Raw genomic sequence first — 144,179 nt, 5'->3', positions numbered from 1 at the left:
ACTCAGCCACTCCTGCTAGTTCCTGTGCCTCCTGAAGCTCTGTACTTAACACTCCTGGTGTTTAACTTTCCCAGTGGGGAAAAGGCTGCGAGCCTTTCCAAGGTAAATAAACCACAGTCTCCTTGTGCTGTGGGTGCATGTCTCACCCAAAGCTTGTGGCTTCCTCCTCCACAGCTTTTTTCTGATACTTGGCTTTTCCTTCTGCTCAAACCACAGAAATCCCCCACAGCCATCTCCTTACCTCCCATCTCAGCTGCTGTAACTTCCTGGAAACTCTGCAAAATGCCCAATTCCCACTGAGGTCCCTCCCCACAACACCCAACAGCGCTCACTCCTCCCCACCCTTCTGGGTGCTTGCCTCTTCCAGAGTCTCAGGGAACACTGCCACCCACTTCCAAGGTTCCCATTCTTGGCACTCTTGCACTCCAGGGAGACCCTCATGTCCCCTGCCTGTGAGCTGATGTGATCACTTCAGCCCCACCAGCATCTCCTCTGATCCATCAGCCAAAAGATCCCACACACTTCCCACAGCTCCATCCCTGCTCTCCTCTGCTGCCTTTACAGTCACTTCATGTCCCCATGGTCTCACTTATAACAATAAACCCAGCTCTGGGATGAGCTTAAAAATAATTAGATCCTTTATATTCAGCAAAATAATTAATTTCTAGACTTTTAAAGCAAAAATTATGCCTTGTCTGTGGGGTGACCAGACCTTGTCCTGAATGCTCCAGTCTCAGTGCTCCAAGCACAGGGAGAGGGAGGCAGACAAGGAACATGACATATTCTGTGTCTCACTGCAGGGAAAGGTCTTTATACCCTGGGGTCCAGGTGATGATGGCAAGCAAACACCTTCCTGAACTCCCAAGCTTGGACATGTTAACACAAATTACTTATAAACCAGGCTACCTTTCTAAAAAGAGAGAAGCTGTTGGGTGTCTCTGCCAGGATTATCACTTTAAATTGAGAGACAGAAAATTTCCAATATTCTTCTTAGGTAATTTGTTTAACAAATATTTTGCTTTTTGCATCATTTAATAATTCCTATGCCAAGGCTGCTGCAGAAATTTCAGTTTGAGAGGATGAAAATTGTTGGCTCCTCTTGCCAGACTTAGTCAGAGTCTCTCACTGGCTCCAAGCTGTAACTGTGAGTTATGCCACAGTTACAACTATTTCTGCTGAGTGTGCAACACAGGCCACTGCCCAGTATCATGTACATATCTGCAATTTTTTTGTCTCCAGTGAAAAAAACAGAAAAAATACAGATCACCTGAAACCCATGGTTGAAATTCCAGCTACAGGAGGTGGAGCTAAAAATTTCCTCCCATATTTCCACAATAAGAAGGTATTTTCCATGCTGGCAAAACTATGATTTTTCACATCTTGTATTTAAACCCTCAAATAAGGACCTGCAAGTATATTCATACAACCATATACACTAAACTCTAGCTACCTTACTTCATGTGAATTGCTACTCAGATATTTTATGTCAGCCTGCACTGCAGTTTGCCAAACCCCTCGCAGTTCATAATATTTTACCTCTGTCAAACAAGGGAGAAAACCTGTAAGTATTTAAGTGCAGATTAGATGCAGCTTTGTAGAAGCTGATAAATGGACTTGGCCAGGACAGCTGTGAGCCATGGAAAGTCGAGTGGCTGCTCCAGCAATGAGCACATGCAGAGAAAACGTGGAGCAGGATCCAGGTCCATGAAATCCTGCTGGTTTCACAGGCAGACACCTCCTCTCTACCTGCTGGAGATGGTCTGCTTTGGAAATGTGCACACATGAGCAGGAATTTCCACAGCAGCAGCTCATTCCCCCTGTGAGTCACAACAATCTTGCAGGTTCCCTGGAAGTGCTCAGGGCCAGGTTTGGTGAGGTTTTGAACAATGCTGTCTAGTGGAAAGGGCAGAGAGGCTGTAACTAGAGAATCCCAAACCATTCTGTGGTTCAGACCTTTCTTTCTCCAAGGGTTTTCCTTGTACATCAGTCACTGCCTCCATTTCTTGCAAAAATCAACACCACTGAAATCCCAATTAACACAGAAATTTAGAAGAACTCTGTCCCATTCTGATTTCCTTCACCTCAACCTCAAGCCAAGGGGGACCTAAAAAGTCATGGTTGCATTCTGGTCAGGAAAAGCCACCCTAAAAATTCAGCACCACACCTATGGCATAATGACAGAGCAGGACAATGCAAAGAACCCTGAGAACTCTTTTTTTAACCTTTGACTCGTGGCAATGGAGGGGAGGGCATTAAAGACTCCCTATAAAGAGACCTCAAAGGGGAGAATATGCTAATCTCAGTGAAATAGCAAATTACACCCAAATGTCAGGAGGACGATGCCGTGGTCCTTCTGGAAGTTTTCCTGCAAGAGTGCTCAGAGGGAATCAGAGTTAATCCATGGGAGCTGGGTTTTCCAGCAGCAGCCTGGGAGCTGAGGCAGGTGAGCAGTTAGCAGGGTGACCAGCCTCTAATAAGCTCTAATAAGCTAATAAGGAGAAAGCTCATTTCATCCACCATTAAATATCCATTAAGGGCTTTAATTCTTGCCAGCTCCCTTGCACAAAGCAGAGTCAGTGGAGAGTTGTGTTTATCAAGCTCCACTATCCATTTTGTCCAAAACAGCTTCATACCATAAAGGGGAAGAGAAAAGCCAGGGATCCAATAGATGAATGCTGAGAAAAATATCCCAACTGGTTTCCCTACCAATAACTTAAATGTTAATGGGAGTAGGTTTCTATTCAGGTTCCTTCGTCTCTTTAAGTCCAAAGGTCTCCTTGTTCTCTCCAAAATACTTCCCAGGTTTGTTTTAAAAAGCATGAATGACTGAGTTTTTGATGCTCCCCATGAAATGCAGCACTCACTGACTTCCTCAGGGTGTTCCTAAGTGTAGATAGTGGTAGAAAAATCATAAAGAATGATGGGTTGAAGCCCTCAGGTAGAAATTAAATAGTGATTGCACCTTTATGTTTTCTGAAAAAAACCCCAAAACCTAATATTTTCTTCTGTAAAACAGAATTAGGAACTAAAAATTTCCACCCTGTGAGTTTTTAAAAGCCCCTTACCTGCAATGTAAAAGAACTCTGTCAAACCCAGGGAGGAATGGCTGGGTCTGTGCAGGGATGGAGTGGGAAGGAGACATCCACCTTCCAGTCAAGAAGCAGTTTTCTCCATTTTGTTATAGAGTTCTGTGTCTCGTTTTTCAGAGAGACAGAAACCTTCTCACACTTGTGTATGATCTGTCCCTAGGCTGTTTGTTTCTGGATATGCAGTCCTATTCCTAAATAAGCAGGTTTAAGGAAGTTGTGATTAACATCAGATAATTCTGGGATCTTATGGAAAATGAAACCTCCCAGACATTTCAGTTTTGTCTCCTGCTGATTTTGGAAAACATTCTTTACTCAAAATTAGATCCTGTATCTTTAATTAATATTTTCTGCCTTTACATCAAACCCAACTAATAGAGTTTCTGAAAACATTTGAAAATATTGGTTCTGCTACACATTTTTCTTCTTTTGATAAAAAAGCATGAGAAACAAATCATCTACAATAGCTTTCATTTAACTACTGCCTCTACATATCAGAATAGTTCACTGCTTCCAGCAGTTACCAGTTTAACAAACTATTTTTTTCCCCTAGGGGAGAAAGTCTTGCCAACCTCAACTAAATATTTGGACTTACAGGTTGTTAAGAGTGCTGTATCAGATTTATTTTTATAGCTCTAGAAGAGATCATGGCTACTTCTCAGAGCAAACTCAGCATTAGAGCCCCGGCTCTGGAGTGTCTGGAATGCAAAGCATGGAAGTTGGAAAGAAAACAGTTTTCCATGGTGGATGAGAAATCCTACAGACCACTACACTATTCCTGAGAGTGTGGTAGGGATGTCTACCACATGGAATAATTCCTTTTGTGACAGAGCTGGTCAAAATTTGTCTAATTTCACTTTTTTTTAAACAAATAGACAAACAAACCCAACAAAACAAGCAACTCAAAATATTCTGAATCATGATAAAAAAACAACCTGAAAACATAGGATCTTCCCAAATTCCACCATATCAGTATTGTGGTCCCCCATGGACATCCAGTGATTTTTTTATAGTGCAAAAAATTATGCTTCTGAATACAGGCACTAAGATGAAAATACTACTTAGCTTTTCATGCACTTAGCTTTTTCATTAAACCTTTGGAATTTTCAGGGAAAAAAAAAAAATGCACTTTTCCCAAAACACTTCAAAAAGAGACAAAAAGGTGAGGAGAGCTCTTTTTCTTGCTTTTAAAAAGCATTATGCAGGAACCTAAACTGATTTCAGATTAAAAGAAGAAAGCAAAAAAAAGAAAAGGTTATTTTTCAAGGTCTCTGCATTGATTAGCTTTGGAGAAGGGGCCCTAGCAAAGGTGTGCAAAAGGAAACAGGAGAGAACAAGAGAAGAACATGAAACATGTTTTGTCTGTTTGCCTGCTTCTCACTGTTCCCAAGCCTTTGGGTTGTGCTGATTCCATGGGAGCAGAGGATGCTCAGCTCCCAGAGGAAAGGCTCTGTAATTACCACCACTGCTGTGATCAGGGTATTGATCTGCACTGAGCAGCATATGGGAGTGCTTCTTTATCCCCAGGATGGAGGCTTGGGGAGTTTATCTTCCTGGGAGAGTGCCTCCTTTTGTTTTTCCTGCAAGCCATTAAGAGTATTGACAAACTGCTGAGATTTTATCAGAAAGGGCTGGTTTATGTCTTTTTGTTTTGCTTCTTAATATTAAATATATCAGGGATACATTGATTTTTATTTATCAGGGGAATAATTCTTCTAACGAAAAAACTATAATCAAGCAATCAATTCCAATTACCTTATTAAAAAATAAAAAAAAAACCCTAAAATTTATTAGCATGAGAATGCTGAATAATCTAGTTTTTGCAGCCTTTTGGCTACTTTTTAATATTTAACACAGTCTCCTTCCAAGACAGGTCTAATGCTTGCTATAAAATTAAACTGCAAGGGCTAAATTCTCCTTTCATTGACATGCCAACCCCAACAGATATAAGAACAGGCTGTGTTGTTCCCTTCTTAGGCACATGGGTCTGAATCCTACAACCAGTGTTGCTCCTTTATATTCTGCATGCATTTGCTTTTTGCTCCTGGCAGATAAGCTGAGCGCTATTAATATGAATTTCCTCACATAAATATGTTAATATGCTATGGCTAAATGCAGATAAGTAAAGAGTTGGAATGAAAAAAAAAAGTCCTTTCCCTTATCCAGATTTTCAGCCATGCTCTGATTTTTTTGCTGTCTCTTTCCCAAGCACTTTAAGATTTCAACTTTCCAAAAAAGACAAAAAATGACACCTGAAGAAAAGCCAAAAAAGAAGAGAAAATGAGGAAGAAAAGCCCCACCTGCAGCAGAACTGGTGCCAACATCATCTGTGCAGTGCAGCCATCACAGACTTCCTTTCTGGAGCAGGATTGAGCCCAGGTGTGATTACTCCACTGGGTGCTGTCTGCATTTAAGAGAGTCTTTCTCCTTCAAAACCCCATTTTTCAGCAGTGTCACTCCACTATTGCTCTTCTGTGAGTTTCATGCTGTGGGTTTTTCTCATGCATTAAGTTATTTTATTATTGCATTTGTAGTTGCATACATGATTACCGAGGAAAAATCAAGGAGAAATCGATACAGTTCTAAATTCCTAAAGGAAACAAAACCAACCAACCAACCAAAAAAAAAAAAAAAAAAAAAAAAAAAAAAAAAAAAAAAAAAGTGAGGTCTATTTTACTTTTTTTTTCAGGGAAATATGCTCATTTTACATTTTGGATGTAAATTCCCTTAATCTATCTCCATTTCCTAGAAAATGTCAGATGTACCTATATAGAGAATCATACACTTTAACATTCTAATAGGCAACCTTAGAATCAGTTAATTAGATTGCATGCAACTCAGTAATGAGGTCACAGAAACTAATTTGATGACCTTTGTTATAAATAGCTATTAATTAATGTATAATTAATCTTCACATTCATAGGAGACATCGCATGTGACTTGTGCATGAAAACAAAATGAGAAAACATCATATTCATGGTCTATATGATTGCTGATTAAATGGTTATCACATTCAAATGGCTCCCAAATTATCATGCAGATAAGCAATGGAGGTAATCAGATAACAACGATTTGCTCAGCGTTGGGGTTTGTTCAGTGCATGATGACAAGCTAAATCATTAAGCAGCTGTCGGAACATGAGGCAGACTCACCAACACTTCCTAAAATAACACCCCAGGATCCTGCTTCTGATAAAGCTTGGGTTTCATAAAGGAGAAAAGGAGGAATAACCATGGGCAAGGACAATAGTAGGATTATCAGAGATGATGTGCAATGTGTTTTTCCCCTCCACGTCTTTGGCTTCATTTCACAATTAATTTATCTGCAAAACCTTTCTCCCAGCTTTGGTGGCAATACTGAAAAGAGATGGATTGCCCTGTACTCATCTCCATGGCCTCAATCCCTCCTCCCTGGGCACAGTGGGAAGAACAAATATTAGCAGAGCTTAATGGCCAGGTCAGTGGCAAGCTCTGAAAGTGTGGATTTAAAATGTGGGATGGGTTCAGCAAAATGACTTTAAACGTGTTACATCTTGTCCAACGTTATTAATGAAGGAAATGACCTACTTTCTTGCTCCACAGATGAGGGGATAACTCACTGATGAGCAATAATACATTAGGACTTAACATGGGGAGCTACCAACCTAAATTCTGGGGGTCTGTTGGTGCTCCTGTGTAAGGATTACCTTAGCAAATTCTGTCCTAAAAAATCCACCCATGGAGTATGGCTGCACTGTCAAGTCTTTCATTTCCAGTGCCTCTGGCTTAAGCTCCAGAAAAAATCATTCCCAGATCACCATAATTAGTAATTAGTTCTGCATGGTCATAAGAAATTATTTTTAAAAGTTCTAAGTATCAAGACTTGATCATTTCTAGGAAATGGTTATAAAAATAGAGCATTATTGTTTCCAAATGATTCCCAGATCAAAACTGTTCAATTTTCCAGTTTGAAGCTCCAATCTGCAATCATTTTTAAGCAGCAGTTTTCTCCTTGTCAATAGCTGTATTGAAATCGTGTTCTGAGCCCAGAAAATGAAACCAAGTCCCCTCAGCATCACAAACTCTCAGGCTGGGACTCAGGTCGTTCCCTGTCTCACATTACACCAATTACAGAGCTGGGCTTTCATTAGCACTAGGGCTAATTAAAAGACATGGGATCCAAACTGTTCTGACAGAACGTTGGCTACTTGACAAAATTAATATTTTTGTGAGAATGCTTTCCAGAGGGAAAGTCAACTGCTTTGTGCAAAAGAAATGCTCCCCTTCCATTTTCCCTCCCACCATTTTTTGGACACACACAGGCACACACCCAAATAACTTGGAGGCAGAGGTGCCATCACACATTTCTTGTCCCATTTGCATTGAAATCCCTGGGCCACCTCCCATTTTTTGCATTGAAATATCTACCAAATGAGAGGGGAGATGAGGATGCTTCACAGGAAACAACATCCAGGCAGAAATCCAGGGATTAAAAATGAAATAAATTAAGAATTAGCAGACTCCTGTTCTTCATTTCCCATAAAATACTGACACAGCTTTCTGAGTCTATTTTTGAGATAACTGAATGCATTTGGGTTTCTGAGAAGTTAAATATTTCTTTTTTTTAATGCCCCTCTGTTTGTGATTAGATATCTTGCAATATTTTACTGTAATTGGCAAATCAGATGAAAAAGAACTTACTGAAGCATAACTATTGCCTTGGAAAGTAGAAATTGCTTTTAAATAGAGCTGGGTCCTCTGATCTCCTACAGAAAAAACTGAAAACAGAGTAAAAATTTAAAATACTGAGTTTGCAGTTAAGATTAACATTTTACAATGTCCCTCCAACTTATGTTAAAAAAATCCTTTAATGTTTATTGCAATATACAATTATAATTTTCCTTTAGATTTGAATAGAGATAACAATGAGATCAATCAATCCAGATCTATTGATATTCTACTGCCAAGACAAGTAAAATACATATATTTGAAGAGAGACATTAAACTTGGATGTGGGCTAGGATTTTCTCTCTTTGAGCTTCCTGGATGAAAGGCACTGCATGGTTAATAAGTGTTGGGGCTGTGATGTACTCTTAATATTCCTGGATGAGCAGGCTTCTGTTTGGAAAGTCCATAGGTGTTTTTAGTAAGAGGGAATCCAAAAGTTGCCACTAAGGTAGTATTGCCCACAGATTGTTACAGCTGGCATGTTAAACTCAGCCTATGGTTTATTTCAGAGCTGCCTGTAGAGCAGGTGGATAGAAAAGGGCAATGATGGAAAATCCTGGCTGGTTCCCCTCTCCTTGGTAACAGCCTGAGTGTGAAGATTATGGGAATGAGAGGAAAAGTGGAGGATTCTGCCAGTAATTCTCTAATTTACACAGTGAGTCTCGGGTCCAATGTCTCACGGTGCAGACTCAGCTCTCACTCATCCCTTACCTGCTCTTTATTTATTCAGCTCCCTAAGTTAATTTTCTTATTAATGTGAAAAGATACAATTTAGAAAGTGTAATTTAATCTGTATCTGTCCCTCTTCTCAGTCCCCAGTGCTGGAGAGAGAAACAAAGGCCTGCCTGAATGCACTGTTGATTCTGTATTAAATAACCTGTTGTATGACCCTAGTGCTAAAACTTTGCTTTTCTGCTGTAGCATATTAATGATTAATGACCAAGTGGCACTCTGGAGGATAGCACCAGCTCAGGTTGCCACAGCCAGCACACAAACAGAGGGACACATGAATACAAACTATTACAATAAAGCAGTTACAATGACCTGCAGCCACCCTGAAGGATGAGAAGGACGAGAGAGGGGAGAGGACAATTTTCCTTTGGTAGATGGATACAAGGAAGACAGCCACATGTTGTCAATAATTCCCTAAGGAATTATTGATGATGTTTTCCTGAAAGCAGTGCCCTCTGGTACCCTGCTGCAGTGACCAGGCACCCAAAGGTTGCAGGGTAAGTGGCATTTTGGGATAATGCTCTGAACCACCATCAGATTGGAGATAAGCCTGGTTTGCTCCAGGCTGCCATTGTTGAAGCTAAATTCTGCCATGAAAAATTAACCCCTCAAAATGCAAACTGCTATTGCAAGATTACTGAATTTTGGAAATGGGAAAGCATGGATGCTCAGCCAGGCTTGGCATTGATACTTCTCCAAGCAAGAAACAAAAAAAACCAAAAAAAAAACAAAAAAAACAAAAAAAAAACAAAAAAAAAAAAAAAAAAAAAAAAACAAAAAAAAAAAAAAAAAAAACACCCAAACCAGAAACCAAATGTTCACTAAAGTGTTGGCATAAAGCAGATGCAGAACCACTTAAAAAACCTTCCTATATGTTGATTTCATGGTCTGGATAGCCTTCTTTCATTCTGACTCTCTTCCAGAAGGAGTCCCAAGCCTGCATTTTTCCCCTTCCACATTGTGGTGTCTGGGATGCAGCCAGGGGATGCCAGAGCTGGACAATCAAGGCAGCAGAGTCTGAGGATGCTACATACATAAAGCATACCAGAATTCAGCTTTTTTTCTAACACAGGTATCTCCTTCCTTAAAAGGAGAAAAAAAAAAAGTAAATATCACCAAATAATGCAGATACAAACAGAAAAAAAAGCTCATCTGCTGTTCTCCCACAGTTTCTGTACTCAGCTTTCTTGAAAGTGTCTCCATAGTGTGGCATTTTTCACTGTTAGATATGTTGGTGTTACCATTTAATTCATTACCCAAGGGCCTGTAGTGTAAAATACAATTTTCCTACTTGGATTCCAACCATACCTGCCATGCATAATAAAAGCCACACATTCATTTTGCAAAAATAAATTGAATTCCTTTCGGGGGCACGCTTTTATAGATGGCTGGATCCGCAGTGCTTCTGATTAGACTAGAATGAAAAAGGAAAAGGGAAGAAGAAAGGGGGGGAATATTTGTCCCAGTGGATATTTGCTGACAGTGTCACAAGTGTTCTGGGAAGGAGGGAGGGCTGCCTGCTTGCTGAAATGGAGCGTTAGTTGTTAGCTGTGTGTAGTGCAGAGTGAAGTGTGAGACAATCACTGTGCTGTTACAGACCAGGCAGAAATGTACACAGAGATATGTTCTGGCTTGTTAACGTGCTCCAAAGCAGCTCTGTGCAGCTTTCCAGGATTCCCCCTCTTTGCTGGCTGATTCCAAGAGCTGCCCCAGCCTGGTGGGCTGGGGAAGAACAAAGCCACGAGCCCAGCGCTGCAGCCCCTCTCTGAGCATCACCCATCCTGGCCCTGCCACCAATGCTGGCAGGAATGGCTCAGTGTGACCTGCCAGATGGGGTGCTCATCCTGGAAAAAACTGCTCAGGGGTCCTGGCTGGCAGCCTCACCTCAAGCTCCTCCAGGTGGGTTTGACAGCACGAGTACCAGTTCCTCACAGGCGCTGTCGCTGCCTAGTGAGTTATTAATGTGCAGCAGTGATCAATGGTCAGTGGTTTGACTGGATGCTCTTAGAGGTCTTTTCCAACCCTAATGACTCCATGACTGTATCATTTATTATACCACCATTTGTTTGTTTTGCCCTGAAAGTGGCACTCTGCACTGCTGTTGTGACAGGCACACGGAGGAACCACGCAGTTCTGTGCTTAATTTCCATGGAATTAAATGGGATCTGTGGTTGCCCAGCACCTCAGAGGGGCAGGCACTTATTGCCAAGCAATGAATGGAGCACTGAGAAGCACTGAGAGCAGGAAAGCTAGCTATGATGCCACCCAGAAGATTAAGAAGCTGTCATGCTTGCTCACAGTAAATCATTAGCCAACATGTTTTATGAAATCATAACAACACACACTGCTCCCTGCAGTCTGTGCTTGATTCTACATGAATGTAGCACAAGTCTGTAAGAGGGAACAGAAATGAGAAGTGAGGGATGGGTCCTTGGCCTGCCCAGTAGAGCAGCTTGAGAGCACAGAAAATCAGCAGCCTCCACATGCATGACCTGAGGCCAAGAGAAATCCCATATGCATCTCCAGTCTCTGCTGAAGGCTGCCATTCCCTCTCCCAGGACTAAATGGGAACCTCTCTGGAGTCAAGCAGAGCATGATCTGCATTCCTGGTTTTCAGGTATGTCCCAAAATCATCTGACTGCAGAAAGGCTTTCCCACTGCACAGGCTCCAGCAAAGGGCTGGCAGTCCTTATCATACCTGCTGGTTTTTCACATCACTGGGCTGGTGCAGGCACAACATATCAGCAAATGTTCATTTTGAGCTCACTCACTAGTCCTCCTTCAGGTTCTGATACTGTGTGGGGCTCACTGTGTCTGTCTAACTCCAGTCAAACTAGAACTAGAATGGCACATAAGGAACACCAATTTGCAGAAGTGTGTGATTCAGCAAGAGAAACAACTCCCAGGACTCCTACTGGCTTATCAAGTGATTTTGAGATTATAGTGGCACAGTTAATTTTGGATACCAAGCTCCTGATAGCTGAATAAATAGCTCAGTAAATAAGCACAGAATCTCATCATTCTGATCTGCAGTTGAGCTCAGCATGTGAATTAAGATCTGAGTTCTCATCCATCCTCTAGGGAAGCAAAACATTTGTGCAAAACACATTCACATATTCCAATAAGATTGTCCCAAAGTGGTTCAGCCAGAATCCAGGCTTTTGGGTGCACTTACACCTTGTGCCCATGAATAAAAGTTTAACACAAACCTGATGAGATAATTGGCTTCTCTTAAAAAACCAACAATAACAAAGAAACTTGGCAATGGTCAACTTTTTCTCTTGCCCTCTGTTCCTGATTAACTTTGCTGGAACACCTACAGGACCATGTGTGCATTTTGCAGCAGACCCAGCAGTGTTAAAGGAAGTTTTGCATGTGCAATAAAGAAAGCAGCAATAGACCTCACAGGCTTGATCCTCCTTCCCAGGCACTTCTGAGTGTGATCTGACACTGGTGGGATTTCACAGGAGCATGGACACCCCCTCAGGGGGATGACCACAGCCCATCTGGGGAGAAAGAGTTTAGGCTCACATGAGGTTTATCTCCATTTCCCTCTCTCTTCCTTCAAGGGAAGGTGCCACAAAGCAGAGGGAGCAGAGGGAACACTTCCCACCAACTCCTGCAGTCTCCTTTCCCAGCCTTTCTCTACCTTGCCCCATCAGCCTGTCATTAAAACACACATGTATAATGGGAGAACATTTAGTTACGTTTGCTGGCACTTGAATTAACAGAGTCCCTTCACCAACACCAAGTCAGACAACATTTCCAGGGTGATACACTGGAAATCTTGTGAGAACACAGGCAGAAGCACTAATTGTGTGTGTATCATTAACTCCAAGCTGATAAAACATTAGCTGCTTAGCTCCTGCCAAATGCACCAGGCACCTCTTCCAACAGTGCCTCACTGTTTGAATGTTAGAAAGTGAGAGGACTTTAGCTTTGCTTACATCACTTCAGAATTTTTCTTGTCATTACATGACTTAAAATGAAGGAATCCTTTCAAACAAATTGCAACATTTCAGAAGTTGGGTTATTTTTTATCTTCTGAAATTATTAGAATTCACCACTTTTTTTCTTTTTTTTTTTTTTTTCTCAGCTCTGTGCCATAGCACCATTTCACCCTTGACTGTGCTTCTGCTGCTGGTTTGATCATAGTATAACACAAATTATTACATGCATATTTATATATGTATTGCAAATATACTGTGCATGTAGATAGAACTGTGACTGGATAAATGCATTTTCCCTGTGCACCTAAGCAATCCTCTTCTGAATACACAAATCCCTTGGCTTCAGATTTAAAGAAATTAAATTCCACCCAGTGGACATTGTAGGCACCTTGTTCCCTTTTGGATGCTCACACTTGATTGTTTGTATGTTGAATTTCACTGAAAATATTTTTAATTTTTAATTTCCCGAAGTTAAGCTTGTGTTTGGATTCAGTAAGAGCTGGTGAGCAATCCTACTTGCCCCACAGATGAGTAACATACACAATTCAATTCAAGCATGTAATTAATAGTCACTGCTTAAGGGCTGTATTTAATTTGATTTATAGCACATAACCTTATTTTTTCAGCCCCACTTGTATTTAGCCCTATCAGTAACTCTTTCCTCATCTGTCTTTCATTTGCTGCATACAAGAGTGTTCTGATTTTTGGGCCAAGTTGGTTATCCCATGCCACCCCTGACCTGCTCTGCTGTGGCTCCCCCTGGCATGATGGATATGCCCCAAACTTCTTACATGGCGTGAAAAATACCCATTAGCTGCAAAGAAATAGATCAAGTTAGAGTGAAAAAACAAAAATAAGTAACTGGGAGTGGACTCCTGAGTCAGATTTTCCCCTTCCCTTCTCCAGCCAGCATCAAATGCTGGACTTCTGCCAGCTGCTTGCTCCTCCAAACCCAAGAAAAATGAGTCTTATGCTCTAAAAGCCTTGCTGCAGAATGCACCTGCCCTGCTAGCAAGTGGCTGGGCAAGCCTTGGAGGGCCTCTAATTGTCGTGGATAGATCAGTGAGGCCCTTGGAAGGCCACATCAGCCCCATTTAATGGCTTTGCTGCACGCTGGGTGCCTTTAGCACGGCACTGCCTGCAAGGTGCTCTCGTGCCGGCGGCTGCCTGGGACAGCAGCAGCTGATTTAAAGGGTGGAGGGAATAAAAACTCCAACAAAGGCCCATTACTGCTTCCAAGGAAAGCAAAATCAAACGAATGGAGAGCTAGAAACAATTGCCCTGGCGATCAGCATCCTGATTAAGGAAATGGAGCAGAGAGACCCAGAGATGCATCATGAGTGTTGAGGATCAGCTCCCCACATGCTGCTCCATTACCTCATCAGTGCCAGGCAGTCCAGATGCCTGCTCAGGATAACCCTGACAAGCCATTATTCCTGTGGAGAAGAGTCCCACTCCACCTAGGCAGCATTTCTGGAAAGATGTCTCAAAGTCCAACATAAAGCCTCGCCTTGCCAAGTCTGCCCAGGCAATGTGCATGACTTCTGGTAAAACCAGGACACCTGGGAGCTCTTTCCTGAGGCCACATCCACCACATTTCAAGAGAAATGAGGCCAAGCAGTTTCCCCAAGAAGGGTGTCAATGCATACCCATTGGCCAGGCCCATTGGGATGGTGTTAGCTCACCAGGAATGCATTTAATGCTTCTACACCGCAGTTTTTTTGTCCTAATTCTATTTTCTGATATGTAGGCAAACATTAGAGCAGCTTTTTAAATGTATATATATTAGGAATTATATATAATATTATAATTATATTTATATTGTATATAACAAATTATATAAAATGCAGTCCACATTAAGTGACCAATTACAGTACTTTTCTCCCCTTTTTAGCCATTAACTTGTTGTCACATGACTTCTTCCTCCTTTTTAAGTACTTGTCTCAAAACATTATTTTAATTGAAAAGTTGCTGGTGTTGCTGGTCTAGTATTGGCATAGAAGAGTTGGTACAGTGGGCTCTATTTTCATTTTCTCCAGAGCTCTCCTGAGTTCCTGTGCATATTATTCATCCCAGAGTTACACTGATGAAGAAGTGACTTTTGTATATAACTACATAATATGCTTGCTTTTTTTCTTCCAGGATGGTGAAGAGCCAAAACACATAAAATAATATTAGCATTGATCAGCATTAATTTTGCCAGCAGTTACATTTTCCAAATTCTGTTCTCCACCTTATAATAACATTCTCAAATTATAAGGCACAAGACTCAAATTGCTACTTACACTGACATCAAAATGTAGCAATTACTCTTGTTATAAGGAAATAAGTGTGTGGGAAAAAGAAGCAGGTTTGTGTCTTTTCTAGGCCTGTTTCCATACAAATCAGTCTTTCCACTATCAGAAAAGTTTCTTCACAAAAGAAAGAAAAGAGAGTTCGGTCCCTTCATGATAAAATTGACCCAAACACCACAACTGCGTGTCCCAGGCTTACTTCTGTATGAACAATGATTTTCTCTGGAAAATGGTCATGCATGAGGCATGATTAAAAAAATATATTAAAAACAGTCAGAGCAATAGAATGATTTTGAACTATTATTTTATGCTGTGTTTCACCTAATTGCATTGGCAATTTTTCCATCCCATTTTAGCATTACCACTTTGCAGAGTTAACATCTTAAAGGATTATTCTCTTCCTTTATGTGATTCTTGAAAAATCCACTTCATCCTTAAAATATTCATTTTAGCAGTGAATGGTACTGCTGATTATCACTTAATTGAATGGAATTATTATACACTAAAATTATTACCTAGTTATTAAACTTATTTATTTTAGTTCATAGCTCATGGACACTATAAACCTTACTGGGGTTATAAACAAAATATAATAATATAATATAAAAGGCTTGTCTGGAACACCACTCCATAGGCAGAGCTCTGTTGGTTGCATGTGATAATCAGGGGGTTTCTTCTTCACAGAAAATGTTTTCCTTGGTGCCAGCTCATCGCAGGGCTCCATCTGTGAGCTCACATTAGACCACAGGAGTGGGCACGAAGGGAAAAAAGTGATGGGCTATTTTCATAGTGTGTCCCCCCAGCTCTTCCCCTCTGCATTTCTCTGCAGGTTCATGTTCCCACTGCCTCCAGAGCCTTCTCATGAATTGTCTCTTATTTTCAGTTTATTTACCCAAAGATGCCTTTACATTCCCACAGGCCTGAACTGCATCCACTGCAATCTCTGTTAGTTGTTACACAGCCCTAGAAAATCCATGGAAGACTCTTTAGCATGGCAAGAAGCAGATGAAAAATGACTGTGTGAGAGAGGGGGGGAAAGGTCAAAGTGCTGAACATTACCCTGAAAAAACATTGTTTTGTTAATAAATATGTCATTTGCCAAGGGTGGCAGACCCTGGAATATCCATGCTGTGGGAAATGTTTCTGCTGTCAAAAGCACTATGATGCTTTGCCATGTGGACAAAAAATAGCCACCCAAGGATCATCTCAGGGCCAAATCCTTTCCCACTAAGTCAATAACAAATGAGAGCTTTTAAGGATATTTTTTCAGGTTGAGAGCAGCTCTTGGATGGACATGCAGGAATTCTGGTCACATTGTTATCCGTGTATTCAGAGAAGAATGCCTGTCTTATGGGAGAGTTATTTAAAGCAGGAGATAAAGTGCTGCAGGAAGAGTTCCCTTGCAGTGAAAGGACATCACGACACAGCAGATGGACATCATCCATTCCTGCTGGAGTGGCACCAGTACCACAAATAGGTTTGCAGCATCACAGGGAGAAAGAGATGACAGCAGAGTGCTGATTACCCAGCAGACATTTCCTTTATAATAGAAACAATAGTCCCAAAAAAATCATTGCACTACAGTGATTATTCAATGTGATGCTGACTGAAAATAAAAATGGATTTTTCATTATAAACCCAGTTCTACATTCCCAGTTGTCACAGCCAAAGCCCAAAGCCCTTGAGGATTCGTAGTTACCAAGATTAAAAGAAGCTGTTCACTGTGTGCTAGCACCTATGCAAAGTCTCTCCTTACACAGTGGGAATTCTTTCCAAACTGCCAAGGAAATGCCAAAAAGCCAAAACTAACGGGGCTCCATAAATACTAACATAATAAAGGGAGCTGTAAATTGGCAGATTTATCTCCCAAGTCACAACTATTACAAAATCAGTGCTTTGGGAAATTCTGTGTTTTAAAAAAGGCCCATCTCATCACCAATGCAGAGAAGGATGCATTTTCCATTTCCACTGCTCCATCCAGCAAATGCTGATATCCTATTGTCAGGGATGAGGGAAATGCAGGACTCTGGGCTATGATGTGGCACAGCAACCTTGAACATACGAAATGGGGTCATGGTGAGAGCAACACCAACATCTCAGCTTTGTAGTTTTCCTCCCACCCCTGCTGAGGCACCAGAGGCAAGACCAGCCCTAGCTGGTGGCTTCAAAAAACAAGCAGTAATTGCTGTGCGTGAGAATGGTTGCTCAACTCCTTTAATATGCACAGACAGTCCAAGCAGGCTTGGAAAGAGATTGGAAAATATAGCCTTTAGACTTGTGGGGAGATTCAGTGAGTTTTGACAGCATGGAGAGATAATACAGACAGCCCAGAGGCCTGACTGATGGCCAGCATTAAATGAATGCCATGTTGTCTGTCTGCTCTGCACCTGGGAACCGGTCTGGCCTGATCCCAGGTGACTCAGAGCCAGGGAGAACAGAGGAATCCCCCCAGGTCTCAGGCTGGGACGCTCCTTGGCCATCTGTGGCCAGCTCTGCAGGGCTGAGGCTGCCTGGATGGCAGCAGGGCCAAGCCCTGGGCCACCCCATGCCAGTCTGACCACACAGCCCCAGGCAAAGCAAGGAGAACGTGGGCTCCCCCTCATCTCCACCCCATCCTTTCCCCATAGGTTGATTTTGATTTCCCATAAGGCTGGAAAGGAGCAGGCAGTGTTTAGATGGGGAAATGCAGCACTGCTTCTGTAATAGCATGCAGGGCACAAACAACCTCTTCTATGCTTTTCTGTGAAAAAATGATAATATTATTTCTTCCCATTAAAATTTTCAGCTGAGTGTTTCAATATTTTTTAGCAATTCTCCTGAAAAGAAGTTTTTCTGAGTGCTCTCTGCAAAGCTGTGTATGTGGCCCCTGTTAAGAAAACAGAGAAGTGGCACTGACACCCCATCACATGTCCTTCCTCCTTTCACCATGAACAAGGGGCCAACAAGTACAAGGTGTTCTTTTCTCCTCTATGCAGAGATGCCACTGAAGCAGGACATATCCAAAATTAATGTTAGGTCCAAAACTTACAAAAAAGAGGGAGCTTGTGATGGCAGCTAGATTTTCTGAAGAATAAAAATGCCTCCTGGGGATGCTGCACCAGCCACCCCCACAGCATGAGACAGATTCCTTCACTTGTCCTGAGCTGGAAATGTCCCACCCAGGCTTCCACCAACCCTCAACCCCTGCAGTACTGAGCACTTAGGAGTGAATATCAGCTACTCTTACCCCATTTGCTTTTGTTATCAGGATCTCTGGACCAGCCAGAAAAAGTCAGGGCATCTTGTGCTGGTCTTAGGCAGATCTTCTGCCACAGAAATGACATTTTAAGGGCCTTTAAGGGCTGGTTGTGTATAAGAATTCATATTTCATAAAGAAAAATCTCAGGAAATATCCTCCTTTTTCTGAAGTGTTGAATTAGGTGCATTATAACTGGAGAATTCACCAGACCTACAGCTTCCATGTGAGTGAGCAGCACTACAGAGGCCAAAATGGCTCCTCTGCTCTCCAGCAGGAAGAAAAGTTTGTAAAAGCCCTTTTTTCTCTGCTGCTGAACCACCCACCCATGGGTTTTATTTCCCTCCCAAAGCCAGTAACCATATAATTCCTCACAGCCTGCTCCCACATTCCAGAAACAATGGTCCAGGACCAAATGATGGAGCAGCGATTCAGCCCCAGCAGCGAGTGACTGCACCTGGGCTGGGGCTCTGCCCTGTCCTGCCACAGAGACACTGACCTGGCCTTCAGGAGCTCAGCTGGCTTCTCCCAGCCCTTTGCCACTGAATGTTGCACAGGGAAGAAGGGAAGGGTTAAAAGGATGTGCAGATGTGGCTCTTGGGGACATGGCTGGGTGCTGGGCTTGGCAGTGCTGGGTTAATGACTGGAATCAAGGATCTTAGGGGTCTTCTCCAGCTTAAAGGATTCCATGGTTCTTAGCTTTGGTGGCAAGGAGAGCCCATGGGGTTTGGAGTAAAAGCACTCAATCCATGAAGGAGGCAAACCCTGACCACAGCAATTCCACACCAAGCACACCAAGGCTCCAAGAGCTGAAGAGCCACCATTAATGCCATTTTAAAGCATTTTTAATGGCACTAAAATGCACTGACTCAAAAATAGAGCTTCTATCCACAGATAAAACCAGCAGAACACAGGCACTTGTTTAAAGTATGGGATTGCTTTTATAAGCTAAGGAGGAAATATCCTAATTAGCTGTGTGGGACTTAGGGCAGCAACAATTCAGGATGAATGGGGTTACAGGTGATGTTGCAGAGGATAGAGGCAGGAGATGATGTTCTTAGAGCAGTCTGCTGCCAGAGCTTTAAATCTGGAGCAGTTGAAGGGAAATTATGGCAAATGAGGGGAAAACTGATGAAAAATGTTGCTGTATAAGACCGGCTTGGAGACCAAAAAAAGGCAAAATTTCACAATTAAAAACAAAAAAAAGAGCAACACTGAATGAGATGCTTGTACCCACATGCTGTGAATAAACACACAAAAACATATAGGCACTGTTTGTTACATACACTGCTTTCTTAGGGAAAACTCCTTGGAGAACCATCTGTTGCCTGAGCTCTGATGGTGACTGGGCTGAGATCTCATCAGTGGCAATAAATCCACCCTCAAGCACATCCAGTGCTGTCACTGAGCAGAGCATTGTGCTGACTAATGGCCCTCAGGTTAGCAGCCAGCTCCAAGTGGACAGGTAGTTTGTATTCTGCATCAGGTCTGGCTAGAAAAACAGTTTTCAAGCACGCATCTGCCATACAACAAAGATAATTCAACACCTTTTGTTCTGAAATATTCCAGAGAATTTTGCAGATTTTATAAACTCTGTTACTCTGGAGCAAACCCACAAGATTTTGGTAAAATTAAGCACATCTGCAGCATGTACACATACTCTGCAGCTTTTGTGCTTTTCACTGCAGAGTAAAGTGAGGGTTTTGCACATAATTTCTTTAAGGGAATTCCTAAGCATGCCATAAATCTTTCTCATAAACATGTTTCTCATAAGCATGTGGACAAAGTCCACAGCTAATCGATATACATGCCAACATCCATGCTAAATTTTTCTGAGAAATATGTATATATGAGGTTTTATTAGCAAAATATTACAGGAGCAACTCAGCCCAGGTACTTGAGGAATTTACTAAGATCACATAAAATGTATTTTTTTCCTTCTAACACACAAGACCTGACCTGTAGCCAGTTATGTCCATAGTATTTTTTGTCCCCCAGCACAGAAGTTGTACAAGACATTGACTTCAGCAGTAAAACTGGCTCAAGATCCTTTTCTCCCTCTGAATTTATTCCAAGCCATTCATCCAAGCTTTTCATTTTTCTAGAAATAACATATTTCAGTGCTGGCTGGGCAGTAAGTGAATAATAAAATATAACTCTAATATGCTGGTAACAAAGGTTGAAGCTGTTGTCAAATTTCACCACCTAACAATAGTCAGTTTTACAGAAGTGCAATAAATAATAAGTGCTGTTTTACTGGATATGTTTTATTCTTAACACTAGCAGAGTAATTTATTTTTTAACATAAACCAGAATTTAATTGAAACCATATTCCAGCTTATACTTGTCACACAGGTTAATGTGGTTTTCCCCTGCTTCCAAACTTAAAATTTTCAAAATGTTTCCTACTATTTTGGTATCTACACTCTCACATTCACTTGCAGGGGTTTGCTACTTTCTGTGCTCCTAAATGATAGATATTTCTTTTTTTCACCAAACCTTTATGCACTACTTTGTACACTTCAGATAAAAATCAATGTTTTGCATCCTCCTGTTTTTTGGTTTTTTTTTCTCTGTCCTTAAGTAATGTGAATCAGCAACCTCTATTCCTGGGTCAGGCCACTTTGAAACTGCAGTTCAAAAGCTCCTGTTCTCCTTAAATGCCTTTTTGTCCTTTTTAAATGACTCTCAAATTTTAAACTTTTTTTTTTTTTTTTCTTTCTGCAGAAAGGAGAAACCTGAACTTCCTCATTTAACTCTGCCAAAAGTGCTTCCAACAAGGATAGATAACCTCTGTGGCAGTGATGTTTGATGATCTCCCATGACCAATTTCCCTTGTGAGAAGGCTGGACCCAAGACCCAGCTGACCCAAGGGCAGCTCATCACCAAGGATAAGGTGGGGCTGGGTGGGCTCTGGGCAGCCTGCTCTAGTGGAAGGTGTCCATGCCCATGGCAGAGTGTAGGAACAAACTGGTTTTTAGGATTTCTTCCAACCCAAACCTTCCTATGATTCTGGTACCCCCACCTTTGTTTCCTGCTCTGCTCTGTCCAGGATTGATGTGACACACCCCCACCAATCTTCAGAGAAAGGAGAAATCATTTTTGCACTGAATCAAGCAAACACCCTGCTGCAAAGGCCACGTTTGCCAGCTGACCTGGCTCCCCTCTATTCCCTTTATGCCAATCCTTTTCCAGTGGTCAGACACCAGTTCTGGCTTTACACAGCCAGCTTGCCCCTGAGCAGGAGAATCCCTGCAGGCCCCCACCAGGGAGGGATTTCTGTGCCCTGTTCACACAGCCAGCAGCAGGGACATCAGCAGCCAGCCCACAGCCTTGATTGAAAGCTGGGACCTGCTGGCTAAGGCCACAGCAATTACAGTTTTAATTAACCTCTGCACTTTCTGCAAGCAGCAGGTAACTTATTTCACTTATTGACAGAACTAACCAGCTCTCACTCCCATCATGAGCCCCAACAACCCCCTTCCCACCACCTGATTTAGAGGCAGGGCACAGAAGGAGGGTAGGAAATGGGCACCTTAATCAATGCAGCTCCTGCTTTACATGCTGACAACTTCCAGACTGATCCCCTTTCTTTACTGAAGACTGTGTGTTAAAAATCCTTCATCATCTCTCAAATCCATGCCACTTCATGCACTTTCAGCCATCAAAATACAAAAGGGCATCAGAGACATTTTGTGGGCACCCAGTGTAGCCCACACTAAAATAAATTAGAATTTTCCACTCAGTTCTAATGGAGGTTGGATCAGACCTCCCAGAGTATAAAAAATGGCAATTTTCATGCTCAGATGGTTCCAAAATAGAAGATTTGCTTCAGCTTTGGAAAACGACATAGCCATAGACTGGAAATATAAAATTATTTTGTAGATAGTCAGATATGGGACTCTGACAGTTGAATAAAAGTCCTCTTCAAATTTGAATTTCAATTTCAGTGAAAACAGCTAAATAAGCCACTAAGGTAATATCTGCTGGTGCATTTCAGGGAAAATAGCTTTTTCAGGGGGTCATAGTTAATAAAAAAAATATCAAAATACCAAAGCAGGTAACACTAATAACTAAATCCTATTATTGCTCTTTTCTGTCATGATCTGGACTGATTTTTGTCTTCCCTCTGAATGCATCTCAATATTTCTGCCCTGATGGTGGCAAATCAGAGTTGTACCCTGGAGAGAGACAGATCTGGCTGTCCATTCCCCCAGGAAAGGAGAGCTGCCAGGGATCACACATTATCCTGTGAGGACAAGATGGGGAGCACAGCTGGGAAAGGGACTCCAGTTCTGGGCTGGGCTTTCCTGCCAAGGGGGATGCAGGAGAGGCTGGGAACTCCAGAGCTGGTGCCCAGCACACCAGGAGCTTTTTTGGGTCATCCTAGGGCTAGCCAGCTATTCCTTCTTAGCCCTGGCTCACTTTCACAAATATTTAATATTATACTGTCTGAGGGGCTCTTGCCAACAGGAGCACTGGGAGCCAGCTGCACTCCAGCAAGGCTTGGAAGTAGCTGTGACCTAGGGAAGGATTGGGGGACAGCATGAGGAGAACATCAAGAGTTCCACTGCAAGGCTGATTAGAGTTCCCTAACAAAAGCAAAAGTTCCCTAATCATTCTCCAAGGTTAAGAGGTTCAGGCTGTATTCCCATGTGCCCTGACCTCCTCTGGTTAGCATGCTGCTGGTATTCCACTTCTGAAATATGAATAAGCTATTCATTATCATCACAGCCATTATTCTTCTGCAAGCCACCACAAAGGGAAAAAAAAAGTTGCTTCTTTTCACAGGAGACAAGGTCAATCTAGTCTATCAGTGGCCTAAGCCTGAATAATGTATAAACTGTTTTTCACAGGAGGCTGTCACAGCTGAGCAGGAGATAAGCAATGCATATCCATAAGGATGGACAGGCAGCAAAGATAATCTACCATTTGCAAATATTTTTACTGTGAGGTATTTGCTACATCTGCTGCAGCATCATCTAAATGAGTGGGCCTTTGCAGATAGAAACTCAGTTCTGTTATCTTTTTACCACAATCCCCTCTTTAATAAGGTGGGAGCTGTGCAGTTCATACCTGACGGTGAAGATAGGGGAAGGGGGATTTCAGAGCAGGAAATATTTATTTATTATGGTTATTCTTGTGGTTGGTATCAGCAATATCTGCATCCAGTGCCCAGGTGTAGCCAGGTGAAGCTTGTAGGGAGAGGTAAAAACTTTCATTAGGCCAGCTAAAATAGCTTAAAAAAAAAAAAAAAAACAAACAACAAACAAGCAGAAGAACTTCTAGACACAGAAGTTTAGAAAAAAAAGCACAATTTTGTTGGTGTTTCTCCTTGGTCCTGAGGAATGGTTAGAGTGCCAAAAAAGCTTCCCTGGTTTTTGCAGCTGCATCACTTCCCTCAAAACACTCTCCCACCTCTCCTTTCAAGCTGCCTCAATATACCCACAGGGTATCATGACCCAACAGCATTACTGTTAATTACATTAACTCATCTCACATAATGAGAATTAATGAGAGTTCTGCCACTGTGAAAACAGTCAAGAGGGCAGCACAGCACTAAAGGCATTCTTAGCATTCTTCTACTTGTTTGATGCTATTTCTATCACTTTTATTAAGTGAGCTGTGGGACACACAGATGGAGCACACACACACACAGATATCACTTTTCTCTGCCTCTGGTGATGAAGGTACAGCTTCATGCAGTAATGTGGAGTACAAGGATTGCACTTTTAAGGGGCTCATTTTCTTCCTGTTTTCTCTGTTTCTCTGCCTAAAACCCTCATACAAACTTAACCTTTTTTGATTTTGACAGACATACATTGCCATAAAGCCCCACTCCATTACAAATGGAAATCAAGGACGAGGGTGAGTTGACTGAATTACTCTGAATTACTTCATTCCTCAGTGATTAGCAGTGAGTGTAATTCCAAAGCCTGGTGCCAGCAGAGCTGCTGGTGTCCTGATCTCTGCAGTTTGGGATGATGAGTTTGAGGTCAGCAGAAGGCAAAATCCTCCTGATTTTGTAACTGTAAGCCCACTTGAAGGCTTTGTTTAAATCTTCCCTGAAATTCCACTGCTATCCATATCCTTATCCCACAGCTTACACTGGGTCTAAGTGCTACCCTAAAACCATTAGGAGTGATTCCACAGGCGCTTGTGCAAATGATGAAAAATTGTAATTACTGCCCGTGTGGACGGTGAGAATAAATCACATTTCTCCTTTGAGTGCTTTAGGTTGGATTTGCTAGCTCTCCATTTAACAACTCTCTGATGATAAGGCTGCTCAGTCTCTAGGAGAGAGCAGGCTGTGGGATGTGAGTGAAAACAGGAGCAGCCTGTGTGCACAGTCTCATCCATTTCGGGTTATTCCTGCACTAATAGTGAAGCTGCTGGGGAAAAAAAACTAAAGGAAGCAAAGTGATTATGGAATATCTGTGGTGGAAGAGACAGGGCAACCAGTGGGAGATTGATGTGGTCAAAAATAGGGTAGAACCAGTTCTTTAAGGCTTGCCTAGGAAATTGCTCAAAAGGGATTCTGCCTTCTGCAGTGCCAATAGCTGAGATTACAAAGTCCTGACTTACCTTAAGGGAGGAAATGAAGCAGCAAAATCAAGGGATTTAACCTTGACATAGGTTATATGAAGTAAAATATTATTTTATATATACCCATATATTACGTGCATCACTTTTCATGCTGATACATGTCTTATTTATTGTATTAGCAGAAGCTTAAGACAATAACTTAATCTGATTTTTTGAAGTTGAGTAAAACAATTTCCTTTTTTCAGGCCCACTGGAAACAATGAAAAAAATATTTTCATTCAGCTGAAATATATTTTAAAAAAAGATTTTTAATTTAGTCCATAGAAGGACAAGGCCTTCAGGCAGTTTTTATAAGGGTGTGCATAAGAACATTTATGGGAAACATGTTTGATTATATCATCAGCCATGTCTACATGGGCTGCAATGGATAAACCAAGAGTTATCTTGGGTTCTTCCATGGTCTGGGTGTTCAAACATCCTAATCAAGAAACTTGCTAGATGCCCTTGTGCTCCTGTAATCCTGAAGGTCACTTCCACAGAAACAAACGTCCTCAGCTGGAGGAGAGCAGAGCTGGGTGGTGAGTGTGAACAGAGCCAGAAGCCAGTCAGACACTGCAGTTTTACTGCAGGACTTGGAAACAGTTATTTTCTACTTTTCACTGGAAAAAAATGCACCTTTTTTCCCTTATTATCTCTGCCTGTTTGGATAATTATATTCTAAATGAAAAAGAGGATTAGTGCTTTGATCAGCTGTCATTTTATCCCTACCTACAGCATCTCAAGCACTGTTTCTCCTAAATCTCACAGGATTTTTCAGTGGCTTGAAGTGACTCAATAAATTCTTGAGGAGGCACCAGGCTGTGCAGGAGGTTTCAATACACTGATTTTTATTTATTATACACTTGGATGGTTTCTGAACAGACAGAAAGCCATGCATGGTTACATAAGAACTGAAGCACACGATAAGGAGAGCAGATGTTTCTGTGACCAGGGCTCAGAGCCCTAATTGCCAGCTGGCAAGGTTTTTTCCTTAATCTGTTGGAGATATCGACTTGCCAGGCTGAAATGTAGAGCTCCTCTGAACCCTGGGAATATTGGGTGTGTAGCTCATCACTTCCTGGGGAGTGAAGTGCTAATTATGAATGGCATTCCTCATTATCCGTGAAACACGGCTGGTTTAAATGCTCACTAATCTGAGACCCCAGGGATGACAATATCCAGGTTTTCCTCCTCTGCTGCTACCTGGAGATAGATCCCAGAGGTTACATCACCTGGATATTAGAGGCAGCAGCACTATTCCTTTTCTGGTCAGGAAAGGGCTGGAAATGCTGTGGCAGGTCCTTGGTTGACCTGACACTGCTGTACAAACCAGATTTATATTTGCCAGCATCCCCAGCAGTTTGCTAGGGATGCAAAAATGGCATTGCTGCTTTGGGTATAAATTACTCAGGGTTTCAATGTAATAGAAACTTGAGAATGGCATCTGTACACAACTTGACCACAGAAAACTCTGCTGAAAAAGCTTAAATGCATATTAGCCTGACCAGGACAAAGAAAATATTATCCAGCAGCCAGCAGCTGAGATAGGAGCAGAAATGGCGAGAGCCACTGCTGAGGGTAAAATCCTGCACAAAACAACTAAGGCTTTTAGTGCAGGATTAGCAAGCCAGCTTCTTCCCAGCATCTATTATAAATACATGGCTGGGTGTTTGTTGCTACAAATTATGTGCTTAGAGACACTGGGCAGCAGTCTGTAATCTGGAACAAAACACAATGTGGAAAAGGGCATGCAAAAATGCTGTAGGTAGCTGCATGCCAATTTATAGATGTTTATAAGCCTGAAAAATTGCAGCTCGATGCATCATGCTATACACAGGTGTACTGGAATAATTTACTCTCCAAAAAACAACTGAAACCCAGTCATGCCATTCCCCCTCCTCCCATATTTATATAATAACAAAATATTAGTAAAGAATTCACAAAAGCTAATTGAAGACACCCTGTACATCTTCAGGGAAGGTGGCCAACAGCAATTTCAATCAATTTTGCAGAAACAGACATTTTCATGTCCAGCAGAGAAATTTCTGTACAAAGAGAACACCAAAGCAGACCAGGTATCTATCAGGACTGCAGGCTGCCCTAAGTCAGGCAGAGAAGTGCCTTGGGCACTCACCTGATCAGCAGAGAAATAAGGGGATTTTATGGGGTGAGTCTCTTTTGCTTAGAGAATTCCAGGCAGGGCTGGAACCCAGTGAGCTGTCAAAAACTGTGTTTTTGTAAAAAGCCAGTGTAAAACCCACACTCACTTCCTTGCCCTTCCAGCCCTGATGCTTTCCCATGACCACCTTGCTGGTCAGGCTGGGGCTGACTCTGTTACACCTGTGGAATATTGAACCATTTCAGCAAAGCTCCAGCCAGGCTCAGGGAGGGAAGGCAAGTGACTGGCAATTAGAGCACTGCTCTGGTGTGGCAGGAAGGAGATGGCTGCTCCCAGCCCAGGGAATGTCTAAGAATAGTTTATAAAGCAGAGCATTGATCCCAGCTTGGGCTGCCACAGTCGATGATCCAGATGTGAGAGCTCATCATCCAATAGATACAACGTTCTTATTTCTAAAATGGAACAAGCTCAGCTTTATTTGGTATCAGTCTCCCTGTCCTCCTGCACAGCTGCTTCTGTAGGAGGTAAGTGAACAGCTAGGCATGGCATCCTGTGAAAACACATGGGAATCCATCCCCCACCTGCACACAAGGCTTCACAAAGCTCAGCCCTTCTCTGGAGGATATTCATCATACTTAACTGGGGGAGGCAAATTTTATTATTTCTGTCAGTTTTTCTGCAGAAACCAGGATGTTATTTAAAGAGCAGTCTGGGTTTGTAATCCTCAGGAAATGGCCAGTTAGGCATTTATGGATGATCATCCAGGCATGCCATATTACTACATGAAGTAGCCTGGCTATCACTTGTACCTCATAACACTCCACCCTTTCTTTGCTATACCTTTTAGCCCAAGGAGAAAGAAATGTCTATTGATTGAAAAAAAACTTAGCTGATGCTCTAGCATGAAATTCAACAGCCTGTACAAACATTTCATTGATCTGAAAACTCATCTTGCAGCATTTTTTATTTTATCACTTGGTGCTATGATTCTTGTTTCACTGCATGTGTGTTTCCTTCCCAAATGCTGTGCTCTTTATTTCTATACAGCTTATGCTATTCAACTAATACAGGAAAGGGAATAACAATTAAAATTTACAGAAAGAAGTCATAGAAATGGATTGGTCCTAACAGAGAAATCCTGACAGTCCCAATAACTCTCAGGTTTCCTGCAGGGTACACTGCAGGAAAAGTAAAACGCTCAATGGAGGGGAATAAAGGAGTTTGTCTTGGCACTGCACAGCTCCATGAGTCACCTTTTGGGAGAAAAGGAAGAGAGACTTTAGTGCATTTAACAGGGCAAGTGACTGATGTGGTACTCTGTACAGAAACGAGTTTGGGACATTAAAATAGCATTTCCTTTCATTTCCTTCACCTTCTGCTCCTGTGAAGCCTTGTCACAGCAGCCAGTGATTTTCTTCATTTCAAGGAACATATGATTCCAATCTCTGAGTGTGTTTATGGGATGCTTTCATTTTTGGAGCATCTTTCTGAGAGTAGTAGCTCTTCTCTGGACTGAATCTGAACTCTGGTCCCTCTGTGACTTTTCATGGAATGACTGTAGTGTCAAACTAAATGCTTTCATGTTGTGTTTGCAGTGTAAATATTGAAAAAATCCCCAAAAACCAGCAAACAACCCAAACCCTACAGTCAGAATGTTCCCAACCCCATTTGCTGAAGAAACACAAACACAAAAAGGGCACAGGAAGCTGCAGATTAAAGAAAATACCTGTATTCATCTATCTGCTGCATGCTGTCATGCTTGATTATTGGGCAGGAAATATGGTGGAGGGGTGGTATTAATTTTCCTAATTTCACATTTTGTTTTATTTTACTTCCAAAAGCATCCTGTGAAGAAATGAGAGTGGCAGGAGGAGAGCTTGAAAGTCAGTAAGCCAAGTCCCCTTTTGATTAATGCAGGGATTTACCTTAAGATACAGGAAGGCAAATTTGAAGTCCACCTTCCCAATCAGGCAGAGCATGGGTGGGAGCTGCCTGGAGTGGGGTGACAGGTGCAATCCCATGGGATTGCTTAGCAGGTTTTCTTCCCACTCTGCTGGTGATTTCTCTGTCTCTTCCACTGCTATCAAAGCCCTGTGATGTGTACTTCAGCAGAGCCCTACAGGATTAAGGGAAAAGGGAAAAGGCTCTTCACACCAGCAGGGAATGGGATTACAGGGAGAGGTTGCTGTGAATAGATTCCATCAAGGATGTGGGCAGGGAAGAGAAATGCATGAGCTATGGGAGCCTCTGCAAACTCAGGAACAACAAAAACATAAAGATCTGTTCAGGATTGTCAAGTGAGATTCTCAAGTTTTGGTACACATAAGGCAGTGGTGAATATCCTGACCCTTCATTTCTCTGGCTACATCCCCTCTGACACTAATGGGACTGTGATTTCATTCCTAGACTTTACAGTGAGAGGGAAGCAACAGAAAGGATGACTGTTCCCCATCTGCAGGCACTCATCTCTTTATAATAACTTCATTCATCTCTCTGCAGAGGTCATCTGGTTTGTGCATTTCTTAATATTCCCAGGATTTGGGGGAGGAAGGGACTGAGGGGGAAAGGATTCCATAGGAGAATTTATATTCCATAAAGAGCAAGCCTTGTGAGAAGCTGTTGGGAGATTCTGACCTTTCTTGCTGTAACATCTTTAGTTCAAAGCCTGTGCTAGATTTAGATGGTGCTGCTCCCACAGCCCAAGCCTGTCCAATTTGCTCTGTTTCAGCTAAAATTAGCATTGATTATATCTTCCCTGAGTTACCATATAATGTGCATGTTACTGTTCATGTTTTACAACACTTTAGCAAAATAAAATCGGTGTTTGCAGTAGGTTAAGAAGCTGTTCTTTCCAGCCTGAATGGCTCGATGGGTGACTGCTCCCTGATTGTTAACTTGCTCTTGAAAATAATTGCATAATCCCCATGTTATTTCACTGCTACTGACACACCAGGCCATAGATTTTCCTGTTGCCTTCTGCCAGGGCCATGTCACTGGGGTGACCTCAATCCCATTAAGAGCCCATGCTGAGGTGTGCTGCAAACACTGCTGGAGTCCCTCCGTGGAGCCAGAGTCTGTCACTGTGTCACCTGGCAGGGCTCACTCCTGTGGGACTCTGCTGCCCTTTTACTGGGAAGCACAAGCTCCAGCAGCATGTCTGGAGACATGGCCATGCCTGCAGCCCCTGGGCATGGCCAGAGCCCAGCCCATGGACCTGGGAGCTGGGCTGGCAGTGGTGGTGATGCTGCTGACCGCTGTCATGGGCCATTCCCACTAGAGGCAATTTGCAATTTGAAGAAGCCCTGGGGGTGCTCTAAACAGCTCCTGCAGTTCTGGGGGATGAGGAAAGCACAAAAAAGGTGGTTTGGAGCCATATGTTTCTCATCTGTCCCCCAGCACTCCAGGCACATGCTCCCCAAGCCACAAGCCAGGCTTTTACACAGAAAACAGCCTGGCCAGGCATGGGAACAAAACGTGCATTTGAACTCAGCACATGCTGAGTACAGTGTCCCAATCCCCTCCAGCCAGATCTCCTGACAGCACAGCAGAGCATGCAGAAGCCACGGGATCCCTCGTGGGCCCAGGGAAACACAGTGGTGCAAAACAAACTTTTATTAATATTGGGGGCCAAGCACCGAGCAGAAGGAAAGTGAGTGTTAAAGCAGTTTGTGTTTATTCAGTTTAGCACAAAGGCAGAGCAGCACCAGGCATGGCTAAAGCTACACTTTTCAAGGGGACCAGGCTCCTATTAAAGGCTCCAACTAGCTAGAAGTTAAATGCATGAAAACCAAATTTTTTGGCATGAACTGATGAAAAGCAGCTCTTAAATCCCTTGCTGGTACAGAGCAGGTCCATATCCCAGCATGCCTGCTCTCCTCTCTGCTCCTTTATAAAAACAGCTGACAAAGATGCTGCTGCCTGCTTGCACTTTGCATTATTTCTGTAATTATTGGAGTTATTAAATTCTGTGGGCGAATGGTTAGCAGCAGCACCGAGTTTTTCCTCATCAACTTGGGCTGTCATTTAAAGCTTTCAAAATTAACAGCCTCATTTTCTCCAGTTGAAGCAACAAACAAAAACCCCAGGGCAGAGGAACACTTCCCCTGATAAAAACAGTCTGCACACACAAATATTAAAAGCATGTTTCCACACCTTTTGTTCGAGATTAAAGCTTCACATTAAGTTTATAACCCCACCTGCAAAATTCTCAACCTATCTTTAATGCTAGATTTGGGAAAAAAGGGAAGAGGGGAAGGGAAAAGGTTAATAATAATAGCTTGAATGGATTTATTTCCTTTGTAGATTTGCAACACACACAATGACCAATACAGTGGAGTCCCCCAAATATCCAGGGATGTTGATCTGCCATTGCATTTTTTTATATTATGCATTTCATGGTGGGTATGATATTTGATGTTGACACAAATAGTCCAAGAGGAATCAAGAATGCAAACTCCTCAGGTACTTTCCAGCTGTTTCACTCTCATTCTTTTTTAAATGGGCACACTTTTCTTTATTTTTGTCAAATGTTCTCCTCCTATAGAGCTCTCAAGCCTCATGTATAGTTTACTGACATTATTTCTGTAATACTCTAAATGATTGAACCTTGTTCTTTGGGGGGGAAAAAAAAATCACAAAAGGTGAAAGCTGCTTGCTAAGCATCTGCTATCCTGAATTTGGTCAATAAACACTCCCAGGACATAGACACAATGTTCCTGTGTCTCAAAATGCATGCAGATCAATATCACAGCCTGACAAAATGCAAATAAAAATTGACTTCATGACTTTATTTTGACTTAGATTTGACTCAGATTTGGCTTGTTATGCACTTACCACTAGGAAGCAATGGAAACTATGATGACATGTGTCACCCAGCACTCACCATCCTGAAAATTCACAAATATATGCTAAGCTGATGTCAAGCTTTGACCAAGTTTCAGCTGAACCAAGGCCAGTTAATGGGTTTGAGTGGAAGCCATGCACAACTCAGTGGTTTAGACTGACTTTGGAGGGTCTCCAAAAACACAGCAACATCTAGACCAGTAATAATTCAAGCAGAGCCAATGGAGTTCCACCCTTGGAGGTGGAGCACGGAGAACAAACCCCAGGGCAATAAATGCCTGCAGGCTGAGAGGAGGAAGGAGACACCACCCTCTCTGCTGGCAGCTGCTGCTCCCATCTCTCACTTCAGTCACCTCCACCTCCCCAGCAGGAGCCTCTGGAAAGGTTCTGGGAGGTGCCAGGGTAAGAGCTGCTCTTACAGAAATGATGGTGCCATCCCCACATTTCCTGAGGAAAAAAAATATCTCCTGGCCCCTTCCAGAGCACTCTGTGCTTTTTGCCTGTCTCCTGGAAGGCAGAGGGATGACTGCAAAGCAGCTTTTACCTCCAGCTCACAGTAACTAAACATTTGGTAGCTCTCTGACAGCCTGTGTCAAACAAGTTATCAGCCTGCATAAATCTTTTGCATGGAAAACAGCCACTTTTGGGAAATTAGTGTCAAAAAGTGCACCTTTGATGACAAGCACTTTCCAGGGAAATACACTGTTTTTGGGGAATAATAACATTTGAGTGTATCTAGAGGTACAATCTCTCAATATACAGCACACAAATATAAGCACATTGAGACAACATTAATATTGGAGGAACAATTTTAACACAGAATCTGAAAGTACAAACCATTGCTTTGAGCAATTTTCTCTGAGCCTAGTAAAGACTGAAAAAAAAAAAAATACTCTGACACAACACTGGAAAGGAACACAACAAACTTTATACAGACCAACTTTTTAAAATCATGATGGAGAACTTTCTGAGTTTCAAGTTTTGAATCTAAGTAGAATTCAGAGTTCCTCACTTAATTCCATTTCATTTTAGTCCAAGGTCTATCCATTTTGTGGTATCAGGACTTAAGTCTTTGAAGAACAGAAATACCCATGCAGGGTTTTGGAGGGTTTTCCCTCTGAATTTGAAAATGTCCTGAAAAAGTAAATCTAAAAGGTATCAATTATCCTACCTATTTTTCTTTCCCCTTTCTCCTTTATTTTGAGGAGAAAAGACCTTAAAGATGACAACTTTATTACTGACTCAAATTGGAATTCTCCTGACTTTTTCTATCTTCAGATTTTCCTTGACCACTTTGATTTTTCACTTGCACATTCCCTGTGAAAATAAACCCAGGGCTGGCACCCAGGAGTACATGGGTAGCAATTGGGCTCAGGCTGCTGTGCAGTGCAGAAATCTGAGCTGCAGTTAATCATCTGAGAAACATTACAGGATCAAACAATTCCAAACTGCTATAGGTGTCAAATATAAATGTCCATGTCTGCATTTGGCACAATGTAATTGCACTCCAGGAATTTATCTTTTGCTGTGTTTTGATTGTTTAATGTTATTCTAAGCTAAAACTTTTCCCACCTCTCATACCAATCCAGCTTTTCATTTTTTATTGGGTGCTATCTGAACAACTGTCTAGGGGAAAAAATTTGAAAGATGATGGGTTTTTTTTTTCAGAGTCTTGAGAGCCAGAGATTTTTTTTTTTTTTTTTCATTTTTGGAAGTATTCATTGAATTTATTAGCTATGAAAATTCTGAGCTAGATACAGAAGGAAATAAATCCTTCCTTCCCTCCCTGGAACATGTGGGCTTCCAGCAGCAAGGGTGAAGGCTGTGCTCCCTCTGCCCCATGCAAATGTTTGTTGGTGTTTCCTGGGCAGTACACAAGAGGCTGGGGCCAGAACAATCTCCCCAATTCCCACAGGGAAATGCAGGCAGAGCCCTCAGATGCTGTTTCTCCTGAGAAAATGACTGAGGCTTTGCTCAAGTTCAACAAACTGTGCTCTAAGATTACATCTCTACCTGGTGTTTATCCTCCAGAACTTTTCCATAACATCCTCCAAAAGGGCACCTCCCATGTGAGCAACAGAAAGGAAGGGAGAAGCATGGACTGGTAACAGCAGGGGGGAAAAGAAGACAAGTCAGCTTTTCACAGATTTCCAGCCTGACCTGTTTGCTGTATTGGATTTCCCTCCTCTGCTGTGGGTTGTTAATAATCCAGCCTGTGTTTAAAGGCAGCAGGATCCCCATGGAAGCAGATCAGAGTTACAGGTGCTGTGTGGCTCCACACAGCCTGGGAGCTTGGAGGAGAAGAAAAAGGAGAGGAGAAAAATGAGCTAAATGCTTTCAGGTACCTATGGAGAAGAATAGTATCAATAGAGACTCCTTTCCTCAGGGAATGAAATGCTGGAGCAGGAAGAAATGAGGAGTGACTTCAGTCAGCTGTTTCATGGCCAGAGCACTGGATGTGAGCTGAGCACAGGGCTTGGCACCCTTGAGGCACCCTTTGCACAGGGCTGTGTGACAGCAGCCTGCTGCACCCTGCTCCTTGTTATTCCTGATGAGATAGTCCCAGAGAGGAGAGAGGGGCAAAGGAGAGCTTCCACAGCAGGCAGAACCACCCCAGCTCGTTCTCCTGGAGCTCAGGGGAAGAACCAGAGCCTGCTTTGGCAGGATCCCCTGGTTTATGGAGGGGACTGGAGATGTCCTTCCCAGAATGTGGGGCAGGGCTCCTCAGAACATTTAAGAATATTTAAGCAGAAGAAACAGCTCGGGCTATGGGGAAGGGAAAAGTGTATTGTGGACTTGGAAGTGATGGTTTAGCAACTGAAAGTCTTTTCCAACCTAAACAATTCTGTGATTCCAAGAGAGGACTGGACTTGCAACAAGAGGCAGCAGTCCCTGGGAAGGACTGAAGGATGGTTCCTACACTTTCCTCTCAGTGACCTGAACACTTCCTGCTGTAACTGGGTCAGGTAAGATCTATGGGATAACTCAGGGAAAGCAGGGATCAGGGATGGACTTTGGCCCTGAAACCTCGGGTGCCATTAGCCCATGAGGAGCAGTACTGAGAAAAACAACCTATACCTAAGCTACATTATCAGGAAATTCAAAGTCAAAAGCTGTTGTGTCTTTGCAATGGATTAATGGACCAAACACCAAGAGAAAATCTCAGTGATAAATCTCTGCTGCAACAGCAGCTGGAGTTAGTTTGCTATAAAAAATACCATAAAAGCAGTATATCTCCAAGTGTTTAGGCAATAGGTAGTGCAGACCAAAGTATAAATATGTCTCAAAAGATCTAAATGCAGGAAATAGAGGGAAAAGGATTTGCTATTGGAGCCACACCTTCTAAATATAGTTCAGCATGCAGAAGAGAGCTTAAACATCTGCCAGACTCTAAATTTAGGAGAGTGCCAGGGCATGTCCATGCCTGTACATCCTGCATATGTGCAGTGTGATGGGATAAGGAGTGCATGGCCAAAGAGGAGCTTGCAGTGAGCTCTGCAGAGCTGAACTTATCCTGAGGCAGAGCCATGCCCTGCTCCTCTGCAGCTTCTTACCCACATAGATATTTCTTCAACCCAAAATCCTTCCTGGAGGGTCTCCAAAGTAAAACTGAGTGCTGTGTGTAAATACCCTACTGACCTGGCTGGGTATTAATGGCTTCTTACATCCCTGTAAGCACATTCATCTAGCTGCAGTGAATTCAAAGCTGCACCAGAGGCTCAGCAACCAGGGGCAAGGTTACAGAAATATTAGCACTCCAACTCATCCACAGGGGAGAGCATGAAGGCTCAGGGAGCCTCTGACAGGAATTGTCTCATTAAACAAGCTTTTAAAATTTCATTCTGCACTTTTTATTATTATTATTATTATTATTATTTTAGTTTGGATGTGCTTTGAGTACAGGTGGAAAAAAGCCACAACTAAATTGTTTCATACTACATAGAGCACCACATGTGCCACTCAAGATGAAAAGGCAATCCTGTTTAACCAGAATTCTTCCATCATTCTCATCCTAGGCAACTAAAGCATTGAAATTATTTCCTTGCCATACATTCACACTGCTGGGTTAGCCTCTCCTAGCCCTTTGTCTGGGATGAGGAGATGGATCTGACAAATAATGGTCCTGTTCCAAAAAAACGTACCAGTGTGAGCATTGCTGGGTTGTCCTGATCCTCTGCAGGTTTAGATGAGAAAAGCCCCCCAGAGCTCAGCACATCACATGGAAATGCCATCACTATGCAATGCACAGTTTGTAAAGTGACAGCCAGGCTGCAGCAATAGCCCACAGCATCCTGGTCAAGAGCAGGTTTTAAATCCTCTGTGAGCAGAGCTGCTGCCCATGAAAGCAGGGTGTGATCACCTCATGGCTTCACAGGGCAGGTGCTGTTTTTAGCTGGCTTCTCCTTCATTCCTCCTGCTGTTCTGCTGCTCTGCATCCCCCAGGTGCCTTTGAGGCTGCAGTGTGTTGGTGACAGCCATTTGCTGGGGCTGGCTTTAGCCTGCTGAGCTCCAGCAGACACTGACAGAAAGTGGGAAAGGAGGGCTCACAACCAATTCTGCCATAAAGCACAGAAGGGGTGCTAGGAGGGAAAAGAGCCCTTCAAATGGAACACCACATCCAGAGTGATGTGAGTGCAATGTGGGTGAGGAGGAAGGCAGGCTGCTGTGGTAGCAACACCTATTGTCCTGAGAAGAGGCAGGAAGGTGCTGTAGCAGTGAGGCAGAACATTCCAGAGGGATCAGGAATGTTCTTTTCCCTGCACAACCAAGGAGCCAGACTAGGAGTAATCTCCTCCATCCATGCACAGGAGATCCAGACTGAAGGAGTGATGCTAACTATGGCCAAAAATAAAGTATTTAAGCATAAGCTTTGCAGTTAAAGTGCTCACTTGTCATCTGCTCTTGTAAAGGGGGCTCATCAGACACAAGTGCATTTTTTAAGAAATGTACAAAAGTGAAACCTTCAAAGACTTTTGATATCATCTCTTTGCTGTAAATCACCTCTTATGAAAATGAGCTACTAATTACATTTGCTTTCCTAACAGCAACTTTACTCTGCAACATGATAAACATTTTGCCAATTTTGCATAACCCATCTCTTGGTAAATATGCTGCTTTTTTGAACAGAGCTTTTGGGAAAATTGGGGATGAGAACACCTCTCCCAGCCCCATGGTCCCATCCCTCAGCATCAATATCTCAGGATGCAGAGACAGGAGCAGGCTGTGAGCTGGCTTAGCACTTTATTGCCCTTCCAACTATAGCTGGGCTGCCTTAAATTATGTCAAAAAACACCAGTTCCCAGAGACAAAAATATGACCAAGACTTATGGGGCTACACAGAAGCTCCATCAACGTCCTCTGCCTCTGCACCTTTCCATAGAGAAGGGATTAGGATGGATGCAGAGGCTGGCTCAAAGCCTCCCTGGATTCATCCCCTGGCAGGGGTCTCAGCTGGCCCTGGCAGAGCTCCTGCAGGCTCTTGGCGCTGCTGAGGTGTGCAGAGCAGGTTCATGTGCTGCAGGTGGGGCTGGGAACGAGCTCACACAGACCTGGACTTTCCTGTGGGTAGGAGGAACCTTCATTTTCGTGACTCTGCAGCTGCTTGGGGTTTATTTGTGTGCAGTAACAAGGGCTCTTGTGGAGTTCAAGGCACAGGAATTTATAGCAGCGCATTAAAACGTCGATGTTCAAGCACTCAGAGCAGAGCTGCCCTTGCTGAAGGGCTCCCAGCTCTGTAATACACAAATGGCCCAAATGCTGCTTCCTCTGTGCCCCCACCCCCCCAGCTATTCCATGGAGATGGAGGAAACTGGGCAGAATGCAAGAAAGGCTTGGAGTGCCTTAGCTCTGTTCCTAGATGCTCTGTGGCTTTACTACATGTATTCATTGTTAACTTTCAGCATCAGCTTATTATAGAGAAAGTGGATGTCTTGAGGGCTAAATTTGGAACTGCTGAAGCAAGAAAATTCTAAAATTGCAATTGCAGCCTACTGAAACATTGGATTTGCTCTCTAATTAAAATTTCTCATGTAAACTGGAGCTACTTCAGCATGCAGAGCATTTTCCCTCTCTCTGCTTAATGTTTATACATTCAGCCTCTGCAGAAGATTAATAAAGTTTTCTTTTAGGAGACCACCCCATTTTAATTGCAGCATGGTCTTTTTCAGCTGTAGTCTGTGTCGCCAGAACAGTTTGGGTGTTTCCATCTCCAAGTGACATAAATTTTCTGCAGTGCATGGGATTAGGAAGTTTATATATATTAAGGAGTTTATATATATTAAGGAGTCTATATATATTAAGGAATTTAGTTATGTATGTGGCTGTGCATTATATGAATTTATATATATTTGCATTTATAGCTATATGCACACATACATATGTATGCAATGTTCACATTATTTATAACTAATGTGAAGACCACACCTGGGCAACAGAGAAACTTTTTTTTTCTTTTTTCTTTTTTTTTTTTCTGTCCAGAAGGAGGTTTGTACCTGCTGTGAATTCACTTGTTGTGTGCAGCTGGATCTTCTTCTGCAACCAAAAAAAAAAAAAAAAAAAAAAGAAGACACGCTTCTCTGATAGTGATGCCCCAATTATGATTCACATCTATTTATGTTTGATCTTGTCTTCTGTCACTGTGCCAGACTTTAGCTTGTCCTTCCCCCTCCCATTTCAGGCTGCCCCAGAGCTGATTCTTGCCTTTACAGATGGCAGTGTGAGTCTGTGTGAGGCAGCACGAGAGCAGGCAGAATTAAAGGGCTTAATGAACTGCCCGTGCCACTGAGGGCTCCAGGAGATCAATTAAAACATTCCTGCTGCAGAAAAATTACAGGAAGGGTGTCTTAAGTGAGGAGAGGAAACATCTGAGGGGGATATGTGATCCAGGCTTTGGTCTGGAGGAGGAAATGAAGTGCCCAAGCAGTTTTGCAGACACCCCCAGCTGTGGGTTAGGGATGCTCACCAAGGCCATCCGCCATCGGCTGAAGCAGCAGAACACAGTCCTTTCTCAATATATCATCTTCCTACGGTAATGCACAGCCACAAAAAATGAAATATGATGAGGTTTTAGAAATAAGAACTGCAGAAGGACTCCAAGGGCACTGTGCAGTTTAGAGCAGTGGATCCTCTGGCTGTTATTTAGGCTAGAGCAGCAGAAAGCTGGTGAGCTGCACCGGTCCTGTCACAATACAGCTCTGTCCATACTTGATACACGTCCTCCTGCCCAAAAATTCCTGGATGGGGGCATTCTGTAGCTAGGCTTGCAACACTGATTTCAGCACTTCAATCCTCTGTGCAGAAGCACATCATGGAATCATGGAATGGTTTGGGTGGGAGGGGACCTCAAAGCCCATCTCATTCCATCCCCTGCTGTGAAATTTTGTGTTGGCTCCCAACCCATGACAGGGGTGATGACTGATTCGGATCCTGATCCCAGTCTGGACAGGAGCACAAGCATTTCTGGCACATCCCATGTTCAGTCTGAGATCTAGAATTGCTTGTGCAGATAGTCTGGGACATCATCCACTGCCCAGATTTCCTAACAAAGCAAAGGAGACGTGCTCTGCTTAAGCCAGCCTCAATTTACTAAAGCTTATTCTGAGCTTGTAAGTACAAAATTGCCCTTTTACCAGAGGGAAGAGGGTGAAAAACACCAGCATGATTGTTTTCATAAATAATGAAAGCAAAATCTCCACCATGCACTCAGCAGTGAACTGTTTTTATCTGAAAGAGAGGAAGATTTGGTTGGTGGATTCATCGCTGCAGGAGACCTATGCAGCCTGTCAGAGACACAAATAAAAATGCAGCCAGAGCACACAGGAGGCAAGGCAGAGGAAACAGAGAAAGCAGAACCAGTTATTTTTAACTGCCATTAATATTACAAGTGGGACTGTGACAAAGGGAGCAGCTTCAGAATTCAGAGTAGTGTTCTCTTTAATGCCAGTAAAATAGTATCTAATGAGAGATGTCATATCAGGAATAACACAAAATGAAGGCAAGGACAGATATCTTATTAAGAAAACCACAGCACCAATTATATAAAAAAAATATTATTGTGAGACTATGAATAAAATCTTGATTTAATACAAATAACATTCCTGTACTTCACGTTTCAGTCTCTTAGTTCTACAAGAGAATAAACATTTCCAAGAAGAGGAGGTGGTTTACTGAAAAAGACAAGCCATTGAGCATTTATTTCCCAGCTCCCAAAACAGACTCATTTACTTCATTCTGCTGATTGGGATGACAACTTGCAGTATCAAAGATGCTTTACAAAATGTTTGCAAAGAACAAAAAGAGAACACGATTCCCATCATCTTCGAGCTCTGATAAAGAGGCTGCTCAAAAATTCAGATGCTAATTTGAATAAGTGGCATCAAAACCACCTGCATATGTTTACTTTCTGTGTGTGTGTGGAGAGATGAAAAACACAGCTAGGATCATGTCATCTGAACATAATTTCAAAGCCCCAGATGTCCCTGGAAAATGCCACCAACTGGAGTCTGGCAAGCATTTCTCCCAGAGAAGTGAGCACATAAATGGTGTCCCCTTCCCTGCTTTGTGTGCCTTCTATCATGCAATTTAACAACTTCTTGCTGAAAGGACTAAGACACAGCAGAATCCAAAATTCACTGGTGATGTAAGCATTTCCCAAAAATTTCCACTAGAAGCTGTGTATTCCTCTGAGTTCAATCAAAATTGATCAATCAACCTATTCATCCATCCTTCTATCTGTCATAAAACAGCTTTTGACAACAGATGCATCTGCTATTCCTTTCTTTCCAGCTACTGTTCCTGAGAGATTATCCTCCCAATGGGCTTTTCTTCCCAAACACTTGTGATAATAAATTTAATTAATATCACTAGACTACAGGAAAAAGGCAGTATCCTATCTGATAATCACAATTACATAACTCAAGTATTAGCCAGGCTGTAAAGGAGCAAATATTCACAGTAGATTTGTTCACAAACCATCTATTGGTGAAAAGATCACGATAGTCAACTGTGAATATTAATTTACAGGCTATCTGTGAACACAGGGACAAGACTAATTAAAGATGCTTATCTCCTGAATTACTTGCTCATCTCTGGTAATTCCTGTTCTTACAGTCAAAAAAAAAAACCAGTTGTACAGACAACTTCCTAATTTCAGGCCACTGCACTGTAAAAATTGCCAACCAGTTTTGTACAGCATGAAAACCACAAAGCTTTATAAATTGAATAAATAAATAAATTATATAAACACAGCACTTTTAGAATAACAGGAAAACAAATGCTCCTGGATGAAGTAGTCCCTCCCCTAGGCTCTCATTTCTCAGGTGAATTAGCATTTATTAGCATGAGCATTTGTGGTGGCCACTCAGTTGGGTCAGGAAACTGATCTGGGTTAAAACAAACCTTGACAAGGAAAACAAAGTTTCAGCATGGATTTTAAGGATTAGCTCCACTTCTCCCGGGTGAGGCACTTCAGTCTCTTGAAGAGCACCAGACTATCTACTTGAAAGGAAGAAAATTTACATTTTTGATTCTGAAATAAAAGGAAACTACTTAAATCTCTTGCAGAGAAGAGTTATTGTTTTTCATCAAATAAATCAGTAAGGACAGAGCACTAATTCCTAAGTAACAAACCATTCCTATGTAGTATCAGTTTCTGTGAATTTCTCCATATAGACAGACTTAAGGGTGACTTGTCTTTTCTGATTTTTTTTTTCTCATGTGGGATCTAGATTTAATATGCTATGGAATATAAATAGCAATGAGGTCATAAAAGATGCAGAGAAGGAAACAAAAGGAGAGGATTCAGAGTGATGAAAAAGTTGGCAATTTCAAAATGACACAGAGTTGGGCTTGACAGAAGCAGCCCCTAAAAAGAAGAAATCCCATGACAGCCCCAGTAGTTTGTAGTCAAAAATTCCTGTCAGAGAAGGCAGTTGATGAAAATGGAGCTCAGCACAAGCAAAAGCCATTGCAGAGAATAATTTAAGGCAATGTGAGGCAGAACAGAACTTTTAGCTTGTGGACTCTGTGCCCCAGCACTGCAGGGTTGTGCCTGTTCTTCTCTTTTTTTTCTCTTTGTACATTTTAAGCCTCCCCAAGGTACGATCCCTTCTGGGCATTTCTCTTGCAAGTCTTTCTATGACCAACTGAAGTCTCCCAATAGAAAATGCTCGTTTCTTCACAGTCAAATTTGGAAAAAACCATTTTGTTGGCCATAAATACATTCTATTTCATTATCTGGAGTATTCCACTCCCCACATTTTGCATGGCCTATATGCAGCTATGAAGATGTTCCTTAGAGACATTGCTACAACATATATTCACTTTCTGCATTTGATTTTTTAAATCAAGTGAAGGAAGATCTTATTTTATTATTTAACATGTGACTGAACTAGTTTTCCTACAAATGGCATGCCAGTGTGTTTTCTAACCCAGCACTCAAACTGGCTAAAAAAGGAGATGCAGCAGCACCATTCACCTCCTCTGGCTTTCCATGACCAACAACAGGCAATATATGGGGAGTATTTTGAGTTTTGCACACAGTTCCCAACTCCCTTTCCCTTATGCCCAGGTAAAACTCCCATTCACATCATCCTGCTCAGAACAGGCTGCAGGTTTCATTCCAAGGGTAAGGCACTGAAATGAACACACCCATTTTTCTCTTCCACATGGAATATGAAGACATGTGGGATACCAACTCCTCAGTGTTATCCCAAGCCATAAATTATAAGAACTTGGCAAGGAGGGAGTTAGGAGGGGTTTGTTGGGGTTCTTTATGTTTGTATGTTTGCTGTAGGGCTTTTTTTTTTTTTTTTTTTTTGGTGGTTTATAATTTATTTTTTTTATTTTGGAAAACAATCTCTGTGTGGGAAATATGGTGACTGGTGACTTGAGGAATACTTTTTTAACCCAGCTAATGTAAAAACAAACTTCATTCTGCATCAAATCAAAAAATAATTAATTTAACTCTGCTACGATATTTACATGTATTGGAAAGATATGTTACAGCATGAAATGCTATAAAATATTTCTCACATCTCCTCTAAATTAATTTCTTAAATTTAATTTTCTTCTATTAAGCAAAATAGGAACTCATGACTCACTTTTTTGATACCTTCCTCTGGTTTATATTTCTCCCCCTCTCCAAATGTAATTAATATTAATATTTTAAATTGCTTCTAACATAGAAGACCCCTGTGTCTTTAATCATGCTCATTTCTGGATCTGTTTAAATTCTTCTCTTTTCTTTTTTCATCCACAGGACATGACTGTAATTTTAATGCTGTCTGCAAATTTGTGTGCCACTGCTTCATCACATGTAATGACATTCTGCTATCATTTGGCTTTGCTGTCTGCTCTGATGCATCCAGAAAAGGTATCTCTGTGCATCCACAATCACATAATAAATTTTTAAAAAATCCACTTTGAAATGGAAAATGTTGATCAAGAATATTTCCAGAGAGGAAAGAAAGGGCAGGCACCACCCTGAAGATGCCTGCTCAGGGCTGAAGGAATTGCTCAGCCTGTACAAATTTTTATAAAGCCATCTAGGTCAGGTTTTACCAGCCTGGCCCCAGCTGTTTTACCACCAGTAAAAGTTTTATTTTGACTTCCACAAAGACCATCTGCACCAGCCCACTGAGAGAGCCCTGGCCCTCCTCCCCTCTGGTCTTTAAAGCAGCTGCTGATGAAACAGCCTTACACAAATTGTTTTGCTGAGGAACCAGCTGCTTTGTGAGCATCAGGGATGGCTGGGAGCATCAGGCTGGGTGACATCCCACCCAACAACTGCTCTGACCAACTCCAACCTGGTCTTACAGTCAAGGGCATTGTTTAACTTCTAAAACATGAAAAGACAAACTCCCAGAAATATTTTTCCTAATTTCTTAGAAAGTTTGGACTTAGAGAGTTTGGACTGCTGGAAAATATGCTTTTCATTACCTTTATCTTTCTGAGAAACTAATGAAACTATGGAGGCTTCAAATTTCACCAGATGCCAGCCAAAAGTATGGTTTCCATGTCCAGCTGAAAAAATGAAGTTATACAGTGAGTGCAGCTCAAGGCAAACTCTTTTAAAACTAATTTGTATGGGAAGAAACTGCAGCAGTGACTGTACAATTACCATTGTTCAATTAACAGCACAGCAATTAAGAGCACCATTGATTCACCACCAATAAAAAAAAATGATATGGTTTTCTGTGATTCCAACAGAATGAGCAATTTTTATTGGTGTGGGAACACTTGCCTTGTTTTCAGCTAATTATTTTCTGTCTTGAGATTCTCCCATCAGTCTCTTTTTGGCACTCCATTTCAGGCCATTACCATGTCTGTAGCAAAAACAGGCTGCCAAAAGTGGCAATTGGGAAAAAACAACAACAACAAAAAAAATCCCTTTTAGATAAAATGACTCAGCAAATTCTGCTCTTTTGAGTATTAAAAATCCTCATTTTTCAGAAACCCACTACCACACAATAACTTTAAACTACCTGACAGGAATGTTTTACAAGCTTGGTGTTTGGGAACAGCCCAGAGAATGACATTTTGTGTGACAGGGCTAAATATTTTTGCCTGTGAACATGGAAATTTTGTCTTATATGTCATCTAAATGTTGATGTGAGCACCAAAAATAACATTTATTGCCAAAACCAGCAGTTTCCTGTTGGACATCCACACCTTGGCTTTCCATGTGGAGGTGGTTGCCTTTACCACGTGCCAAGTTTCACAGTCACTTAACAACAGAGGGTTAGGATATAAAGTAGACAATACAGAATCCATCCAGTATTTATATATACATATATTCTATATTTGATGGGAAACAGTCAGCATGGCAAAGTTTCATTTATTCAGACCAGTAACACATTTAAGCAAAGGGGAAGTCCTACTAAAGTGATGAGTGAGACACAGTTCACTGCCTGGCTCAGGAAGTAAAAGTCAGATTATTCTGGGAGCTTGCTCAAGATCTGGGAATATATAAGAGCTGGGAATCAGCCACATCTTCACCTGCTCCCCAGGGTCACTCAGGCCTGCCTTGTGCTCCCTGGGATTCACACTGCTCACAGATCTCCTGCAAAGCACAAAACCCTCCAGACACAGCAGCAACGTGCCAAGGGTGCTGTGCAAAGGCTGCTGCTGTACAAAACCATCCAGCTATTTAACAACTCCCTGAAAAGCATCACAGTCACCTGCATTGTGCAGCCTGTCTGCCATTTGATGGATTACATGCTGCAATGAAATATAGACTTGTCCGTGTAATTTTATAACTTGAACAATGATTATGATATTCAGTGCATTTCCAATTATCTTCCATTATGTTTCATGTGCTGTACAGATTTCAATTGGCATTTGCAAGGCAGCCAGAAAATTACAGCAATTATTGAAAATTATTGTGATATAAAAGCAATGCTTCCCCATCCTCCTATCAATTTTCTTTGTATTGGTATATAAAACAGGCTGCTGCTTCAGCACCAAGGAAGACAAACTATATTTTGCTTTCTTAACTATACAGAGAGAATGAATTCTACCCTAGATTTAGGGTTCTCATAGCAGATATACAGTCAATATTAATTCTGATTTTTTTTAGTGTTACAATTTTTATTATATAGTAATTAACTTGACTTAGGTTAGAATTAAATCTATAGTTATATAGATATTTGAGCAATCACACACATACTTCCATGAGTGTAACAGTCAATTCTTTATTCTTTTTTAACAACATAATCTATTTTTAATTTCACTCCTGCTGCTTTCATTCATATTGAGGAGATTTTAACAAAAACGTCTTTGACCAACCTTTTTTTTATTACTTAATTTATCTTAATGGCAAGGACCTGTCCTATAAACTCATCTACCCATGGTTATTTTTACATTCATGAGTAGTTTCTTCAGACCCTATGGGTATGCTCATGTACACCAAGCTAAACATTCATGAATTTATAAGAACAAGGTCCTATTTTTGCCTGGGCTTTCTTAAATACAGAGCACTGAGACTTCATTGTGTCCCTTTAAGGGGAGAAACAATTCCAAAGTGTTTGAAAAAGAGGATTACTGTTTTTCATAGCATATATAAACAACAGTAATAATTTTTGTCGTGTGTGCTTGACTATAAAGCAAAATTTGTAATGCAAATGTCTATGCTATAGCATAACAAACTTGTACTTTCTGTGTTCCTCTGAGTTTAATTGAATCTGACATTGGAAATGGCAGGAATTTTAATTACTTAAAATAATATCTGTATTATGACCTAACATGCTGGTTAAAGAGGATGCTGTTTGATTATAATTCAGTTCTACACATTTCTTTTTTCTTTTTTTTTTTTAATGCTTAGAAAAGAAATGCATCCAATGTCTTTGTTGTGACAAGAAGATATTTCATGCTAGTTGCTGGAAAAACAAACCAGAAACCAATATAAGTAGGAAAACTGTGTTAAAATCAAACCAGATTTCAAAGAAGAAATAATTCCTGTTTGAAACCTTACTTTGGCTCCATGTTACATCCACTCCCCCTAAAAGGTCCATAAAAAAGCTCTCTGATGTGGAATGCTGGCTGTGCTATGTCACAATAACACAAAGTCAGGGCTTCAAATTAAGCAGGACTTGCTTATTTACCTTTTCCTCCTATTGTGGTTTTCTCTCTGAACTCCCTTCCTTTTTTCTTTCCTTCTTGAGTTTTGACTGTTAAAAAAAAAAAAAAAAAAAGAACCAAGACCACCAAGAACACAAACACAGCACATCTTATCCATGAAGTTAATTTGAAAAATTAATCTCTGTTGTTTGAAGCTCCTCTGTTGTTTGTTTAATGTCAGTAAACTCTGCTCAGTGTCCTTACCTGGAAACAAGGATGCTGTGGCAGCAGCAAGCAATGCCATGAGCTGGAGGATGCCTGGAAGCTACAAGCAAGTCATGTCTAACACTACTGAACATTTCAACCTCCACTGATTCCAGCTGACTGTTTTGACACTGGTTGAATTGCTGGGCTTCCTCTCACACACATTTCAAGGTTTCTGGAGATTTACTTTCCCTTTATCCTCCACTTCTCCCCAGTTAAGCATGGTTAGAATTATATCCTGCACAGCACAGTGCCAGCTGTTGCTTGCCACAGCGACTGCTGACCAGTGTCAAAGCAATTTGTACAAAAAACAAAATTCACTTTCTCACTGCTTCTGAAAAATGGTGGGCCAACAAGTCCCAGGAAGACAAAGCCCACAGAGCAACAAATTTAATCACTCCCTTCTCTTTCCTTCATCACTCCTCACCATGCAAAAAACCACCCCCAAACTCATGTACTGGTGCAGTTCAAAATGGTTCTTTTTCCAGGAGTCCAGTGGTGACCAAAAAGCAGCAGAGCAGTGAGGCTCTGCTCTGAGACACCACTCCAAGCAGTGGCTTGTGCTCACAGCATCTTTCCTCTGGTGGATCACCTCCAAACTCCCCTTCTCAGTGCTTGTATTCAACATCTTGATGGAGCTGGTGCAGCGCCCTCGCCTGCTGCCCCTCTCATTTCTCATATAACTTTACAGCTCCCAAGGATTACTTGGCTAGGGAGGAGTTAAAGGACAATTGCAATGCCTGATGGTGATTACTGTGTCCAGGCAGATGAGCATATGTTGCAGAGCTGCATAGTATTATGATTTAAAAATAGACATATATTTATGCCAGCTTTAGTTGCCATGGGTAAGTCTAAACTGTGTTGTTTTTTTTTTTTCCCTGAACAGTGCTCTGAGTTATGTGAACTCAAGAGCCCTGAAAAGGCAGAATCCAGCCCTGCTGCACTCAGGTGTTTGGTTTTTAACTGAGAAGTTCTGCTGACAGAAATGCACAGTGTGGCACAGGCAGCAGCAGCAGGGTGACAAAGGCTGAGCTGCCAGAGCCCTGCATCTGTCACCCACAAAGGGAACCATCCACACTTCTGTATGTCCACATAGGCTACCATGGCAACACTGAGCTTTTATTTTTCCTCAGGTTTATTATGTAGGAGCCAAGGAGCATGTTCAGACACTGCATGCATTCATAACCCACAGCAATGCCTGTGGACTGCACTCTCCAAGGCACCTCTGATGCATTGGTCAACTACTAACAACTGCAGCAACAAAAGGCAAACACCCCTCACAACAACAGCACACATCCATCACCCAGCTCAGCAAAAATCTAATATTTTCTTAAATATTAATAATTCTTATGTCAAATAATTATTATTTGATTTAATTCTTTTAAATAAATTTAATAATAATTAAATAGAATCCCTGGTTTCGTTTTTGCAAGGTGAATTCAAGGGACAAGCTCCTCTTGCCAGGACCTTTTCATACTTCCTTGTTTCCTCTCCAGTGGCAGCAACAGAGCAATCCTGAGGAGATGTGAAATGTGGAACACTCTCACTTTACTTCACAGAGTTCTGACCTTGCTCCCTGTGCCTTGGTTTTACAGCTCCAGTGCAAAAGTCATAAACAGATTTTTGTCAGCTTCCTCCTGCAGAGCTCCCCAGTCCAATGGATACTGGGGAGCCACTTGATTAAATCAAACCACTTGATTAAACAGAAATGATTAAATACTCCAGAAAGACTCTTTTTCTACAAGCACATCCATCCTTTTATGACTCATGTCTTTTCACATCACTTTAAGCACCATTTAATTTTAAAACTGAAAACTTTATAGGCAGCTCCAGGGCATCATAGACAAGACAAACAGAAAGCAATGATGCCCTGAGATTCTGTTTGCTCTTACCAGGAGAATTATGGAGAACTAACCCCTAAAAACACAAGCACAACCTATTTAAAGCATTTGGGCACTCTGGAATTAGAGGGGAAAAGAATTAAGTTGACTCTGATTTCCTGCAGTGAGCTGTTTTATGGCAGGCAGGAAGGCTCATCCATGGTTAAGGAACTGGCTGCACACTTAGAGGATGAAAGTTCAGCTCAGATGAGCACTGCAAGGGAGTTTGTGTTCCCACAAGGAAATTACTCAGGGCAGAGCTGTCCCAAGAAAGAATTTCAGCTTCCTCAAGAGGAGCTTGTTCAATCAGACACAATTTAATGGGTGTTGCTTTTCTGGGAAACACAGGGAATCAGCATCCCCCAAAATAATGTCCCTTTGTCTCCAGTTAGGGCAGTGCAGATTTCCCTCTCAAATTCCTTCATGTTTGCTCAAAATTGTGGCCAATCTTCCTGGGGTTCAATTGCTTCTCTATATTGAGAGAAATCTCTGATTATTTTCCCAAATTTTTTATCTTTCTTTCATTTTTATTTTTTGCCCACTTTGCTGCAACTCCCATTTAACAAGCATGCATGCAATGTCACCAAAGCATCCCAGTATCAAAACATCCATTTTGCTTCTCTTTTTTAGCACTTTACTCTGAAAAATGCTGTGCACCTGCACCCAGTGTGGGCATGGGATAGGTGGCATAAGGAACAGAACAGGAGCACCTTGGATTTTTCTTGCTGTGACAGGAAGAAACAAGCTCTGTGGTCACTCAGGAAGAAGAGTCTGGCATTTCAGGAGAGTGTCTTATAATTACCCAGCTCAAGCTTTAGCAGAAATAAAGCCATTTGCTTGGGGGTTCTAATTGAGAAGAGGTAAGGACAGCAGATCTCCCTGCCCATTCCAATTTGCAATCCATGATCCAGTCTCTTGGACTCTGGTAAAATACTCTGTCTAAACACTCCACAAGCTTCACTGCACAGCACCAAAGCCCCAAAGCTCTTCCTCTCCTAACTTTTGATTTCTGGTCTGAAATGCAGGGCTTGAGAGCAGCTTTGTTTAAATTAAATATCTGAGTGCAGAGAGCACCTAAATTCAGCCTTGAACTGACCTTGCTGCATGAACTGCAGTATTTTTGACACCAAAGCCTCAGGCTGCAGCCTGGTCTCCATTGTGTGCTGCATTCCATCTTTCCAAATGCATCCCCTGAATGAATCCCATTCAATATTCTCAGCCAAAACCAGAATTTCCAGCTCAAGTGCAGATGCTTGGCCAAAAATTCCTTCTCAAGGCACCATTGCAATGGTTACTTGGGAGTCAATCCCTTGTCCCAAAAGGAATAGAGCTATGAAACAACCTGCAGGATAAATAATCTGTGGGATAATCAAGGCCAGGGTTGGATGGGGGGTTGAGCAAGCTGGTCTAGTGGAAGGTTTTCCCCATGGCAGGAGGACTGGAACAAGATGGTCTTCAAGGTCCTTTCCAATCCAGGCCATTCCATGATTTTATGATCCTGTGTTAAACTGGGAGCACTGGGAGCTGTGTGGATGTGTGAAATTCAGCCCTGGAAACACGAGAAAAATGTGACTTTAATCACCACATGATCATACCATGCATGCCTGCAGACATCTGCTTGACCACATCTAGCTGCTTCCTGTGAAAGCAGGGTGGAATGAAAACTTGCCAGCCTCAGGAAATGTTAACATTTCAATGTTTCACTTGTCCTGAAGAACAAGGCAGCTGAAACAATGATCTCTCTTCTTCCTTTTAGCACTGAGGGCACCCAAAGTGAATATCCAGTTTCTATCTGGCAGTGTTTTTGAGAATGAAATGGTAGCTTGATAAAAATAATGGAAATTTCAAATGGGAACATCGTTTTCCACTAAGGAAAAAAAATCCATTCACCCAGGAATTGCTTTTAATGCTTGAACTGCCTTGCCCAGTGTGTGTCTTTATCAGAGAAGCACAGAATGTTGTGGGTTGGAAGGGACCTCAAAGATCATTTATTTCCACCCCCTGCCATGGGCAGGGACACCTTTCTCTACCCCAGCTTGCTCAGAGCCCCATCCAGCCCTGAACACCCCAGGGATGGGGCACCCACAGATCCTCTTCAGGCACACTTCTGCAGCCTTGGATGATTTTTCCATGTTCTCCATACTATTCTTGTCTAGCTTTTCTTTATTTTTAAACACACACTGCCAGCATCTAGATTCTTCACAGGCTTGCCCTCTGAATATTCCCTTTGCAGGTTCTTCTGGGCTCCTGGTATCACTCAGAGTCCTCTGGGAGCTTCAAAACCCACCCTGGGCTGCACAGAGAGCCACAAACCCCCAGTCCTTGTGGGGTGGGTGTCATCAGGAGCTCAGAGAGGGGATGGCACTGCTCTCCTCAGGCATCCCACAGCCTGCCAGGAAGCAGGAGGAGAAAAGAGATTAAAAAACAGCTTCAGCTCTTTGAAACTGTGTCGTGAATGCAAGAAACCTTAGGGGGAAAAGATCAACTGTGTGACTTTAGTGAATGGGGGAAAAAATCTTGTTTTGTTCCCAATGTGGCAAACAATGCACAGGACACAGTTGTGTTTGCATTGTTATCTCATAACCACTCTCTGTTTAAAAAAAAAGTGTCTCTAAACAGAAAGACTTTCTCAAACTGAGCATCTAGCACTACTAAAATGAGGCAAGATATGTGCTGTCTGACAGAGGCTTTTTGTCCTTTTCTTCCTCAAGAATAAAAGCTTCCTCCCAGAAACATGCAAAGCTAAAATTTTCATTTCCACTTCAGGGATAAAAAAACCTCACATTATCTCTCAGAGAAAAAAAAAAAAACACCTCACTATTACAGAAATGGAGATGTAAAAATGCATAAAATATGTTTCTCCACTTATTTTCTCTTTTTCTTTGCATATGTGCCTGTTCATAGATCCGATAATGAATATTCCTAAAAATTAGATTTTAATAATGCACATATTATCAGATTGTAGAATAAAGCCTAGTTTAACAGCCTGGCACATGCTGGAGTAAAAAAAAAATTCAAACTGCAAGGTTTCCAAAAGCCTTCCAAGAACTACTGACACAGTGGCACCTTGCCAGGCTGATTTATAGACAAGGCTCATTTTTATTTTCCCAAGCTGTCTCCTGCTATCACTCTGAATACCCAGATGTCACACATTTATGAGTCCTGAAGGAGTTCAGAAATAAAAATGGTGAGCTGCTTGCAAAGATATGTGATCTCTCATTAGCAACAACCTCAGGTTTGGAGGACTTGTGGATAGGGGATGTTTAAAACAATAATTCAGAGGTCAGCAAAAGCATAGTGTGGGTAACCCTGACATCTGCACGTTTGAAAATCTGGTCAAAATGTTACTTATAAGCAGAATATGAAGTTGTCTGGTATTGAAGTGCAAGTGAGTTAAATCAGTGATATTTGCAAGGAAAAAGTCAGCTCAGTTTTTATCACAAGATTCAAACTGGAAAAACCAGGTAATTCATAAAACAAAAGCTGGTTGACACTACAGGCACAGGCTTACCAAAAAATCTGGTCCTAGAGCATTTGCCACATCAAAGTCAGAACATTCTGATGGCTCAGAAGCACAGTAAGAAATTGAGTAGTGGTTTAGGTTTATTTTTTACAAGTAGCACGAGGGTCTGTGTTAGATTAAATGCTTAATGTATTTCCCAACCATCTGAAAGGAAGGTGAGCAGCAGAGTAAGGCTGCTCACTGATGATGGAAAGTTTTGACATGAGAAGTGACAAAGTTCAGTGCCAGAGGGAAGTGTTTACTTGCCGAGGTCCAAAAGCCTCAGTTTGAGAAAAGGACCTGCTAATAACCCTGCAGCTGTGCTTAATGATGCAGAAGCATCCCTTTCTTCCCATACACAGCCATACCCATCCAAAAGTGAATTCATTTAACAAGTGGATCAGATGACACAGCACACAGGGAAAAATAGCATCAGGATTCAGAGTACAGCTTCAGATACAAGAGAATACTCATTAGGTCAGTTTAGAGAAGATATTGCAGATTAAATATGAAAGATGCTGAGAGAAGGGTAATAAGAATGGTCAATGGGATGGAAAAACCTCTCATTTTAAATGACTTTAAAATATTGGGACTGTTCCCCCCAGGAAGTTTTACAACACTGGATACAATGATAGAAATATTTGAAGTGAGGAGTCATAAGTAAAGAAGCATATGAGAAACTTCTACTTTTTTTCTTTTTTTTTCTGTGATTATTCAAAGTTATGACAATTTATGAAAATGGAAAGCAGAGAATTCAGATTTCATAAAACAAAATACATTGGAAAGTTGAATCTGGCAGGATGGATTCATAGGGACACAAGTTAAACAAATATTGGAAAATTTGATCGCAGAGTTATTTTGTTGGTTTGTTTTTTAAACAGCATTGTTAAAAAATGCAAGTACTTCAAAGTTTATGGCCATCTCCAAACAGCAGAATGACTGAGACAAGAGCCTCCCAGACACTCATGATCCCTCTGAGATGTTTCTCCACATTCTCAAGGATCTGGCTGCAGTCTGATGTGCTGATTCTGCATGGCAGCCTCTCTGCTCCTAAATTATCTATTGCCATTAGTGAATGAAAACAAACAAACAAACAAAAAACCTCTTCCAAGACACTAAGTGTCAAATTTAAGTTAAATTACTAAAATAAGATTACATCAGCTTCATTCAAGTGATCTGGTGAGGCATCTTCTAATATATTCAAGCAGTCCCTTAACCTTGATAAAGATGGTTTTTTAAAATGTACAATATATATTTGTTTGTTGGCTCTGCCAGGTAAGAATAGGATTGGAAACATGCAATAAATATTTATGGCAGGCACCCAGAAATGCATAGCAGAATTGATAGGGAGAGCAGGAAATACTGCTCATCTGGCTCTTTTTCTGTATGAATGCTGGTTCTATATTTAGCTCTGTTAGGAATTTTAAGGCTGGGATGAGTGATCTCATCAAATCTCTGGTTTCCTGATTGCTCTCTGGATCATGGTCATAAAGGATCAATGGATGCCAAGGTATAGATGGAGGTACAGAGTGCTAATGTAACATGAGGAGCAGGGCTCTTCTGCAATTCAGGCCAGGAACAGTCTAACATAATAAAAATAATATATGCAATGCAGGGGTATTATAGAACAAAGCCTGTGCTTGGCAGTATTTTTGAACCTATTTTTCTGTTAACATATTTAAATATCTGTCAGCCTGAGCTCTTATATACAGTGTCCCAAGGCATTAATCCCCTCAATAAAATGCTACACTTTCCCACAGAAGCCAGCAACATAAAAATAAAAGGGAACCTGTGCTCATATTTCACAATAAAAGTGATCCTAAAGAATTGCTGAGTGCAACTCTTTAAACTGTGTAAGTCTGCTGGCTAACCCCCTCTTTGGAGATAAGAGCTGGACTGAGGATATCCCATGAAAACAAGAGGTGGAGAGAGCTGAAAACATGACTAGAAGAGTTCATACATGATTTTTTAGTCTAAAAGCTTTTTAGACTTTTGGCTATTGCAAGTTCCCATGTCTCACTGCCACCAGTAGATCCACCATAGTAAAATCTGTCCCTGGCTTGTCACAAGAAAGGGTTTGAGGGTTCCATGAGCAATTCTGAATGTGCAAAAAATTTGCATGAGCTGAGGATGGCGTGGCTGTGCCTACAGTGGCACTGTGGCAAACTCCTGGTGTGGCAGGAGAGGCCAAGAAGGAGGTGCAATGCTCAGTTGAGGGTCAATAGTTTTACCCTTGGAAGCTTTTTCCCCAAGGAACTCTTGTTTTTCCCCTCTCTTTCTGACCATCACCCTGCTGTGTGGCTTAGCCACTTCCAGGCTCCATCAGAAATCCCTCCTGGCACTCAGGGAGTTATCTCAGACTGCAGGGAGCAGAGGGAGGACTGGTGCTGTGCACAGATTTGTCAGCTGGGTCTGCTCCTGTTCAGCTCCAAGAGCAATGAAGGCATCCTGACACCTCTGCCTGGCTCCTGACCCCTTGGGATGCTGTGACAAGGCACAGAAAGGTACAAATGATCACAAATTGCTCATTTCTGAGCTGGGTGAGTTTGTCAATACCCTGTATGAGATGCTATAAGGCACAGCAGATTTGTTGCCCTTAATCCTATCATGCCAAGCAATCACATTCTGCTAGAGACACTCAGAGGCCCAGCAAAATGTATAAAAATGGAACAGGACTATATGACCTGAACAAGACAAAAAACCACATTTGAGTCATCATTTTTATTAGATGACAGATCCCTTGGCAGTTTTCCTTCAAATAAGTCACTCTTAAGCTCCCTGAGAGAATGCTTGTTTAAAGTAGCCTGTCTGCTCTTCCCATCTCTTTTATGGATGGAGCAGGGAACACCAGGAGTTTCCTTGTGACCAGTGCATTTACTGCATGTGCAATATGTGCAGGTCATGCACAGTGTATGGCAAAGCATTTTCCTGTAGAATTCAGCAATGTGAAATTGCTTTTCAAGTTTCTTGCTTCCAAGTGCCTCTGGTAGAGATTCATGTGTTATTTTCCCAAGATTATTTCTGGGTACAGATAATGATGCTATAAGAATTTGAGAGCTGTCATTTCTGCTTAAATCTCCCTGCTGAAAAGGATTATTGCCTATTGGTATCTAGGCAGCTTTTGTCAGTATAATTCAGCTGACCAGGGACTGGATATTCTAATTCTGCAAATTGTCACAGTCCCTGGACAAGTCACCCTCACTTTACACAGGGTGTTCATAGCTAGGAATGCTTGGGTTTAACAAATTTTTTCCTTCCTCTTTTTTTTTTTTTTTTTTTTTTTCCCTACACAGGACCCCTGCACAAGCAACCATTACCCCGAAATTTCAGGGAGTAATTTCACAGGTATTCTCACAGCCAGACCCATTGTGACCAAGGAGACAAAGTGATCTCCAAAGCTATCATGAGCAGCTGCTAGCTATTAAAAAAAAAAAAAAGAAAAAAAGAAAAAGGTGAGATTTCTCTTGCCACTCTCCTTCTCTCAGGAGAAATGGCAGCTCCTTCCCAGTCTGTAGATTTAAGTAACAAGTCTCTAAGCTGCAGATTTGTTTGCCCCACACGGCTACCCTGCTGTGCAGTGAAGCATGGTCAAATGCAACAGCCAAATCATGATGGGTCCATAAGGACTGGTCTCCAAGATATATTCAGACAGATATTTGCTGTGAAAATTTGTTACGTTTGAAAAATCAACATATATTCATTGATTAGACTTGTCTTTTTATAACATCAGAATGACCAAAGCTACTGACATTTTTTTGCAGCCCACTATTTTTCCCTTTAAACATACCAAGGCACTCATATTTCTCCACCAAGTAGAAATGGCATAATTCCCCAAATGGGGAAAAATTCCACACAGTTATTGCTAGAATTTCTCATATAAAAATGAAATTATGTTTCCAAGTGCCTGGGGATTGAACACAATTTTCCAGAGTCATTCAGACAATCCCACTCTCCTCTCAAGCCCAGCTTTGAAATCAGCCACACAACACCATACCACAGTATCCTGCTCTAATTATTCTCCATTTTTCAGAAGGTGTGAAACAAACCTACAACCCTTCCATTGCTCTCACACTCCTAATTCCAGCTGCAGCTCGTTACCACAAACACAATTAGGCGAGGTGCAGCAGGTCAGGAGCTGGGCTGGGAATTGCTGGTGGTGCTCCCACTCACATCAGGGATGTTTTGGGGAATCCACCCCACCCAGGGATGGATGGCAGCAGCTCCCACAGCAGCCTATGCTTGTTAACTGAGGAAATGCCCCAAATCTCATTTTCCATCAAGCAGGCAGCTTTAGCAAGTTTGAAGTAAGCTAGCTGCTCTCTGGAATACAGACATGGACATGCCTGATGGAAATTCTGCACTCTTCAATTAGCTTTAACTCATGAGTCACCTGCATGCAGTGTGTGTGCATTTCTGGCCATGCTCTGCCAAAAGGGAGCTCAGGGAGCTGCTCTGGTTCTCTGCACCCACACTCTGCAGTGCTCCTGCTCATCCCAGTGGCACTGCTGGCTCAGTGAGCCTTTCACACCTAGATTCCCTTCCAGATCACTCCAGCTCATGTCAGAATCCACCTGGCCTTCCCTTGCATTTTCACTCTGAACTGAACTCAAAGGTGCCTTCAACCACACATATTCCAAATTTTCCACTTGAGGACTCATATTTCATGAGCAATATCTACCTTTGATCAGTACATGAGAGTGAGTAGAACAGAGAACCTTAGATGCAAATTAATTCAAGCCAGTTTTAACCAATTTAATAGACATTTTCTTTTTTAATACTAAAACCAAGTTTACTGATGGGCAGGCCAAGGCATGGCTGCATAAATTCAGACTTTGACATGGAAAATCCTGCTTTTCTCACAGATGACACCTGTCCTAATGTGATGTCTGAACATCTTTACACCACGGTGCAAGTCTGGATTCAGGTCTGGAGATAAACATTGCAGGCAGAGAGCAAAATTGCAAGTACAACATATCATTTTAGGAGTGAGAGGTGCTCCTCAGGCCACCTTGTCCCTCTGGGAAGGTTAATTAGGCTCATAGTCATTACACTTCACCCAGTTATTTCTTGTCATAGTAAAGCAACCTAAAATCCTGGGATTTCTGAATGGATACCATGTGTTCAGAAGTCATTAAATGCTGTAGCTGATGACACTGCTGTAACTTCTGCTTGAAGATTCCTGTTAAGATTTTATAATTATCTATTGATAACTGTTTCAAATATTTTTCTAGGAATTAGCCCTACCACCACTAAATTGTCCTCTGATCTGTTCTCTGAGAATTTTGCATTCCTAAATTATTGTATGGAAATGTAAGTACTGCAATTACACAAGCAAATGGAAATCTCTTAGCATTGTACTCATTATTACCATCATCATTATTGTTATTTTATTTAAAACTCTTTTGTTTCTGCATAAAGCTATGATTCTAATGTTGATCAATGAATATCCAAATGATGCTTCGCTATATTTATTCAGAATTGCAACTTTCACCATAAAACATTGTTTCTGATTCCCAGCTGGATTGATAGCATTTCCTCCAGACTTCTCATACACAGAAGTTCAAGTTATGCTGAGCTTTTTAATTATCCAAATCATCTGAGTATACTTAAGAAAAATGAGATGGGGAGTGGACCTCTAATGGAAAATGCTGCCAGTGTGAAGACATTGTTTCCAAATTGCATTTCTCATCACAATATTTTTGCATAAGCTCAGCTGAAAATAACCTTGCTTATCCAAACGTGAACAGACAAATTAGCCACGAGAAAACATATTTTTATACAGAATATCATTATCTGGGCCAAGCTGAGTCCAGCTGAGATGTGTCAGCCTCTCCTGAGCGTGGCAGGAACCTGCAGAAGATCACCCTGCATTCCATAAAGACATCATGCTGCTAGGAAATTGCTTTGAAATATGTTCTGAGAGGCAGAGAAATTGGATAAAACAAAAAGAGAGAGAGGGAAATGAGAACTTCTGAAGGGAAGTGCAGAGGAATAGCTGAGATTCCACCAGCCCCCAGAGAGGTGACCCATCAGATGGCACCAGGTCCTGACTCACATCTCACTCTCCGAAACAGAAAGCCAGGCAGGAAAGGGCTCCTGAGGGTTTCCTTCCCATGCAAAGGTAATTGTCTGCCCTCAGTGAAATGGACACTTCTCTTTACACAGGACTTCAAACAGCTTTAGACATGGCCTGCTTGGCTGAGGGACTTGCCTTTCAAGGGGATGAAGATACAGGGCAACAAATATCATTCTCAAAGACAGACTGTAAGAATGAAATGCCTGTGAAACAGGATATCTGGCTATCTATCAAAAATATGAATCCCTCTAAGTAAAGGCTCTTTTATTTTTATTTTATTTTTTAATGTAAAAGGCATATTGGAAGCAGAGACCAAACTCCAGTTTTTTTCTCCTCCAGATGTGTTTGTGCCTTCAGCCTTTGTTCCCCCATCTTCTGCCCCACTATTTTCTTCTGCCTCCAAGCCAAAGAATAAGGAATGTTCCTCACCTCACACTCTAAGCTGCATCTCAGTGACCATGGCAGTTTATAAAGCATAAAATAATGTATTTAATGCAGAATGTCCAGGAAAATGAAAATAGATTTGCTTCAGAATGCAGAAGCAATGAGCTCCTCTAACAGAAAAGTTTTCCCTGTATTATAAATACAGCAAAGCATCCTCAGAGGACCTTGAGATGAAATGAATGGTCCCAGGGATCCTCAAGAATTTTGAGAACACTGAAAAACTTGAAAGATTTCACACTGCAGAGCCAACAAAGGGACAAAGCTGTCCCATTTTGCTCTCTTGCATCTGCCCACAAATACCCCTTACCAGGTTTAAGGGGGATGGAAGATCAATGATGGGATTATCTGTAATATAATACTGGATTCAGTAACTCACACTGCCTTTTCCAGCTGCAGGCTATGTCATCCTCTGAAGCCAGGGAGGAAACTGGGCTATGGAAATAAATTAACCTAAAAAAGAATATGCCTTCCTCTAGCAAGTAAGAAAATTATAAGATGAAACTGCCAACTTTCCACATTAAAGTATCCCTTAAGATTTAATGACATATCATGAGTTAATTTTTAAGGCCTGTATTTTTTTTTTTTTTCTGTGGGAAGTTTATCTGAAAACAAAACACTAATAAATGTGGTGGGAAGTTCCTGAACTTCCAGAGCTGCAGCAGGAAATATTTGACCTCAAGGGCCCTCTAACTGTGATGTTTTCATCAGGGAGAAATATCACTAAGCAGTGTCTACAGTAAAACTGTCTTACAACAGCAGTGTGGAATTTTAAACAAAATATGTCAGGAGTAATTAAAATCAGAAGAATGATCAAGTGTCTGCTAGCATTGCTACATAAACAGCCTCTACCAAAACAAGAAGCAAGAACCCCCAAAGATTAGAGAGACAACAAGCATCTTGTTTATGAAAACACACAAGTTTAGAGGCTTTGTGTGAATACATCCATCATTTATTCCACTTAAATTTAAGCTGCTCATATTTGCCATTCTTTTGGTGTCTTTCATGAAGTTTAATTACAATACAGTAAACAGAGATTGGGATCATTTCTGTTGTGCAATAAAATCCAATTCCTGACAGTTCTAAGAGGGATACTTAGACCTGGGGCAAGTTTGAAAGGGAATTTCCTCACACATTTTGCCAAAAGCAAGGAGTGCCTCCACTCAAGCCATGGCAGCATGAAGAAGCTTTCAAAAGACTGGTGATAAATAAACTGATAACAATAAATAATCTCTTCCATTTTGAGCTGCCCTACACCTCTCAAGAACACCTTTGCTGTGGGTCAAGCCACTTTTCTGGAAGAGAGAAAATTCCAGAATAATTTGGAAGAGGCATAAAAAGAATGCATGGGACTGTCTTGGAGAAACTGCCTGTCTGGCACAGAAGAAGGCTGGGAACACCAAATCCAGGTTACAGGTGTAGTTTGTGTTTTGCTCTCCTTCCTGTGGCTCCCACACACTTGGGGCTGATGAGCAGTGTTAGAATTTGGTTTGTTTCTTTGGACTGCCTCCTGGACAGGCCAGAGCAGACACACAGGACTGAGAAAAAAAACCACAGCACTTGGAAAAACAAGTTGAAATTGGCTGGGGAACTGGTGGTACTTCTGGTTTGGATCCACCTGATATTCCATAAATCCAGGCAAACTCCAGGTCCTTTCCCATTGTGATACTGAGAGGCCTTTCAGAATCAGAGGGGCAAAGCATCTGAAGCACCCAGGATTTCTGTAATTTCTTCTATTTGTATGTTTACACTCAGCTTGCAAGGCTTCACAGGGTAAGGATTCCAGGATGGTTGAAGATATGATAAAATTAAATGTTATGCAGGCAGCAGAGGAGTCCTACATGCTGGCTGTGTAAGTTGCTGTCCCTGGATGGTTTTAATATGGCTTTGCTTATGTCATACACAATTTCAGCTCTAAGACTACTGTTACAGCTTATTTTCTGATGGTTCTATGAGGATCTCATGTCTGACTTCCTAAATCAGGGCAGGTCTTTAAAAAACACCTTTTAAACAAGCTCCTATCAGAACAAAGTTTCCCTGGTGTTCAAGGTGATAAATCCTATTTTTCCACATGGAACCTTACAAGTCTTCTAAAGGAATAACCATTTGCCATTTGTTTCTTTGGAAAAAATTCCATTTTTTTACTGGCATGAGGAAGAGCCTTCTGGAATCCATACATGGCTTGAACTCTGAAGCTCCTTGTAGTGACTCTTTGGAATGAGGAGTGTGCTGAAGCCAAATTCAAACCACATAAAGACTAATGTTGACTAGTACATGATCAAATTATTGTTGATAGCATTACTTTTCTCACTCCAAAGCTTCAAAGGAAATGCTATGGCTTTGTTGATTATTTTTGAAGGCAAGACTGACTAATGAGAAAATTAATCACAGCATAGGAAATCTTGGGTTTTTTGTGTTCTACAGGACAAAAGCCTCTTCAGATGTTTTTTCTTTCCAAGGTCATGTTAAAGGCTTTACTTTGTATGAAAGGGAAAAACAGCAACACAAGTTGTGCAGTCTGCAGTGCTTGAATTAAATTAAGATTCCACTGGAGATCTTCCCATCTCCTGTCATGGAAAACATGCAACTTTAAGATCTTTTTCATTCTGTGTGTGTTTTGTTTTCCTTTGACTTGTGTTTGCTAATGGAGAACATCTCATTGCTGTAAATTGCTTCATGAAGTAATGATCTACGGATGTCATGAACTAGTGAATCAAACCAAGAATTATTTAAAACCTTATGTAGGTAGAAGGCTTTGCTAGGTCTCCTAGAAAACAAGCAGGATTCAGAGGTGAAATTCCTAGGATTCAGAGGTGAATGTCACCATGTGCTCATCTGAATAAACCATAAGACATGATAAAAGAATTTGAGAAGAGAATACCTAGATTGTGGGTGCAGATGGTGGATTAGTACAAAGACAAAAGCATGCAGAAAGTGTGTGGCAAATACTGGTTTCTTTCAAGATGTTCCTAACACAAAACACTGTCAATGGGACATCATCAGGAACACTTTCTGAAAAGGAGCCACGGAGATTTAGGCGTTAAAATATTTTGTGGTTTTGAAAGCACGAGCATTAAAGCTGGAACTCATAAAATTTTGGGAAGTTATTTCTGTAAATAGAGGCTGAACTCTTTCATGCAGAGGAGCTGATTCAGTGCTGTACAGGAGTAAGAGAGGGTGTGTTTGTGATCAAAAAGAGCTTTAGAGGCCTGGGTGCTGTGCTGCACACTCCCTGCTGCCCAGTGCTCAGTATTTCTTGGGGTTTTACACTTGAGTGAAAGCCCCATTTAACCCTCCTGATGTTTTCAGAGTTATGGATCTGCTGCAGAGCAGACAGGAGGGTGCCTGTGGGAGGACAGCCTGGGGGAGCTGGAGATGCTCAGCTCCAAAGAGGGCTTTGGAAGCTGCCCCACTGCTGGCTGTGAGTGGTGACAGGGGGTGACCGGTGATGGTTTGTCACCAAAACTGGATTTTCTAGTAGTGGAATGCCAGAACTGTGCACTCCTGCCATAACACTTCAGCCATGGCCTGGCTTGTCCCCTGTTCTCCAGGAGGTCAAACAGTGGACACCAATTTTATTTGCTTTCTAGTACACCCATGCCTGTGGTAAGAGACTTTATTCCAAGAGATGGCAAAGCTAAATGAGAAAATACGTAATTAGTGTCTCCCTCTTTGCTTGTGTGACTCTAGGAAGAAAAAGCTGCCAAAAGGACTAGAAAGTGCTGAGGTTTGAAACAGGGCTTTAATTCTTCTGTAAATGAGCTTCCACTCTTTGGAGCACCTTCCAGGAGGACTGCAGCCTGAGATCAATGCCTTCAGCTGGCTGCAGTGCTGCTGAAATCCTGCAGCCCATATCACCTCGTTCCTCACATGTTGGGAAGAATTGGGCAATTTGCCTTTGCCACCAGTCCTTACCCTGGAAGATCTTCCTTCCTGCCTGATGTGCCAGCATAGGGAATGCTGCTTCCCACTGGAATCTGAGGAAAGCAAATCAAAGGGACCTGGAAGTGCAGAGAGTGCACAGGCTGGTGACTTCTGTAGGTGCAGAAATGGAGCAGCTGATAAGACAAATAAAACTTTTGAAAAAATGCTGTGACAATTCTTCATGAGGGTTTTAGGGATTTTTTTTTTTTTTTTTTTTTTTTTTTTGAGGTACATGAGCAATTTTCTTTTTAATCAAAAGGTGGTAATTTCAGGGAGGAATACTCCTTGTCTCCTGAAGACAGTAACTTTGCTAAGAGCAAATATTTGCTCAAAAAGAGCCTAATCATTGATATATCAGCTGAGCAGTTTTGAAAATGGAAGAGCACAAAGTATCTACTGGGACTCCCAGAAGCACCACAGCAAGCAGGTAATTAAGAAGTAAAGGAAATTTTGCCAGTTGTACTTTAGATTCAGTCATACCATTTAAATTCTATTTAATGTTTAAAAAATGTTAGATAACATGAAATACCCAATTCTTTTGAAATAAGTCAGTAATATTAATATACCTGCATGTGGTTTACATGATGTACAGGATACAACTTCTATCAGTTAACCCTTCCAACCCTGCTAGGGATTATTTGAAAATGGATTGAGAATGTGATTTGTCAGGCAGTTTCTCAACAGGATGCAAAAATGTAAACTATTTAGCTCTTTCTGGAGCATTTTAGCTTTTTTTTTTGCATTTTTTTTTTTTTGGGGGGGAGGATTTTGGGATTGTTTTTTGGCTCCCTTGTACTGTTGTTTAAAAAGAATCATTAAAGTATCTTCATTGCTTTTTATGTGCTCCTCCAGATTACCACAACACAGCTTGAAACTGGGGCTCTTAATTCATTATAAGCAAAATTTCAACTTGTAAAATAAGAACTTCTTTAAAATTCTATGTTTAGAAATATGAACATTTTGTTGGACAAATTATCTGACCAAAAGTGAGAAGTATATTGTAATAGATATCTAATTTGATCCTTTCACGTGAGCCATTCAGACTGAAATTTTGCTATATTAATTATTATTATATACGTGTCAGTGAAAAAGCCAAACTGATTAATTTTTGTTTTCTTGTGACTCTTCAAATTCTCATATTTAATATCCTTTTTCTCCATTTACTCTAAATTTGAGGTAGGGATAAGGCCTCATTCTTACAACTGCCTATAAAATACTTATTCCACTTTAATGGAACCACCTGTAGAATATAATACAATTTATTGCCAGAAAGGTTATTAAAAATCAAACTTTAAGTGCCTTAGTCATGTTCAAGACTTGCCTTTGTAGAGAGAGAAGAAAATCCATTCTCTTGGGGGTTTTTTGAATCCCAAAACATTTTTCCTGAATTACTTTTCCAGTGGGCCTTCTAGTATGCCACAGGAAGTTACAAAAGCACTCCAGTACTGAAAATACCTAATTCCTAAATCATATATCAGTGTGCAATATTATTTAATTTCTTATGTGTTCATAGGTATTCTCAGAGATACTTTTGAAAAATGAAACTTTATCTTGTTGCAGGGACAGACAGGACAAATGGAAAGAAGGAAGGGAATTTTCCATTCATTCTCTGGGGATTCCTTTCATTCTGGAAAAGGGATTTGTACCATACAATAGCATTAAATCACCTGTCCCTGCAAGTTAACTCATAAAACCTAGCCTGTTAAAAATGAAGGTTGTAGACATTAAAATAAATGGAAAGAAAAGGCTTTAAAGTTGTTCAGTTAAATGTAACAAAATTGCTGTAAAATACTCTTTTGTCCCATGTTACCTGAGGGTAAAGACAGAAAAGTGTAATTGTTTCTATGAATTCCTACTCACTTAGGGCTTTTCCTTAGGAAGAAAGGAGTTTTTCCTTGGCAGAAATTATTCTTTACCCATCCTTTACACCTTAAAAACTGCTGGGTATGACCCCACCAGTAAAGCCTGGCTTATGGCAGCTGACATATTTAAAATGATTCAGCAAGCTCATCTCACCCTTGCATTTCACATAATATCATTAAGTGACACACTTATTAGAATTAAAGTTTGGCAACTATTTGAAAAAAAAATAAAACCTGCCATGGCTAATGATGGGTTTAGAAATCTCACAGTTCTAAGAGAGGCTTAATTCACATGCTGCATTATAGCAAGGGGATTCAGTTCCTCTGGAGGAGAAAAGTAATCAAAAGATTTAAGTATGGTCTTCAAATCTTGGAAAGGTCAAGATCTAAGGATATTTATCTTAGGAACCCCTGATAAGGCAGTAAGTCACATTAGCACATTATTATCTTGCATTTTCATTTTCAAATGGAGAAAATGAAGCAATTCCTGAACTAATATTCTTTTAAATATTTCTATTTAATATTAGCTTTTTAATATTTCTATTTCTTTTTAACTATTTCTATCTATGTTTGATTTGTGGTCTTTTCCCTCAGTAAAAAGACTTTAGCATGTCCTAGAAGTAGCTGACCAGTTTCCCAAAGAATTTTCCACTGTTAATTGAGTTGTAGAACACATTGTTGGAAAGTGTGGAGCCTTCCAAACTGAGATCTATGTCCAGTCAAATAATTCCTTCTTTCCAAAACTAAATATCCACATCAACACTGAGCAGCCAGCCAGAAGAATGAGCCAACAAAGAAATTGTGAGCAAATATTGCCATTCCACTATCCCATGTCAGATGGTACACAGGAAACTTTAAATATAGAAGATGCCTTCTTACCTACAGATAAAAATGTAATTCTCCTTTTTTTTTGGACACAGCTACTTGCATGGGATGGGACCCATGCCAGTGAGAAACAAAAGGTCCATTTTGCTACAGATTAATTTATTAAGAATGTGTCTAAGCACTTTACATGCTTAGAGTACTCCATGCTCACAAATGACCATAAATTTGTGCAGAGCTGGGAAGTTTTTAAATGTTCACATTCTTGTAACCTTTCCTGATTGAAATATGGGTGTGGATAAATAACAGTTTTATCCCTCTGACTCTGTTTAAACCCCATCAAGAGTTGGACCAATGTTTTAACTGTGGTTAAGTGTGCAAGATGACCAGGAGAATCAATCTCTCTTTGCCTGGGAAGAAAACTGTTCTGAGTTGCTCAAAGTGATGTCTCCAGTTCTACCTGCATCAGATTATCAGTCTGTTTTCTCTCCAATACCTCACTCCAAACCTGGGGCAAAAATAAACTCTAAGCCTTACACATCAAGATTTCTTTTACACTTGCCTTGGGTGCCATGAAGTAATTTTAATTTTTTGTTGTTGCCTTTGGGTTCAGCATAAGGAGAAGCAGTCCCACTCGGCATCTGTCAAAGCATTTTCCTCTGAGAGATCTGCAGGGCTGTTACCCAAAATTCTCTTCACACATTTGCACAGCTCTGCACTTGTCCTTCCCTCCTAGAAATAATGATTGATTTAGAGGGCCAGCTCTGTGCTCTCTGTTTAATTAAAGCCCACACTGCCCTCCTTTTTGCTGTACTGTCTTCCACATCCCAGAACTCCTTACAGAGCCTATAGTTGGTGTTGTAATTAAATTCTTCCATTCTGGGACCTTGTTTTTCACTCCTAACCACTGGGCTTTCACCTTTAGAGCAAAGTTTGCTATTCCACTCATGTCCTGGAATATAGATTTCACATTTCCCTATAAAGGCTTCCTAACTTTTCTCCCCTGACAATTTTCTGACTCTGAAGAGCCTCAATACCTCACTAGCCTTGGTACACTGCTCTTGCCTGGACATGTGTGAGACACACTTGTGTTTTTATGCCTCATCTTTCCAGATATTTCTGTGCTTGGGGTCTCTGTAACTCCTCAAAATGCTTCTCTAGACCCTCAAGAGCAGTCACAGCATTTCCAGTCCCATGTTTCTAGCAGAAGTCCTGGTTTATAATGCTGCACTGCTGTCCTGCCTTGTGCAGGGCATTCCCACAGCATTTTCCACAGGTAAATGCATTTACCAGCATCCATTTAGCAAAGGTGTGTTGGTGCTCCCTGAGTGCTGCTTCAGAAACATTTCTCAGTTTCACAGTGCTGATGTGGGTATGTGAAGGAGCACTCATTCTTCTCCAAAATTTGCTGGTCAGTAATCTTTTTTTTCTTTACCAAGCAGTTTATAAAGTTTGCCTATTTGTGTTATAAATAGACCATGACAAAACAAATTTAATATTAAGCAATGCTTTAAAGAGCTCTATATTTCAATGAAGACTTACAGTGGGTTTTCCACATGAATATATTTATTATGCATAAATCTGAATGGTTGCATCCACTGAAGACCTAAAGGAATCAATTCAGCTTTAAGGATCAAATTTTTAATAGGTGTCTAAGTATTCCATGATATTTCCATGAATTACTCAGGTTCTCAGAGGCAGAGAGACATCTGTGGGGTAGATAAGCATGTGCTAAATGTCTGTATTTACATGCCTTCCTCTGGCACAGAGGTACATCTAAAATACATCAGTGGGAGTTTGAGATTTAGGTGAAGGTTACTTCAGGCTAATGCTGCCATTCTTCAAAGCCACCTCCATAGAAAGGTCTGAAAAAAGTAATTTAATGTGAAACCTTTATTTAAAAATAACATTTATGGAACTTACATATTATCAGGCCCCCTCACTGAGCAAAATACGTGTAGCTTAATCCATTTTTCATCCACTTTTATCTTTGTCCTCTGTAATCTGGTTCATTTCTTCAGGGTGGAGAAAAATACAGGGAGTCAGTCTGCTTCACCTTCTCCTCTAAATACAGAACCTGTTTAATGCAGCAAAAAGAGGAAAGCCAATAATGGATGTAAATATTGACATATTTCAAATGCATCAGAAATCCTTCCTCTCAAAATATCCCATAATTTTGAAAAACTAACTCTAAAAAATTATACTGTGTGGAAGACAATTTGGACTTTCCTCCCTTGACTTGCTAAATGGGACCTTTCCTACATGCAATGAGCACTGTTCAAATAATCTGAAAACACAATTTGATTAAAATAAAAAATTGGTTTCATTTCACTAATTTAAACTAAATATTTGACATACCAAAAGCTTAAATAGGAGAATGCAGATTAAAATTGGCACAGATGCTATTAGTAATAGAATATAAATTTGCAAATCACTGACAATGAGGATCATGCTTGATTATTAACTCAGCAGGATTTAGTCCAAAATTGAACAACATTATTTGATGTGTGTGCTCAACACACTGACAACTCCAAGGTGTCATTTGAACACACTGAATTGTCATAATGTTTTTTTAAAGGAAATGCTGTTTATAATTCTATTTTTTTAAGGCTGGCAGTAGAATCTTCAGTAACTCTTTCAGTTTTTCTATATTAATGATGACTGTTTCTCAACACTAATGACTAAATCATTTTTTTTTCTTCCTGGATAAAGTAATCCGAAAATACCTGGCAACTGTGAAGAATGATATGACTGAGATTCCACCTTCCCTGGGATTGTGACAGTAATTAATACTTATGAAGCCATTAGGATTAAATGGAAATGTCACACTGATGCTTTTATAAATGAAGTAGGTTTTCCTAGAGGTGACAATGTGCCTTGCTTACAAACCAGAGCGATGACAGCCACTACATATTTTTGTGGCAACTGGTGTGGTCCAAATTTTCTATGCTCCCAGGAACAGCAGCAACATGTGTTGGAGTCATCTGGTCTATAATCAGAACATGACTGTAATTATAGACACACTCTCTGCTCTGACTCTGTGCTCTCCCTGCAGCAGCTGGGCCAGCTCCCAATCCATGCTGTTCAAAACAGGGAATGAGCTTTTACTGGGGCTCAGTCCCATTCTGGAGCTGGAAACACTCCCCATTCAGCCACAAGCTACAGAGAAGTCTGGGTTTCTAAACCACTTGTGTTGTGTTTTCCTAACTCTGCTTGTGCTCATCGTCCCTGCTCCCTTCCAAAGGCTGTGCATAAAAGCAGGCATTGGATTCAGAGCATTTAGGAATCTGATTTCCTGAGTTGATTGTAACTCTAAGAGAGTTAATAATGTTCTTCAAAAAGCCAAATTCCCAACTGACTATCAGACATTTATAGTGAGATAACATTGAAGCTGTCAGTCAGCAGCCAGTGATGCTGTATTTATTAAAAATGAACACTGTTTTTGCACTCCTCTGCTTGGCTTAAAGTGGTGGCTGCTTTAGTTTTGTTTTGTTTTAACTGCACAGCTTCTACTAATCTACTTCTCATTAACAGCACCAAGGCAAATCCTTTCTTTCTGCTTTGGCTGGCAGTTTCAGAGCTGTCTGTACACTTAGTGCAAACAAATTTTGCCTTACTAATACCACCCGCCCACCTCCCGCACATCTGATTAATCCTCCTAATCCACGGCGTTCAAGAAACACCTATTGCTGTGGCATAATTAAACTTCCAGATTAAACACCATTTGATTTCACTGGCAGGGAATTACTGGGTGGATCTCCAGGAAGGTTTGGAAGCAAGCTCCTGAACGAGCTGCTCGGGGATTTGGGGCTGACCCTCTGCTGGGAAGGCAAAACACTAAAAACATAACCAGCTCAGGTGTATGGCTTGGACAGGGAGAAAATGCAAGTGTGGAACAGGTGAAAAAATATACTGATGGGAGGATGGAGCCTTGCTGGGACCACTGCTGCAATCCCCACCATCCTTGTGTACTCTCACATCTGACTTTGGTTTATGTCAATAGGATTATCAAGCTGTTGATACACATGAATGCTATTACCTCCAGTAATAAGATGCTGAATTAGTAGTAAAATACTTAATCCTCTTCCACTGAATTTAATGCTGTGAATACAGTGTAAGAGAAAACACAGACAAGTCTAAAATTCCTTGGAAACAGACATTTAGATATTGACTTTCCTTAAAGGCATCTACTTGACTTTCAGGGATTTCTGAGATCTGGAACACTTGTCAAAGGAGGGAAATGATTGTTTTCCTATTATGGCAATGGTATTAATGAGTGCCTTAATGTGGATAGTTAATATAGAGGCTTCATATAGAGCCATAATTTATCATTCCTAATTAGAAAATCATTGAGTTTATTTCCTATTTTTCTGACAACACCTGGCAGAACTTCTGATAAACCTGGCATGAATCAGTTTGGTTTGATTTACTGTAAGAGTAATAGTGATTAGTGGTGAAAGGGGAAGAGAATAAATAGCTGCTAAAAACTGCAGAAAAACACAGCAGATATGATCGTGGAGTCCCAGGCACCAAATGGATTCTTACCCCTTGAGAAACACAGATTAAGCTGAAAACAGTTGCAAAAGTATTTTTAAATTATGTTTTCAGCAATGAGACAGAAAAGCTGTTGATGTCATGGATACACCCTGATTTCTAGTGCATGTCTATCTGCTGTACAGGCAGCTTCCTCAGTTATTTTCAGACCCCTTTCAATCCTCTCCTTTATAGTAAGATTGTCTTTGCCATGGTGACTAATGACTTTTTCCTGCGTTTGTCAAGGTTGATTCTTGTGCTTCCCTTCTGTCTCACTTCACCGAGCCTCTAGTGAGACACTAAAGGCTCCTTCTCACACTGGGAATTACTCCCCAGGCCTTGGATAATATGTGACACAGCTTCAAGCATTTCCACCACTGACTGTGTCACCTGAAGGGAAACTTAACCTGCACCAGCAAACACAAAAATCCCTTTAGTCCCTGCACTTCCCCAGCAATTCACACCTGACTCCCACCCAGATAATTTAATCTGTGGAGGCTTCAGAACTCCATTTATCATCTCTGCTCTTCTCATTTACAAGACAGCTAAAGTTATCTCCACCTCCTTCTGCCTAGGTTCCATTACCCCCTTAATCCATTTAAATCCTTCCATTATTTTTTTTCCTCTGCTAAATCCTCAGCTTCAAGGTCCTATGTGCCACCTCTCAACGTTTCCAAGTATATTCAGCACTAAAGTACTGGAGTGGCTTTTGCCAAGACTGAGTACAGCCCTGCTGACAATTTATCTTTGGCTTTTTTTCTGCTGCTCATGACTATGCAGCAAAATGGACTTTGGGTTTTTTTTCCAATCTTCTTGCAGGTTCAGGATCTCACCTATAAGGAAGTGAGCAATGATTGGACTCAGTGATCTTAAAAGTCTTTTCCAACCTATATGAATAAATCTGTGAATGGTCTAGTTGGTAAGTTTGTTTAGCATTTCAACAATAGACTAGTCTTTGTTTGTTTTCTCCAAAAGAACTGTACAATGACATTCATATTTTTTACTCTTTTAACCCCAATTGCATTTTAGATCTTTTTTTATGAGACTTGTTTCCAAGAGAAAGCTAAAATAAGATGTGTGTTGCTCTACATCAAAATATCCTTTAATAATTTTGGGCAATGTACTCCACAAAACAATCCCATAAACTCTCTGCAGCCTCAGCCAGGCCTTTACCTCCTCTCCCAGGTTCTATTTCAATTGCCTGCGTCATAAGAACATTAACAGGATTTTATGAAGATGACACACAGCCAGTACCCAAACCCTTTGATCTTGTGTCCTAGATTTTGACTTCAGTTTGGATTCCTACAGTGTGCTAATGCCATACAGAAAAGGCAGAGAAGGGTGCTGGGCAATGCAGGTTAAGTGTTTGGAGATCAGGGAATGGTGGGCAGGAAAATACTCAGGAATGCACCATCACACTCAGTGTGATGAGGAGCTCTTTACAGCACTCCTCATGTTTGTTTTCCAGGTTCCCTGACACTGACTGGGCCAAATCAAATGCTACTGAAATCCAAACCCCTTTGGAAAAGTCTGCACCTCTCAGTTCAGGATTTTTTGCCAATTACCAAAAAATAGGAAACTTGTGGAAGTTGTTGCTGTTATTGGTATTGCTACTACTATTTTGGGTTGCAGCAGCTTATGACATTTCATAGGAACAGCCAACAAATATCCAAGCTTAGTATCTGCCCTGAATCAATTTTATGTACTTTCTGAATCTCTCCTGAGTTACCTTTACCTTCTGAAGCCTCAGTAAATCACATGGCTTATGTGTTTGGTGAGTGCAGAAGTAACTGGCTTTCCTATTAAGACACACCAAATTCAATTCTACTCCATAAACCCCTATTTTTTTCATGTAAGAAAGTAGCAAGTGGAAAAGTTAGTTGCTTTGATGCAAGTATGTGTCTAAAGTTTGGAGTTATTTTGCTGTGTTGCATAAGGAAACATAATTTGATCCTTTCCCTTTCATTCCCTTTAAAAGGAATTTTTTTTGATTCCTAAAATCCATTAGAATAAACAGTCTGGATGATGAAAAACAGAGCGAGTTTCTTATTTAGGGGAAGGGAATGAAATTCTGCTTATCAAATGACACTAATGACCAAACTAAATTCACTTCCACACAAAATGCACATGCTGTTTTTCAATCAACATTAATTTGTCTTTCTCATTCTATTTTCAAAGTCTAATGGGACATTTCTAAGGACATATTTTAGCTGCCTCTTCCAGATTCAGAAGATCTGCAATTAATCTAAGCAAACTTATCCAAAATATGCTCTAAAAATTCTTCATCTCACTATGTCTCATCTGTGTTTAGAAATGTGTTAGAAGAGGACTAATCAAGTGGTTTCATAGATGCAGTGAAACAGATTAAAAAATCTTTTCTATTTACCCCTGTTGATTACAATTTGTCATGAATAATTTTATTTTCTGAGTGTCTACAAGAGTTTAGTGGCCTCAGCCTGGGAAAAAATACAGTTTACAAGTTTTTTTAGGATTATGCTGAATACTTGTATTTACTAACTTTGTGAGCACAGAAATAATTCTGCAAGCAATGGGTATGACTGTTCAACTAGACCTTGGTGGAGTAGTGGAAGATGCTGAAATAGTTTTTTAGCAGGGGGCAAAGACCAGAGTCCTATGAGGAATTTTGCCAGCAAGTGCCACCAAGACAGCTCTGAACTTGCTCCTTCTGCTCACGAAACTCTTGAGCCAGGGTAAACTAGATGGAGAGAAAATGGGTTAAAATTACTTATTATAGTATCACTGTGTGCCTTCTCACATAAAAGCTTTTGAGCTGCTGCAGGCTGAGGGCAGAAGTGTGTAACAGCTCATACAGCAAAAAGTATTTTGGTTATTTATTACTTCTGGTTTAGCCTCAAGAGTTTATGCTGATTCAATATCACATCAGTCAAACTTAGCTGGTTGGAGCAAGTTTGTGCCTATCTTGTGTTACTGAAGTGGTATAAAATATTTTGGCATATCTTACTTTAGCTTGCCATTTGACCAGGCATAAGAAAGGAGATAGGAAAGATTTACTATTTTTATTGTACTGCTGGAGAAATAGAAGCAGGTAAGGTGACATGAGTTGCTCAAGATCACAGAGCAGGTCAGGGCAAGTGTTCAGACACTGCCTGTAACAAAGACTGACGAAAACACTGAAATTATATGAGAAATATACATGTACATATATACATACAGAGTGATGTTATTTGTACACAAAATTTCCCAAAGTTCCCAAAGCTTATTCATGTGTTGCATGAAGCAAATATTTTGTTAAGTTTCACTAGGTTTATACAGAGTCTTGTGCCAGCATAGTGTCTTTCATTATTGTAGTTATTTTGAATATTCACATAAGAATCAGTTGCCTAAGTATGTAGCACTTTCTTTCATGCTTGATCTGAAATATACTTCTGGACCAACTCACATAAAAAGTAACTTTCATGATTTAGTTTTTTCTTTTGACTTGCTGCTATGGACTTTTTTCTTTCCACTCCACAGACATTTTCATGCCTGCATCTGAATTCTATCCTTCCCAAAGAACAGACAATTATATTTTCATCCAACAGGACAACTTATCAACTGCAGCACCTGTTTTCAAGAATATCATTGCTTTAGTGTTAATTTTGGCTGGCCTTGTGCAGTGTCAACTGTTATTAAATGAAATGGTGATGTTATACCACAATTCATATTGCACAAATATTGGGTAACGTTACTTCAAGGTAGGAGGAAGCTGAAGCAGATTCCTGTTCCTGTACACACAGAAATATCTGAAATTAGAATGACACAGGCTGGACAGAGCACAGCACTCCAGAGCACTATACCAACATGCATTTTTTGGATACTTAAAGCAGTTGTTAGGGATTTTTTGGGTTTTTTTTTTTGTGTAGCTGGCTAAAAATTGTGATGTGTTTTGCAGACACTCAGCTAAGCCTTTGCCCAATAAGTATCAGAGATTGAGCATCAATTATTAATCAGAAGATTCCTATCTTCCTACTTCTGTGAAGATGCATATTTGTGTGTGTATAAATATTACACATACATATAAAAAAGATACTGCAGCAAATCTTTAAAGCCAATGCCTGGGTTTTGCTCCAGAGGCATAAAAAGTGCCTCCAAGCCTATCGACTAAATTTAGTGTGCAATTGGGAGCACAGTGCTCTCACCTCAGCACGGAGCAAGAAAAAAAGCTACTCCTGAAGGAATGCAGAGCATTTAGACTGGTCCCCTATTTGAACAGTCCTCTGGTGCAGTGCTTTCCTTGACAAGCAATTTTACCAACAGGATGATAGTAACACACAGCAGTAGATATAAGCACAGTTATAACTACATGTGAGACAAATTATGTTTTCCAGGCATGGACAGAAGATCTTTTGAGCATTTCTTAATTCTGTTATTAAGCTGCAAAATGCACATCCACCACTGCTGGGTATTCAATGCACACATGTATTTGCACAGAGGATGAGGATATGTGGATGCAAACCTCCAGCTTTCCCTTTTCTGTGGCTACAGGACAGACCCTGGCCCTTGGGTACCAAGGAACAGAGAAAAATTGCCTTTTCTAACCCAAAGCAGAATAGCCATTTCTCTACCAAAATGCAACTAGATTACGTTGTGGTGGCAGTTCTGTAATGACCTAGAAATGAATGCTGTCAGCCTGGAAGTGGGAACTGTTTCCTTCTCAGGGAGAATGGGAATACAGCTCCCTCCTCTCCTGGCCAAGTGTTCCAGCCACCACATGATCCTATCCCAGATCTTTTGTTTAATTTTGCTTCAACTTAATCATTCTTGCATCCTTTGTTCACTGAGCTCAAGTTTCAATAGATGGGATAGATAGTACTCCTACCCAAATTACCTGGTAATGGGGAAGGGTGAGGAAAGAGCTGAAAGGAACTATTATGCTGCCTGGCTATATTCTTATGTAAAAGAACACTATTGCCTTCATCTATTGAAAATCCAAAATTGTGAGTGCAAGTCCCTGATAAGTAGGGGAAAAAGAAAAAAAAAAAAAACAACAAAACCAAGCTGCATTATGTTCCTCTTTTAAAAGAGAAGAGAAGGAACAAGATGGTCAGCCTGGACTCAGCTCCTGAGGAGCTCAGGAAGCACATCCTCTTGGAGTCCATTCCCAAGTATGTGACTAAGTGACCCGCTGACTCGGAAGGATCTAACAATTGTGAATAAGAACTATCCAGCCCTTTCTGAGACCTTTGACATCCATCCTTTCTAGATTCATTCAGGAGCTGAGGGATTCTGACCTGGGGCAATGGATGTCCAGGTGGATCAGACACTGGCTGTGGGTGCGAGACTGGACACAGGCCACCACAAACAGGATTTCCAGGAGATTTTGTGGAAGCTTCTTATATGATACTGAGTGCCCCAAGATTAAAGTGCATCTCAGCCTAGACAGAGTTTAGGACTAAGACTTAAAACATCAAGTTTTGTCTGAATACTTCATGTGATAAGATTTCCACTATTTACTTGGGAAGCTATAAATTTTTTTATGTTAATATTCCTATGTTATCCTAAGTCTGCACTATCTTTATTTACCATCAACCTCACTAATTTTACCTGTCAGAGAATGAAAGCACCTGAATTAAAAGATAATGACGCACGAAAATCAGTAACTCAGAAGTTACAAAAGCAGCTAAAGCGACTACCCCGTGTTTAAGCAGATAATCACGCCTCGGGCCCACCCTTGCAAAACATTTATTCCTGGATGTGAATCACTGCCTGCCCAGAGCTCTGCCCAGGACACAGGAGCTCGCAGGTACGTGCACCCCAACCGAGGGCTGAGTCATGCACCAGACACCAAGAGCTGGAAACAGCGCTCCAAATAAAAACACACGCAAAGCAAAGCAGAGTTTTCATGTACACACAGGAGGATTCTGATGACTTCAAGGATCAGCCTTTCTCACTGTGATCCATTATGTTCTCCCGTCCATCAGGACTGCCTGCTTTCACATCCAAATAACATCATGCTGAAACTGGTGGAATAATTGAAAAGCACGTAGCAGTCTTTCCTAACACTCGGCAAAACGTGGCGGATCGTTTGGAAAACATAAAAGATTTTTGCTTAACCCACCCTCTCAGGTTTTAACAGCGTTACTGCAGACTTCTTAATGGTACAACTTTTTGTGCAATCTTTTCACTACAAGTTTCTTCTTTTTTAGCCTTAACCATACTAAAAATCATATTAAACCATGCTAAAAGCATGCATGACACAAACATCCCATCCTTTAAATGGGTGTGGCTCAGATTAACCAGGAAGGTTCCCACAGCTTCAGACCACTGAAACCAAAAGCACAGAATGTTTTTGAGGGGATTTTCTTTTTCACATAGGAAAGTTTGGTGTATTTCATCTTCTTTTAGGCCTTATCTTAGGTCAGCTTTGTAGCCTGCAAGGTTGCAGCCCATTAGATCATTGCTATCTGTGTCAAACTAAGTTATACAAAACCACAAAAATAAGGTTTGGTTCTTATCCTGATGCCATCTCATTAACTACAACGTTGCACAATTGTATCAGAAATATCTGACCCTTAGCTATAATAATTCACTAGGATGATGCCATCCGAGCTGCCACCTTAGGTATAGGAGGTACTATGCAAATAATCTTGATAACAGAATGCCTCCCTTGCTTTTGAAGGCTGACTTCAGGGTCTTAGCTCCTTGTGTACAGATGAAAGATCGCAGCTGCGCCTCTTGATGGCAACCTTGGGGTTTTAACCCTTTGAACTTATTTTTAGGATTTCTTCTTTCTTCAAAAAAACCTAAAGATTTATCATTAAAAGTGTTTATACGCTGTTGCTTCCTAGCAGTAATTTGAGGGGGAGTCATTGCCCTTTAGCTTGTACATAGGAAGTTTTTGAAAGGTCAAGTTTTGGGCTTTGCAGGATTTTACCTAACTATACTTTAGGCGTGACACATTTTTTTCCAATTTTCCATTTGTCTCTCCCTTCCCCTCTCCTTCTTCTGTTTGTAATTCCAGCAAGTATTTCATACACCTGATATCAGCTGTAAGAGTGATATCCTGAAGGGAAACTTAGCTCAGATACAGTTTTAGGGGGTTAATTATTTTGTGTCCTCTGTACCACGCTAAAATCCAATTATTGTCATCTGTTTTAGGATTTATGTATTAGCATGGAAAGGTTAGTATTTTCACAGTTATTATCTATAACTCCATCATGTGTACACCTAAAAATCTGATTTTAGCAAACCATGCTGTTATTCCACCTGCTTCAAGATATTCACACCGGATGTTGTGAAATCTGACAGCACCTTTTCATCTAAACTGGGTTTTCACTTGTGTCTCAGTCATCAGAAAGGCAGAAGTTGCACTTTCCCCCACATCTCATCATTGTCCAATTTCTTTTTTTTCTCCTCCTTAGGTCACCTACAAGTCTAATGCTTGTGCCAAGATCTGCTTCTTAACAGGCTGAATCTGCAATTACTTCTTGTGAGTTTTTACTTTTTTTTCTGTCAACTTCTGTTTTTTTTCCAGCCTGCTCAGCAGCCTAGAGCCGCAATCTCATCACTTCAACCATTATCTGTGTCTATCCCTTTATTGTTAAAAGAAAAAAAAAAAAAAAAAAAAAAAAAAAAGAAAAAAGAAAATATTTTACAGTTCAAAGTCTCTTGAACTCGTATTAGTTTTGGAAGTCTTGAGTTTCCACAACATTTCGAAATGGAAGGGTGGTGCAGCTGGGAAGAAAAAGATTAAACAAGCCTAGAGAAGATTATTTGCCTAAAGTGTAGGGTTAAAAAAACCCAACCATGTCAGAAAGCTTAAAAAAAACCCCAAAACAAAACAACCACGCAACATTTTCTTACTACTAATCTTATTTCTGTTTCTCCCCCACTCCCAATTGCTCTGCGAATTTGTAATTCACTGCTTCCAAAGGTTCTTCAAACTCGTTCTACTGGTTTTCAGAAGCAGACAGACTTGTTTTTCTAAGCTCCTCGGTACACCAACTGAATTTATTTCATTTTTCATTTTGCTCCTGCAAAGAACCCCGGGACGCTGCTTGGAGGGCCCTAAATCACCGAGTTGTATCCTATGGATACATTCAGTGTGCTGCACAATGCTGTAATTACCCGGTGTACGAAACCACACAGAGCCTGCTAAAATAAAGACACCTTGATCCTTGATGGAAAAGTGCCTTATTGTGGCAAACGCAGCCAGCTGCAAGGGGAGAAATTTTAAGGAAGATCTTTAAAATCTATTTTGCTTCGTCAAAATAAAGGAGCAGAGCGGTTGCTTTGCTGTCGTGGGTGGAAGGGGCTTCACAAGGGCCGTGCAAAGGTGTCCTGGAGCAAGATCCACCCTGTTTTCTTCAAAGGAAGTTCTACCCTGGCTTCTCCCAAATTAGGGTTCCCAGGGTTTGTAGGGATCCACGAACTGTAGAGCTCAAGGGACACTTTAACAAGGCATAAGCGAAGGATGTGGGATGCCCCGCTGGAGGTCTCAGTGTCTCGGAAACGTGATTTTTGGATGAGAAGCAAGGTGGGGAAGGCTCGGAACTGTGCTGCGATCCGGGCGGGCTGTCAGGGCAATTAACGGGAGCTCCGAGGGAAACGGGCACGAGCAGAGCCGGCGGGGAGCAAGCCAAGCCCGGTTCGGCTCGGAGACCAGCCGGGGAGTCACCCCGGGCCTGGGCCAGCCGGGGCCGGCCGGCAGCTTTTCCCTCAGTTTCGGACAGGCCCGGGGCGGGAGGCGCGGCCGCCCCCTGCAGGGCCGGGACGGACGGACGGACGGACGGACGGACGGACGGACGGAGGGAGGGCGGCCCGGGGCCGGCACAAAGCCCGGGGCGGCGGCCAGGGCACCGCCCGTCTCCCTCCGCCCCGCACTACCCGGCCCCAGCTGTCCCCGCCGCCCGAGGGGAAGCGGGGCGGGCCCAGGCGGGGCCGGGGCGGGCGGAGCGAGGGAGGCGCCGAGCAGGGAGGAGAGCACCGGGCGGGCTGAGGCGGCCGCCGAGCCGAGCCGAGCGGAGCGGGGCGGCCGGGCCCTGGCACGGCGGCGCCCGGGGGCGGGCGGAGGAAGAGGAGGGGCGCGGGCAGCGGCGCCCGGAGCCGTCTGGAGGAGCCGCCTGGAGGAGCGAGGCGGCCGCGGAGGTGAGCGGGGAGCGGCGCTCGGAGGCCCGTGCCCGGGCGGGGCTGACAGCGGCCCCGGGGCTGCGGGTCCCGCGGGTGCGGAGCACGGGGAGGGAAGGCTGGGGCGCTGCCGGCCGCTCCGGTTCCCAGGGAGGGCGTCGCTCCGGCCCGGGGCGGTGGGGCGGCTGTCACGCCGTGACCCCGGCGCCGCTGCCGCGAACAAAGAAGCGTGCGGGGAGCAGCGCTGCCCTGCACACAAACTCCCGAAAAACGCCGGCAGGCGGAACGTGGGGTGAGGCGAGGATCCCGTGGTGAATCCTCGCTAGGGGGAATGCTTCAGTGTGAAAGGATTTATTCTGTTCTCCGAAGCAAGGCTCGCTGTGGTTTTGAGACCACTGTCATATCTGCTCATTGTTTGTTGTTGGGTTTTTTTGCGTGTGGCTGATCGCACCTCGTAATAGCGAATTTTCTTTAAAACGGCTGTCTCGGTGAATTTAACAGTGTAGCAGAAATAAAGAATGCGAGCCCTTGACTTTGGTCTTTGTTGTCTGCGTTCGCAGCTGACGGAATTGTGATTTGCATGTAGGGTTAAAAGTGCTGTCTCCTTTATTTCAGGGCTCTAGGGGAAGATGTTGTCTCTTCTGACATCTTGCGATTGAGATACCTGAGAACAGGTTCAGTAAGAATCCCAAGTTCCCGAGGAAGACACTCCGAATGTATTGAAATAAGAAGCTGTAAACGTTGATTTCTTTTCCCTGCTGCCTGTACTGCCTCAGAAGCCGTAACGTGAAGCACTTCTCGGACTCTCTCCCAGATGGATGAAGTCTGCAAGGCTCGCTGTCCAGACTGGCTGCTTTAGTCAGTGGTACTTGCCACGTTTGGGGTGTGTGTATAGTACTCTGAAGAGAAGTCACTTTTTTTATGAAATTCCCAGAAGGAACATTTTATTATGGACAGCTTCTTCTGTATGTATACCCAGCGAGATTAATGCCTGGAGTTGAAAGGCATTTAGTGTACACTGCAAAGTTGGCTTTCCCTCAGCTTTTCCAGATGCATTGTCTCCCGTGTGCGCTGGGAACACACGCAGCTGCCTGAGCCCCAGATGCAGCCATGGGGCTGCGTGAACTTGTGAGCCGCAGCACAAGTCTTGCTGAGGGCCGGTGCCAGCCGCCGCTGCACGATGGCAGCTGAGCTGTGACCGTGCCGTGCTCCCAGCACAGCACACATGGAGTGACACCCCGCCTGCTGAGCTTCACCGGCAAGGGCTGGCTGCTGCCACCTCTGCCAAGGCGTGTGCACCAGGCTGTCCTGCGCCCCAGGAACGCGCCTCTCCCCGCTCCTGAGGTGCTGAAGATGTGCCCCAGCTTGTGACACATCCCAGGGAAGAAGCTCTATAAAATGGCTCAGACCAGCTTGCTGCAGGGAAAGCAGTTTTACTGTCGGGAGTGGGTTTTCCACAAGCTTCAGCACTGCCTCCAGGAGAAAGCGAGCTGCGGCGGCAGCGCTGCCAGCAAGCCATCTCTTGGAGCGAATGCTGGGAATAACAGCGGTGCTGTCTCTGGGAAAGGAGCTGCCTGGGGAGTGCTGCTGGTAGGAGGGCCTGGCAGTGGGAAGACAGCCCTGTGCACTGAGTTGCTGTGGCCAAGCTCTCCTGCCAGCCTGCAGAGGGGCTTGCATCGCCAGGTGCTGGCCTTCCACTTCTGCAGAGCCCAGGACTCCGACACGCTGTGTGTGGGAGGCTTCATCCGAGGCTTGGTCGCACAGATATGCCGCAGCGGGCTGATCCAGGGCTACGAGGACAAACTGAGGGACCCCGCTGTTCAAAGTCTCTTGCAGCCCGGGGAGTGTGAGAGGAACCCTGCTGAAGCATTTAAAAGGTAACAAACAAACAAAAAACCCTATTGAAAACAAACCCACAATAAAACAAGGAGAATCTGCTGTTTAGGTCTTCTTCCAGTGAGCCTGAGATGCAGATAGTTTAAGACACGTTTCTTTCATGGCTTGTTATCTCTGTCAGAGCATGCAGACTTAACCATGGAAAAATCTAACTTTGTCGTTATAGCTGACATAATAAATATTTACTTTTAAAACAAAGTTTATTATTAATAGTGAATTTATTTATTTAGTAGCCTCTGATGTAACTGAGTGTTTTGGAAAGACTTGAAAGTAATTGACTACAGAGTGGTAAATTTCTAGTCCATGGTCTCCCATGTGCCATGAAGGTAGGGCAGTTTGTCCTTCACAGACCTGAAACAGACTTTACAGGACCCTTGGAAAAGCTTCCAATAGCATGCTCTGTCTAAGAGGAAACTGGGCTAATGGATCTCTGGGTCTGATCCAGCACATCGGTTTTATGTTTGTCTAAAAATATGTGGTAGGGAAATGTCAATTAACTCCTTATGTTACTTCTCACAATATGCACAGATTGTGTCAAATCTTTATTGCTGCTTCTTCTGTAAAGTAGTACTTCAGAGTGTTGAGGGAATCAGAAATTGATCAAGAGGGCTCACCCTGCCCCTTAAGAGGTTTGTCAGCTATCTAAGCTGAGTGGAAAAGAAATAGATATTTTTTTTTATTATTAATGTTCCCTAACAAACTACAGTCTCCTGAGTTTGTCACTGATAATTGTCTTTCTGTGAGGATCTTTGAAAGGATATATTACATGAATATAGCAGTGTATATCCATAGATACACAACGTGCAGCCTTGAGCACAGCCCGTGTCAGTGTGTGTCTATTGGTCTTTATTCCTTTGGGTCACAATGAAGGAAAATTCATGAAGGATAAGGCTTGTCTGCATCAACACAGCTTTAAATGATGGTGTTGCCAGTATAAAACTTCTCTGGAATATGGGTTAAACTGAAAAATTTTTGGTACTCGGTAGCAGTAACTTTTTGTGGTACTTGAGGGTTTATTGCCTGTTTTCAGTGTAAAATTTCTTTCCTCTATTTTTTCTTTCCTGACTACTAGGACTGTGGAGACAAGTACTGAGGTTGAACTGTGGTGCTTGGTTTCATTGTCATGGTGGTGTAAAAGAGCCTTCTAGTCCTGGTGGCTATGTCCTTGCCTGCTGAATAAACAGGATGCATGTCTACATTGTTCTCAGTGTAGTGTCTTAAATAGTCTAAACTGAGACTAGTTCTGGATTTTTTGTTTGCTGCTGAGTGAATCTGGAGCTTCTAGCAGCTATTAGGGTCCTAATTTCAGAGGTATTAAGCCCTCTTAAATTCTAATGAATAAAAACTGGGTGCAATTAAGTGTCTATAAATGGAATAACAGACTGGCCATCTAGCTTCAGGCAGTCTTTTAAAATCATGAAAGTGGATTATTCTGGTGAGTAAGAGCCTGTTTGTGTTTAAAGTCTATTACAGGGAAGTCTTAAGAATTTAGTACAGGCAAGTTCTCAGAGCTGGAGTCCTTCCTCTGTTCTAAAAGTGATTGCCTTACTGCACAGAACAGGAGTTAGGTATCTTTAGACAAAAATGCAACCTAGAAATATAAAATACAAGAGTTATTTGTTTAGACTTATTTTTATGAACATAGGGTTTAATGATGGGCTGTTTTGAGTAGGTCAATATACAGGGTTCTTGGTTTTGTACTGGTAAAATAAAATAGGCACAACATCCACCAGTAGTCTTTTCCTTCTCAAATTCTGCAGCAGTGATTGTGAACTATTAATACACTAAAAATATTTATGGAGTAGTACAACAGCTTCAGTCGAGGAGATTTTTCTTTTTGCCCTTCATGTATTCCCTTGCTCCCACTTACCCTGATCTCCTGCTCTCAGAAGCAGCTGTGGTGGATGGTCTTCATTCTCCTGTTTCAGGTTTGAGGGAGATGAGGTGTTGGAGACGAGGTGCTGTGCTGGGAATACAAGTTTTCAGCACTGTGGCAGGGGACCAGGAGGTGGCTGTTGACAGCAGCACCACGAGCTGTTCTGCTGGCTGATACAGTCTGTGTCCACAAACAAGAGGCACTTGGCAGCCCCCTGCCCACCATCAGACACCTCAGTCGTTTGATGGGACCTTTGCTGGTGTATAAACCGTGCAGGGAATGTTTCAACAGGATTACAGTTTAGGGTGTTCTGTGGTTTCTAAGACTTGCCACTGAGCACTTCAGTCCTCTGCTCCTGTGTGTTCATAGTTTATGTCAAGTGAAAGTTGTGTAAAATGAGTTCTAGGAAGACTTTCCAGTCAGATGATTGCATCTCTCCTTGTGTAAAGTGCTTGTCTCAGTGCTTCATCGATTTTTGCCTTCTTTTAGTTTATTCAGTAGAAGAGGAGAAAGATTTTTATTTTTTTTCTTTAAAGACACTGTCAAGTTTTTGCTCTACTTTTCACAGCTGCTCCAGACTCAGCCATCTATTCATGGCCTAAAATGGAAAGACTTCTCTTCATAAGTGCTAAACAAGATGATGCCACTCTATTTTTGTGCTAATTGTCCTGGAAATACTGAGAAAGAAAAGCTTCCTAATGTCTTGTAACAGGCCAGTTTATAAACAATATAAAATTTGTTATTTAAAGTAGTGACATGTTTTCCTGAAGGATGTTTCTTAAATAGATTTTCAGCAGTCATGATGGTCATAGTGATACTTGTGCAAGTGATGACCCTCAGAGTTAAGACATTTCTCACGCTGTTTAAATGCCTCATCTTAACTCTTTATGCATTTATAAGTTTTAAATGCCCTAAAAATTCTTTCAGGGCAGATCTTGCAGTTAAGAGCCAAAAGGGCTGAATTACAGATACAGAAGTGTATTTAGTGTTTTGTATTTGTTGCTGCACAGACAGCTGAGAGAAAGAACAGCTACTTACAGCACTTTTCTTATCAGTGCACTCAGTGCTGGAGCAGAAAGCAGCTTAAAATGTGAGGGAGAGTGCTGAATCTTCAAATTTTCAGTGAAAGTAAAGCAGAAGGGAAGGAAAAGATGTTACAGACACCAGAAGTTAAGAAATTATGTGATAAACAAAGAATTTAATTCAGAAGGTCTGTTGGGCTCTTCTTCCCTATTGATACAAATTTTGAATAACCCAAATTTTGCAATGCTATCTCTAGGGTTGTTTTGGTTTTGCTGCAGCAAGTTTATACTTCCAGTGATTTGGTAGGAACACAGGCAGATACCACTTATCCAAGGCCACGAGGGCAGAAGGAACTCTGATATAAACTGTGGGTAATGCTGAAATTTGTGTAAACTAGGCTGTAGAAAGGCATTTCCCTTATGTTCCTGGTTTATGTTTCTCAGACAGAGGAGATGACCTTAAACACCTTCAGACAGTAGGGAAGGCATGTAATTCCCATGTGTAGTGCTGCAGTTGGGATTACTGTGGGAGGCAGAGCCTGCTTCATTCACAGCCCAGAATGTGTCTGTCACTAGGAGTGTGAGCATAGTTTACCCTGCAGTGGGTTTGTTTTGCAGCCATTGCTCTTGAGTTTGAAAGATACCCAGGACCAAAGCTCCTGGAACAGAGAATTATAGAGGTGGAAGGTCTTAAATAGCATCATGTTTTTAAACTTACACCAAACTCACCTTTAGTGTGTGTTGGTCTGGTGCAAACTTAAACCAAACTTTGAATTTTGCTTGAGTGTGTTGCTGCAATTATTAAATCACCAAAAAATTGTGAATTTCCAGATCTCCCAGCAGGTTGGTGCAGGTAGAACTGCTCTCACAGGTGAAGTTTCTTTCCAGCTTCTGAATGTCTTCTCAGGGTCTTGAGAGACTTTTCACATCCTTATTTCTCACATACTGAATTTGGGTCAGTGGTGTCCAAGTGTTTTTTGCTTGTGAAGTATCCTAACATTTTATTACTAAAGTATTTCTCATACAACTACTTTAATGTAAGAGGGTCTAAGTGATTTTTATGAGGGAAAAGAATGAAGCTGTGAATTCAGATTTCTACTTACTGCATTGCTAAACTTGCATTCCCATGCAAGTAAATGTCCCTGATCAGTAGAGGCCCAAAAATTTAAAAGAAAGAAATCCACAAAAACCAAACCAGAAAGAGCTGCTGAACAAACGTATTACTCTTTAAGAGCTTCATAAAAGTTTTCTCAAGGTGATGTTACATCCTCCTTACCAAGAATGAATATAGGGAAGCTGTACCCCAGAGCTTTTTTTTCTTTTTAAGAAAAGACACCAGATTTTATGCATGCTAGTGCTGAATTCAGTGCAGTGGTTCCTTTTGCAGATTCCCAGACTGTAACAGCTTTTCTTCTAACTCCTGATCTCTGTGTGCAAAGCAGATTTGCCTTGTAATTTAACATGACCAATAATGTTAAGTGATGTAAAAAGCCAAACAGTTTTATAATTCTCTAGAATATGCAAATACCTGTAGACTTGAGTGTGAGAGGTGAGTCATTACATGTGGTCATGTAAGGTTCTCTGCTGCCTGCAAGTTTGGAGCAGGGGTTTATGTTGATTAAATTTGAAAGCCTTGTATGAGTTGTGTGAGTCACTCCCTTGGACAGCGTTAAAGTGCAGCAGGTCTTGTGCCAATTGCTGTTATCTGTGTAAAGTTCCTTCTGCAGCTTGGAGAGCTCCAAAGGATTGAGCCTCTGGTGTTTTGTCTTTGCAATGTAATGGAAACCTTATAAAGGGTAGAATTCAGAGGAAAAAACCTCTGAGTGCCAGCCAGTGCTGACAAGCACTTCCTTCCCCCAGCCCTTCACCTGTATTGCCTTTCCATGTTACTAAGTTTTTTATTTTTCTTCCCTCTTTCTCAAGAGTCATGTCTCATCATTGCAAATTGTAGGTGATAGAGATTTTACTCCTATCTGAATGATGAGGGTAACAAGTTTTATTTCAAGTTCTGGATTCTTTGTCTGACAATGTAGAAAACCAGTGGTTTGTTCAGCAAGACTTCTGTGACTTTTGCCCAGGGACTTTCAATCTGCCGTACTAAAATGCATTTTTCCTGCTTAGATGAAGGAAAAGATTTAGGCATTGAGTTGTAAACGATAACAGATGAAGTGTGAAGAAGCTGTTCATTTTTAGAACTCCTTGTACCATCTTTGAAGTCAGTAATATAATTAAAATTGTAATGGATTGTGTGGGCTTTATTGAACAATTAACTAGTGAGCTTTTTGCTGGTTTTGGAGCAGCATATTCTTAATTGCAAAAAATTTGGGTGCATTTTGGAGTAAATTTGAGATGAATTAGGAGCATCCTGACTTTAATGGGTTTTGATATTGCACCCTACAAACTTGGGAGTGTTCCTTGCTAGTGCATTAACCACAGTATGTGCTTATGCAGTTTCAGCACCCAAGTTCTGGGACTGCTGTGAAAAGGTGAGAGGCAGCACATTGGAGCCAGTTAAAGATACCTGAGCTTGGGCTGCTGGAAACCTGAAAGCTGCTGGGATTTCTGTCAGTTTGCTGATAAGAAGTGACTCGGTTTTTCTCACCCAGGTCTCAGACTGCCTGGGAGTGATCTACCTCTTTTTCTGTAATCTCCTTTCTTCTGGAAAGGGCTGCTGCAGAGCCTTTGCCTCTGCTTCCAGAGCTTCAGTACTGTCTCGGGAGCTGTAGCTCTCCAGTGGCTGCAAGAAGGGTGTGGATATTTCGATTTCTTAATTTCATAGAGCTATAAATGGTAGAAACAAAGGCAAGGACTAACTGTATCCTGTTTCATGCAAAGAAAGAAATGAATGCATAATAAATTAATTTACAAGACCCTTTGGAGGTTTAACAACTTTCTTCTCTAGTGTGTTTGTTAGACATTTACCACATGTAAAGTTCAAATGTGCAGTTGACTGATTTGAACCTTGAGAAGGTTGGGAGCTCAGAAGGATCAAGCCCAGCATCTTTTTCACCAGACAGAAAAACCTGAAGATGCTATCTTCATCTGCCCTTATGCTTCACAGTTCTTCTAGAAAAAAAAAAAATCCATATGTTACCCCAAGATGTTTTTTTCGTGCTATAATTTAAGTTTTTTACTACTTAGGGTCTACTCTGGAGACATGGGGAATAAATTCTTTGTTTCCTTTTTGAGACAGCCTTTTACGTCTTCGAATACAGCTTTATTCTCTTTTATCTCAACCTGAAATTTAATAATTAATTTTGTTAGTGTGTCCTCACAGGTTACACCTAAGAATGTGGCATAAAAAATCTCTTACCTCAATAAAAGGGTTCAGTTTCTAAAGGGAATTTTTCTTACCAGTTTTAGATGTGTAATAGGCATCATTCTACTTCTGTACTGTCCCAGATTTTTGTCCATTCCTACATCTTTCACTTATGCTTGACTAGAATCCTGAAGCTAGTTGGACCCTAGCCCAGAAGAGCTTGATCTGATAGAAGATTGAGCTCTCCTTTTAGTAGGAGTTTTCAGTTTAAAACAATCTCGTTACAATTAAAATCAAGTTATTTTGTTTATCTGGGATTTATTTAATACTCAGAAATGATGGAGGCAAGATACCAGCTGAAAATCATACCAATTTATGGCTGAGATGAGGAACTGTTTCTGTAAGAATATGCCACAAAAGGTTAAAAAGAATCTGCCAACTCAGCCAGTGGAGTTGCAGAAGATAATTTTGCTTTTGTGGGAGCATCTTGACTCTGCTGGAGCTTCTGAGTATTTATATGTAACTGGGCCTTTAGACTTGTAACTGCTGCTGGGTTTCATAGGAAACTCTGTCTTCTGGTGTTCTGCAGACCATTAGAACCGTTTAGCATTGCCTGAAGCTTAAGTACTTTGTGGCATGTTTCTCTTTAGGCTTTTCCCCTAAATCTGTGGAGTTAACGGGTCACATAGCAGCAGTCAGTGTTTCTGCAAGAGCAAGCTGTATGTTCCTCTTTCATTGTATGGAAGCACAGCCTACAGACTGAACATAATACCGTTTAAGGTTTTAACCTTTTCAGATTAAATTACCATAAGAAAGTTTCCCCGAGGCATTTTAATAATGACAACTTACATAGACCTTTTTGTCTTCTACTTCTATAGGCATTAACATTTTGGCTTTAATCAATGTGGCTCAGACTTAAACCTTACAGGTTTTCCTATAAGCTGTTTAGTTAGATGGACCTTCATAGCAATTCTTACTTGTTAATTATTTCCCTTCCCTTCAGTTTTCTGTGCACATGTTCATAGCTTGGGCAAGGGTTTAGGTTTCTTTTCCTTTCTTCTTTTTCAATGAAAAATGAAAAGGATTTGGTGGATTGTGAAGTAGAAAGGATGTAGTGTGTCTTATATACTGGGAGAAGCTAGTATTGAAATATTGCCTCCTGAAAGCAATGACTTGAAGAGGTTTCAGTTTCTTGCATGTGATGATATTTACCATCCACTGGGAATGGTGAGAAATCTCCTGTCTTTGTCCAGGAGCAAGAGTGTTTTCAATAGTTAATGCAAAGACACTTTGTGATTGAAGAGTGACTGCTGAAAAAGAAATAATCAGGCAAAAAAGGCAAGAAAATAATTACATTGACCCAAAGGTTGAGTTGTACAGAGGTGTTCAAAGGTATTGCAGAAAGAATGGAGGCGGGTAGGTTCCTGTTTTGCTTGTTGACATCAAAATGTGAGAAGATAGCATGAAAAACAACTGAAAATGAGATCACGAAAAGAAGGCAATTAGGGAAATTTATACAGTGAAATAAAAGGGGCAAACCAATTGCTGTCACATTCTGTCTGTGCATAGATGCAGGTTTTGTGCTGCAGGTCTGTGATACCTCAAAACACGAGAAGGAAGGGCTCTGGCAGCACCTTATTTAAGGTTATTTGCAGCATCATGGAGTTGTCCTGGAAGAAAGAGAGCACTGTTCAGAAGTTCTAGGTGAGTTAAGGACAATGCCAGCAGTGTAGAGATGACAGTAACAGGCAGGTAGGAATGAACCTCAGGAGGAAAACTGCTAAGAATGGGATTACAGACTTATCTCAGAATTATTATTTTAGAGCTGTTAATTAAGAAATCTTGGTTTAACTACATCAGCTCTCCTGCAGCCGTAGTGAGCATGATACACGAAGCTGTCTGTCCTTTTTCTGCGCTTCCCTGGAGTAGAGTTCAGCAAGACACTAGGAAAAAAGCTCAGTTTGTAGTAAAGTGAAGCTGATCCACAATAAGGGAAGTTTTGTCCTGCAGGATTTTGGATTACCCTAAATGATCAAAGTCTAACAGATGGAAACTTCAGCAGCCAGCAGCACAACACCAACTCTTTTTGTGTTTCTATACTTTTTTTTGTTATCACCTTCTTTTATTTTAAATTGTCTTTTCATCCACAGTAAACAATTTGTGTATGAATAATTGGAGGGGAGGAAGATACATTTTCTGTCACTTGTTCTATTGTACCTAATGCTAATAAATATGAGGCTACAAAATCAGTTCCAAAGCTAAATGCATCAGTGGTGTAAGATGATAGATTCAAGTCTACATGGTGCTAACCTAACAGTGTTTATTTAAGAGTAAATTATAGCAACAATACAGAAAGCATCAATTAGATCTTTTTACAGGCAAAACAGAGAAACTGTATCTGCTTGGGGCTGGGGATGAAAAAACCCAAACCACAAGGTAACTGATAAGGCCCCAAAGTGATGCATGAGGAACATATGCTGTGAATTGTATTCTGGGGACTATGGGTGAATAATCTTGAATGGGACACATGAAAGCTGCTCCATCTGTTGCCTCTTCAAGTGCAATAAATGTTAGGATAGTCCATTTTACTAAGATGGAAAATAAGATGGATAAAGATATGTGGTAACACAAACAGTAGGAAAGCTGTCTTGAGTGTGCTTGACTAGGAAGGTAAATTCTCAACAGATTTTCCTCTAGTATTTGTGCAGAGGATTCTCTCCAAAGGAGGTTGGACAGTGTAATCCTGCAGTCAGTTCAGCAGTGGAAGTGTGGGGTGCTTCGATGGTGTGCAAGGCATGACACAGGCAGGTGTGGAACAACTTGATGAGGGGATGATCAAGGTTTATAAATGTCTGTTGTTTATTTAGCCTGGTTCTTGCAGGCTGGCAGGACAGGAGCCCCCTGTTCTGAAGGAGCAGCTGACTGCTGAAACAGTCACTGCAGCTTCTCTTCCTGCTTCCCAATCACCAATGTTGTTTTTTTTTTCTTTTGGAATGCATAGGAAAAATTAATTAACTGAGGATTGTCAGACTGAACTGCAGTAATGATGGTGGCTCTTTTATTGTGTATATTAATCTACTGTATTCTGTTTTATAGTCATGGAATAATAGAACATAGTAAACTGTCATATAGCCTGACAACAGCCACACAATTGAATTTATTCAGTGCAGTTTTCTCCCTGCCTCATCTGGGAGTTTTTAGGTTTCTTTTTGTGCTTAGCATTTCTATCATGCCAGCAAATACAATCATACACCTGGAAAGAAATATCTGTTCCTTCAGTTGTGTTTATGCACTGCATGAATAGAAGGAGAAAAAAGAAAAGGATTTTTGTCTATTTCCAAAATGTAGAATAATACCTACAAATTCAAATGCCTGTCAAGCTATAAGAATTTCAACTCTGTTGTGTGCTAATGTGTTCAGATAACACGGCTTATAGAATTTACATTTTTGTTTAACAAAGAAATATTAGTTTTGCTATGACTAGGGAATCAGGTGGTTAATAAGGAAAGCTGAAAAGACTGAATGTATGTGTGTGTGTTTATTTCACTTGCTGTACCTTTGATTTCATATATGATTTAAAACCAACCTTGTAATTTCAGTACATTCTGTTGCATATATAAACTTGTGCATTTTCTTATTGTGGTGCCCCACTCTTACACGTTGCATTTCAACCACAGGCTTTTGAATATTTGCAAAGTAAGTTATTATCCTAACTTTACATGTATGGAAAATAAGGTGCAGTATAGGCAATTCTCTCATTTCTGCTAATGATAGTTTTCAGTCAGTCTGATTTGATGCTTTCATCTCATGCATTTGATGTAAAGTATACTTTCTTTGACACCTCCTACTTTTGTTTTTTTTAAAAAAGAGAGATGGATATACAGGAAAAATACCATTGAGAACTTAACTGATTCTTAATAGAAAGAAAAATGTTAATTTTTGGCCCTAATTAAAGACCTTTAAAGCAAAACCTGGTAGATGACAAATTCCAGGAATTAATCTAAACAGCATCAACTTAGACAACAGCTCAAAAACTGGGGATGGAGGAGGAAGGGGAATAGGCTTAGTCATGTGGGTCATGGGACAGACAAGAAGATAAGACAGGGAGTAATCAAATGCCTTAGGTGTCTTTACACTAATGGAAAAAAGGTAAAGGGTGAACAAGCAGAACTGGAAATTTTAGTGTACAGTCAAGATTGAGTTCAGTGCTCTAAAAGATCAGTCAGGATAACTTGTATAACAGGTATGTGTTAAAAAAAAGTAGCTTGTTTTGTACATAATATGCTTGCTTGTAGTTCTAGAATAAAGTAAAGAAATGAAAGCACTGGGAAATCTCAGTAAAATACATGTGATAGCCCTACATTGTGGGATTTCTGTTTCAAGGTTTGTTGGTAAGCCTGATCTTTCATGGACTAAATCAGACACCTACCAACTACCAATCAGGCCATCCTGAGTGTCTAAGAGTTTACCTGCTTTGTCCAAGTAGAGCTCTTGGTAACTAAGAGAGATTCCCACACCTCAAAACCCTGTCTTTTGTAAAAATACAAGTGCTTTACTCTACCAAAGCAGCAAGCTCAAGTAAGCTAAGATGCTTTAAGATAACAAGTGGCATTATCCTGTGGCATAGAATTTGGATGATAATGTCTGCCCAGTTAAAAATTTGAATAACAAATAGGAGATAAACATCAGCTGGGAAGGCATGATACAAGCAGGAGTCTGCCAGTGACCATACTTCACATGTCAAAGAGGGAATATCTAATGGGGAGACATAAATTAGCTTCAGCCAGACTGAAAAAAAATCAGCTGAGGAAATGAAAGAAATCTTTTGGACACAGTGACTGTGAAATGATTTTAAATGCATGTGTTGTGTTAATGGTTGGACTCAAAGGTCTTTTCCACTCTAAATGGTTCTGTGATTTCTTTGCTTAGACAGGGAGGAAAAAGAAAACTAAAAGATGGAGATGTTCACCATCTCAGAGGATTTGAGTAAGATCTGATGAAGAAAGGAATTGACTGGGAAGAGAACTGAGGTCTCAAAGCACTGTATTAAATGTCTGACTCAGTGAAACTGAGCTGCTCCTTGCTCACGTGTTAACTCTAGCAGGAAGGTGGCAGAAAGTAGAGCAGCCACTAAATGTGAAAGTGAAAGAATAATGTAAAAATGAGAGCAAGACTTGCAAGTTCAAGGTGCATTCATCATGTTTCCTGTGAGGTATGTTTTACAAGAAGTAACTCCATATATATGTTAGCAGAAAAAAGACAATACCCACCAAGTGTTGGTCTAATATTCCTTGGGGAGAAAAAACTAAAGACAGTAGGAAAGCTAAAATTTCAGTGCTCATGTATATTGCCCTTTCTTTAAAAACAGTCATTTTGCAGTCAGCTAACATAATTAAAAGTGGTGAGAAATAGGAAAAATCACAGAAAAACATAGCTCAGGCCAAAAACCTCAAACACATACACAACATAGAATAGGTGAGATGCTCTCAAACTGTTACTGATTGTCTTCAAAGGACAAGATATCTTTATCAGTGTTGCTGAAAACTCAGTGTTGAAAGAAAAATTTGTGTATTTAGTGCCTTGATTTAAGAAGGGATATAAGAGGCATGGGGTATTAGAGGTGTGTCAGTCGAGATGAAAAACACCAGAAGAAATTATCAGACCTATTTGCAAGCAGCTGGGAGATAACAAAGAGGTGAAAAACAAACTAGCATGGTATGACATGGCTTGGTTTTGATAAATTTAATCTAATGTCTGTTTGGAAGAGTCACAGGACTTGTGGATAAGGGATAACCATTGCAGGAAGGCTTTGCTTGCATGAGAACTGGTGCAAACAGGCCATGTGCAAGGTAGAACTAGGTTTGGCTACATGGAATAAGAGATTAGGGACTGTACTTAATTATCAGTTCTGCACTTTCAAACTGACACAGCACAGCGTGTTGGCTTCATAGGGGTCTGACCTGTGCTTTGTTTTTAATTTTCAACCTGTTCCTTAATCTGTTAGGTGACTGGAGAAACATGGCTATAAATTTTGGGTACTGCTGGCTTCCTTGTAATGACCCTGGTGTTATCTGTGGGGCAGGAGTTATAGGACAGGAGGTGCAAGGTTTGAATTGTAGGAAAGCAGCTAAAGGTTAGACACACGAGGGGAAGGAGAAAACTTCCCAGTTTCAGGGATATTGAAGCACTGGAATGGATGGTTAGGGTTACAGTATGGATTGGTGGAAATCTTCAGGAATGCCTAGACTTGTGTCTCAGGGATGGCAGATGTAGAGCTGATCCTGCTGTAGGTGGGGAAGTGGACTAGGTGACCTCTCCATCACTATGAAAAAGAACTGTGACAGTTTGTGTAGAATACATTGCTTTTTTTTTTTTTTTTTCAATATTACATGTCTGGGGAAAACTCTTTTCATCATCTTGTGTACTCTCCCCCTCTTTCCATTTGGGGACACAGATTTTTGTATGTCAGACTTGGAGTAATTTAGAATATATTTTATATGTTAGCACATATGGCAAGTATATTCCATTTAAAATACAGTCATCCTGCTCCTGGTAGCAGTTGTGAATGGTTTTCAGCCACAGTTGTCCATCCTTTTTAATAGCCAAGTTGTTTGCAAACTGTTCTGGGCACTCCACTTTTACACCAAAATATTTGCTCTTAAGGCTTCTATTTTCTGGGGTTTCGAGTAAATCCACAAGTAGATCTGGTGGCAGTGCTTTGTAGCCAAAAATCACCTCTGTATTTGTGTGAGACGGTAGGAGGGCTCTAATCAATAGCCAGGGTCCAGCATGGGCTGTTTCAGTGGCACCAGTGGTGCTGGTTCCACCATAAACTCTGCTTTTGTCTGGCCTGATGCCCTAGAGCTGCCTTTTGTGCTCTCCTGGTGGGGCTGCAAGTCTGCCTTACAATTGCAGATAAAATCCAGGTTGCTACAAGACATTGCAAAATCAGGTATTGAGTTGCACAAGACTTGCCTGCTGTTTCTTATTCACCACTTCTGAAAAGGCCAGACCCTTGATTTACATCTGTGTACTTCACCTGGAGCTTTCCCAATAGGTGATTCTCAGGGTGGGTTTTGTTTTGTTTTGTTTTCTCTTCTGCTTTCTGCCCCTGCCTTCATAAGTTTAACCATGGATGGGTAGAATTGTTAGAGCCATTTTGTCTTCCAGTGCAGCCTGCAAATAAATAATTTACTCAAAACAATAATCTGTGTTACACTGCAGCCCAGGAGTGTGCCTTAATTCCAGCATTACACTTAGTTAGAAAGTCATAATCAGCTGCAGTGCACTTTATCTTGCTGAGAAAGTACAGAACAAGTACCTCGATAACCAGATCAGATCTGCCAGTGTGTACACAGGTGTGCACACATCCAACTGGGTCACTTCATTTTTGCCTTATGGGTTCTGTTTTGCAGCTTCTGAAAGTGTGGGATTGTTCTGTGCTTCACAGCCCTCGTATTTCATAAATATTCCTGGTTAGTTAAGGGTCCCGTGTGTCTTTTTTTCTGGATGTTATTACCAGTATGAGCAGCTGGGCAATTAGTGTTCCACATGTATATAGTGCCAAGAATTGGGGTGGTGATATACAGAAAGCAGATATTGATTTGATCATTAATTTCCCTTTTAATCATTAGCCAGAATGCATTATAAGGCAGGTAAATAAGCTGTTTACTGTAAGTCATCCATAAGGCACAAATGCCTTGTCACAGGACAAAATAAAGCTCACTGTTCTACAAACAGTGCTACAAGCAGTTTGTAAAGGTTTGTTTCTGTGTGAATACAGCTGCTGGAAGTACTTGGAAAGAAGGTAGTATTTCATCAGCTGAACAGCAGGAATTGTCAATTTTATTAGAAGTTAAATTCACCTTTTCTTTTTTTATTGTGACCTGTGCCCCAAATGCAGTTTGGAAAACAAAAGAGAAAAGTGCAGCTATTGCTGTAAGTCTGTCTTTGCTGAATCTGCTAACAGTCTTTAACAGCTTTATCTTCACTGGCTCCATGCTTTTAAATGCAAATCGAGAACTGGGGGTGGTGGGCAGACAGCTTTAATGGATTATGCTCCCTGCTCACCAGCCCCTGGATTATTGCAATATACAAACGAACATGTCTGTAAGCATGGGAGAAGTAAGCTTTGGTGTTTGCTGTCACTTGTGAGAATTTTTCAAGTAGAGATGATCTAAATACCTGAGTTCAGCATTTTGTTTTCTATACTTAGGCATTTACAAGCTCTTACATTTACTCCATGAGCAGTGGGAGCAGTGAAAACCCTGTTGTATGAATTTGTGCCCTTGGTGGTCTGTCCTTAGGTGTCCTGCCATGGCCTGAGCTCCCCTCTGTAGTGTCTGTACAACAAAATTCCTTCCCTTTTCCCTGGCATGCAGCTCCTCCAGCTCTTAGCTGCCCTACAGAGCCTTTTCCTTCCCTGCATGTTCCCCAGCAGTGGCTTCTACATCCCATTTAGAGCTGGAAGAGGCAGCAGCATCAGGTTTCCCCTTAGCGGTTAGGATTTTTTGCTTAGTCTCAGCGTGTGATTTTTTAGGCAAAAATCCCACTACTTCTTATGTTGCTGGCACAAAATTACTACAACATTATGTAAATATAATTGGCTTGTTTCCAGACTCACTGTGCACTTCGTTTTCCATATTTGCCTATGCAACAGAAATGAAAGTAAGTGTCTTAAAAATTCCATTGTAAAGGGCTGTGATATGTCATGTTGTAAGCCACTTAGAAGAAGGAAGATGCTTGTTTGCTTTTCTGAAGATTGAGATGAGTGCTTGGAGAATTATTTTGTTCCACACTAGGAATTGTTAAACTCTTTATATATAAATGCTTATTTATACATACAGAGGCATCAATCCAATGTATATAGGCATATTCCTGATCAATATGCCTATACACATTGGATATATATATACATAATTTGTCATTAGGAATATAACAAATAGCTGGTGAATTTCCTCAAGGAATCTGGTGTAGAAACGTGGGGGAAAAGGAGGAGGAGGCTATATGTGAAGTAATGATGTTGTCTGCTATTGGGAAAGAACAGGGTTTGTAAATTCCTGATGCAGACCTCTGGGATGGTGCTTCTCAGGAATACAAATTGGAAATACACCTCATGGGAGGTGTCTGAAAAAGCAGTTTGTTAAAGCATTGTTACACTGTTTAGAAAAAGAAAGGTAAGAGCTCAGTAGTAGCAGAACAATAGATTTCCAAATATGTCATTTCTGTAATGAAATCTGAAGTGTGTCATGCTTTGCTAAAAGTAGCAGCACTTTGAGTCTGACAAATCAGGGGTAGTGGTTGTGTTTTATTTTGGTTTTTTTTTTCCTTCCCCCTGCTGCTTGTGGCCTGCTTAGGAGATAATTTTTATCATCTTATTCTGTGTGTTTGTCCCTAGTGAATGCTGGCAGCTGGGTAGAGAAATGGGAGTCTTTTTAGGAAGCTACACTCCCCATTTGAGTGGGGACATAGCTGAATTTTTTGCGCACTAAAGACAGTCAAATATGAAGAACATTGATTTCTTTTGCCCCTAGAACCACTCATTAATTGCTGTTTGGCAATGTGTTTGCTTTCTTTCTTTTTCTTTTTAAAATAAGTATGTGCACTCCACTGTGTATCTTTTCAGCCTTTGATGACAACACCGTCTTTTGATGACAACACCGTCTTTCTACTCTGTTCTGTTGTGTCTTTGTGTTTTTGTGGATCTGATCTAAAAATCTCAAGGGCAACCATAAGCAGAACTTCAGCATAGCCTGTATATATTCCTTCCATGTGTGGAAAATCATGTTTGCATGGGTTCAGTCAACTCAGTAGCAATCCTGAAGAATTCTGTGGGATGGCTCATTGTTCTGAGGAATTCTTATTTGCTGCAGAGCATGTAAAACATCTTTGCTCTGCATAAGTAAGTCATTAGATTGCCATTAAAATGAATTCCATCATTTAAAATACCTAATTGTACTGTTTTCTCTGGAGATTTTGTATTTGTACTTACTAGCTAACATGGTTGTTTTTAATGGTAACCACTTTTATATCTGTATTAAATGTAAAAGTTGTAAAGATAAAGCTGTTACCCTTTCAGAAGGTAAAGAAAACCAACTTCCAATCTTTTGAGAGCCACTCTGCAATTAAGCAATCTGCTACAACAATCTGTAGATGAATCACCCTTTAGGGAAGTGCTTTAAAGACCTTGTTAATTCCGTGTTGATTTATGTTATTTTCCTGTGTAATCAAGAAATGGTAGGGGAGTGGAGTTACTACGTTATGGAGGCAAACACAAGAAAAAAGGATGGTGTAGGTTGGAAAAGAGTTTAGAGATCATTGACCAGCACTGCCAAATCCACTAACCCATGTCTGAGTGACAGCCCCCTGGCTGTCACATAATGTGGCAGCTGGCAAATTAGCACAGCACTTCCCGAAAAGTTTCACTATTCTGTTCCTTGGCATCGACTCTGAACTCGTGATGTAAAGTGGAAGAACAGAATTTTATCAAACAGTTTCAAAGGGCACTCAGAGAAAAAGCCCGATCAATATCTTGTTAATGCCACGCTTTTATTAATATTGCTCTAGGCTGGGAGAAGTCATGGTGCCTCATTTCTTATGTGCATATATTTTTTCTAGTGGAATTTAAATTATGTTAAGATTCAGAAATACAAGTATTGTGAAGTGGAAGGAAGCAGAGCACAGGGAGACAAGGGGCTGTGGAATAGCATTTTGTGGAGCAGCTTCAATATGCTAGTGCTCATCTGCCTAGGAAAAAATAGCTCAGAGAGGCTGTGATACAAATTTTAGACAGTGGGAATATGATATTGCTGCTCACTGCTCCTTCCAGTCAGGAGCTGAAGGATATCAAATGGATCATGGACATACAGATTTTTAAACTACGAAAGGAGGGGTTATTTCATGTGTTAAGCTGAGCTGCAGACAGCCTTGCTTGTGAATGCCAGAGCCTTAAACCAGTTCATACAAGACTTGGACAAACCTGTGGAAGTGTGGTCAGTCAAGGGATGTTAAGTGCAAAGACTGAATCTCAGAAAGTCCTTGGAAGCAGTGATTGCTGAGATTACTGATGAAATTTGGTCTCCTAGTGCTTGCCCAGTGCTTACATTATTCCTTAGACATCTGCTTCCAGCCCTGTTTGGAGGCACAGTGATTTGGGAATCTTTCCCAGACTTGACTGCTCACTTTTTTTGGTGATACTCCCAGCAGGTAAAAACTGACTCAAGAATGCTTCTGGATGTTCCTAAGGTATTTTGTAGGCATTTTGTTAGGGTCACATAGATTTTTAGGTGAGATTTTTAATTTAAGATAACCATTACCATTGCTTCATATCTCATAGTAACATTTATTCTCAAAAAGTAATTTCATACAGAGAACTGTGTGAGAAGAAAATTAGTTTTGATAGGGAAAGAAATGTTGCAGGAAAAATGCCTTGACACAAATAGCTGAGGGGGCAAGGCAGCATTGTGGTGGGGGAAGGGGTGGAAAATGTGGTCATTTCCAACTGCCTACTTTCATTGTGGGATTGGCATCACTTGGGAAAGTAATTTTAACCTCATGGCTACTTTAATTTCCTGTTCTGTAAATTGGTAGCTGCTTAACTTCCCAGCTTTAGTGAGCAGTGATTGCAGTTGTACGTCAGGCATCCTCTGAAGGATTGCCTAGCTGGGGAGGAGCTACCAAAGAGTTCCAGAAGTCTTGTGCTTTTGGAAAAAAAGGGGAGAGTGGCCATGTTTCAAAATCCATGTAATACTGAATATTTTCACATCACAAATAGTCTGTACTTCCTTTTTATACCTCTGAGAAAATATCTCCCCTAGTCTGTTCTGCTAGATTCTGTTGCTACTATGAGACATGAAAAGTGCACCACTGTTCCCATTTTGCTTTTTTCTCAGTCAGAAAACCAGAAAATAACAAACCTTCCCCTAACAAGGTTTATGTATCATTTCTGAAGTGGGTTAAATTCTTGCATTAATAGGCAAGATTTTCGTGTATTCCCATTTGAATGCTTGGTAGGTGATAATGTGTTGACCAAAGTCTTCTGAAGGTGAATTTGTTCAGTAAAATAAATGAAAAAAGGTTATTATGGTCTTGAGTAAAACAAAAAATACTTATGATGGGCATGCCTTCTGGACATGTACAAACAGCAAATTTACAAGGAAGTAAACTGTCAGATATGTATTTTTCTCACCTCATTTCATTTTCCAAATCCTTGTACTATAAAGTTAAAGTTTACTTGCCAAGTGTATTTAAAGATAATTTAGTCAGTGGAATTTACAGGCCTAATTCACTATGAAGTTCCCAAAAAACAGTAGTGTAGTGTGGAAATACTGAATAGATGCATGGTGGTTAAGTAGTGCTATTTAAAGATACATATAAATGCAGTTGGGTATATTTTTAAGAACCACCTGCTAAAGAGAGGAACAGTAGATGCAAATTTGAAGTTTTTAGCCACACAATCAGATGTGTTGTTAGAGCTGCATCCTGAGGATGCATATATTCCTTTCCCAGTAACAGGAGCTTGGCAGCTTCAATATAAATAAAAGCTAATAAATCAAAGTCACTGCAGAACGCCTCAGTCTGCTACTAATTTGCATTTTATTTGTGGAGGTACGGCAGAAGTTCTGTTCTTTGTAATAGTGTTATTCATTCAGACTTGAACTCTTTGAGCTTTGATATTTCATGTGTCTTTCAGATTTTTGTTTCATGACCATCTATTGTTCACTATTAGTTTCTGATAAGCAATAGCAACAGCTTTGGGAGAGAAATCATAGTGGAGTTCTTAAGCTTTAGGCCAAGAAGCTTCTGAGTGAAGCACCATTTCTCCAAGTATTCTGATGAGCCTTGAACACTATTACATAATTTTCAAGTTATTAATTAGAAGTTCATGAAAAAGTAATGGTGCCTAAACAAAAGCTACATCACTATCTGTTCAAAGTCTTTCTTTTAGTTTATTCTACTTCAGTATTTCCCATGGTAACTATTTTTGAAAAGTAACTTTGCATTTTAAGTTGATCACAGCTTTGTCCTGGGTGCCTGTATGACAGTGGATGTATTGTTAAATGCATTTAAATACCAATTTTGTGTCGTGTTCCTTGCAGGTGCATTCTGCTCCCTCTCCTGGGAATGAAGCCCCCTCAGCAGAGCCTCTTCATGCTGGTGGATTCGGTGGACGAGGGCTGCAACGTTTCTGAGGGTGAACAGACCTCCACAAGTTTGTCTGGGACAATAGCAGAGATTTTAGCCAGCCACTTCGAGTTCTTCCCTCCCTGGCTGCTCCTCCTGTGCTCTGCCCGCAAGCAGAGTAAAGCTGTTACAAAAATGTTTACAGGTGAGCTCAGGAATTGTCTGGGACCTGTACCTAGGATGTTATATTCACCAGGCTCTGGGCATGGTGGAAAGCACTGTTCTAAAAAATGACAATAGCAAAAATAGTAATTCTGAAAAACACACATCCCTGTTTCCCAAGGAAAGCTTAAATCAGCCAAGCATTTTAGAGGTAAATTTTATCTTTGCAAAGAATCCATGTTCTCTCCAGTGTTTTGAGTTTTGCTTTGCTCGTTTTATAGAGCCTTAAACAGCATAGGTGATGTGTAAGTGCAGAAGTATTTCAGCTGCCAACACCCATTCCTTACAACCTCAGAAGGTTTTCCTTTCATCTCCCATTAAAATCTCTCCCTGTGTTTGCAGAAAGTGGGTAATAATCTCCGAAGGTGAAATTGGAGAGAGGAGCAATGTAGATGTGGATTCTTGGACTGTGCTTTCAGCAAAGGTTGCACAGTAAAAAAAATTTTTATAGCTTCTTCATCCAGGCTTTACTGTGTCATGAGAACATTTCTTCACTGTAATGACATAGTTACTGGAGTTCTCTGAAATTTAATAAAAGGCAATATCTGGACTGGATTCCAGGTCTGTGTGTAAAGCCTGTGTGTATTAAGGACACAATTAGGACAAAAATGTGATTATAGAACTGAGACCCATAGGCTTGCTCGTTTCCACAGTGGCAGAAGGTCGATGGGATAATTGCATTTTGGAATGAAGCACTGTATTAATCAGTGGCAGGCATGAAGACTGGTATTTGGGAGTGTGTGACAACAAAAAGAAACTTTGGGTAGCTTCATAGGGTTCCTTCAGGCATTCATATGGGAGTAGTTTTGTCAAAGTTTGGCTGGTTAGATATGTTGTTATTGCCAAAAAAACAGACAAGACTTTCTCACAACAGTCCTATTTCCTTTCCATTGAATCATAGTGTATCAGACTAGCCCTAAAAAATTGCTGTTGTCTTCTAAGTATATTTCCAGATGGAATTCTTGACAGGAAAAATCAGCAGAGGTAATGGATATGCCTTTAAAAGCAATTTAATTCCAGTGAGTTAATTTTTCATTTCCACAGAGTATGACTTGATGAACAGCATAAAGGAAATTGGTGTGTGATACTATAATCACATCTTCACTGTGGGAAAGGTACAGCAAAGAAAGAACTGGATACAAATTGAGAAGAAATTTTAGGGTCTGTTCAGAGGTAGTTGTGGTTTAGCCACTGTGAAAGGAAAATGTGACATTACAGCCAGTGTGATGGCTGCCCATTTAATACACTGTTGGAGGATGTTACTGTTACCAGCCAATACTCAGGTTTGCAGAAGGTGCAGTGAGGATATGAGGAGCATGGCCGAAGCTTCTAACTTCAAAAACTATGCAACTTGGTGTTGTAAAACTGCAAATAATGTGGATTTCTTTTTGGGTTCTGGCCTGAAAAGGATTGACTGACATTAACTCTTCTACTGGGGCAAGCTCTTCTCCTCCTTTGTGGTATTTGAATGTTTACTTTTAGCTGAGCCAATTTTTAAAGCTATTTATATTTACATGATGGGCAGGCAGAATAGAAGATCAAGGATGAGTATTTGGACCAAATAAAAATCAGTTGCACTGTAACTTTATAAAAGAGACTGGGATCCTGTTAGGATTGATTAAGAAAATGTATCCCATCTGTATATTTTTCTGTTAAAAAAGTTTTGGAGTATGGTATGAAATATACATTAACCAATATTAATTTGCTTGCAATAAGTTTATATCTGTTTTCACTTAAAATTTTCGTGCAGTGAAAACTTCCTCTGGATCTGCCTGAGAAATAGATTTAGCTCTCATTTCAGCAAACTCTACCCAGTGACTGGAAGCAGGCTTGCTGCAGTGGCCTTGTCCTGATGATGCTCTTTTTTGGGTGTGCAGTACAGATGGGACTTGTGCAGCAGCTCCTGAGCCAGAAATAGTGATGACATAGAAGAGAGAGTCCAGTCTTTCTCACCCACTGTCATCCTGAGGCTGTCAGTGGTGAATAATCATCCCTAGCATTCTTAAGAATGAGAAAAGGAGGAGGGGTGTTTGTTCTGATCCTCTTTGTTCTTTCACTTCTGGTGGAGGCTTATTTATGAAAACTGAATAGCTGTGCCTGCATCTGCTGCTGCTTGTGCTCTGAGCCCTTCTGTATTCCCAGATTCTGTAGTAGCATAACATGCTGCAGATTTTTTCCCCTTGCTCAGATTCTCAGCTTTCATTAATTTAAAAAAAAAAAAAACAAACAACCAAAGTTAAGAAAAAAAGTTTTGCCTCTTGTGGCTACAGAGACAACCTCAAAAATATGAACCAAATGTGAGATGATGCCTGGCTGAGTCTGCGGTCACCCTCCACAGTGAGCAAATGCCAAATGAGTTATAAAAGGAGAGGGACAGATAACTGCCTTCTCTTTGTGTGCTCTGTCACCAACCACATGCTGCCAGCTTGCTTTTCCTAGTGGCTTTTCCCCTGAGTGTAACAATCCTCTCTTGCACCCATACTTATCCACGTTGTCTCCCACATCATCATTTGTTATCATTTGGTTCCAAGTGTGGGCACTCAAGCAGCCACATCAACACAGCCTTTCCAACATGGCACAGAAAATAAACCTTGTTTTTGGGTTTTTTTTTTCATTTTTAGCTAATGAGCTAATTCTGATGCTTCTTCTAAAATGAGAACTGAATCTTGAAAGCATATTAGTCGTGCTTACAAAACTAATTTCCTGTCTTGAAAATCCCTCATAATAGTTGGAAAACTTGAGACATTTTAAAATCAGACCATTTTTTTACATAGATAAGTTGGAGTGAACATGAGACTACTTCAGGAGAGATTGCTTGCAAAATAAAAAATCTAAGTTGTCATCTAATTTTTCATTGTGGCTTGGAATTTATTTGGGTGATTCCATGTTTCTTTGAAGTCTTCATGGGAGTTAGATTCTTACTATAAAAGAAACTATATATTTATGTGGTTGTAAAATTTATAATACTGAAGCTTTGAAAAAGTTTATTTCTTGGTTAGGTTTGGGATTTGGAAAGAAAAATTATTTAGAATGCTTGCTAAGTATATAGGGAGCTTTTAATTACCGTGTCCTTTCTTTTCATTACCACTTTGAAAGCATTGTACTAGGGAATTTCATATTTCCTTGTAAAAAGTTGTGTGTGAACTTGGAATTTAATTGCCTTGTAATTAAAGAGGGAAGGCTAAATTGTTTTAAATGGACTATTACCTGTGGATCTAATTAAATAAACTTCTGTGCAGTGACACGGACCAGTGGGAGCAGCAGATTTCAGCCTCAGTGTCTCGTAGCACCTGCAGAAGAGGCAGAGGAATTTGTAATGCACAATATACTGCAAATGCACTAAAAAGCTAAGTGTGCTGCCTCAGTCTCCAGGTGCCCTTTACTCTGCTGGAGAAGTTATTCTTTTTGTGCAGGTGTGCATAAATGGCCACAGAAGTACCTAATTCAATACTGTTTAGATCAGCAGGATAAATTATTAATGCCAAATTACTGCAGTGTTTGTAATAATTTGGATTACTCTAAAGCTAACAATTCAGTTAAATATATTAAAATGTATTTAAAACTTCTGTTATGTGCTTGTGTAAATGCATTTAAAGATGGAAAGTGGAAGGATATTTTTAAGTATTGAAGCTTGCTAGTTAATAGCTTTTTTGCTATTAAAGTATGAAAAGGTTGACATGCTATAAAAGTATTTATAACCAAGAGACTTTTTTTCCCCCTTTTGAATGACCCTAGGTCTTGCCAAGGAATACATTTGGAACAGATTTGTTTACAGAGCTGCCAGAAATGTAATAAATTAGAACAATCCATATTGGATCTCCCATTGGATTGAAAGTGATGTGTTGTAAGAAAAATTTTAACAATGCAAGAAGCAGGGTCGTGGGACTGCAAGTTCTGTCTACTGTAACTTCTGTTTTGCTGAGCTTAAGTAGTTCATGGGAATGCATCTGAAACAAAATGAGCTTTCTCTTAATATTTTGTTGCTTCATGTCCATGAAAGTGACTTATTGTATGGGGCAGGGTTGAAAAGCAAGTTTGCAGGAGCTTTGTTTGGAAATGTAAAATGACTTCATTTAGGCAGATATTTGGGAGAAAAAAACATAGCTTTGTCTTTCTTCTTCAAGCTAACAACAAAAAAGTTAGACTTTAAAAATTGAGTTCTATCTATAAGGCTTCTTTTGAATTATTTGCTTATTATAGTATGGACTGATGCAGTGGTTAAAATTAACATCCTGTTTATGTCCAAAATTCTGTTACAATGGCAGTTTGTTAATCCCAGCCCTTAAAGGGTGTTTCATCCCTGGGATGAGTGTAGTGTGCTTCTTGCTATCCAAGCTTCCTTTCAGATACAAAATACAGGATCTCATTAACAAATATTGTATGGAAATACTGCAGAAGAGGAAAAAAAAAAGGCAATTTTTGGCTTCCATAAACATGCAGCCAATCAAATAGTTTAAAACTGCTCTGCAGCCTTCTGAAATTATAAATAAGTCTGAAGTGCTTAGATATTTGGTGTATCTCAGATCAGGGTAATTTTTTTATCTCTAGTATGGAACAAAGTAATCAGACCATTGTAGAATGTTTTGTGTCAGATGAGACTTCTTAAAGACCATCTCATTCCAACCCCCTGCCATGGGCAGGGACACCTTCCACTATCCCAGGTTATTCAGAGCCCCATCCAGCCTTGCCTTGAGCACTTCCAGGAATGGAGCATCCACAGCTTCTTTTGGCACTGATACCTCATTTAAATGGAAAAAAAATGCCAAACACACAAACCCTTCCTTTTTTACTTTTTTATTTGGAGGGCTTAGGCTTTGGGTTTGTTTGTTCACTTTCCCACCCATTTTGGGAAGCAAAATGAAAATTGTTTTTCAAAGAAGGCTTGCAAGGCAAGCAAGAGTGTTTTGTTTTTGAAGCAGAGATACGGAGACTGAGACAGAGGCGCCTGAACAGTTATCACTGCAAGTTTTCCTGGGAAGGCTTTGAGTCAGGGGAGGTGAAGTGTAATCATTAGTCAGGCAACACTGAACATCAGCTGAAATCTCAGGGTTGCTGTTGTGCCAGTCCATCAGGGGTTTTCTCATAGCAGGGAAATGAAACCCACTGCTGAAAAAACACTTGAGGCATGCAAAAATAAAAATAGCTTACATTTGGTGTGTAGGTGTGTATCAGAAGGCAGGATGTGGGCATGGGATTAATGGGAGAGGTTGGGGATTTGGTGAGCAGGGTCACTTAGGTCTAAAGACATAGAGGATGAGTTTGCAGAGCTGCCTGTTCTTGTTCAGCCAAGAGACAGGGACAGATCTCTCTGAAGCGGTTCAAAGGAAGGTGAGTGAGCAGGGTGGTTGAATTTGCTCCAGATGGAGCAAAACAGAGCTGTTCCCTCTGCATACACGAGCCAGGCAAAGGGACATTGGCTCTAATTACAGCTCCTTGTATGCATGTAGCTGTGAGTCCATGCACCAAGCAGTGCCCTGGCTTTGGTGTTCTTTTTTTCATTTCTGTATCTTCTGAAGGATCCTGACCTAGAAACAGCCTTTCACTTCAAGTGGGAGCTTAGGATCTGCAGAACCACAGGGCACTGTCTGCTCTTACTCAGCAAAGTTTTTTATTTGGGTTATGTGCGAGAATTAAGGGCTTCACAGAGTTGCATACAGAATATTTTAATAAAATACATAGTAAAGCAATGAATTATGCCATCCTACAGGTCAGGTTAGGACATTACTTGAATTTGTGGCACATTATGGTAGATAAAGCTGGCTATGTGTTTTCTTTTCGAGCCAAAAATACAAAAAAAAAAAAAAAAGCCTTGGGAATGCAAAAAGATTATTTTCTTCCTCCTGTCCTTCTCATTCAAAAATCTTCAAGTAGTCAGTCTTATTTGTGTAGTCTTATCCTCTGAAGTGACTGTGCAAAAGTGTCCTCTCCAGTGATTTCATTTCATGGAGAAGCATGATTTTCTTTTAGGTATTCTGTTGGTTCAGTCCTGTTTGTAGTGCTTCCATAATTACTGAGGGAAGCAGAAATATTTTAGTAACACTTCCATAGTTGGCCTCTCTGTTCTCATCTGTGATGTTTGTACAGTGCTCATGTAGACTAAACAATTAACGGAGTGACCTTAATGGGCCTTTCAGAACCTCTGCTGAAGCCACTGGGGACCTAAAACCACAGCTCTGTTACCAGTCTGAATTTGCTGTCAGAACAACCTCACAGACTGAGCAGTTTTGATCCACAGAGTGTTTAAATACAATAAAAACATAGATCTAGAGGCAACATCCTTCAGAGGCTCACCTAAAATGATTTTTTTTTGGTGGAGAAGGGGCCGGAATTGAATTGAACACATTGATCTATGGTTGCTTTTCCTTCATTAAAATTCAGTTTAGTAGCTTAGCTTTGGTTTGAAGAGCAGAGTTGGTCTTGTGTCTGAGCAAGGAAGGGATCACAGCCTGTCCCTGGAGAAGTGAGGCGCAGTTCTGGCCTGAAACGCAGTCGCTGGAGCCGCTGTGTCCGTGACCTCTGTGGTTTTCCCGTGACTTCCGCGAGAGCAGCGTTCACACAGCGCGCTGTGTCACTAATCAGAGAGGGTAGGTCCTCATCAAGTGCTTACCTTGGCCCCAGCAGAGCAAATGTTTGAAATGGCAGAGGCAGCTGTGTATCCACACGGCTCTGCCTTGGTTCAGCGCCATTCCTGAGAGGCTTAGGCGGCACAGGGAGCTTCCTGGCACGTGCTGCTGGGAGCAGTGTCCCTTTCCTCGAGTGGGAAGGGAGGATGTAGTCTGCATGCATGGAATAACGTCCCTTTTTCCTCTAAAGAGTAAACAGGCTGGAAAAACAATGAGATCATAAAACTGTGAGAGAACCTGTGTCTTTATACAGTGAGTCACCTACCAGAGAACCAGGGTGTTTATCTAGAACTCAGTCCTCATTTGCAAAAATAGGTAATTTTCGGTGTGCAGACGTCTGAAGATGTTTGAAACTATTTTTGAGTGTCTCTCCTGTATCATAAAAGCTTTTAAAAGAAACTGTGGTTTCAGGTTAGTGATTTATATACATTTAATCATGCATATGCAGCAGGTGTGAATACCATCTTCTGTAATTAAATAAACAAAATAATTGTCTTAATCTAAGTAGTTGAAAATTACTTAGAATTCCTTTGTTAACCACACTGGAGAAGAGATTATTCCTTTAATAATATAATAATACTTAATAATCTTATTTTGGTTGCAGTTTTGATGGTTTTGCTTAGGTGTTTAGTATTGTCCAAGGCAGATGTACAATGCCTAATTCAGAGTGATTTTTCAGTGTTATTTTTGTTAATAGCACATATTTTTCTTGCAGTAGATAATGATAACAGTGCATCTGATTATCCAAGTTTTCTGCTATTATAATTAACTTATATTCACTGTGTTTACAGAGGAAAATATTTTGCTGTGGGTGTTCCCCACCCAAAAATATCTTGGCTTTTTATTTACTTTTCTTTCAACACTGAGTTAAGCCGGACTGGATCAGAAATAATTACAGCTTTCTCCCCTCTCAACAGGTTTTCGAAAAATAAGTCTGGACGACCTGCGAAAGGCTTACATTGTGAAAGATGTGCAGCAATATATTCTGCATCGTTTGGATCAGGAGGAAGCCCTGAGACAGCACCTCACAAAAGAAACGGCAGAAATGCTGAATCAGCTTCACATCAAAAGCAGCGGCTGCTTTTTGTATCTGGAACGCGTCCTGGATGGAGTCGTGGAGAATTTTATCATGTTACGGGAGATCCGTGATATTCCAGGAACGTTAAATGGCCTCTACCTTTGGCTCTGTCAGAGACTTTTTGTGAGAAAACAGTTTGCAAAGGTGCAGCCCATCCTTAATGTAATTCTGGCAGCCTGCAGGCCCCTGACCACCACGGAATTGTATCACGCGGTGTGGACCAAAAACATGGCGCTGACCATGGAGGACTTCCAGCGCAAGTTGGACGTCCTGTCCAAAGTGCTCATCGACGGCCTTGGAAATACAAAAATCCTGTTCCATTACAGCTTTGCGGAGTGGCTGCTGGACGTAAAGCACTGCACGCAGAAGTACTTGTGTAACGCCGCCGAGGGGCACAGGATGCTGGCCATGAGTTACACCTGCCGGGCCAAGGATCTGACGCCGCTGGAAGCGCAGGAGTTTGCGCTGCATCTCATTAATTCCAACTTGCAGTTGGAGACGTCAGAGCTGGCTTTGTGGATGATATGGAACGGCACGCCCGTCAAAGACTCCCTGTCAACCGTAATTCCCAAAGAGCAAGAGGTGTTACAGCTGCTGGTGAAGGCCGGCGCTCACGTCAACAGCGAGGACGACCGCACGTCCTGCATCGTGCGGCAGGCCCTGGAGAGGGAGGACTCCATCCGCACCTTGCTGGACAACGGGGCGTCCGTGAACCAGTGCGACTCCAACGGGAGAACGCTGCTGGCCAACGCCGCCTACAGCGGCAACCTGGACGTGGTCAACCTGCTGGTGTCCAGGGGAGCGGACCTGGAGATCGAGGACAGCCACGGGCAGACGGCGCTGACGCTGGCGTCCCGGCAGGGCCACACCAAGGTGGTGAACTGCCTGATCGGCTGCGGGGCCAACGTGAACCACACGGACCAGGACGGCTGGACGGCGCTGCGCTCGGCGGCCTGGGGGGGGCACACGGAGGTGGTGTCGGCGCTGCTCTACGCCGGCGTCAAGGTGGACTGCGCGGACGCCGACAGCCGCACGGCGCTGAGGGCGGCGGCCTGGGGCGGCCACGAGGACATCGTGCTGAACCTGCTGCAGCACGGCGCCGAGGTCAACAAAGCCGACAACGAGGGCAGGACGGCCCTGATCGCCGCCGCCTACATGGGGCACAAGGAGATCGTGGAGCACCTGCTGGACCACGGCGCCGAGGTGAACCACGAGGACGTGGACGGCAGGACGGCGCTGTCGGTGGCGGCGCTCTGCGTGCCGGCCAGCAAGGGCCACGCCTCGGTGGTCAGCCTCCTCATCGACCGCGGCGCCGAGGTCGACCACTGCGACAAGGACGGCATGACCCCGCTGCTGGTCGCCGCCTACGAGGGACACGTGGACGTGGTGGACCTGCTGCTGGAGGGGGGAGCTGATGTCGACCACACGGACAACAACGGGCGGACGCCGCTTCTGGCAGCTGCCTCCATGGGCCACGCCTCGGTTGTGAATACTCTGTTGTTTTGGGGTGCGGCCGTTGACAGCATTGACAGTGAAGGCAGGACGGTGCTGAGCATAGCGTCTGCGCAGGGCAATGTCGAAGTAGTGCGGACTCTGCTGGACAGGGGGCTAGATGAAAATCACAGAGACGATGCAGGCTGGACGCCTTTGCACATGGCAGCTTTTGAAGGTCACAGGTTGATCTGTGAAGCTCTTATAGAACAAGGTGCTAGAACAAATGAAATTGATAACGATGGACGGATACCTTTCATATTAGCCGCGCAGGAAGGTCACTACGACTGCGTGCAGATGTTACTGGAAAATAAATCCAACATCGATCAGAGAGGCTACGATGGCAGAAACGCTCTCCGGGTTGCTGCCTTGGAAGGTCACAGAGACATAGTGGAGCTGCTGCTCAGCCACGGGGCAGACGTGAACTACAAAGATGCCGATGGCCGGCCAACGCTTTATATCCTAGCGCTGGAAAACCAGCTGACGATGGCCGAGTACTTTTTGGAGAACGGTGCAAACGTGGAAGCGAGCGACGCTGAAGGAAGAACGGCACTCCATGTTTCCTGCTGGCAGGGCCATGTGGAGATGGTGCAGGTGCTGATCACGTACCACGCCGACGTGAACGCCGCCGACAACGAGAAGAGATCCGCCCTGCAGTCTGCTGCCTGGCAAGGCCACGTGAAGGTCGTGCAGCTCCTCATCGAGCACGGTGCTCTGGTCGACCACACGTGCAATCAAGGTGCTACTGGACTCTGCATTGCGGCCCAAGAGGGCCACATTGACGTTGTCCAGATATTACTGGAGCATGGTGCTGATCCCAACCACGCTGACCAATTTGGGCGCACCGCTATGCGGGTCGCAGCCAAAAATGGACACTCCCAGATCATTAAATTACTGGAAAAGTACGGTGCGTCGACTCTGAATGGTTGCACTCCGTCTCCAGTCCACACAATGGAGCAGAAACCCCTGCAGTCTGTCTCCTCTAAAATGCAGTCCCTAACCATGAAGTCCAACAGTTCGGGGAGCACTGGAGGAGACACGCAGCCTGGAGTGCGGGGATTATCCAACGGGCCTGCACACGCCTTCAGCTCTCCCTCGGAGTCTCCCGATTCCACGGTTGACCGCCAGAAGTCATCTTTATCCAACAATTCCCTGAAAAGCTCCAAAAACTCTTCTCTCCGCACCACGTCCTCGACGGCCACCGCTCAGACGGTGCCCATTGACAGTTTCCACAGCCTGTCGTTCACGGAGCAAATCCAGCAGCATTCCCTGCCACGCAGCAGGAGCAGGCAGTCCATTGTTTCCCCTTCTTCCACAACTCATTCCCTGAGTCAAAACCACAATTCACCGAGTAGCGAGTTCGAATGGAGCCAAGTAAAACCTAGCTTGAAGTCAACTAAAGCGAACAAAGGGGGCAAAACAGACAGCTCCAGCAAGTCTGGGTCGGCTGGAAAAAAAATAAAGCAGGGTGGTTCCTCCCAACCTAAAGTGCTAGAGTATGAAATGACTCAGTTTGATAAACGAGTACCCATTGCCAAATCTAGCACGAGCATGCCGCTGAAATCAATGCCACCAGAGCCACAGTGCAAAATTTTGGTCCCTCCAGCTCAGCAAGAAGTTGGTCGATCTCAGCAGCAGTTCCTGATCCACCAGCAGAGTGGGGAGCAGAAGAAGAGAAATGGCATTATGACAAACCCGAATTACCATCTCCAGAGCAATCAGGTTTTTCTGGGCAGGGTTTCTGTCCCACGAACGGTGCAGGACAGAGGGCACCAGGATGTGCTGGAAGGCTATCCCCCTGCAGAGACAGAGCTCAGCCTTAAGCAAGCCTTAAAACTTCAGATTGAAGCTGGCGACCCAAGCTTCAACTACAAGAAGGAAACACCGTTGTAAAAGGTAATTTTCCCAGTCACAAAGGAGCCAAATGCCTGCATCTCATTTAAAATGTGCTAAAATTGCATTATATTATCATTTACCATCGTAATTGCTTATGTGGTGGATGTTAAAATCTTAACCTGGCAAGTATTTCCTTTGCTGCCATTTCAAAGAACCAGCATAGAGGAATTGGATCACTGTCATGTCTGTTGAATTCAGTTGCTCAAATTGTGCCCCACTGTCTTTGGTAAGTGAGTTTCACGTAGCATTGATTTGGAATTTCATTTTCATACGTAAGGACAGATGAGAATTTCAGTTAATGATGTTTTCAGATGCAATCTTTATTTCATTATTTACAAAAATGCTCCTCAGAAAGTTTCTGAAGGTTTTTATAATTCATAGGCTACCACTTTTCTGAATGTGGATTTCAAGGATGAAGCATAAGTCTAAAATACTTTTCTAAAGCTTTGATTTTATATTTCTGTTACTGTAAAGGTAATCCCCCTATAAAATAGGTGTGTTTTCTCAGTGCAAGATTATAATCTATGTTATGGTACCAATTTTCTGACCATTCTGTTGTTCTTAAAAATGTGGAGTTCGTTTAGATATCTCACTTCCTCTCCAAAACTGAATTTTAAGCTGAAAAAGTAATTATAAGTCTCTTTTTCTGACATGAATTGTCAGTGAGTCAGCTGAAATATTTTTCTCCCTTTTCCTGTTGAGGTGAATGTTTTTTAGGGTATTTGGAATGTGTTAATATGCTTTCTATTGGTGTTTCAGAGAAGCAGCATCTTTATGAAATGTGTGCCCGCTTTTTACTGCTTGTTTGCTTATTTTTGAAAGCAGCATTTTGGACAGCTCAGGCTGCTGCTCCTTAGAACAGGAATATTCTTGCCAGTTCTGACTCAGTTCTGCTGCAGTCCATCAAAGACAGCATGTTTCTAGGACAGTTGCAGGTGGTGCAGAATCCACACATGGAAGGTTTTCAGCTGTCAAAAACACATAAACAGGCGTTTTCCCAAAATGTCCTGGAAACTGATTTTGATGGAATACATCTGTGGTTGTAGCTGAGGTCCCTGGAGAATTGCAGAGCAGTAGAGTATTTCACAGTACCCATTTTGGTTCATTTAAAATGTTTGAAACAACAAAGTGTTTCAAAAACATCTGCACTAGAGCCTGCACATTTCTAAAATGCAAATTTTACCCAAGGGTCAGATGAGCTGTGGGGCAGGACAGCAGGAACAGGCACAGAGAGGAATCATCAGCTGGGGGAGAAAAGTCCTTAAATCTTCATAAAAGTTACGAGGACTTCAGATTCCCACAGTAGCACATCATGCCCAAACAGGATTAGAATTTATTTGTAATTTTTTCCTGCTTCCATAAAACTTTAAGATGTATAATTAAGGATTGTATTTCCTAACTCTTACGTGCCTGCACCTGATGTTCATCGCTTGCTTTCATGTTGTACTTTATTGTAAATCCATTGCATGGCTCTGATGTAGAATGTGTTCATCTGACCTGACCTGTCATCAAAAGACTGTTTTTTGTGAATTTTTCCATCTTTTTTTGATTTTAAAATATAAACAACATATAAAGAAATCTGAACAAACCACATATAATACTAAAATTTGGCTTTGCTTTATCTGGAACAAATGGTGTGTTACTGAAAATTGAAGGTTTCTCTCTCAGTGAAGTTCTTGGTTATGCAAATAGCTAAAAAATGAGGTGTGGATAACCAAATGGTTCCTTTTGCTTTTCTGTTAACACTTTCCAGAGCGTCACTTTAAAGGAGGGAGTTTAGAACAATTCTGTGTGGAGTTGCTTGGCACAGGCTGTAATTCACCTCCTCTTTTGCCAAATCTCAAGCAGAAGAAATGGTAATTTCCCTGGCTGGTGGATAAATGAGTCACCTGTGGGGAATCACATCAGAAATACTCTATGGGAGCACTGCAGGAATGGCTTTTCCTTCCCTGGCTGTTGCTTCCCAGCCTGTCCTGGGAGCTCATCCTGCTTGGGATGGCAGAGAGCACAGGGAATCAGTCACAGCACTGGGGTTAGGCAGGAAACACTTTTCCTCATCAGGTTGTTGTTGCCTTTTTTAGACTTTAACTAGGGAAGATGAAGCTCCCTTTCTGACAGTACTGTTTGTGTCACAGGCTATTTCAAAGCTAAATGTTTTTATTTTATACTTGCAGGCCAATTCCATGATGCTGTGAAGAGAAGTGCTTCTGCTCCCGATGATTTATCAGCTGGCTGGGATGAAAGCAAACAATGCTTGTTTAGTCCACCTAGAAATTCAAGAATGTGATTCCTACAGTACAGTTACCTTAATTACTGTAACGTGCCTACATTTTCAGGCTGCCTTCTCAGTATAACCCTCTGTGCTTCGAAATTTTATTTTGTGTACTTTGTATTTAATACACAGAATGAGCACTTTTTTAATTGCAGAAAGATATATGCTGTATTTCCCTGACCACAGCTGAAAATGGTAAGAACCAGGAATTCTGATTTCCTATTCCAGATCGCTTGGTAGAGGTGCATGTGCCACAGTGAACTGTGTTATGGAAAAGGCAGTGCTTTTTGTATTTATTTTTCTGTGGCTAAAGAAAATAAGCAATGAGTTTGTCACATTTGCATTGTTGTCATGTATTGTCAGTTTCCCATGTACTTCAAAAGGTTCCCTCCAGAATTACAAGTCTTGTAACAGTATTTTATAAATACTGTACTTGTGTGTTCTGTCTGTGTAATTGCTGTTCAGTGGTGGCAAAGAAGTCGGACTGCAACTACCTGCAGTGTCTTTGGGATTTTTAAGAGGCAAAAATCTACTCTCTGGTACTACAGCACCAAATCTGGATGGCAGACTGGGACCACTGAAAGCAATAGGCAAATTTTGGACACTTGGTCTTCAATAGCCTCTGTTATTGCTACGGTGAAGAGGTGACTAATATGGGTATGTCCGAGGTGCTAAAAGGTCTGATCCTGCTTTCTTGTATATCTCTATACATTAGAAACAGCTCCTTCTCTTTTCCAAGGTAAAGGACTATTTTTGGGAATGTCAGTAGAGCAAACCATGGAAAATGCAGACCCTTTGTGAGTGAGGCTGAGAGGATATGCAGCGAGGGTGCAGTGGAAAAGCACAGCGGCAGCGTTGCCTGGGGAGTACAGAGATTGCTGAGTTAGCCCTGTCCTGAGACAAAAACTCCTTAAAGCACAAACTTGTATGAATGTGGTTACTGCTTCACGGGGATTGGGTGGAGGCAGCGTGTCTCTGTACCTGCAGCACGGGTAATCAGCAGGCAGGAGAGTCCAGCTCTGGACAATGGAAAGCTGCTTTCCTGCTCTTACAGCAGAAGGGTTTCACTTGTATGAAAGAGAGCAAAGTCAAGGTTGTTGTGAGAGTGAGCAGTGCAAGTTTTCCCTTTGAATGTGCACATCTTACTTACAAGTGATAAAATGAAACAAATGGGTTCTTTTCTCCTACAAATGCGAGCTATATTCTACTGTTCACCATTTCACAGCCTTGCTCTTTAGAAAATAAGCCTATTTTTGTATGCAAGTATTTCTTCTAAAGGCTTGGGTTTCATCCTTTTCATACTCTAATTCTGATCATTCCAGAAATAAGATGATAGAGAGCTGAGGTTATTTTTCATAGATGATTAATTAGATCCTTAAACTTTGATGAATGGCCCCTGGATGTAGATGTAGTGCATATTCTGAGGCACTAAAGGGCTCCATGTCTGGCTATTGTAATCAACCATCGTCCAAATTATTTTTTTTTTTTTAAATCTTGCACCTCCATTCTTATTTGCTTTTTCCTAAATGTAAAAAAAAGGATCTTTTATAGTCAGGCATTCATCATATAGTAAAATTAGATGTTAGAAGCTGACACACGGCAATACGGATTATTCTGAATGTTTCATGTATTGAATTTCTTGTCCCTGTGGGACAATTATAAAATAAAAATAACAGGAGTCTGGCAGAATGGCCTTAAGAGGGTTAGTGGTTTAAAAAAAAGAAAGTACCAAAATGTTCTCAGCAGACTTGTTCCAAACCTCAAATATAGTACATTTGCAATACTGTGCAAGAATTCTTAGTGATTAGATGTATGTTTTGTTCTGTGGAAAAGGATCCCTGAATGCCAACATTTTTTCTACTGACCTTGACTGTCATTGGGACTATATTTATTTAATTTTATTGTGTTGTTATTAATTGCACCTTGTGGACAGAGGACGTAAAAATATGGCCAGTTTCACAAGGGGCCACAACTTACAGATGGTCTGGTGGGTTTTGTGTGAATAGTATTTACATTTGAAACAGTCACTGGGGAAACCCTCTCTCCAAATCAGCAGAAAGTAGACCTGTCAAAAATGTGTTCAGAATGACAATTCTGCCACATTTTGAATATCCCTTTGGAACAGGGCATGAATTGCTTAAAATGATCTGTTTTCTCAGAAGGTCTGTGTAATTCCACGCTGCTGTTGGGTGCGATTTGTAGCATCACCATTTGTGAGGGGTTTGTGTGCCAAGCAAAGCTCTGTTCCCCCAATGTTCCCTCTGCTCTGCCCTTTCCCATAAATGGAGTGGAGGTGAGCAGAGGGTGAGCTGTGACTCAGCACAGCTCCTTCTGCCAGGGCAGCAGTTCTCACCACCCAAAAAACCTGAATAAAACAGGAATCCTGTTTCTCTCCATCCCATCTCGCTGGTCCTTCCGAGGGCATCTCCACAAGACATCCAAAATTCTTGATGGGAGAGCTGGGGAAAAAAGACTGTTCTGTTGGCAAGGATATCAATACTGTGTGCATGTGGCAAAACTCACCTGGAGAGAAATGCATTAAGAGATACCAAGGCACAATTGATGCATTTTTGTCTTCTCTGTGATCAGTATTGAAAACATTACCAATTCTTTACAACTAAAAAGGTGTTTTCCCTCCTCAGTTACTCTGCTATGCAAATGTCTGTTATGCTTAATACTCCCCATCTGAACTCCTCAGTTAACTTGGTTTGCAGATAGACTGTTTTTTCCTGGAGTGGGTTGTAAATAGCCTTTAATGTACATTGAATTTCACATTGTAAAATTTTTATTTTATTCCTTGTATTATATTAAGCGAAAATCCCTGTGTATATTAAAGTGCATAATAAATATATTTGCTTTTCAGCAGACATCTAACTGTTTTAATTTTTCTACCTCATTTCCTGGGACATTTCAGGAGAAGGTTATTCAACTTGATTAACTTTCATGTAGTACTAAATGAAGCGTGATGTTTGTGTCCAGTAAGCAGCCCAGGCTAGCAAACCTCAGACCCTGGCATTAATTCCCGTGGCTTTGAGCATTTACAGGAGAAGATTTTCTGCATGTTCTTCTGTTTAAAATGACCATTATATACTGTAAATACCACGAGGGCCAATAAATTCATTATTTCACTTGCTGTAAGTTCTTTGAAAGTTCAGATGGGTTTGGTTAATTATTGCCTTGATGAGTGTTTCTCTGTAGTATTTTCAGTTTAAGCAAAAGCTCTTCTTCTGGTGGTGGGTACTTGTTTTTCTTGAATGTGTTATTAGAAGAGGCAGGGGAGAGAAGTGTTCTGGTCCTTGCAATAATACCCTTTGGCCCTGAGATCTTGCCTCACCCCTTCAGATGTAAAGCCACCATGATTTCTACAGAGGGTTTTTGAGCATGAAGGAGGAGTTTGGCTGTGCCTTCTGCAAATGGTGCTTCAGGGTTACCCCCAGGTGTTCTGCTTCACACAGATTCCAGCAGCTGGTACACATGGCTCGACTGATTCCCAAGATGAGGAAAAATTGTCATTATCTGCTTGCTTTCTGTGGATTTCTCTTGTTTCTCACAGCAATTACTGACCCTCTTTTGTTGAGTTCTCCATCTGAGATAACAAAGTAAGAGATGCATTAATTCAGTGGCTATTTTTTTATTGAAGCAAAGAATTCTCACTGAATGAATCTTTGAGTAAGTTCTATTACGTTCCAGAGACATTTTCTTCAGATAAGCACTGTAATAATATTTAAATAAAATTATTCAACACCTCTTTTAAATCTCTCATTCTATGGAATATACACAATCCCATTAAATAATGCTTCACATCTTCAGTGAGATCTCTGCAATAATTTGGCTTGTGTATTACATGTATTTTTCAAAAGAAAGCTGAGATTGGTTGGCACAGTAAACTAAAGCCTTTCAGTTAGAGGCCCGTGGAGAGACAGCAGTGAGAGTTTGGCCTTGATCTAAATCCTAATCCTTTTGTGCTACAGAGAGTCACAGAAACAGGGTATGAGACTAAGAAATCTAGTTGGCAAATCATTTTGATAAAGAAGTCTTCAAATGTGTATGTGGGTAATTAAACAGATTGATCTTTGGAATTAAAATGTAATTTGCTGGTTGTGGGGACAGAATAAGGCGTTGGGGTCTGGTTTTTTGTTTTGTATTTTTATTTCCCCCAATAACTTTTTTGTTATAACAACTTTTAAGCTTGCATCTGCTAGGGGAAAAGTTTTTTTAAAATATTAAGTAATAAAATTTGTCCTCTTAGAGTTAAGGCTGTGAGCAGAGCTATTGTGTGCTTGTTGTGTCTTGGTGAACATTAGGCAACCTCATAGAGAGACTTTAAAACTCAAAACTTTATCCATAAATGACAGAGTGGACCTTTATTATGATTGATTCTGTCATTTTCCATTATGCTGGCTATCCAGTTCACTGTGTTTTCCCCAAGAACAAAACATTCCAGTCTTGCTCTAGCTTTAATAACAGTGTGTTAGTTCTGTTGCTGTTTTTTCATACAGCTCTCACGAAAGGTGTTACTGTTCACCAGTAAATCCCAGAGCACTTCCCAGAAAACGCAGGAGGAATACTGAGATGAAGATAGGTTTGCTCTGTCAGTCACTGAACAGGCTCAGAACAACGTCAGGAAAAGCCCCTGGGCCTCTCCCAGCACTAGGCAATTCTGCTGCCTTGAATAACCTGTTGTCTGGCATTAACTCATCTGTTTTTTTTTTTTTTTTCCCCAGTTGCTTTTTTTAGCTGCTTTTTGTGCATTTGCAGTGCAGCTCGCTGGAGGCTGTCCATGCAGCTGGGTGCTGTGGCAGAGGAGTCAGCTCTGCCAGCAGATTCCTGCAGGATTGGGCCAGGGACCAATCTGTGTCTGTTGTGCTCATTTTTCCTACTGCAATCAGAGCTTTCAAAAAAAAAAAAAATCTAGGAAAAAAAAGCCAGGCTTATCCAGGAGCCTCGCTGCCAGGTGAGAGCTTTGTGAGAGGCAGCACTGAGCATGCATCCAAGCCTTTGTGTCCCAGTGCCAGTTTTGTGCTAATGTAGCACTCTGAATTGGATGGGAGATAAAGCAGTCTGAATGTTTCTGTCTCTGCTAACGTTTCACATCTCCCCTGTGCCTTGGTTAGCTGGCAGCCTGCTGGTGAGTTAATGGGGATCCTGTTTCTGAAGGCTGTCACCTGATGGTATCCGTGGTGTGGAGAGACAAGATCCCTCTACAGGCACGCTGCTCAAAGCAGAGAGGTGTTTCAGAAGCTGGAGAGGCCAGGTTGCATACTTTCCCTTCCAGCTGGACCTCTCCTTACAGGAGCAGGAGCAAAAAGCACCTGGATCAGGGATGTACCAGGTTTAGTTGCATGAGAAGAAAGCAGGGAAAGGTTCACAACATCTCTGAAGTCTTCTCTTTGCCATGTATGAAAACTTCCCTGCTAAAGCAAATCTTGAGATGATTAGAGGGTGCATAATTAAGATTCCTCATTTGGCAGCTGGAGCTGTTCACTGCAGACTGGGAATGAGGCAGAAGTGCATTTGCTCTGGCTCTGTTGCAGTGTTGGCCCTGGTAACACCGTGCTTAATTCACTCTACTTGTGCTCTGCTGAGATTTCCCACAAGAGCACTGGATGGAGTTGGTTTTGAAATGCTTTTGCTAATTATTTTTTTTAATGTGAAATTAATGAACAGAATTATTCAGGGACATTCTTATTTACATGGGGTCAAGATTTCAGCAGTTACAGTCCACTTCCATAGTAGGGTTTGAAGAGTGTGGTTCCCTTCACCTGAGGAAAGGTAGCAAAATCTGTGCCTAAACTGATACAAAAGCGCTTTTTGGCTCACGCTGCTGGCTCATTTACATGCAGCCTATTTTCTAAAAAGGGTAAGTCTTTCCTCTTTGCCAGGATGGGATGATGGATTTAAGAAAAGCCATTTCAGGACACACCAGAAACTCATCCAGCCCTGCAGTCTGTCATTAGCAATGACCAATATCAGATGTGAAGAGAAAAGTACAGCAGGGAAAATTTTCAATGATTTTTTCCTCTAAATGTTCTTTGTGGTTCAGGGATTTCCAAACCCAGAGACAATATTTTTGTCATTAATATTTTCTGTGTCAGTCAGTGTTAACCAGGAACAAGTGGCTGACATTGAAAAAGTGCACTGTAATTTATAAATAATATTTGTTCTTGAAGGGTAGGACCATTCAGCAACCAGCTACTGAACAAAAGTGTTAAGCCATGAGTAGATTTATACCAGGTCTCTATATGTCCAAAAGAATTTGGTCTGGAATAAATGTGGGGCAGTTTATATGAGCATTACACAATGCAGAAAGTAAAGATACTGTTTGAAGCATGAGGATTTCCTTGCATCTGCTGAAAACCTGTTTTGCAGCAAGCTAGAAGGAGCATTCCTGTGCCCCAGCTCCATGTAGGGTTGATCTTTTTGCATAGAGACAAGACAATCCCAGCAACATCAGAGTTAATTCTTCCCTTATTAACAGCACTGGAATATTGATTTACTGCCTCTCAGCTCTTTGCCAAAGCCATCAGATGCTGGCAATAGGGAGTGCACACTGTCAAAAAGGAGTGTTTTCCAGATTACCAGTGGGCACAAAGGGGAGCACAGGTGCAGGAGCATATTTCCATGGTGCTGCTCAGCAGTGCTGCTGTGCAGGAACAGGGACCAGGTGAAAAGGAAAATTGCCCTAGCAGATGTACTCCCTCCTGCATTTCCTAAGCTCCCAGTTTGCCAAGCCATATCCCCAGGACAAAGCACTTTCCCTGCAGAAATAATGACTGTGTTTGCCTTTTCAATCTGCTTTCATTTAACTCTGGGATTTTCACAGATCCCGTGGACAGTGACTAGAAGTTGCCAAGCAGTGTCGAGCTGCTTTAAACTTGATACTCCCTACACTCCTAATCTATTCCTTCAGAAACCAAGCAGGTTTCCACAACTTAGGTAACACCATGGCCCAAGTATTCCTTGGCTCCTCCACTGTGGCAGGACTGCTAGGTTGTGATCACCATGCCTCACATGGAAAAAGCAATCTCAATTAATGCTCTCTGTTCTCATATTTGATCCTGATTATTAGGGGGTGGGGTGGTGCTGAGCATGGAGATGGCCAGACAGGGCATGGATTTGGAAAAGAGGTTTGGTCTGTACACAGGTATGTTTGTTACATGCCAGGGGGAAGCATGGAACACCTTGCTGGAACACCCAGCTCCACAGTGGGCAGCACGGGCTAAGCAGGGAGTAACAAATGAGAGGTGAGTTGAAATCAAAGCCTACAAAAACACCTCAGAGGCTCATTTTTGGCATGTCAGAGGAGGGGCTGTCAGTGCAGAGCACAGGGCATGGCAAGAGCCACACTAGGAAGGTTGTCCTTGAGGTGGATACAGCACGGGATGTGAGATTTAGGAATTTTCATTGTGAGAAGAGAGCTTTGCTCATCTGCCTGAGAGGTTGCTGAGACTGACAGAAGAGGCCCTGAAAAGTTAGGTGTGATCTGAAGACCAAGTTAGTGACAGAATGTCTTCATCCTGCTCCTAATGCAGGCTGTCCCCTGCTTGGGAGCAGCTGGTGGGAGGAATATGTTTGGATATCAGGGCGCTGCCGTAGCCTTGGGGTGGAAAGCAGGCTGGCACAGCCTGACCCCTCCCTTCGGAGCAGGGCTTGGATCCATGCATGCATTCGTTTGAAATTACATAAGGCTCCTGAAGCTTGGGTTGCTGGGGTTTTTTTTCCATTTCAGGGACGTTTACCTAAGTCTGTTGTGCAATTAAGACCAGCAATAGCTGCTTGTGTGCAGCACTGCTGGGGCTGCAGGGCGGTCCCTGCATCCAGAGCTGGAGCACTGCAGAATTCCATGGGGATACCTGGGGCTGCAGGGCGGTCCCTGCATCCAGAGCTGGACCACTGCAGAATTCCATGGGGATACCTGGGGCTGCAGGGCGGTCCCTGCATCCAGAGCTGGAGCACAGCAGCATCCATGGGGATACCTGGGGCTGCAGGGTGGTCCCTGCATCCAGAGCTGGAGCACAGCAGCATCCATGGGGATACCTGGGGCTGCAGGGTGGTCCCTGCATCCAGAGCTGGAGCACAGCAGCATCCATGGGGATACCTGGGGCTGCAGGGTGGTCCCTGCAGATTTCCATGGGGATACCTGGGGCTGCAGGGTGGTCCCTGCATCCAGAGCCGGAGCACAGCAGCATCCATGGGGATAACTCGCAGCCACCGCCCAGACTGATGGCTGCCAGCAGGGCTGGCTCCCCTGGGAACAAGCTGAGGGCTATTCAAAGAGCTTGAGTCTCTCTGTAAACATGGAATGCAGCCAGTTTATGACACAGTCCACCCTCTGTTAGCTGAGATTAGTCAGGGAGTCTCCAGGTACGCTCCCTCAAACACGAGCGCTGCGGGATGTGCGTGGGAACGCACACCCACACGGAGAGCAGCAGGTTTATCAGCCCCAGGCTGATGCTGGCTGTTCCTGACCTGTGCTGCCTCATTCATGCAGGCAGGAGGAGGCTAAAGCCAGCACAGCATCCTCGGAGCCAGACCAGGAGGAGAGAGCCCGTGTCCCAGCCCCAGGGCTGTGAGGAGCATGGTGCCCATCTCCCCTTCCTTCCACCTTCTGGGCAGGATTTCCCCTCCAGCACCAGGTTCACAGCCACATCTCTGCTCGTCTGCCATAACCACTTTAATCCCCAGATAATGCTCAGACTGAAGTTTACTGGATAGTGAGAACTGGTTTAGTTTAAGGCAATCCAAATGGAGCATGATGGAATGAATACTGCTTCACTCACTATTTCATCTGGCAGCGAGTGCAGGATCTTTAGGAACAGCTGACTAAAAAAGGAAAGCTACCTCACATGGCAAGAATTTCCATATTGCTTTTAAAAATGAAATAAAATGAAAGAGAGCAACCCTGAGTCCCTTTCCTCCCAGCAGACTGCAGTCTCAGAAAGAACAATGCAATATCATGTGTGAAAATGCAGGCAGAACTCCCAAATGTTTTCCCTATCTCTGTTTTTTATTGCTTCAACAGCAGCTTATGAAACACTGGGGTAAAAGGACTCAAAGCAAAGTCTGAAAAGACACAGAAAACAATAAAGTGGATCCCACAGGAACAGCTGTCACTGTCCTTCAGCATTCCATTGTTCAGTGTGTAGGAGCAGAATGTCAGTCATCTACCATTTATTGATCACTTTCATTACTAGGCATTAGTATAGGAGTTCTGTAGCTGAAATTCCACTGAAAGAACAGAGTTTTATTGCCAAGTTCAAAACCCATGAAAAAATACTTCCAGAAACATTTATGATTGCATTTAATCTGTGACAAATCACAGTGGAATATGGTTTGGCCAGTCCTTGGCATTAACCAGATGCAGAGGGATTCAGGCTTCTCTGTTGTACAAGAAAATGACTCACATATTCCTCTTTCATCCTAGGGGACAGATGAAAAACTGATTGCAGGCTTTCTTGCCACTATCCTTTTTTTGCTCTTGGACCAGTCCTGTGCTCAAGCTGGGTTTAAGGAAAACAAAAGATGTTTATGTCTAAGAGATTAAACATGCTTTGGCTGTAGCCATGAGCTAGTCCTAGCTGTGGCACTATGCTAAACTTGTGTTATATCCCAATCCTGAGGCATGGTGGCAAGGAATAACCCTGACTGTTTGCCTCATCCCATTTTTATGCTGTTTTCCCTCCACTGGCTTTGCAGACTTTCATAACCACAAGGCAATGGAGACTGTGCTGGCAAATTGCAATCTAGATTTAAAACATATCTATATATACACTCTCTTTTCAAGGGCCTTACATCCAGTGGAAGCTTGGCCCCATGAAGTGATGTTTATAACACAGTATTTTGATAACTATAAATGCTGTTGAGACTCAGAGCCCAATACAACTGCAGTCATTACAGGCCCAGAGAAATTGTTTTCAGGCTCGTGCCAACAAATTGTGATTAATTTCTTTGTTGTGGTGCAGGCTGGTTTCTGAGCATGTTCCCATTAGCTCTGTGAGCAGCCTGTGCAGTCACTGGCGCTCTCCACAGGACTCATCCATCCTCCTTTCTGCATCATTGCCTGCAAAATGCAGTGTGCAAACCTCTGAGTGGCTTCCTTCCCCCCATCTTTACCTCCAAGCTGGAAAATGCTTTTTTTTTTAGCTGCTCTGAGGAGGCATTTGGGACCAGCAAAGATGAGGGTACTGCTGTCTTTTATAGCAACTACATGTATAATTATATACATAATATATACATTTTATTGTACATTGCTATATGTAGGAAAATAGCAGCAATTCATCTAAATTGAAGCTGTGGAAAGAAGACTCAGAGTCAGCTCCAGTTTGAATTTTCTGCTAAGTTTGAAACCACTGAAGCGTTTTCTTTTGTGATTTTGTTACTTCAATTTTTTTAAAGTAAAACTTAGAGAAGTAAAAGGCAGGCATAAAAATGGGGGGCTTGACAAGAGAAGGCAGTGGTTTTTAGCTGATTGGATGCAGTTTCCTCCCAATTAGATCTCTGGGTCAGGCTGGCTTTCAGAGTGGAGCCTCAAGTCTTTAAACACAAAAAGTTTAATCTTTACACAGCTTTAATTCTCCAGTCTTTTCACCATGTGAGCTTGTAAATCTACCATGCTCCAGGTTTTCCAAAGTGTAGTTTCTGCCTGCTTTTAGCTTGCTTTATTCATCCAAATCACTCGGAAGTATGAGCAAGCATATTCCAGTCTCGGTGCTCTGCTTCCTGGCTTTCCTCTGGCTGCCATCCATCAGGGACAGGGGAAGAGGCACAGACACGGCTTGGCTTTGTGGGGAGCACTGGTGAGGCTTAAAAGCAGGTGAGACAGCACCAGAGAGAAACTCATTTCCTCCTCTGGCATGTTTCCCCCTTGATTTAATCATTCCAAGCAGCCTGTGGATCTAAAACCTGAGCACGGGCTCTTATCTGCTGAGGTGTAACATTTCAGAGCTGCTGCTCAGAATAAGCAAAATGTGTTTGCAGAATATATTAGTTAGTATTTTTTGGAGCATTTTTGGTCAAACTCAGGGGAGTTGGGTTCATGGTTGTAAAAGCATGCAGTCCAACAGGCAGAGATGATAAAGCCTGGTACCTTGGCCAGGAACAAAGCTACAAGGGAGGGTCATAAGGGAGAGTTTTTTGGATGAGGATGGTGAAACAGGTTGCCCAGAGACATGGTAGAGGCCTCTTCCCTGGAAACATTCCAGCCTGGTTGGAATGAGCAACCTGACCTAATTGAGGATGCTCCTGCTCATTGCAGGGAGGTTGGTCCTTTCACCATTCCGTGATTCTTTCATCTCAGATTGCCCAGAAAACCCATCAGGTTTATAATCCTCAGGTACAGCCAAATTTCCTCCACCCCTAGAGCAGCTTCATTGAAGTTAACTTTAGATTGGTGCAGTTGGAGCCATCAGGGGTGAGGAAAAGAAAGGTAATCTCTATTGGTAGGAAAATGAACTTACAGTGTTAACTTACAGTTACAGTGAACTGTGCTGACTTGATTTATAGGGACAAGAAATAATGCCTTTGTTCCTCCACAAGAATGGATGATTATGTTTATTTGAATCACAGCAAACTGTTTGGAGCTGACTGCAGGAGGTGAAGTAGCTGCTGTGTGATCTCACTCTCTGTGGTTCAGGAGTTACATTCTCTTGCCTTAAAGCCTCCATCAATACCAGATCCTGAGCAGTTAACGAGTCTGGTAGAAGATCATACAAATTTGGCACCTAAGGCAGCTTTAATCAGACTGAAAGCCGTGTTGTGCAGAGCTCCTGGTGCTGTTATTTACTGCACTACAATCACTGCTCTCTTCCTTAGAGCCACTGCTCTGCCTAAAGTCATATCAGCTACTGCTGCGATCAGATTTCACAAGTCAAGCGGAGTCACACCAGATCTGTGTGTGATGGGAGCCCTTAAAAATACACCTACTGCTGCAGGCAAAGGCATCTGAGCCTCAGCAGGATGCTTTGCTGCTTCCTGGGGGTCTCTCAAGATGCATTAAAGACATTTTTGGCACGCAGCATGACTGCAATGGGAAGGAAGAAGGGTGCAGGAAACGCTCCTTCTCTTTTCTGTCCCTTTAATCCCTTTTTACTTTTGTCCTCCTGTTCTCCCCATGCCTTGTGAGTGAAAGCTTTCTGTAACCCCATCTTGGGGCAGGAGTTTGTTGTGCTGCTTCCCCAGAAATGAAAAAGTGCCTCTCTACCTCCCTGCTGGTGCTCCTTCATTCCTCACCACCAGCCTTTTGACAGGCACAATGTCACTGCTAAACCAAACCTAGCCACTAATGATGTCATTATTGTTATAATTACTATTGCTGTTGTTATTATTATTTTAGTTAGGGGCACAAAAGTGTCCTTCCTCCTAGCAGAAGGGATCCAGCAGAGGTTCCTTGAGTACTCAAGACCTGCAGAAAATGATAGTTCACATCCTCCTGTATCCCTCTTTTATGAAAGCAAGTGTTACAGTTAATTATATGGACCCCGGGGCACTTGCTGGCTCCATTCAGACACAACGAGTGGTAATGAGAAGGATGCCTTTTTTTTAATTCACCATAAAACAAGGCTGTTGCCTCCAGCTCTCTGCTGCATAAACCCTGGGATGTATTTTTATATCTTTCCATTTGGTTCAGCATTGTCTTGCAGAGAGTGTTTGACAATAACCTTTAATTTGAGGAGATGCTGCTGCAGACTGTAATTAAGGCAGCCAGTTGGGTGTTGGTTTGTTGGGGTTTTTTTTAAAAAAGGGAATCAACCATCAGCAGAATCTTTAAAAAGATGAGGAGACTTCCTCCTAGTTAAGTTGTTTAAATAGGATGTCTCCTAGAGCTTTTTTCCTTGAGAAAATAACCTTCTTTGTAAATATGTTAAATATACCAAGCTATTCTATAGATTGTCTTCTTAAAGGTGACTTCTTAAGGTTTTGTGATGTAACAAAGACAAAACTGGGAAGTGTTTTGATTGTAGCTGGGCTCAAATTTCATTTTGAAGGGGAAAAAGCCTTTTAATTATTTCTGAAATAATTGCTTGTGATAATACAATCTCCTTTGTAATGTTTAGACAGAAATAGTTTCTATATAAATAGAGACATTTAATGTAAGAGTAACCTAATCTTTGTTTGAGCACTGTGATACTTCAAGCCCTATTATAGGATAAAAAGGTTTTCATATCAGCAGATAGCTGTTAAAAAAAACAATTTTAATGATAATTGAAGGTCTAATTAGTTGGTTTGTAATACTTAACAAATATCTTTACTACTTCAAGACTTGCTAAGAAAATAGCTCTGCTAAGGAGATAGCTCTGCCAATTTAAGCTAGAGGAACTCATAAAATATGAATTTGAAAGGGCTGCTTAAAAACAAAAAGCAAAGGTTCTCTTATTTAAAAATAAAATCTTTTTAAATTGAGCTAAATTAGAATTAGAATGTACTTTCAGCTCTGAAGAGGCTCTGAGAGTGGCAGTAACTGCATCAATGGATTTCCACCCAAACCACAGATGAGGGCAGCAATTGTGGCTCCTGTTTTACAGAGGAAAGTCAAAGAGTGGAGGAGGAGGAGGTGCTGCAGAGGGATCCCACCCAGATGCCCGGGAATGGCCAAGTTCTCACCCAGTGTGGAACAGAGCATATCAAAGTGATATTTCCATTTCTTTTGCAACCATGGGCTTGTCCCATCCGTGAGGATTACCAGTGATTCTGGCAGGAGCAGATTTCCCAGCAATCAAATAAAAGGGATTACATTTGCTGTGGCTGGGATGATTTCTGGGTGCAGAACAAGGGCAGATGTGAGATTTATGGTGTGGAAACCAAAATCCAGGCAAGGTTTTTAGCTTTGTTTTATCAATGCTGCTCAACACTGCACTCTTTGCCCTGCATACAGTGTTCCTTGGATGGAAAAAGAAGGGATAATATCGCCTGCTTTCTCCAAAACAAGCTCATCCTCATCAGGGAGATAGACTTGTGGAAAACCACACCCTTATTTCTGAAAACATTTTTATCTGTAGGGCTCTAAAGCAGAACCATGGAACATTTTGGGTTGGAAGGGACCTTAAACATCATCCAGTCAAACACACACACCCCCACCCCACCCTGGGCAGGGAATGTGAGCTGCATGAGCACCAGATGGAAAAATAAAACATTTATAAGTATGCTTCAGGAGGGCTTTCTGGCCTGCTAGGAAACTGATTTAAAGCCTCAAAGCTTCAGCAATCTTCAGGATTATGCTGTATTAAATTGAGAATCTCTGATGGGACTTCTGGCCAGTGGCTTAGTGGTTACAGTGTTCTGTGTCAGGGATTATGAGCTCCCACATGTGTGGTGCTAAATTGCTTGTGCCTTGGCTTTGCAGAGGAAAAGAGCTCTGACACTGCACCCACAGCTCATGCCAGCCAGCTCAGGGCCATTGTGCAGGAAAAATGGGAAATGGGGTGGTGTAGATGGGATAGCAGAGCACTGGAGAACTAGGCACAGCAATTATGATATACGTATTTTTAATTAAATTTCACAGATTTTAAATGTCGTTCCAAGAGGGGAGAATTCCCAAGGCTACCAATCATTTTGCACCACTTATAATACCCATAAAGTGCTGCTACCTTTCATCAAGTCACTGCAAAAAAAAAAAAAAAAGAAAAAAAAAAGAAAATCCTTGTACAAAATGTGGAAGATTTATAGCTCTGGAAAAGTTTGCAAGAATGACAATGTTGATACCCAAACTTCAATTTTGGCACTGTTTGTTGTTCATTTAATCTTTCTGCTTTAATCTCAGCAAATGAAACCGACTTGAAACCTCTGATTTTTGTTACTCTCCAAGCTAATTCTAGGGCCAAAAAAAAAAAAAAAATCTGTGATGAATATGCCCGAGGGATAATGGAAATTGCTGTGCTTGGTGTTTGCATTTGTGTAGGGTGTGCTTTGTACTATATATGCAAAAGTGCTACTGCTTTATCATCATATATGATCTTCTGCTATAATACTTGCCCAGTGTTTCTGTTTGTATTTAATTTCTCCTTGATATCTGTAGAAAACAACTTTCCAGTGGCAATATCCTGGTAAAGAAAAGCCCAGGGATATATTTCTAGTGAGCAAAACCTCTGAAAAGAAAGGGAAAACAGATAAAGTCCCCCCACAAGGAGCAGCTCCTCAGGAAGATTCTGCTATTGGAGATATATAATTACCTAATAGCTCCCATCCTGCTGTGAAGCATATAATTAGCTGACATCCTCCCCCCTCTTGAAAGGGAACAAATGCTGCATGGATTCAGTTAGAAAATGATTAAATGAAAGTATTGCTGGGGCTCAGTGCGAGGAGGAACCTGAAGGACTCGGATATTTGTCTCAGATGCTGAGACAATCACAGCCACTGCATCCCACTCCAAGCTGCTCAGAGCAAGGGCTCCTGCAACCCAGGCAGGCAAAACAGGAGTCAGGAAAAGCTGTTGTGTAAATAAGCTGAGAGGCAATGCCAGAGAGAATACAATTTAAATAATAAAGGTAGGAATGACTCCTGCTCACCTCTGAACCTGAGCTTTTCTCTAACATGGCCAAGGAAAAAACTACCTGAGCAAGTTCCATGGCCTCTTTAACAACAGTCATTAGACAGTATTGTTTATATCCCTTTGAATGGAATTGTGAGAGCATTGTGGGAAGGCTACCACAATTGTTAAAAGCTAATAATACATGTGGTATTTGATGATTTGTTAAATTAATGAATCATTATATACCTCAGATATGCAGCAACTGCGACTCTGGCAAGCATCAATTTATAACTTAACTGTAGCATGATTGAACTTAATGGAAAAACTATTAAAGTAAGAATGTGAAATCTTCCAGAAAATAATGCTGCCATGTGCATTGAAGACTGCAGACTCTCTAGCTTCTAATCTCTTCCCCATATCTAAAGCAGATCTTTTGTTAAGTCAATTAATGAAATTAAATTATAATTTAAAGAGAACCGCAGGAGAAAATAGTCTTTATAAGTAATTTCTGTATATGTGATAGATAAAAGGATAAAAAACATGAGCAATTATAATTCCATGCACTTTGCTGAACAGTTGCAGCTGTAGTGAGCTTTCATTCACTTATAGAGGTACAACTAGTTGAAGTGCCAGCTCCACACTTCATTTCCATAAATGAGCACCCCCAGCACTGGGGGTTTGTGCACAGCAAATCCATATCTGTAATCTGGAGTCAGCCATGGAGGCTGCAAGAGCAGTTTTTCCACAATCACAGCTATTTTTTCCAGCACACGAGCCCTGAATCTGGTTCCAATTTTCCTGGCTGTGTGCATCGAGTGTTATTCCTGACAAATGCTGTCCCTGAGTGCTTTGGGGCTTGCCATGTGCCAGCAGCATCCCTGTGGCCAGCTCCAGCTGCCCAGAGGAGTACAGCCCTTGGCACCATGCAGCCTCTGTGGAAAATGCCAATTATTCCTGCCCAAACAGCACAGATATGGAATTTACAGGGATACGTGCATGTATCTACGGGTTTCTTTCTGTGTGCACACAGTGAGAAGAGAACCTGGGAATTCATCCTTTCCTCCAAACTCAGGGATGCACCAGCCTGGCAGCACCGTGTGACACGTTTTTATGGTGACAGCTGTGGGATTTCTGCTGGCATTACGCTGGTTTACTAGGGAAAAACTGCCCATGGCTTTTGAGAGGGGCTTGTATTGACCCTGAACTTCAAACAATTTGTTTCTAAGTTGTCAAGCAGAGTCTACTGGGTTAGATCATAGGATTTCTGTAAATACCATCCCATGCTGGCACAATGCTATCTGTTCTGCTGTGGGTTTAAAACTGTAATTCCTGCTTTTTCTTTGCTAGCATCCAGATTTTTTGCTTATGGCAATACACATAGGAGAGGTAGAGGAATATTAGCAGGAATGGAGTTTTAGGACAGCTGTAAAAATAGTTGATTCCATATACCTTTGTGCCTTGCAAAGCATTAGTAACTGGATCCTGGCTACAGCATGTAATTACACTGCTTGATGCATTGTTGGGCATTAGTAGGATTCCTTCCATCTGTCTAATATTTCCCATCCAAGAATACTATCACATTTTATTACAGCCGTTTAAAATTTCCTGATCCTTTTCCAAGCTCACTCTGGGTGTGATGATACGGAATTTCACCCAAAATATTTTAAAGGCAAGCTAAGCATTAAAAAGCAGGCTTGGATATTATTTCTTATTACCAGTGTCTCAAATTTATGCTTTTGCTGGTGTAAAATAATTTTGGAGCCATTAAATATGGCTGATCACAAAATCATCAGTCAAATACAAAAATGCTTAACAGAGACCAAGGACTTCACAAAATAGAAAATTAATGAATCCATGTTCTCCCATCTTAATTGCCTATTAAATTAGCTTTCTCTATAGGAAAATAACTTAAAATCAGATCTGAAGATGTGTCAGTTGTAGCTAAATATGAATTAATTTAACAGAGGAAGGCAAAAGCACAGCCCCAGGTCACTCACCCTCCCCATCCTTTGTTCCTCAGGCTGGCTGCATCCCCTTCCCTCCCTGCCAGCCTCCAGTGCCATTACTGCTGTGGCCCTGGTAAAAGCCTGCAGTGGTTTGGTCTGAGCTACAAATGATCTCAGATGTTTCTGTAAAAAAAGCTGAGGGTGTGTTTTTTGCCAATGTTTTTGTTTTTAATGTAATTATAGAATGTAAAGAAAAGAAATCTCATAGCCTATCAGTTTTCTCTTATCTGTGGGAGATCTGGCTCCTCAAAAAAACCCCACATGTAGGCTCTTTAACTTCTCATTTTGGATAAACCATTTTAAAATTACACCTGACATCCTGATGCTAATTCATTTCAGGGACAAATTTTTTTTTTTCATAGTACACCCCCCCACACATTTAAAGTGATGACCCAGTTGAGAGAAATAGAAAAATACATTCCCTGTGCATTTTTGCTCTACCTTGACAAAAAATGGCAAATATCCACAAACTGAAGGATTAGGCAGCACAGTAAATTTCTTATTACAATAGGCTGAAAATACCCTCAGGAAATTTCAAGACAGAATCTGCTTGTGGTCTGCAGTTGGTTTTCATACAATGGAATGAAGATTTCATTAATATATTGAAGTGGCACCTTTTTGCCCCAGACCAGGGAAGGTTGGAATAAGAACTATCTCTATCTGTTGCTGTCTTTGTACACAGATTAGCCAGAAAAAAATCTTGTTAGTTTGGAGAAGAGGATATTGCATGGATATGGTGGTTTAGGGAGATGGAGGTACTGAATATTCTGCACACCACCTTTTTTATGGACACACATCTAGAGGTATCACTGTGTGGCTCCATTGAAATCTGAGCAGGAATGCTATTCCCTGCCCTTCTCCTCAGTACTTTTCCTATTGTTTCAGCTGTCTCCAGCATCTTGCTTTGAATTGTTGATTACAAATGACCTAAATTCTCGAATTACCATTTCTGTATTTTCTTCAGGAAGCTTCTGTCAGATTCCAGGACATTATATTTTAGGATGAAGAGCTTAAAATAGGCACATATGATTTTGATAAATAAAAGAAAAACACTGCAGACTGCAAAGCCATCTGAATATAAGAGTGGTTTGTCTTTTGCCCACTCTAATTAGGCCATCAAAAATAGAAATATTGAGCCAGGCACATCCAATTAAGTTTGCCATTCACCAAGCTCGAGGCTTTCTTAGGGAGATTTCCACCATAATGATAAGGAGCTGGAAAAAGCAAGCAGTCATTAGCAGGGCTCGGGGAGTTTGGTTTCCTTGATGTGAGCCGCGGTCGAGCCGGAGGCGGCAGGACGCAGCAGCTCTTTCTTAGACAGCTCTCCTGGTGGTGCAGGGTGTAATGATGGCCTTCTAGTGGCATCAAAGCAGGCTGGTGCTGCTGCAGAAATGGCTTTGGAGACCTGAGCAACCACCATCCTCGTGCCCACTAGGCTGTGTGAGGTCACGGGCTGGGAGGGACTGCTGTGTGTTGGTGGCTCCCAAAGAGGAAGGGTGTGGGGTCCTGGAGCAGCTCAGAAGGGATTGGATTTTGTGTTTCCATAGAGATGAGAGAGGGAGAGTTGACCAAATTTACTCACAAGGTCCCTTCCAGCCTAAATTTGTCTGTGGTGTTTCTGTAAGATGCTGAGTTGATAAGGATTGCTTGGATAGTGGTGGAGGGTTGCTTGGGCTCCATAATCATCCTCTCATTCCCATAAGATCTTTTTGCCCAATGGAGCTCATTCAGCACCACTTTAAGTGAGCAAGAATGGCTTTCTGAGTGGTGCTGGCTGGTGCCAGAAAGCTGTCATTCCCTGCAGGAGCCAAGGCTCTCTGAACAGGATGGCATTGTAGTCACAACCTCCAAAGAAAGGAAACCGCGCGACCCGCTCGAGGTGAACAAACGTTGTGACCTGCAAGATGAGAATCGTTCTCTGGGAAGTCTCAGGAGGCTTTGGAAGACACCATGTCACTGAGAGGTTAATTATTGCACAGAGCAAAAAATGAGAATAAACTGGGGAGCAATTGGAAGGCCAGTGCACACATGTCCTGGTGAAAACTCACCTGAAGCAACCTTGATAAGCTCAAAGACTGAACAATTCATCAGTGCTCATTTGCTGAAGGAAACTGGTGGATTGGTAAATTATTGGGGCAATTTCTATCTACAAAGGCAGCTCACCAGCTCACAAAGAAGAAGATATCATACTAAGGGCTGGCTCACATTTCCACTGTGGATTAATAACAACTGAGTGCATGCTGGCACGTAATTTAGATTCCAGCCATGAAGTCTCTGAATTGTGGGCTGGAAGCTGCAATAGTGTATTTCATAAATACAGCTATTGTTTTTGCTGGCATGGTGCTGCACAGAGCAGTAAAGAGAGCACAGTGCAACGTTTAGCAAACTTAAAGGCCAGGGAACTGTCTGAAAATCAAGTTTGCATTATTTGGGGGATCAAAAAGCTGTTCCAAATTGAGCTAAAATGCACAGATAAAGTTGCTAAAGTGGAAAGTGTGCATCTATGGGTTTGAAGTTTTCCCTAATTTGCAACTTTTACTTATAAGGGAATATTTTATTTTAAAAGTTATTCTTAAGATTGAATATTCATATAAATATCAGGCTGTGGATCCTCTCCACCCCCAAAAGAAACGTTTGCAGATTGTGAATATTTGATGTCAAGGACAAATTCAAAAGGAATTAAAACATAACACTGAAGTGAGCAATTGCTGAATCCAGGCAATTTAATTTCCCTCCTCCAATGACATTATCGTGCACCTACTTACCAAATCACAGCTTTTAGTAATTAAATAAATTTATGTTAGCTTGGGTTAAATTGTTTTGGGTTTTTTTTAGGTCTGGGGACAAAATCAATGCCACTAAGCCTTCGTCTAATCACCATAAATTCCCTTTTAAATGTAGGTTTGGTAGGTGTATTCTTCATTCAGACTAATGCAATTTCATTTTAAGTACGAGATATACTGAGAACACTGAGATAAATAAGTGCTCCTCTTTTGTAAGAAAGTTTTGTTTTTCTTAGATTTTAAATCACATAAAATAATGAGGAGGTTGAAATTCACTTTTTTTCACAGCATGATTCCCTATGGTTAAGCTTTTGCTTATTTATGTGAATCTAAAGTGGGATTTAAAAAAATGTATGTTTTGGTTTTACTCAAACATATTCTAAAGCTGAGGAAGGAGTTTAGGAGTGACTCAGATGTGCTTAATTCAGGGCAAACAGATGAGGAGGAGCAGCAGTTCTGTCCCCTGAGTAGAGATTAAATCAAGATTCCCTGAGTAGGTGTTGTCCATCCTACTCCAAAAGCTTCTGTTGATTTCTGATTGATCTCAGGCTGAGTTTTTTCCCAAAAGGAAACAACAGATGCTACAGGAACAGTGCCTTGGCCCCCAAGAAGGGAGCTCAGTGACCCAAAAACCCACAGCAGCTTTGGGCAGCCAGGCTGCAGTCCTGGATTCACACAGCATTTATGTCACCAGTGGTTCTACCCAGAAACTTTGACACAAGGGTTCAATTCACACAAAAAAAAAAGCTTCTGAATTCACATGGTTTATAAGTCAGGCTCAGGGATGCAACATATCCTGGAGCAGGAGCACCAGAGCTCCCCACTGCTGGGGTACCACGAGCAGGAAGAGTCAGATATCCCAGCAGGAAACTGGGAGAAGACTGAGCAGGAAAGGCCAAGAGGAAAGTTTCTGCATTCAAAGGCACTTGTAAACCTCATTCCAGACTAAGGAAATGAGATGAGAGCTGTGAATCCTTCTCTGCAGCTAATCACTGAGATGGAGAGGGCCTTTCTCAGCATCCACTTCAGGATTCCAGGAGGGAGGAATGAGCCCTGTTCAGCAGGGTTTTCCCTTGGGTTTAGATGCTGACCATAATACAAAATTGAAACTGTTTTGTGCATCCATTTGGACATTCAGCATGAGGAGATGCAATCTCCCAGGGCCACTCCAAAACTGTTGGAGTTCCTCAGTTTGCCAGGGGGATTCCTGGCACAAGCAGAACTGGAACTTAAAGCAAGTTATTTATGCTTGGATACTCGAGTGAACAACTGATAAACACATCTGGATATATTTATCTTTCAGTAACCACAGATCTGCTCCTCCCAAGTATAAAACAATATTTGTTGCACTCTTGTTTATTGAGGTTTCTTACCAAATTCACATCATTGAGTCATGGGAGTAAAGTACTCAAGTATAAACTTCATTGCCTGTGAAAAGCCACACTTAATTCACTGATCTTCCCTATTGCTGTGTCCAGGGCAGGATTAATGGAGCAGTGCTTAGGAACTCCTCAAAACCACTTTAAGATTGTTTTCCCTTTGTTTCAGCTAAAAATAGGAGTATTAACTTTCTCAATAGGAGTATTGATTTCCAGATAATTTACAGGTGGAACTTGCATCCTTATGAATGCATCTGTAATGAAACATGAGAACCATTCAGAGAAGCTGTCTGGAATTAACAGCCAATACACTGTTGGGAACCCAGCCACCTCAGCTCAAATTTGGGAAGTTTAAAGTCTTTTATAACTGATATAATCTCTCTCATGGGGCACACACTTCCCACAGGATGTTGTGGCAGCAGGGCTCCCTACCTGCTGCTTCTCCTCTCTTATTTCCACAGAGAAAGCTACTTCAGTACATGCTCTCCCCATCTGTCCTCCAGACCATATCCATGCATTTCATCCACCAGGAATTGTGCCTGAAGCAGAGTGCCTGCAGCTGGTGAAGCCAGGGGACTGAGCTGTCTGGTGTGTTCTTGTTTAGTCTTGTTTACTAAACACATCATCACACGGCTGTGGTTTAAACATTGATTCTTCATGGGCCAGGGAGCACTCCAGCCCTTCTGTGACATTTGGACAAAGCCAGAGTGGTTGGAATTTATGGTGTCAGGCAGCAGATCTGTGACTGATCAAATAGCATCCATCTATCAGAGCACAGGGAGAGAGGGAAGGACACATAATAAATAATAGACATTGCCTATATGTGCAGCATGCTGGGAATTGAGCTGTAAATGTAAACCCCTTTCTCCCTCTGTATGGAGCTCCAAAAGCAGCCAGTAATTGGAATTATCTGATAAGTGTTATTAAAGTGAAGAAATGTTGCAGCTTTCAGTGCTGAAGTCTCCCAGAGCACATTCTCTATGGGCTTACTCAGCCCTAGAGAGGTCAATAACCTTCACTGCAATCCATTGGGGAAATGGAAATGTCAGAACTATAAAGCAGCCTGTATCAATTTCCAAATAACTGGTCTGACCTATGGATCCAAATACTGGAAATAAATAGGAGTGTTGAGCCAGAGAGATGCCAACCACCTCCACACTGCTGGGGCTGCAGCAGAAATGACCATCTTGGTAAGGATGCCAGCTACCATTCAACAGTGATGAGTGACCATTTTTCACTATTATTGCTTTTTCAGCACTGCAGGACTGCTGTGCTGCCCTCAGAGCCAGTGACACATAAGTCATTTGGCTGACATTTTAATAAACATCTGTTTTTTTCAGGGCAAGACACAACGATCATCTTTGTTAGGGTTTCCTGGCATTCTGGTGTTGTCTCCATGGATATTTGCAGTCTGTTCCTGCAGAAATAAAACAAATATGAAACCAACCAGCCCCTTCAGAGCTTGCAGTGGGATGGGAAGTCCTTGAGAGCTTTCATCCCTCTCTGTCCGTGCTTCTCACCCACAGCTCTGCTCTGGTGAGGGCTCACAAGGGGTTAGCACTTGCTCCACTAGTGGTGATGTCTTCCTGATGTAGAGCAAGGTTTCTGTACTCTCCAGGGTGAGAAAACTTGGGAAGAGTGACATTATTCCTCATGATCATCGATGAGTTTCCAACAGCCTGAGGGGCTCAAAGGGGGTGCCTCAGGAAAAAGGGCTTAGTTTTAATGTAGTTACATTGTGACGTCCCTATCAGCTCGTGTTCAGGGTTTAAATGGTTTTTAATGGGTTTAATTTGTGTTCAGCCCTAAAAATGGACTTGTTTTTCATAGTGTGGGATGGTGGGAGTAGCACTGTTTGAGGTGGTGCAAGAGACAGAGGCAGGGAGACTGGCTTCTCATAAATTGCCAGCTTAAGCAAATAGTGAGAGTGCCAGACAACCAAACCTGTAAAAATAGTTTTGTTTCACTGCTTCTTAATCCCTCCTGGCCAGGAAATATTGAGAGAGTTCAGCAGTAAGAGCTGTGCTGTGCTGTGGAAATATGCTGTTATGACTTAGAGTTCCTGTCAGAGAAACTGAAGTGTTTTCTGAGGTCACAAGGTGAGAAACTTTAGAAAGTGAGAAACTCTCTTATTTATGAAAGGATATGGGCTCATATTAAATGTTTTCATCTGATAACAAGTATCATTAAAAAACTGGGTTTGGAAACCTCAGTATATTCTTTTTGCATTAAAGGGCAAAAATGCACACTGGAAAACCTAAGCAGACTATTTAATCACTGAGCACATGTGAATTTGCACAGTCTTTGCTTTTATCAGAAGTTACAGAGGACAGGGGTAACAGCAGCAAGAGTGTCTGGACTAAGCAATCTCAAAATACAATGCAGACAACAGTGTGCCTTGAGAACTGTAAATAATCCCCTACATGTACATACAGAGCAGAAACTAACCACAATTTGTCATATGAAAATTAGCTTTACTCCAGCACTAACCCTGATCATCACAGAAAGTCCTGTAGTTTTTGCCTGAAGCAGAAAGTCAGACAAGGCACTGAACCCATTTTTCAAGGTTCAGCCAGATTCCTGAAGGAGGTCTGAAGTGGGTTTTTTGTTTTTTGTTGTGCTGGGAGATTTTATTTATGTTAATTTTTAGGATATACCACTTGGCAGCTGCCTGGTAGAGCTGTGTCTACCTGAGTGCCTTGGAGCTGTGCTGGGCTTCATGGCAGATTCAGGAAGGAACAGAAATAGGCCAAAACACTTAAGGCAGACAGACTTCAAGGGAAAGGGAATCATTAAAAAAAGGCAGAAGGAGGCAGAGCCCCAGGTTATCCTGACAGTAATTAAAAAATAATAGTGCATAGGACTGACAGGTAGCTTCTTGGCAGTGGATTGAAATGTGCCTGAGGAAGAGGTCCAAGACTTCATGCACATTTTTTTCAGATGGAGAAGCTGGCATGGTGAGTGGCAGGGATTTGCAGGGCTGTTCCCAATGCTGCCCTGCGTTTGTGGGGCAGCACCTTGCTCCAGACACAGGGAAATGCAGCTCAAACCCAGCACTGCCACCAGTGACACTGCTGGGCTCGGGGGAAATTAATGCTGGTGCCTTCATTGCTGCTTTGGCAAAGGTTTCATCTGGAGCTCTCCTCCAGCCCCCACCAGTGCCCTGGACAAGCTCTGCTGCCTCCTCACATCGTGGCTGTGCTGAGGTTCTGCTTTGCACCTTGCAGCCAAACCCAGCCTCCCACCCATCCCTGAGGAATGCTTTGCTCATCCCTGTCTCCTCACAAGGAACTAGGTGATCCTGAAGGCTCTTGTCAGCCCAAGCCATTCTGTGGTGGTTCTGTGATTTTGTGAGTGAAGATTACAGACTGTGCCCCTGCTGCTGGAGGAGAAAAGGCACAGAGCAGTATTTCCTTGTGTGCTGACCAGACAGAAAACAGAAATACTGCCCATCTAACCTCTGACTCATTGAAGAAACAAAAAACTCTTGCTATCAAGAGCTGGCTTAAAAACAGTTTAGGACAGAGGAAGGGTACTAAATGGGGTAAAAATAACTGGATGAGTTAGCACTACCTGACACCCTTCCCTCAGCTCTAATTCCTGCCTCACAGTGCAAATGCACCCAGCAGCTTAGACCTGATCAATGACTGCAAAAACAGCATTGCTGATCCCTGTCTCAGCCCAAAGAGAGTTCAGCTCCACCACCTGCCTCTGGTGAGGAATGCCTGCACCACCAGAGTTTTGGAAGGGAACTAACTGGCAGCAGCACCATCCACCATTTGTTGAGCTGTTATTCTGCACTCAGCCAGGAAGCACAAAAACACTGCTCAGCCCCAGTGTCCACGTGGCAAGAAGGGAGAATATCTGGAGCAAACAGCTTGGGAGCTGACTGTGCACTGAAAAAATATTTTCCTATGCTCTGCAGCAAGGGTTTGTGAATAACAAACAGATTTTCCCTCATCTGAGGGGCCTGAAATGACTTTCTGATGCAGAAATAGCATACACACTTCAGATAATTTACATGTAATAAATTAACCAGTAGTTCTGCTTCTCTACATTTAAGGAGTAGCTGACCCCTTATGGATCCAGGGTAACAGCAGGGAGTGATAATTTCAGATAACCTACTTATATTGTACTTATCATAAACAGAATATGGTCATAATATAATAAGTTTGAAGCTGAGAGACAGAAATCTGGGAAGACAGAGGTCTGAAGTGATTTTTCAGTCAGAAGAAACCTGTCCTTCTGCCCACCAACCATCTAAAATCACTGAATTTTACTGAGTGCTTCTTTGGCTAGACATGCATTTCAGTCAAGTGGAAAACAGCAGCACAGAGCAAACAGGACCATTCATTGCTTTATTTCTCAGTGTGCTGGTGATTCCACCCACAGATGGGTCTGAGCATGACCCAGGCTCCACTCCATTCCCAGCTGGAGATCTCAGATCAGGCTCCACGTGTAGCTGCTTCCCAAGATGGAAAGAGCACTTTTGACCTGTGCCCTTAAAGGTGTTAATGTGATGTAATTGCAGCTGCCCTGAGACAGAGTTTAAGAAGGCAAAAAAAAAAAAATCTTATTCTGTGGCTCAACTCCAAACTGAGCTGCAGCAAACCTGGTGTTATATTAAGATGTGAGCACTGCACAGTGAATCTTCTCTGCTGAATTGAAACCAGCTGCAGGACCTTGTGAAAATTGTTGGTTAGCATAATGATAAAAAATTACTTATGAGTAGTTTTGAATAATGAGTGTTCTCACTGCATTGTTTAAAACTTATTGACATTTTTTTTCAGAGATCTTCATTTCTATCATGCTTAGATATCCCCCATTAACATATTTTAACATGTGGCACCTCTTACCCATGTACTGATAGATCAGGGATGAGCTTAACATTTAGTAATGAGTCTGGCAAAATGACAACATTCCTGGAAGACAAATGACTTCTGGTTGGGTTTTCTTTGTTCCAAAACCTCCCAACAAATAGCTGCATTACCCTCTGTAGTCTCAAAATGGACATCTGAGGATTCAGAGCAAAAGTGAATTTGGCCTGGTCTGCAGCTGAGCTTTGAATTTTGCCAATTAGTCTCCCAAGCAGAATTCAAAGTTTACAGAGTAATCTGGAAATCATCAAAGCAACAAATGTGCTGTGTTTTTGGGACTGGACAACACACACTTAGGTTTCATATTTATTTTAAAAAGTCCTGCATTTCCATAAAAAATAAAATTGTACATGGATAATAAATTAACTTTTTTTTCAGTGTCACTGTTAGAATTTTTAATTATTCCTCAGCACTAAGAATGTTACTTCTTTGGGATGGCAGGCAGCACTTCATGTTCAGCATTTTCCCTTTGCAGTGCCTGGAGTCTGGCAGGTTTCACACTGTGGCTTTCCCTCCTTGGTGCTGCTTTTGGGGTGTGCCTTCCACAGGACAGGGCAGAAATGCAGAAGGAATCTTCTGAATGGAAAGACTGGGTGGGCAAGTCTGACATTTCTGTGGTTTATATTACCTGTTAGTCAAAACAAGTAAGCAAACCCCAGCCACGTGATGGAGGGGAAGGGAATAATTTAGGCACAAATTTGCAGTTTCTCAGCATTTTTAATCACCCAGGTTTAGTTCTTCACTTCTCATTTTCCTAGACTGAAAAAGCTCACTCTGATGATCTCTACTAAAGAAAACCATAAACCCCTCTAATGGTTCTGCATTTGTTGTAATGACATCAGTTATTTCTGGGTTGTTATTCCTGAGTAGAAATGAGGAAACCTTTCATTATATCCTTTTGTATCCATCCCCCTCTGAGGGTGTTTCAGCACATCCCTGCACTGTGCAGCAGGAGGAGGCTTAGCACTCATTTCTCACATCCTGCTTGTATTGATCTGAAGGCACTCCTGGAATGAACTGGATCCTTGTTTTTTGGGAGAGGGAACGTTGCCAACTGATTAATAAGGGGCTGACTGTAATACCTCAGCAATGTTAGCTTTTTTTTGCAGGAGCTCAAAGTCAACATTTGAAAGGCAAACACTTCAACATACAACCTGCAGCTCAGAAAACATGTTCATAGCAAATGTCCTGCTAACATACACCAAATTATGCCCAATAAGGACTCTCACTTTGTGATCTTGGCAGCTTTAAGACTCCTGAAATTATGGTTTACTATGGGAAATGCCAAAAGTTTTCACACATGGAAGCCAAATTAGACACAGTGCCATTTAATATATGGGGTCCTTCAGATATGGGAGATGTTTTTTCCCTTTTTGAGATCAGTGAAGTACAAATGCATTCTGTATTTATTTATATATTTCACATTTACTTACAGTACCTTATATTTTTCATTTTTAGTTTGTTTCTACCTGTCTAGCTCGAAAATGTCCTTCAAATACACTCATTTAGGTGTTCCTTTGAAAAATAAATGAGGGCAGGACTTCAAACCTCTATTAAAAAAAAAAAAAAAAAAAAAAAACAAAAAAACTATAGTGTGTACAAGTAGAAAATAAAGAGGGTTTCTGTGATGTAGAAAATCTGGCCAAGATCCTTGCCCTGGGTGGAGAAGCCTGTCCCTCATACTAGGGACAGCAACAGGTTCCATGCCAGGGGAGAGAGAAATAGCCTCTACACTGCTAACTCCTAAGCTTATATCCCATTTTTTTCCCATTAAAATTGCCCTTTAGTTGTACAAAATATTTGCTGTCAGTGCAATGGAAGCAGTTGCACCTTGGGGAGGGGATAATTCATTTTCCCAGACTCTGGGAGCTGGAGCTGTTGTTTGTTCTGGCCTCAGGAGGAACCTGACCTGTCTGCTGCTTTGCTGAGCAGAGAAGATAATTCCTCTGAAAACTGCCCTTATCATGAAACCAAATCCAATGTTGATCCAACCTGTGTCAGGCCATTCCTATGGTGCAGAAGGAAAACTGGAAAGTTATCTACAGAGTTCCTTCATTGGAGAAACTGCCATCACCTTCTTTTTGCAGAAATATTTGTTCCACTGGACAAGTCTTTTGCCCCATAGACCATGTCCTCCAATTCTTGTATCAATCACAGGGATAATATCTTTTCACTTTCTCAGAATATTGTAACTACATCTCTCACCTTTAATTTCTGTGGTGACTCTTGTTTCCAACCCAAAGTAGTTTTAACTAGATTTAGATTAATTCAGTCAGCACAAACAAGTCCTAAATACACAAGACAGTTGCTCTGTGTGCTGAGTCTTGCTTGGCAGTACAGAGGTGGGAGCTGAGCATAAAGCACCTGAGGCAATTCTTGGTGGGTTACCTTAGGGGGAGAAGAGGTGTTCTGGGGGGACAGGCAGGGAGAAGGCAAATTAGGGATGGTCTAATACCCTGTTCACAAAAACAATGACATCCTAATTTAAAAGGGTTGTCTTTCTTAAATGCTGAAGATGAGATATTATAAAGAGAAAAAAATTGCTAAAATAAGAGAATTTCACATTTACTTCTGCATGCAATAACAGTCAAAACTGTTTCCTGAGACCTGAATTTTCTCTTCTGGCAAAAAGAACTCTCAAGAATGTTTGAGTATAGATATCTTTAAATGTACTTCCTTTATTGTTCTCTAAATCTCTTCTAAAAATGAGGACAGTAGCTATGATGTGCAGCATCCTTTTCTATATCATTTCAGTACTTCCTACTTTAGGATCTGGGAAAAAAAAGATGCATCTCTGTCACAATGCAATCTCCTGACAGCATTTGCAGCAGCAAACTTTAGAAATGTACAAAGACTGTGTCTTCACATTGTGGATGGTGCAGAAGGTGATAAGAAGCTTAGAGTATAAAATAGCTTGGGGGAAAGGAGGATTAACCTCTCTTACTGAGAGTGGAACAGATACCAAGGAATTTTATTTTGCCTGAATTGCATTCCTGGTTTGAATGCATTCAGATTTGTGGGAGGATGATCTGGGGGAGGGTGTGTGGGGAGGAACTGTGGTTCTTGAATTTTGCACTCTGGCTGCATTGGCAGAGCAGGCTTGGAGCTGATATGGAGCTCTTTAGCTTAAGTAATGTGTTTTTCTTACTGGGAAGGGTAATTTATTAAAGAAAAAAAAAAGGTTAAAAAGGCTCCTCCATTCCTGGCAACTGTTCCTGTTCCTTGCTGCTCTGCCCCATCCTTCTCTGGGCTGTTCCTCAGAATCAGCTCTCAGCTGGGGTGAATCCACCAGCAAATGTCCCAGGCAGCCAGGGCTGATTCCCAGCTGTTGATCTTGGATGGGGCCAGGAAAAACTTTTGTGGGGGATATCGAGTCTGATCATCTTGGTGCTGCTCCAACCCAAACCAAAACTCAAACCTTTTGGAATTCTGCGTGGCAGGCAGCAGTGCCTGAGGGCCAGGGAGCTTTGCTGGCTGTCCTGGGGCTGTGGGTCCTCAAAGTACACCAGAGTGTGAAGGGAGGAGCTCAGGAGGATGGAGCCAGGCTCTTCCTGGTGCTGTGGACAGCAGGATGTGAGGCAAGGGGCAGAAACTGAGCCCCACCCGAATGTGAGGAGGAATTTCTTTGCTGTGCAGGTGACCAAGCACTGGAGCAGGTTGTCCAGAGACAGTGTGGAGTCTCCTTCTCTGGACAGATCCCAAAGGCAGCTGGAGTGGCAGGGGTGCTCTAGGGGACCCTGCTGGAGCAGGCAGTCTGCACTAGGTGATCTCTGCCCAGATAAAACTGTCTAAACAAATCCGAGGCTCTGAAGTGACACCAGAGCCAGGATACAGGGCAAAGGGGATTTCAGGCACTTCAGCTGCAGCTCCCCAGACACCTGAGCCTCCACTGGAGCCCACAGCACCCTCCAGGCTCAGGGAGAGCCCTTGTCCTTGCTCAGGATGGTCAGCACTCTCCTCTTGCTTCTCCCCAGCACTTTTCATCCCTCGTGGCACAGCTCCGGTTGCCCCACTGAGTGTTTTAGAAAACATCACTTCAAACAAAATCTCCAAGGCTTCACTTAGACAAGGCTATTTAAACTTTTCCATAGACGTGAAGTCACCAGCTGGCACTAACCTGTGTTTATAGAAATAAAACCTGCTGGTTATGATTTGCTCTTCTGCTGGTTAAGCTGCCTTAACCCGTGCTGCTTGCACACCAGGCTCTGCTCAGAGCTGGCCTGGCAGGGGGTGACTTCTAGAAGGGCTGGTACTTCAGAGCTGAACGAGTTCCACTGCTAAAGAGCTTAAAATTTGTCAAAGTCAGAGCTGAACAATAATTAATGCACTCAGCTTTCAGATTAGGCATCTCTGGCCATGCCTGAATCCCTCTCCTGTGGGAATCTCTTTCCTCAGCACCTCAATTTAAGGAGAGAGAT

At 41.8% G+C, this 144,179-nt stretch overlaps 1 protein-coding gene across 2 annotated transcripts; it reads left to right on the top strand.

Moving 5' to 3' along the window:
- The first annotated feature begins 78,411 nt into the window (after positions 1–78,411).
- Positions 78,412–116,381, top strand: ANKRD50 (ankyrin repeat domain containing 50). 2 transcript variants are annotated; one of them, XM_056489866.1, is made up of 5 exons: positions 78,412–78,517; positions 79,112–80,373; positions 99,647–99,876; positions 107,434–110,981; positions 113,156–116,381. In XM_056489866.1, exons 2-4 carry the CDS (start codon positions 79,895–79,897, stop codon positions 110,976–110,978), a joined length of 4,254 nt encoding a protein of 1,417 aa, XP_056345841.1. In that variant the 5' UTR covers positions 78,412–78,517; positions 79,112–79,894; the 3' UTR covers positions 110,979–110,981; positions 113,156–116,381. The 2 variants fall into 2 exon arrangements, with proteins under 2 accessions (XP_056345841.1, XP_056345842.1); XM_056489867.1 differs by lacking the exon at positions 78,412–78,517 and adding an exon at positions 78,662–78,788.
- Positions 116,382–144,179: the final 27,798 nt, after the last annotated feature.

The sequence above is a fragment of the Oenanthe melanoleuca genome, chromosome 4 (genome assembly GCF_029582105.1).
Source record: "Oenanthe melanoleuca isolate GR-GAL-2019-014 chromosome 4, OMel1.0, whole genome shotgun sequence".
NCBI classification, from domain to species: Eukaryota; Metazoa; Chordata; class Aves; order Passeriformes; family Muscicapidae; genus Oenanthe; species Oenanthe melanoleuca.
The sequence above is the reverse complement of the archived record's forward strand: the minus strand, read 5'-3'. Positions and strand labels throughout refer to the sequence as shown.

Coding starts and splice junctions, on each gene's coding strand:
- ANKRD50 (XM_056489866.1), top strand. CDS start 79,895: ATGGCTCAGACCAGCTTGCTGCAGGGAAAGCAGTTTTACTGTCGGGAG. Junction 80,374..99,646: donor CCTGCTGAAGCATTTAAAAG/GTAACAAACAAA, acceptor TGTTCCTTGCAG/GTGCATTCTGCTCCCTCTCC. Junction 99,877..107,433: donor TGTTACAAAAATGTTTACAG/GTGAGCTCAGGA, acceptor CCCTCTCAACAG/GTTTTCGAAAAATAAGTCTG.